The sequence below is a fragment of the Lipophrys pholis genome (assembly GCF_963383615.2).
Source record: "Lipophrys pholis genome assembly, chromosome: 4".
NCBI lineage: Eukaryota > Metazoa > Chordata > Actinopteri > Blenniiformes > Blenniidae > Lipophrys > Lipophrys pholis.
Window position 1 is genome coordinate 3212989 of NC_137637.1, and position 119511 is coordinate 3332499.

The following is a 119511-nucleotide window of genomic DNA, read 5'->3' on the forward strand; positions in this document are numbered from 1 at the left end:
ACGACAGCAGCAGCGTTACCATGGAGACTGGCAAGCCGGGATTGGCGAGTGCTCCAATGCACATCAGCTCAGTCGCAACACAGGCGGAGAATAGGATGGACATCCAGGCCCCTCTGACGGCGGTTTACATCCACACGCTGCCAGCTCTGCCGGCTCAGCCTTACCACCAGCCGCCGCCAGCAGTCTGCGAGCCGGCCACACTCCATCTGGCCGTTCCTCCGCTCTACTCAAAGAAAACCATCCCGTTCCTGACGCTCCACATCGCCGGTGAGCTCCAGTCTCAGCCGGGGCTGAGCACAGCGGGTGCTGCCGCTCCATCAGTCAGGCCCAAGTCTGCAGGGAAGTATGTGTGTCCTCACTGCGGACGGGACTGCATGAAGCCCAGCGTGCTGGAGAAGCACCTCCGCTGCCACACTGGGGAGCGTCCTTACCCCTGCACCACCTGTGGAGTTTCCTTTAAGACTCAGAGCAACCTTTACAAACACAGACGCACTCAGGCTCATGCACGCCTCTCATCCGAGTCTGAACAAAGCAGCGTGGGAAGCCTTGACAATAGCTCACGAGAGGCTTGTCCCTCCAGCTTGTCTCTTGATGAGCGCAGTGAAGAGTCAGACAACATGGACAAGGATCCTGGACTACCTGTTACTGAGAGCATGAGGATAAAAAGTCTCACAGAGTTTTACCCACAAGGCTCTGTTGGTGAACAAACTGATCCAAACCTCAGCGGTCACAACAGAGAGCAGAATGAAATTAAAAACACAATGAACGACAGTGAAAAGCACAATTTGGACCTTGGTAAACCCACTCTGACTGTGAATCGACACCTTCCACTCCAGAGACAAGAGGCCACGCTGTTCTCAAAGCAGTGGCAGAGTTGCTTATCTAGAGGGAAGTCACAGAGTCATGAGAGTACCGACTCTGGCTTCAGTGAGAGCAGCGATCACTACCTGAGTCCCAGCAGTGTTCTGCCTGAACGAAGTCAGGGTTCCCCCTCTGAACCCACCACGGAGACCCTCGAACCGATCACCTGTGTGGAAACAGGCTCAGATGGGCCAGAGCCCAAAGACACTGCAAGAAAGCAGGAGCAGGAAACTCTAGAGGAGCGCATATCCAAGCTGATTTCAGAAAATACAGCTGTTGTAGAAGACAAACAGCTGGAGAACATAAGACCACGAAAGACTGTTCTGTCAAAGCAGGGAAGCATCGATCTGCCAGTGCCTTACACCTACAAGGACTCCTTTCACTTCGAAATGAGGAATAGTCAGACTTTTGGCTCAAACTTCAACAGCAGACCAGCCGTGTACTGTTCTGTGCCCACCCAGCGCTCCTACAGCGTGGAACATGCCCCATTAACTCGCAGCAACTCCCTGCCCTTCAGTGTTACCCTACTGCAGCCCGAGAAGAGCAGCCTGGTCTCCCCCCATCAGAGCGATTACGTAACACTAGTCCGGAGGGGAAGCTCGGGTCAACTCAACCCAGCAGCTTTCACAATCAGGCCTGCGAACCAGCACTCATCCACCCACCGCCCACTGGTAAGGCAGACAGCCGTAGACTGCAACCACGCAGCCGATGCTCTCCTCACTAATTCATCTGTTGAGGAAGCGAGCGGCAGCTTCAGCTGCGACCTGGACACTGCTGACATTTGTGGAGAGCCAAGCAACAGAAAGTTCCGGAGGAAAAAAGCACAGAAGTTTGCTTACAACAAGTGGTACATGTACGGAGGAGGGACATTTAAAAAGCTCTACAGTCCTGAGAAAAGCAGTGAAAACAGTGTAATCAAAGGCAAGAAATGTTCCACGAACCCAGGGCACGATGGTCTGAAGAGGTTGACAACAGCACAGAAGGAGACAGGGATGCCATCTGGTTCTGTTGTCAACTCCTCTAAAAGTATTTCTCCTCCGGGCCGCCTCGACGCTGCTGTTGCCAGTTTACCCATCGTCTCTGCTCTGGATCTCAATCAACAAACAAGGACTGTCATGGCTCCTCTGAGAAGGAATTTGTCTTTGTCTGTCCTTCCTTCACTTTCTGTTGGATCACCTTTGAGCCACAAAACAGACAGTGTGAACAGAACAGAGGCTGGTGGACTAATTCAGGAACACAGTGGCTTGACCTCACAGCTTCCTGGACCTCACATTCCCTCCAACAGAAAGAAGCAGAGAACTGATTGTGAAATCACGTGCGCTCTGAAGGTGGACTCCAACCCAGTCACAGTGACTCATTCTCCTCCCTCCGTCCCTGACAGTGCACCTCAGCACAGTACAAATGTCCCGTACGTCAACCTCGACAAGACTTCCAAAGTACCTGGTATCAGCACCTCATCAGCTGTGTCCAACACGTCTCCTGCTCAGTACAGTTTCCTGCCCAAGTACCAGCTCAAGTTACCAAACACTGGGGAGAGTACTTCAACTCCTCCAGCAAGTTTGTCGGATAAACACATGGGACATTTCTCCTGCACTGTGTCTCCTTCTCAAAGTGAGCCAGCCTCAATGGCCCTGTGTGCCCCAAGTTACAGTGGATCTGCTGCCTCACCAGTGATGATGACACACCATCAGTCCCTCCTGCTGTGCAAAGTCACAACCCTTTGTCAGAATGTGACATCAAGTATGGCTGTGACTCACAGGCAATTTGCTTCAGCCACAAAAACTACAAGCTGCCTCCAAAATCATCAGGCGGGGCTGTGCAGCACTTCAGTGCAGTCTAAACCCACAACAGGCTCAGCACCTATGCAGATATCCCACCCTGCTATGCAGATACCCCCCCCTGCTATGCAGATGTCCGTCCCTGCTATGCAGATATCCCTCCCTGCTATGCAGATATCCCCCCCTGCTATGCAGATATCCGTCCCTGCTATGCAGATGTCCCCCCTTGCTATGCAGATGTTGCCCCCTGCTGAAGTCACAACCCCCCTTGCTGAAGTCATAACTCCCCCTGCTGAAGTCACAACCCCCACTACTGGACCAACAACCCTCCCAGCAGAACTCACCCTAACCACAGCAAACAGCCAGACATCTGCTGCTGGCACAGCCTTATCACATCTACCTGGTCTCAGCCCAAACCCTCTGTTACAAGTGTCAACCGAGTCGGACTATCTGAATACAGCTCACAGACCTGCTGGTCCACGCTCTCCTGCAGTACACTGTCACATTGTTCCACCTGACCGAGTGCAGCCCAGTCCTCAGAGGGTATATCATGTCCACACGGCAGACCTCCAAATCTGTCTCCAGATCATTTCTGATGAGCAGCTAGCCCTCATCGAGCCACAGATTGAGCGTCCTTCAGGTTCAGGCCTTTCACAGGAACTCACAGAGAATGTTGGGAATAAAGTGCAGAGCTCCGTCACCACAGACAGTACCATCGATGCACGGCATGGACAAAAGCAGATGGATAAAAGTGAGTGTTTGCTGAGAAAAACACCTCCGCTCTCTGTACATTTTGGGAAGCCAAACCTCCATCTGGCTGAAGGCAGTGTTTCCAATTGGGCTGCAGTGCCATCTATTCCCCCTGAAGCTCTCAGCCCGCTGCTACACCCACACGACTACGCTCTTGTAAACATGGAGACTGGGAGCTCTGCAGGCGATATCATGTCCACTGACGCTTCGTCTGGAGGTGTGAAGTCGGAGAGGAGCCAGACTTCAGAGGTGACACAGGCTTTTTCTCTCAACTGCTGTTCTGACAAGCAAGTTGGGCACAAAGTCGGTGGATCGGCCTCCTGCCAACACAAAGTACAAGGGAGCTCTCTATCTCCAAGCTCAGTATGTCAGAAAAACATGAGAATAACAAAAACTGAACAGTTGGACAAAGAATTCCTGAGACCTGAAAATGAAGGAGAGTCATTGAAAACAACAGGTGAAGGTTTAGCGTCCAGAAAAATCAGGTTTGGGGGTGGAGAGAAGCCCAGTCAGGCACCAGGTGGAGAGGAACTCTCCGCCTGCAGCAATCAGCTGGAAACTACTTTCTCTGAACCTCCGTTCAAACAGAAAAACATGGCATGTGACAAAGTTGAACCTTTAAATTATCCGTCGTTTGAATCGCAGGATGTAATTTGCCCAGTTTTCTCAGAAAAGGGCCAATCGACCTTTGAGTCCTCACACATGGAGAAACCCGACGACAGTCTTGCTGTTCATTCGACTCCACACAGCACCAACACAGGTATGTGTGACTCGTTTAACATGCTTTTAGAGCTAGAGACATTTACATGTTTTAAATAGCATCAAAGGAAAAAAGATGAAAAATTGGATCTGTGGAGGAAAAGCTTGTTTCAGGATGTTCACATCTTCTCAGTACCTATAGGCAGTATAATAGGCAGTATGGACACAGCAGGCAGGTTTCCAAAGTAACAATGGCAGAAACATGAGGCCGCCAAAGGAGACAGGATGATCAAATGCTGCAACAAATAAAAGACGATGAACACGACAAACACACGTTTTTTTCACATATGTATGTCCCGTATGCACAATATTCTAATTATAGTTAGTTACTTATCCATCCATCCATCTTCTTTTGCTGCTTAGCCTGTTGAGGCCCATGGGGCGCTGGAGTCAACTCCAGCTTTCTATGGGCAGGTTCACCTGGACAGGTGAGGACAGGTCCACCTGGACAGATGAGGACAGGTGAGGACAGGTCCACCTGGATAGGTGAGGGCAGGTCATTCAACAAGTCCTTTACTTTGTGTAATACAATATTTGTTTTTGATACTTTTACTTTTGTATAAATCATGTGTAATTTTCTGTTTAAATTTTCATCCACCATGACACCAAAACTCTTAGTTTTCCCCCACTCTATTCATTTCATTACATCTACATTAATCAATTAAACAATTAGTCTTTTCTTCTGTTGATAAATATTATAACGTTTCTTTTCCCTAGACTAAATGACAATTTATTAAAACATCAAACCATTGTTTTTTTGTTTTTTTGACCACATCAATCATCTGTGTTAAATTTTCCCTAGAATAAAATAAAGTGGTATCGTCTGCAAAGAGAATACATTTGAGCACTATAGATAACGAATTAAAGTCAAAGACCGACCCACATTTTATAGGTTACAATTCAGATTTAACATGGTCTATCCGCACATACAGCCTTATATAGTGTTGGTAACTGGAAATCCACTGATGAGCCTCATCTTGCTCAGTTTTTCTAACAGTATGGTGTGATCTATCATATCAAAAGCCCTTTCAAGGTCAACAAAATAATTTTTATCATTCATGGCATCATTCATATCATTTATTCTGTTAACTGCAGAAGTATCATAAATGTGGAGTGATTGGTTCTAAAACCATTTGAATAAAGCTTAAAGTCTTATATTTCTATGAATTTGTCCAACCTGGTTACAATTTTTTTTTTTAAGATTTTATTGAATTGTGGAATCAACACTGGCCTGTAGTTGCAAAACACATGTTCATTTCTATTTTTGTTTAGTGGAATAACTTTTTCTGTCTTCATATTTTCAGGAAATATTGCAGTTAAGAGTGATCGGTTGCAGATATGAGGAAAAGGTTCATTAATTATTTTGGTGATATTTTTGATTAATATCATGTCCATATCCATACAATCAGCTGATGCTTTACATGCACAATCTTTAACAATATTCATTATTTATTCTGTCTTTACCTAATGAAGACAAATACTATTCACTTTTATTCAGTCTTACGTTTTCATCACCGTTCATTGCTGCAAGATCCTATTTGAAATTCACTGTTCAGACACAGTGTTGACCCAGGGTGCTTCTGAATAATCCCTCCTATCTTCTTTCCTATCTACTTTACATTAACCCCCTGGATGACGTCACAGAGTTAAGGAGAGGTTTTAGGAGACTTCCTAAAGGAGTTAGGGAAAGGCGATCAGGTTGTTGTGATAATCAGACCGCACTTTCACTAGGTGACGTAATAATATTCAGATGGCGGAGAAGGTTAGACGCACCTGCCGTGGTGAAAAAACTAAGAATTTCTGGAAATTGATTAGAAAAAGCTCATTTCTACCACGTTCCCCTGAGGCTCTAACCACTGATATAATGTCAAATATCTCAAGGTTTGAATGTAAATCAAAGGAAAAGAGGAACTAAAGGTAAATGGCTGCCAGGAGAATAAATAACCAATCAAAGTGAGAAAAGGCTGCACAAAAAAAGTGACTTTACTGTGTTGGTTCTAACACATCCAGAACATTCCTAGTTGGGATCTGGGTTCTAGATGATTTCAAGTTGTTCAAGGCAGATTATTGCTTTGATAATTTAACGTGATCTGCTCCCTCTATACTAGTGGCGCCACCTTCAACTGAAAAACACTGAATAAGAATGGATGGATCAAACTACAAATGTTTCCCAATGATTCAGTGCAAATAAAAACAGGGACATGATGAAAAACTGCACATTTAATCAAACATCTCTCACACAGCCTGAAAATTTGATTGAGTGCAAATTTGATTTAGCGCAAAATATAGTTACATTTCAAAAGATTCATCTCCATCTCTATTTTTTCATGGACCATTTTCCCATCTAAAAACACATGTTACAGTCTGAGGCCACCTCTCCACACGAAACATTGATATTTCTCTGCGTTTCTTGTATTTATCCATCAACACAGCCACGAGTTTCACAAACGATGATTCTGTAAAACTCTGGCCACAGTGGAGATTTAGAAAAGCTCTGTGTCTCCGTTTGAATATAAAGAGGGGAGGCGGGGATTTAGGTCAGGTTGGTTCCAAGAGAGCGGATGCTGACCGGTGACACCGAGCCATTGTCGCTCCGGTGTCACAACACCGGCAAGTTAACAGGGGCAGTAAAACTGAAATACCAGACAGTGAAGCACAGTTGTAACAATCCACATTTTGTAATTTTTTTTGTTCCAAACAAAAAGAAAAAATGTGTAATATTATTGAAAAATACATGCAACTATATACTACTTAATTTATTATTTGAGCTGATATCCAATGCACGTTTGCTGTGCATCATATTGTGTACGAGAAGGAAAAGCTCCGATGACTCCCCACACACACACACACACACACACACACACACACACACACACACACACACACACACACACACACACACACACACACACGGCGACTCAGTGAACACACTCAGCGACTCGCAGTGAGAACACTCGGCAACTCAGTCCACTCTAGTCTCCAGGGTTCTAGTTTGTCATGGTACATTTGTCCCCCAGGTGGGAGATTGTGACTCCACACTTTAAAATGTAGAATAGAGAATAGATAGAATAGTAGATGTTTGGCTGCAGCTGTTGCTCCGTGGAAAAGGAAGGTGATGTGACACTGTTGACGCTGCAGGAGAAATTCTTCCATACGAGTGACTTCAGTTGTTTTCTAGAAGAATGCAATCAGCCGGTGGTCATTGTTTTAATGTGGCGTAGTTCCTGTCAGATTAATGACCTTGTGGCTCTTTTGTTTTTCTTCCCCGAGGTCTTCTGGAGGGAGCAACTCCCAGGCTGAGAGAAACTGTGGACCGGTGTCAAAACCAGAACCGAGCAGCTCCAGACCGGGAGGGGGGGCAGCATGGTGGGCTGGTGGGACAGGGGAGGACTGGAGGGACCGTTAAAGACCATCCAAGAGCAAGATGTGACACAGAGTCAGATTGCAGAGGTCCTCATGAGACGATGGTGAGAGTCTGAGAATATACAGAAAAGGGTTTGAGACTCATCAGGGCGGTGGGCTGTGACCGTCAGGCAGCAAGTGAACCCAATGGACCATTGTAAAGAGCAAGAGCAGAGATTAAGCTCCGACTAACGCTGAAGGTTGGAGTCCAGGTTATGGCCAGTGTATCCACTTCAGGGTTCTCAAAGTGTTTGACATGCTCCATCAAATCCCCACAGTAACGGTGACAGCGGCCACAGAACGTGTATCACACACCAGGGGTTCGTTCTATTTCTAAGAATAGAGACCACACTAGCTAGCATGCTGAGTTAGCTGAGGATTCACAAGCTTTTTCACACTCTCAGTCCGTTATTGTCACAATAACAGTTCATAGAATAAAGTAATAGAAGTACAGTAATAGAATAAAGCCAGGGCTATATCTCTGACTGGTAAACCCGTTGGTTTGAGTTTGAAGTTTGTGGTGTTTGAGGAATGAAAGAAGCTTATGAGATGCTTGAGTGGAGCTCTGAACACCCCGAGGTGGAGAGACAGAAATAATCCCTCTCATATTCTTCTTTTATTGACAGGCAACAGACCAGGACGTTATTACAAACTCCTGGCTTCCCCAGCAGCAACTTCTTTCCCAGACTGGCTCAGGAATGTCTGCTGCTGCGGCGACGGTCGTGTCCAGGAAGAGCATCAGGTCACTGCCAAAGACCTTCACACATCCACAACACCAGGCCCAGGAGCGCAGTGCTCTGTCCCAAATGCTCCACCAGCCAGTGGAGGGTCTGAGACCCCCGCAGAGCTGCCTGGACCTCAGCCAGGACTTGAGCCAAGATCTCAACAAGGACCTCAACCAGGACCTGAACCAGGACCTGAACCAGGACTTGAGCCAGGACAGCAGCAGCAGCGATGATGAGGGGAAGCTCATCATCGAGCTTTAGGGTGAAGTCCAGCACTCTCAGGGGGAAGAAACTATCCAGCACTGGATGGCCCAGCACGTTTAGAGACCATCAACTGGCATTATTCAATGAGCCTCTTACCATTTCCCCCCCCAAAGAAAGTCATATAATTATTGCACTTTTTGCTCAAGAAGACAATCTTGACAATTTACCAGCTTGCACTTTGGTCAACGCTAAGCTAAACACATGCTTTCCCTTAGTTGTAGGAGTCCTTCATTCTCTTCACTCAGGACAAATAGAAAACTAGAACGCCACATTTCTCACCATGGAAACCAATGGATTACAAGGTTATTTGATGCACCACGCCACTGCTTCTATCATTTGTCATGGTTGTTTGATTTGCTTCATGTTGTTGCAATGTTAAGGTTCAATGATATTCTGTTGATTCCCATTCTCTTGTGTTGAACGTTATGTTAGAGTGAGCTGGCCTGTGATTGGCTGAGAGTGGAGAAGGGGGGCCGGGAGAGGAGTTAGCAGCGTGCTAGCAGAAAGCTAACGGCGGAGCTCCAGTGTGTCGACAATGGAGGAAATGTCTTCCCTCCCCAGGAGCTGATCGATCCCAGAATCAATTGGATTGATCCTTGATGATGACAAATCATCCCTGAACCGTTCATGCAATTTGGGTTAATAGTTACATACATACAATAAATAAATAAATACACAAGGACAAAAACATAACCGTCACCCCATTTCGTTGGTGAAGGTAATCAGGCAGAATCTGGCTACATGATGACTCCTCGGTTGTCACAGCATTCACATGACGATGGACTGAACTGTGATGATTTGTTGTCTCTTATCAAGCAGTCGGAAGGAAGCAGAAGCTGGTTCAGGTGTGACTCACTGAGCGTGACTGACCAGCTAACTGGCTTCAAGAAATAAAGGCAGGAAATGTTAATTCTATGTGTCATCAATCTATAGAACAATTGGTTTCACTTTCTGAAATGAGTGACAAAAACATATTTTCATGATATTCAAATTTTTGGAGTTACACCAGTATAGTCCCAGTCCACAAGGACCACACCCGAGCCAACCAGAGGACTTCAGACTGGTGGCCCTGGCGTCACACATCACGAAAATCCTGCTCCTCCACTTTCAGCCCGGGGTTCAACACTCCAATGTGTGTATGTGTGTGTGTTGGGGTCATCACATTGATCCATAATGACTGTGGAATGTCAGTGTCCCTTATGTAGTTTACTAAACCTACTGCCTTGACATAGTGTAAATACTGTAAATACATACATCATACTTCAATACGTTTTTAAAGTAGAACTGCTTTATTTCTGTAGATTTTATACATTTTAAAAGTAGAAGTGCTTGATGTAGTAACTTTTAGTTTTGATGTTGGTCTGGCTCCTGACCTGCCAGTTACCTTTTTGTCCTTTTCTTCTTTTGTTGTGTGTGGGCTGTGAAAACTTGAATTTTCCTCAGGATTAATAAAGTCTATCTATCTATCTATCTATCTATCTATCTATCTCTCTATCTCTCTATCTATCTATCTTTTGGACATTTTGCAGGAGGCATAAAGTTGATATTGCTCCTATTTTTCTTGAACTTTTCCAGGTTTTGTAAGAAGTTATATGATCAAATGTTTTTGTACCTCTTTGCACTAAAACATTGAATACATATGGAATTGTCAAAAAAATATGGTTCTCTATCTATATTATATTGCATCTGTGTGTGACTGTCCACCAGGGGTCACCAAGCTTTTTGAACCTGAGAGCTCCTTCATAGGTACAGAGTCAAACGAAGGGCTGCCAGTTTGACACACTCCTCTGAAATGACAAATTTGCTCAGTTTGCCTTTAGTTACATATATTATTATTGATACTCATGTGAAGGCACTGATCACATTAATGATTTCTCCCAATGATGACTTAATGAGCTGGGAAAATGATCAGGTCAATATTTAACACTTTATTTCTATTAATCTCAGCAAAAAAAATTTAAAACAACATTTCATAGAAAGACAGTCCCATTTTCACTCTCCAGGGGTCGCGATTTTCCACTGAACAGAAAGTCTGGAGCCACAAAACCCTCTGGACATAAATATGAAGATAACACTGCAGACATCGATTTTAACCTCTATGCTGTGAAAAACATACCGAGGAATGGCAGATCTAAAATAAAAAGAATAGCCAAGGCAAACAAGGCAAATGTATATGTATGTAGCACCATTAAAACACAGGGCAATTCACAGTGCCTGTGATCGAAAGAAACGAAAGAAATACAAAACAGCTTTACGAAGAAATATATTAATAAAAGAAATACATTAATAGTGTACAAGTAAAGAAGAATCTCAATCACCAGATCTTTAAGTATTTTAGTGGGTGTTTCCCACAACCACTGACCATACGGTCCAACAAAACAAAAAAACCGCGTCTTTAAAATTAAGTAAACATATCTAAATATAGTCCAACCTTCGTCTCGCCACACTGCAGGTAGCACTCATAACCACTGGACCACGACGGCTGAACAAGTGATACAAAAAACAAGACATGAGTGAGGAGGAGGACAGAGGCGGTGGCGGCGGCTCCTTTCCAACCCAGAACCTTCTGACGAGTTTCAGCTCACTTGTTTGTTGTGCTATTTTTAGAACAGGCTTGCAGTCCTGGTGACCCGGGCACCACGTTGGTGACCCCTGGTGTACACCATGCTGCTGTTACACTGAAAATTCTCACTTGTGTGACTAATAAAGGTTTATCTACTCTATTGTCATGTAATATATTGTAATGTAATGTAATGTTCCCACACAACAGTCCGGTAAAGTGCACATGCTGCCCCAGCCCCAGACGACACCCGTTTGTGTGATTGAATAAAGACGATGGTTCCTGAAGCTTCATTTGGCCATCGCTAGTAAACCTGCAAACCACACCCACATGTTTTGGTCTGGTCCCAATCTCACTGGCTAATGTACATGCCTCTATAAATACAACCTTAGGACGGGGTGATGGAGGACAGGGAGGAGGTTCTGGAGGACAAGGAGGAGGTTCTGGTGGACGGTGAGCCAGTGGAACTTCTGGAGTACAGGGTGGAGGTTCTGGAAGACAGGGTGGAGGTTCTGGAGGACAGGGTGGGGGTTCTGGGAGACAGAGTGGAGGTTCTGGAGGAACGGGTGATGGGATGACAGGAGTTGGAGCAGGTGAGAAGGCAGGCAGCAGAGTTCTGGATGTACTGGAGTTTATCTCTGACATTGGAAGACGTAGAGAAGCTGTTGCAGTCATGGAGTCGCGATGTGATGGAAGCTGATGTAAATAAAATATTTTCTATATCTGTAACTAGTTAGTATTTTTCAGTACCTAGCACAACACTGGGTATCAGTAAGTACTGAATGTAGTAGTACTGGTATCAGTAAGTACTGACTGTAGTAGTAACTGGTATCAACAAGTACCGGCTGTAGTGGCACCTGGTATCAGTAAGTACTGGCAGTAGTAGCACCTGGTATCAGTGAGTGCTGACTGTAGTAGTACCTGGTATCAGTAAGTACTGGCAGTAGTAGCACCTGGTATCAGTAAGTACTGGCTGTTGTAGTACCTGGTATCAGTAAGTACTGGCTGTAGTGGCACCTGGTATCAGTAAGAACTGGCTGTAGTGGCACCTGGTATCAGTGAGTGCTGACTGTAGTGGCACCTGGTATCAGTAAGTACTGGCAGTAGTAGCACCTGGTATCAGTAAGTACTGGCTGTTGTAGTACCTGGTATCAGTAAGTACTGGCTGTAGTGGCACCTGGTATCAGTAAGTACTGGCTGTAGTGGCACCTGGTATCAGTAAGAACTGGCTGTAGTGGCACCTGGTATCAGTAAGAACTGGCTGTAGTAGCACCTGGTATTAGGAGAACATCAGCGAGAACTGCCCCTCACACCCCCTGCATGCAGCTGTGCTGGCTGCTAGCTCCCTCTGCTGGAGAGATGTTGTTTTGCAGCGGTGGCCAGTCTAGTTGTTTTGGGACTTAGTCCTTAGAAAAAAAAGAGTCCCTAGTTTTTTATTAATTAATCCCCATTTTCATGTACATTTTCTGCTTCTTTGATTTTAACAGTGAGCTCACCGCCTGAACGTTTTTCAGAACCTACATCAAATTATCTTTTAACTCATCAACTCTCAAACCATAGAAAAGCATACATTTAGACTTTGGAATTGTTGGTGTTTTCACTGACTGGTGAATAAAGTGAACATCCACTGGAGCTCATCACTGTTCTCAGTTCAACAGAATCGTCATGGAAACAGCTGAAACAGTTAAGATCACTTCAGTTCATGGAAAATGTTGCTAAAAGTGTCGAAGACTCATTTCATTGAATAATACAGAAGATTCATTATGAGCGTCAAATTCTCCAGAACAACAACAGAACTGCTGTTACGTAACAAAGTCCACATGTTTGGACCTGCTTGCTGTCGGTCCCGGTACCAGGGCCAATTTGGAAACGGGTAAGTTGTCTTTTATTGCAGCAACGGCATCAGGTTTGATTTCTGAGAGCTTGAACTCAGCTGTCCTCCTGCAGTGTCCTCCTCCTCCTCCTCCTCCTCCTCCTCCTCCTCCTCTTCCTCCTCCTCTCCTGCACTCAGAGTTGCTTCGTCTTCTCCCCGATCCATTTGGTTTCCTGTCCACAGCAGTCCTCCTCTGCTCGGAGCCGCTCCTCCACCGGCGCCCCCCCGCCCTGCAGTCCAGCGTGGGCAGGCAGTGGTTGTGCTCCCTGGCAGTGGGCGGAGCCCTGCTGTCCAGCGTGTGTAGGCAGTGGTTGTGCTCCCTGGCAGTGGGCGGAGCCCTGCTGGGAGCACCGTGGACCAGGTTACGCAGGTTTCCTGAAGCCTGCATCCTCCTCAGGTGGCTGCTGGTTCTCACAGGGCTGGTGACCCTCGGAAGGTCGGGGGGGGGAGCCCGGCTCTCGCTGTAGCTCCTCCTGGGGAGGGACACCATGGCACTGCTCCCCCCCAGCATGGGGCTGAGTCTGGAGTGACGGGCGTGAGCAAAGCGGCAGCACGGCGTGCTGCAGGAGGAGGGTCGGCTCAGGCACGGGGCGCAGGCGCAGCCGGAGAGCGGCGGCCTGTGGCCGGCGGCCGAGTGTCCAGCGGCCAGGCAGGACAGGAAGGAGAGCGGGAAGCCACGCTGACATTGGAGGATGCACTTGGGGGAGCTGAGGCGGGAGGAGGCAGTGGAAGCCGGCCGGTGGCAGCTTGATAAAAGTGATGTGCCAGTCTCCTCCTGGACAGTCTGGACCTGGTGCCACTCCAGCTGCAGAAGCCTTTCCAGGTACCGTTCTAAAGAACCCACGGGTCGCAGCCTAAGAGAACCATGGCCCTCCATGTTGTAGAAAACTGCCAGCTGGCTCAGGCTCCAGGAGTTAAAAGGTGGAGGGAGAAAGTCCGGGAAGAGGAACTCTGTACGGTTCTGCCCTCTGGTCCTGTGACTGCAGGAAGAAAGGTCCTGGTTCTCCATGACGTCTGGTCTGAGGTGGAGCTGTGGAGGAACACGGCTGGAGGGTGACGGAGGGCCTTTCTCATTATCAGACAGGTCGGTACCGCTGTCCTCCTCCGCATGGCGGCTCAGTCGTCTGGTCTCTGTCTCCACCGAGGGTCCCTGCAGCGGGTCAGAACCGGACCTGGACGGGTGGCGGCGAGGAGGAGCTGCTGCATGTCTGCTGCCTTCACAGCCTGGAGAACAGGTTGGAAAAGTTCATCTCACATATGATGAGACCAGAAGGTCGAAGCTGCACTTGGTTCTGATTCACAGATAATGTTGGATAATGTTGGATGATGTTGAACAATGTTGTGTAATGTTGAAAGACGTTGAATGACCTTAGCTAATGTTGAATGACGTTAGATGAAGTTGGATAATGTTAGATGTTGGATTATGTTGGATAATACTGGATGACGTTGGATAATGTTGGATGATGATGAATGATGTTAGATAATGTTGGATGATGTTAGATAATGTTGGACGATGTTAGATGATGTTGGATGATGTTTGATGACGGATAATGTTGGGTGACATTGAATAATGCTGGCTGATGTTGGATAATGTTGCATGACATTGGATAATGTTTAATGATGTTGGATGACGTTAAATGATGTTGGATGATTTTGGATAATGTTGAATGAAGTTGGATGATGTCAGATGACGTTGGATGATGTTCGATGACGTCGGATGACATTGGATCACATTGAATAATGTTAGATGTTGTATGATGTTGGATAATATTGGATGACGTTGGATAATGTTGGATGATGTTGAATGATGTTAGATAATGTTGGATAAGTTTAGATAATGTTGGATGATGGCAGATGAAGTTGGATAATAATAGATGTTGGATGACGTTGGATGACGTTAGCTAATGTTGGATGATGTACGAGGCTGGATGACGTTGGATAGTATTGGATGACACTGGATGATGTTTAATGATGTTGGATGAGGTTAGATAATGTTGGATAATATTACATAATGTTAGATGAAGTTGGAAAATAGTAGATGTTGGATGACATTGTATCATGTCAAATTATGTTGGATAATATTGGATGAAGTTGGATAATGTCAGATAATGTTGGATGATGTTAGATGACGTTGGATAATGTTAGATAATGGATACTGTTGGATGACATTGGATGATGTTGGATGATGTTGGATAATGTTTATTGATGCTAAATGACGTTTGATGATGGTCAATGATGTTAGATAATGTCGAATAAATTAGAATGATGTTAGATGATATTGGATGATTTTAGATGATGTTGGTTAACGTTGGATAATGTTGAACAATGTTGGGTAATGTTGAATGAGGTTGGATGACGTTAGCTAATGTTGGATGATGTTAGATGACGTTGGATAATGTTGGATGATATTGGATAATAAACTGGATGATGTTGGATGACGTTGGATAATGTTGGATGACGGATAATGCTGCATGATGTTGGATGACATTGGAAAATGCTGGATGATGTTGGATGACGTTGGATAATGCTGGATGGCGTTGGAAAATGTTGGATGACATTGGATAATGTTGGAAGACGTTGGATGTCGTATAGTTTCTACCCGAGTGTTTGTGGAGCTTCAGCCGAGTCCTTGACTCCGTCAGGACGTCTGGACGACACGAAGACTCGGAGGAACCCTGAGAGCTGCAGCAGAGGAAGGACACATGACACATCACCACAATGCAAAAACACAACACAACAACATAACACAAAATGACAAAACATAACACGACACAACAACAATACAACATAACACAACACAACACAACTACAACAACAATGCAACACCACAACATGACAACACAACACTACACAACAATGCAACAACACAACAACACACCACAATGCAGCAACGCAACACAACATGGCCACAACATAACAAAGTAGCATAAAAACACAACAACACAACATGACAACAACACAACACAACACCACGATGCAAAAACACAACATAGCAACAATACAACATACCCTGACACAACATAACACAACGGGACATGACCACAACACAACTCCACAATGTAACAACACAACAACGCAACACAACAGGACAACAATACAACACAACACTGTAACAACACAACAATACAACACAACAGCACAATAGAACAACACAACAACGCAACACAACACAACCAGAACACCACAATGCAAAAACACAACACAACAATTCAACACCACAATGCAACAATACAACATAACACAACAACAATACAACACAACAGCACAATGGAACAATGGAACGCAACACAACACGACTACAACCCCTCAAAACGGCACAACACCACAATGCAAAACCACAACACAACACGACAACAATACAACACAACAGCAAAATGAAACAACACGACACGACCACAACAACACGGCAACAATACAACAGAACACAACAACAATACAACACAACAGCACAATGGAACAACACAACAGTGCAACGCAACAACAAAACACAACAACAATACAACATAACACAACACGACCACAACACAACAATACAACACAACACCATAATGTAACAACACAACACAACACGGCCACAACACAACACAACACAACACGACCACAACACAACAATACAATGTAACAACACAACAACACAACACCACAACATGGCCACACCACAACACGGCCACAACACAACACGACCACAACACAACAATACAATGTAACAACACAACACCACAACACGGCCACAACACAACACGACCACAACACAACATCACAACACAACAACGCAACACAACATGGCCATAACACAACATAACACGACCACACAACAGTCACCTGACATGAGGAGTTTTTCCTTGTTGAGAAGAAGAACGATGCTTGTGTTTTCTTCTCTGCTTCTGAAAGTCCAAACACACAGTTACACAAAGGACACATCAGGTTTATCCTTCAGTTTATCATGAGGTTTATCCTTCAGTTTATCATCAAGTTTATCTTCCAGTTTATCATCAAGTTTATATTCCAGTTTATCATCCAGTTTATCATGAGGTTTATCATCCAGTTTATCATGAGGTTTATCATTCAGTTTATCATCCAGTTTATCTTCCAGTTTATCATCAAGTTTATATTCCAGTTTATCATCCAGTTTATCATGAGGTTTATCATCCAGTTTATCATGAGGTTAATCCTCCAGCTTTTCCTCCAGTTTATACACAGGTTTATCATCCTGCTTATCATCAGATTTATCATCCATTTTATCATGAGGTTTACCCTCCAGATTATCATCCAGTTTATCATGAGGTTTATCATCCAGTTTATCATCAAGTTTATCATCAGGATTATCATCCAGTTTATAATACCCGTTTAAAAATAAAGAAAATTCTACTACTAGACCACCGGCAAGGTTGCTCACCCCTGAGATACTTATAAAGTCTTTAACACCATGTCAGTCAGTTTACCACCAGTAACCTCCAGTTTCTCCACTAAAGTAAGAGTTTCAAACTGTGAATGAACGGAGCCACAGCCTGAGCATGCGCGCTTACACTTTACTGCATGCAATACACACTGCATGGTAAGGGGTGGGCGAGCTATGCTCATGTAACCATCAGTGTGGATCAGGAGGAAACAACCTGAAGCAGCAAGAGGAGACCAATACCCAGGGAGTTCAGCCCTCACACACTCATTATGTGCAATTTAGGAGGACGTTTTATTCACAGACAAGAAAATATTGTAGATAATCTTAAAGAATTAATAACATACTTTGCATGTAGTCATTTCTGATGACACCAGGTGGCGCTCAGTCCCACCTGCCCCTAATGACCAGTTGCCCCTGGTTATTACACTTTTACAAACACATATTTTACAATGTGTTACTACACTTTTACAAACCATTCAGTTGGCAGATCTTCACGTTTCTGTGTCGGAGTTCATTTCACAATTTGTTAAATGTTTAGAGATTAAATCTAATCGTGCAAGAAAACACATTCCATCACAACTGTGTGTGTGTGTGTGTGTGTGTGTGTGTGTGTGTGTGTGTGTGTGTGTGTGTGTGTGTGTGTGTGTGTGTGTGTGTGTGTGTGTGTTCTCAGTCACTCACCCTGTCAGGGATGGGATCTGGACTGCAGACTCCGTGCTGGTCCAGCGGGTTCGGAGTCCTCCGGGTCTGCTGGTCCAGCGGGTCCGGATTCCTCCGGGTCTGCTGGTCCAGCGGGTCCGGAGTCCTCCTCCGGGTCTCCCGTCGTACCATCTCGGTGCAGGACTCACATGTAGAATCGCGCTCGAGCCTCCAAACGGCCAGAAGACTTCCGGTTGTGAAAACACGGAGAGATGCTGCGGCGGCCGCGACGTGTGCCGCTGAGGTGCGCGCTCTCAGCGCGTCTGCGCTCAGCAACAACACAAAAGACGACCTGGCTGCAGACCTCCACTACCTGCTCGCTTCCGGTGCAGGCTCCACCCCCATTGACCGTATACATCAGTCGTCCTTGAACAAATACTGATCTAATTCTAAGTACGCGTCTGACCGAGAACGCCACCAATCACCCGGATGTATTCTCGCGCAACCATTTTATCAAGAATGTATCCAGACCAGGGTGCGTCCAAATCGTCCCTCCTATTTCCTTTCCTATCCACTTTTCCTTAACACCGTGACGTCATCCACAGGGTTAAGGAAAGGTGTTAGGAGGCTTCCTAAAGGAATTAGGGAAAGGCGGTTACATTATTTTGACAATCGAACTGTTTTAATAATCCGACAGCAGCGAAGGTTAGTGATACATAGCTGTGGTGAAAAAACTGCAATTTTCTACCACGTTCCCCTGCGGCTCAAACCACTGATATAATCTCAAAAATCTCAAGGTTTGAATTTAGATCAAAGGAAAAGATGAAATCACGTGAAACATCTACCAGGTGAATAAAGAACCAATCAAACTGAGAATTAGTTGCACAAAAACTTTGCGGTTCGTTTTACAACATCCAGAACATTCCTAGTTGGGATCTGAGTTTTAGATTATTTCAAGTTGTTCTAGGCAGATTATTGCTTGGGTAATTTACAGGATCTGCTCCTTTTCAGTCATCCTGAGTTTCCCTGAACGCTCCGATGAGCGGGTCCCTTTAAATGTTGTCGCTGCAAGGAATTGTGGGGCAGCATGAGCTGGTCTCCTTTGGTAAAGGAAGCATCAGTGTTTCCTAGGCTAAAGGAGGTTCTAAAGGAAGCATCAGTGGTTCCTAGGCTGAAGGAGGTTCTAAAGGAAGCATTGAGCCTCCTTTCCTGAGCTTATAGAGATTTATAACGCTCCTTATCATGGCCGCCACATAAACACTTCCAAGGTTGAAGAAAAAGTGGACAGGAAAGGAGATAGCACTTTCCTCCTCTTGCGAGGGCAAAGTGTTATAAATGTGCTTTTAGTTGTCCATTTACTTTTGTCACCACGGCAGACATCACTAACCTGGGCCGCCATCAGACTATTATTACAAGGTACGGTCCGATAATCAAAACAATGTGATCGTCTTTCCCAAACTCCTTTAGGAAGCTTCTTAACACCTTTGCTTCACCCCGTGACGCCATCCACTGGGTTAAGGAAAAGTGGATAGGAAAGGAGATAGGAGCGACCATTTGGATGCATCCTGAGTCTCATAGACAGAACATATGGAGACGCCTCATTGGTTGGCACTGCAGCACGACGCCATCTTGGATAGGTCACTCTGCGTCTCCAGCGCTTTTATCTCTACTGAGGAGGGCGAAGATCATCATCATCACTCCCCGAATCTTCACACATTAAAAATATAAGCGTTAATACTGAAATACTTTGTATTATGCTTCTATACAAAGACTGACAGATGGTATGGTTTATCAATAAATGTGTCAATGAAAAAACAGATTGATTAGTCATTTCATCTATCTATCTATCTATCTATCTATCTATCTATCTATCTATCTATCTATCTATCTATCTATCTATCTATCTGTCTGTCTATCTATCTATCTATCTGCGGGTGATCAACGGAGCAGCTCGGGACTTCCACCTCCGTATGTCGAAAACGGAACTTTTCTTCGGTCGTTGTTTCCGGTCGGACGTGTTTTGGAGCGACACAGCAGAAATGGCGGCCGTCTCTCAGCTCTTGCTGGATCGTCTGTCGGAGGTTGAGGAAGCAGCGGAGGACGTCCTGACCACCAAGCAGCAGGTCAGCTCCTCTTATTAAGCATAGTCACACCTGATTGCTCTGTTGGGAGGAATTCACCGCGAACCTCCGGGGCGACAGGGTGAGGTTAGACCGCGAACCCCCTCAGAATGAGAGGATGAGAGTTAGACCGAGTTAGGAGAGGGACGTCAGACCATGAAACACAGCTTGACATGGTGACAGGTTAGACCAGGGGTGGGGAACCCTGGTCCTCAAGAGCCGCAGTCCTGCACGTTTTCAATGTGTCCTTGCATCAACACAGCTGACAGCAATTATTGGCTCGTTATCAAGCTTTCTGCAGGGTTCATCATGATAACTCAGGTGTGTTTGAGCAGGGAGACATGGAAAACAGGCAGGGCTGCGGCTCTTGAGGACCAGGGTTCCCTACCCCTGGGTTAGACAGTACAATTCTCAGGATGACAGGGTGAGAGGTTAGACCTTGATCTTTCCAGGATGAGAGGATGAAAATTTAGACCCTGAACTCCTTCAGAATGTCAGGCTGACAGGTTAGACCGTGAACCTCCGGGGTGACAGGGTGAGAAGTTGGACCATGAAACTCTCAGGATGACAGGGTGAGAAGTTGGACCAGGGGTCGGCAACCTTCAACACTCAAGGAGCCGTTTGGACCCGTTTCCCACTAAACAGAACAAACTTGGACACACTTATTTTGTCTGTTGGGGCTGTTTCACATGGGGAAATGATGTGTTGCACTGTTCACAAACTTGCAAACTAAACTCAAATCTATAGAAAAAAGACTTGTGATAAAATCGTTATTTCATTACAAAAAAAATTGTGATATGATTGTTTGCCATGTCGCCCAGCCCTAGGTGGACTCATACAAGAGTGCATGGTGCCACAGTTAGGCCTGTCACAATAACAAATTTTGCTGGATGATAAATTGTCCCAGAAATTATTGCGAAAAATGATAATATTGCTGTTTTGATACCATTTTCCCACTAATATATTAATAATTGTATAATAATGCAAGTATACCCTTTTAAAGATAAATACACTTTTATTTCTTAAGGTTATTTAAAATTGGAATTGTATTATGAAAAAAGACTTTGTAAATATCCAAAATAAAGAATCAATTCAACCTCTCTCTCCCTCTCCTCCTCACGAGGTCTCATGCTTTGGAGTTACGTGATGCTCCAAAGCACACGTGTCGAACTCCAGGCCTCGAGGGCCGCAGCCCTGCACGTTTTGCATGTCTCCCAGCTTCAACACAGCTGATTGCAATGAGCAGCTCGTTCTCTGGCTTTGTGCTGAATGTGGTGATGAACCATCAGGACATTCAGGGGAGGGAGACATTGAAAACGTGCAGGGCTGCGGCCCACGAGGATCTGAGTTTGACACCCCTGCTCCAAAGCATCACGTAAGCAATACGTGGGTGAACGCATCACCCACGTATCAGCAGCATGAAGCTTGTTAACCCTTAAAAAGCTGAGTCGTCCTCCTCATCCAAAACATTTAATAAAAAAAAAAAGTAGCGGCTTGTCGTCCGGAAAGTACGGTAACCATACCAAGATGAAGTATTAATGGTGGAGACAGAGTCTGAGGTAGTACTGCTGTCTTCTACTTGTTTTTGTTGTGATGATTCTTATTTTGATGACATATGCTGCGGTGCGACTCTGGTGGCTGGTGTTGCCAGATTGGCTGCTTTCCCCCTACATGTTAAGGCCCGTTTACAGTGTACCTTACCCGGGTTTTCCACTGGAAGGCTCAGAAATCTGGCAACCCTCTAAAAACGACATTAAACTGTGAGAGAGCCGTTCACTAACACCAGAATGAGCGCCGCTCACAGTGACGTCTTTGGTAAATAAAAAATTATCCAGCCTGGCAAACTTATCAAGCTCATTTTTAATTATCGTGCAATTAATTGATTTATTGATTATCGCGACAGGCCTAGCCACAGTTCCGTGTTGTTCTACATGAACATGGTGAACGTGTTAAATGGTCAGAGCGCAGGTGAACTGTAAGCATGATCCCAGACACTCCTTGAGTCACCCCATTCAGCTGCTGATGTCTGCAGAAGAGCTGTGAACTCTGGGAAATACCAGACTCTTCATTTATGAACAGCAGATGTTTTCCAGAGGATCAGCTGATGGTGTGTGACGTCACAGACCGACGTCTTTAACGAGATGTTCCACAGGTCTTAGTGAAATATTGTGTCCATTTGAACACATGAACACACTGCAGCGTCAGCACACTTCTCAGGTTGTTTTGCTGTGTTGCTGTTTCAGATTGTGGACCTGGACGCCAGCAGAAACAGGACCCGCGAAGCTCTGAACTCACTGAAACAGGAGCTGGCAGATTCAGGTGAGCAACACTTCCCAGGGGGCGTTACTCCCAAAAACACACATTGTCACACAATCTTCCAGACAAACCTTCATGTGATGAAAACCTTCATGTGATCCTGGATGTGTTGCTGTCTGATCACTGCTGCCGTAATAAAAACAACCTCTTTGCAGAGAAAGTGAAGGTCTGCTTCGGAAATGTCTTCATCAAATTCCCCAAGTCCAAAGCAAGAGAGATGATTGAGAAAGGTGCAGATTTCACCTCGTATATTTCAACTATTTCATCTTTCTGCAACTCTTGAATGTCTGTAACCTCCTCTGATCTCTCTGGTAGACCAGCAGCAGCTGGAGCAGCAGATCAACACCCTGCACACGGAGCTGAAGGCCAAAGTCAACCATCTGAACCAGCTGCAAGGTCTGACTCACATCCTGCTAAATACTGAACCAGCTGAACCAGCTGCAAGGTCTGACTCACATCCTGCTAAATACTAAACCGTCTGAACCAGCTGCAAGGTCTGACTCACATCCTGCTAAATACTGAACCAGCTGACTCACATCCTGCTAAATACTGAACTGTCTGAAACCGCTGCAAGGTCTGACGCGCAGATGATGACGGAGGTTTGTCAGATGGTGATGGAGGTTTGTTAGAAACCACCTTGATGTGTTTTTATTTTGTAGGAAAACCTGAGTTGAGAGGATACAGTTTGTCTCCGCTGTCGTCTGAAGAGCTGCGATCAGTGAACAGCCTGCTGAGGAGATGACACACCTTCGGCTCCGGCCCTGTCATATCAGGAAGACACCCTTGAACAGACCGGCAGGACTGGAACGGGACGGGACAGCAGAAATGAGTCGTGACAGCAGAAACGGGACGAAGGGACAGTTTGGTTTTACAGGTTTTCTCCTTGTTTCTGTACAAAGTGAAGCTCCTGTTGTTGAAGTGGATTGTGTTGTGATTCAGGTTAGTCTATGAACACATTAAAGTTTGAGATTTGTCTGTTGTTCAGTGTTGTCACTTCCTGTCCCGTCCGGAGTGAATTCAGTCGTACTGTGGGACCGAACATAGAACAAGCTGCTCGTGTTCCATGAAACGTTTGAATCTTTAAGCGTTTTTATATGAAATAAACTGTTTCATGTTTCAGGAGATAAATGTTCCCCAGATGAGCTCCATTCATTCAGTCATTCATCAGAGGAGCAGCCACAGTTCCTCCCGCCTCTCACCAGACTCTTCATACAGCAGATCCATACTGATGGTCAGTCAGTTTCAGGGCAGCACCACCTCTCCAGGTCAGTGACTCCAGGTCAGTGGCTCCTGGCCAGTGAGCACCACCTCTCCAGGTCAGTGACTCCAGGTCAGTGAGCAGAGCTCCTCATAGTCCGATGGGCTTCATTTTCTCCAGAACATTTTCTGTAGAAAAGTCAAAGCCCTGGTCAGTGTCGGTGCTGACCAGTACTTGTAGAAGTCCTGTTGTAGCCTGGCCGTTGGTGCTGGCAGTCGTCTGTCCATCAGTTGTTTGGTCTGCTGTCCAACAAAACTGTCCTGTTTCCACATCATCATCTTAACTTGGAACTTCTGGTGAAAATGTGAGCGAACTCGGCTGGACGCCGACATTTTAAATGTCTTTACTTCTACATGTCCGATTTATTTATTTATTTATTTATTTATTTATTATACATTATTTATATACAAACAAATGTATGTTTTGAAGGTCAAGGGTGTCATATTACCATTTCAAATTGTTAGAATCAAGGATTTAGTCACAAAATATAAAATAAATCTTTTGGGGGGCCAAATGTTTGTTTACATGTGGGAGTGCACAACAAACTGAGACAAGAGAAGGACCTGGACCTGCTTTTCATCCTCTGGCTTCACCTAAACCTTTTACTGATTGTGTCGTTATAGACTAATAGTGACTGTGGCCATTTGTTGAAACACCTCTTGTGTCACCGGAAGTGTTTTACCAGCTCGTTCAAAAGATGTCCCGCCTCCTGAGTTTCTGTTCCTTTGTCATAAACATTTTTTGCCTCTGTCCACAGAAGCCAGATGTGGCATCAGCTCCCCTGTGGATTGTTTAATGGGATGAATATTTCAGCTACATCATGAGAGCAAAGGTCTCTGCTGCTGCTGATTTGGTCTTTACGTTTGCAAGCCAGGGCTCCCTCCAGTCCATGTGCAACATATACAGAAAGAACCTCTACATCGGTGTCCTCCGCATCGATCACGACTGTCTCCAGTTTTCCTGCTTCCTCAATGAGGCTACGTTCAAATTCCTCCATCCTGTCTCCGGAGGAGATGTTCCAACAATTTTGCCCGACGGAGCACACAAAGTCACTTTCTCTGTGACTCGTTACCAGCGTGAATTCATCCTTTAGAAACTTCTGCAGCCTTTGTTTGTTCCTCTGATTGCTGAACAGCACCTGACAGTCCTTTGTGGCAGGAAACCTCTGATGTTTTCTTCTACACATTCCTGGATCCGTCTCTGGATGCTGTCATGGATTTACGTTGCTCATGCTCACTGCCTTTGATGGAATTTTCCACACCGTTGGCATCATGTACTGACCTGGAAAAGGACCGACGGGCTGTTTCGTTTCTCAACTCACTTGGATTTTTGCCCTTTCCTCATCCTCCCGTTGATGTTAAATATTGGTAAACATTCATCTGTCACGTGACGTGAACTCCTCGCTCTGCCAGCCAAATTACTGATGCCTTAGCTCGCTTCCCCGTACAGGGTTACCACTGGGTCTTCAAATGTTTTGAATTTCCAAATCTGCATTTAATACCTTAAAAAAACTCTTACTGATCGATTCAATTTGAGATTGTTGGTCTTCATTTTTGTAGAGCTGCTGCGATTAGTCGACACAATTGAGGATGAAAGTCTGCCGACTGCACTGAGGGCTGTGCTCCTGCTGGTTAAACCTGCTCCTCTTCCTCCTCCTTCACTGTTCTGATATGAAAATACCAGTGTCGGTACCAGGGGCCTCATCTATAAAGGCTGCTGAAGCACAAAACAGGTCCTGAAAGATGCGTACGCCACTTCCCATGTAAAGTTTGTGATCTAAAAAAATTAATTTTGTGGGAGAATGTGCGTACCGGTACGCAAACTTTGAACCTTGAGCAGCACGTCATGGAGACGGGGAACCTGCAGCGCTGATGGTGAGGTGGAGAATAGAAGCCAGATTCATCTCATACATTTAATATCTTCACATATCAGACTTATTGATCCACGTAATCATAAACAGCCACGCTGCAGTGGTATAGATGTTTCTTTAGTGGAACATTAATATTGAATCAGCAGGACCATGTTCATTTGTCAAACTTTCATCTTCTAATGATCCAGAGTGGATAGAAGTGATTGATTATCAATTGTGACAAAGTGGGTAACAATCAGTCTAATTTCAGAGTAAACACATAAATAGCGCGGTGACAGCCGTGAGTAAAGCTGCAGTGTGGAGGCTCTGAACGGTCATGCACTCGGGACGCACTGGGGCTGCAGACGACCTCCTCCACCCTCCAAATGATTGAATATTGAAAAAATGAGAATGGCATTATGAGTTAAGTTCAATTTATTTCCATTCAAATGCATCAGAAAAGAAATACATGTGTGTATTTTATTTTCATGTCACAGTCACAGAGTCCTTCGCTTTACACCGTCAATCACATTCGCCCATTCACACACACGCGGTCACACACCAATAGAAGCTGCTGCCATTGGTTAGTGATGGCCAGATTAAGCCTTCTTAACCACTGTCTTTACTCCACCAGATGGCGCTGTTGGGTTGGAGATAGAGGCTGAAGGACTGACAATGAAGTGTGCTTTCAAACGTTTGTTGAACAGACAGCGCCATCTTGTGGCTTAGCCGCCTATTTCATAGTTGATACCACTTTAAAGATGTTTAAACATTGTTCTCTAGTAAATAGACTCTATTGTGTACTCATTGTTGAGATATATAGTAAAATGCACATGGGAACTAACTATATGAATATCTCATATGCCAGAACACTCACCTGGAGGATCTTCTCACTGATCAGTGTTCCTTGCTGAGCTGCTTGGTGGGAGACTGAGTCGCAGCAGGATGCTGCTTGTCTGCTTTTTGGAGTTTGAGGCTTCCCTTCAGGGAATCAGTGGTAAAGAGCAAGATGCCATTGGAAGTCATGACTCCCTAATATTAACTGATGTGCATGTAAATGACATTTGGAGTCAGAGGGAACAACAGGTGGAATTCTATTCCATTCTATTTTTTTTTCTGCTGGTGCTCTGGGGGAGCTCCATCTTCCAGTGACGGTGCTGGGGAGTTTAGGGATCTCTACTTTATTTTCTACTGGAGCACCAACAATATACGCGCACCGTGAACGTAATAGTCGCTCACATATAGTGAAGCTCCGCTATTTCAAACATTACTATGTGACACAACACACCAGCTATTTAGCCAAAGTGATGAAAGGTTCACCAGCCTGCCACTTCAACTCACCACTGAATGGAAACTTTACCAGCGGAATGTCACTGACGGAGCCTCAACAGCAGCAGGAAGCAAAACACACAGCAAGTTTTCATTTGGGCCTCAAACACAAAGACACTAACTCCTGCTGCCAGTCACCAAAACCTCCAGTGAAAGAAAACTCTTCTCTTCAATGATCTAATGACATTAATAAGCACTGCATCCAGATAAGAAGGAGTCAGAATTCACATCTCAACCACCAACCAGGCAATAATCATCACTCACCATGAGGCGTCATAATAAAACGATACGTCGCTTGTTGTGGTTCAGAGCGAAGGCCTCAGTGATTTTGTCCCTTTTTTTTTCTTTTGCAAAAAGCGCTCCATGTTTTATTACTATAAGTAAGTTACACAGTCAGCAGGGAAACTGCGCTCTCAATAACAGGAAGTGGTAAATTCAAAGGTTAATGCGTCCGCTGCTCCGACGGGCTGAATGAGATCAAACGGCTTTTTAGTGACAAAATAAATACATAAATACAAGTTTTAGTGGTGTATTTATTAATTAACCACATAACAAATTACAATGTTCACACACACACACACACACACACACACACACACACACACACACACACACACACACACACACACACACACACACACACACACACACACACACACACACACACACACACACACACACACACACACTGGAGACTTGGACTGGTTTAAGGACCGTTTACTTTTCATACGGACTGACAGCAATCTACGTGTATTAACCTGGAACTGTGTGTTTATGTGTCAGAGGTTCACTTTAAGTGACTGTTGTTTGAGAGTGAGAATATTATTTCTGAACTTATGGATTTGAATTTGATAACTTGTGTTTCCTCCAGGTACACCAGTTTCCTCCCACAGTCCAAAGGCATGCAGGTGAGGTCTATTTGGGACACTAAAGCTGGTGTGAGTGTGTGTGGTTGTCTGGCTCTATGTGTTTGTCCTCTGATAGGCCGGAGACCTGTCCAGGTGCATCCAGTCGTCCAACATAGCAGGCTGGGATCGGCCTGAACCTGAACAGGAGAAGCAGTAAAAGAAGATGGATGGAACTTGAGTGTAAAATGAATCTAAATTTCCAGTTATCATAGTTCACCCGAATTCAAAAAACGCTGCCTCGTGTGGATGATCGGCTAAAAACGGTGCTTTTACCTGAACCTGCATTCTCGTGTGGAACAGAAGTGAAGCTGGCCCCCCACTCCACATGAAACCAGTGAAAATAGTCCCAATTGTTTGTGCTGCGTTAGGGCTGGTTTGGACTGAAAAAATGATGGTTTGTGCTGCTTTTTGTTTTTAAGATAGTAAACAACATTTTAAAGTTCATGCAGCTCCCCCACGATGCCCAAATTGAAACAAAAATGATCTCAATTGTTAGTGCTGCATTTGTGCTGAAAGAATGATCATTTGTGCAGCTTTGGTTTTTATGATAGAACAGTTTCTCTCCCCATGTATCTGGGCCAGACTCAGTGTTCCCTGCTTCAAGACATCCTGGGTTGTTGTTCCTTCCTCGTGTCTCAACTTTATGTTTTTGAACCTCAGTTCGCCTTTCTGACCTCCACCCGGATCTTCCCTTTGAAACCTTCACCTGTTGCTTCACAGAGACTTTGAAATAAAGAGTCTTCTAATCTGATCATTGGTGTGTTTGAGTCTACTTTTGGGTCTCGTCTTATGGGTTTGTGACAAGAACAAGTTTATTATAAGACCATAATGTCACAAAACCCCCCACATTCCCATATGCTTAGGTCAATTCTGACAATAAATTCGTAAGCATGTCATTTATATATGACAAGCTGAAAAAGTATGATGAATTAATGTTATCAAGGGCACACTTTAGTCACAATACTTTTTTGAGTGATTACATTTATATGAAAATTTACAGAGAATCATTTTGTAATTAAGTCATTTCTTCTTTATGGCTTGTGACGTCATGTTTGGTGATGAAAGGGGATAACATACAATATCCTTGTTGTGCTACATATATTATTTGCAGTTATCACACTGATCCAAATACTTTTGGATTAAACCAGCCTGAGCAGCTCTATCTAGACAGTAACATGATTTCTTCGATTAACCAGCCTGAGCAGCTCCATCTAGACAGTAACGTGAAGCAGGAACATGAATTAACAAAGAGGCAACAACAAAAGAGGAACATGATTTTTAAAGTTTGAGCAAATGATGACAGAGAATAAGCAACTTCAGAAGCACCTTTCGTGAGGATTGGAAGTGTGTGTGTGTGTGTGTGTGTGTGTGTGGCTTGTCCACTGGGTGTGACCGGAACTGTTGTGGGGGGACCCGTGGCGACACCCCGGGGTCCGAGGCCATCGGGCCCGGACACCGCCACCCCGGCAGACGGCAGCCCCCCAGGCCCGGGGAGACCCCAGCGAACCACCCCAGAGAGCCACGCCCCCGCCCAAAAAGCACCCGACAGAGAATGCAGAGAGGAATCCCCCCCAGGCAAGAGGGGCCCACAAGAGAAGGATAAAGGGCACAGGGCCCCAGGCCCCGACCCAAGCCGCCAAGCCGAGAAAAGGCCGGAGCAGGGCCCCCGGGCCGAGCGGGCCGAGAGCCCCCCCAACCCTGGCGGCGAGTCCCGCCGCACCCCCGGGAACAGGCCCACCCACCGCCCCCCCCCCAACCCGGCAAGGCAGAGACGGCCCCAGCCGCCGCGCCCCGGACCAGCCCCGCCCCCAGACCCAGGAAAGCGGAGGCCGGCGCAGGCCCCGGTCGGAGGACAGTCAACTCTACACCCCCAGGAGCCTCATATCCCACCCGCCCCATGACCCTCCCCCCCGATCTTGATTGAAAAACCGAACCCCCCACCCACCCCCCACAGACACACAGACGCAGACGCAGACGCAGACGCAGACTCAGACTCAGACTCAGACTCAGACTCAGACTCAGACTCAGACTCAGACTCAGACTCAGACTCAGACTCAGACTCAGACTCAGACGCTCACACACTCACACACTCACACACTCACACACTCGGGAGGGGGGGAGTGATGACTCTCGCCGCCCAGGCCGCCGGCCGGGCCCCCACCCGGACACCGTGGTATCCCAACCTCCACCAATCCAACAGCAAATGGAGAAGGAGCACCGCACCCCAGCGCCCCCACGAGCGCCACGCCCGAGGGAGCGCGCCCCCCGCACTCCATTCCAGCCGCACTCACCCCGGGCCGGGGCGGGACCCCAGCGGGAGGTGCTGGGGGGAGCCACGTCTCCCGCCCTCCCCCTGCCCTATATGTGTGTTGGATGTATGTAAGGGTGTGTCTTTGTGTTTTGAAGAGGTGGGTGCAATGTGTGTGTCTATGGTGCGGTTTAAAATTGGGGGGTAGCGGGGCCCGGGCGTTCTAACGCTGACAAGCGGCAGAACCCCGAAAGCGGCTTACCCCCTCAAGACCCTGCGTGACTAAGTGTGGTTAAAATTGTGGGTGGTGCAAAGTCGGGGGAGGACCCAGACCGCAGTTAAGTAGCCCGGACCCCCCACCTAGGCACCGCCCCACTGTTTCCTATTGTGGAGTAATATAAGGTGAGGTAAGGCAGGGAGGGTTCTGAGGGAGGGGGTCCCCCCGTCGCTAGGACCTTGGCCCAGCTGGACCCCCCGCGCTGCCCCACCCCACCCCCGAGCGGCCGGCCTAGGACCCGGGGAGCCACACCCCCCCCAACAAGGCGCCGTAAGGGGACCCGGGCAGGGAGCCCCCACCCCACCCAACGGCCAGACAGCAGAGTCTGAGACCCGCAGGGCCCAGTGCGAGCCCAGCCAGAGGCCAGTGGCCAGGGCACCCCCCCTCATTCGCGCACATCCACACACACACAGCCCCACCCACCAACCCCAACACACACACACACACACACACACACACACACACACACACACACATCAGGCCCTGGAGGTCACTCTCAGTCAACCGTCCATCCAGAACCCGGAGCCCCCCTGTCCCCCGCTCCCCCCAATCCGGGAATGAGGCAGACCCGGAGCGCGGCAGCAGGGGCCAACCCGCCCCACCGGGGGAGGGGGCCAGAGGGAGGACCCACCCCCAGCGCCGCAGAGGGCACCCCCACTGGAAAGGGGGAGGCCCCGCACACCCAGGGCCCGGACGCTAACGATAAATCTTCACAAATCTTTTGCCAGAACGTTTGGACTGGCGTACACAGCCAAAGTGCGTGTAAATAGGTATCGGGGAGATCACCTGTGCAGTTTGAACATATGTTAGTGGGAGTGAGCCCCATCTTGAACATCCTTTGTCCTGTGTAATGAACTAATGAAGGACCTTGTATTGTATGAGCTGTATATTGGCGTTTTTGCTCATTTTGAATGTATTTGTACAGATTTCGGACCAAAACGTTGGATCTCTGTTGATGTTGAGATCTTCTTCCCATTTGAAGGTGGGAAGGGATATTGAGATATTTTCAGGATTGAGATAATTTCAGAAAGTGGTTTTGGTGCTGAGATCTTCAGGAGGTTTGTCACTGTCTGAGGTCAGTTCAGGTTAATCTGTTCTAGTTTGAATTTAGTTTGTATTATTGACTTAAGCTGAAGATATTCCAGATAGTTGTTTTGACTGATGCCATATGTTTCTATTAGGTCATTAAATGGAATAAAAGAGTTATTGGAGATAAGTTGTTCTCAGTGTCTTATTCCTTTATTTTGCCATCTTGGGAAGTTTATTGGTTTCTTTCTTTGCAGGATGGTGGGATTGTTCCAGATGGGTGTGAGTTTGCAGGGAATGAGAGAAGATCCATTTATTTTAAGAAATTCCCAGCAAGCTGTCAGCGATGTGTTTATATTGATGCTTTTAAAGCAGCTGTGCTTTTTGATGACAGGACTGAAGAAGGGAAGATCTCTGACTTGGAGATCTTCACAGAATGTTTTTTCAATGTCTAGCCAGCCTTCATCTAAGGGTTTCTGATTGATCCATTTTACAACATAAAGTAGTTTATTGGCCAGATAATAATTATAAAAATTTGGGAGTTCTAAGCCACCTTGGTCCTTGGTGTTCTGTAGTGTTTTTAAACTTATACGTGATGGTTTGTTTTTCCATAAGAATTTTGAGACATGAGAATCACATGTTAAACCAAGTTTTTGGTGGTTTTGCTGGTATCATTGAGAAGATGTAGTTAATTTTAGGCAAGACCATCATTTTGATTGTTGCTACTCTCCCCATAAGTGAAATTGGGAGTGTCCTCCATCGAGTGAGGTCCTCAAATGTTTTAATAAGGTGGGTGTAGTTTAAGTGTACCAAGTCTGAGAGTTTGGCTGAGACGTTAATGCCGAGATATTTGATGTTCCCTGGTTTTAGTGGGGTGTTAGGTGTTTCAAGTTTCAAAGTTTATTTGTCAGATATGCTGCATGTTGCCATGCAGCACAGATGAAATTACAGTCCTCCCATCAGTGCAAACTGCAGTGCAAACAACAACAAACAAGAGTAAATAAAGTAAAAAATTTAAATAAAATAACAATAGGAATAGAAATACTATACAATATATACAACAATCTAAGCAATTGTAAATAATAAAGTTATGAAGGTGAGGTAGTGCGTTGACGTGCGAAACTGATTCAAGTTGGCAGGTTCAAGTGAGTGGAGGTGATTGTGAGTGCGTGAGTTCGGGGGGGGGGCAGATAGTCAGTTGGGGGGGGGTAATGTCATGTGATGTGAGGGCGGACTGTGGCAGGAGGCAGAGGGGAGAGGAGGGCAGAGAGGGGAAGGAAGGCAGAGGGGGGGAGGAGGGCAGAGGGGGGAATGGGGGCAGAGGGGGGGAGGAGGGTAGAGGGGGGAATGGGGGGGAGAGCAGGGAGTGAGTTGAGTCTCCTGACTGCTTGGGGGAAAAAACTGTCCTTGAGCCTGCTGGTTCGAGCACTGATTTGTTCCAATTTATAGAATATTCTGAGATTGAGGAGAATCTGTCTATTAACCCTATTGTTTCTGGAAGAGAGGTCTGTGCGTTTTGCAGGAAAATTAGCACATCATCTGCATAGAGACATATTTTATGTGTTACATTTGCTGTTCTTATTCCTTTTATGTTATTGTTCTGTCTGATGGCTGCTGCTAGTGGTTCAATAAAGATTGCAAAGAGAGATGGTGAGAGTGGACACCCCTGTCTGGTGCCTCTCTCAAGATTGAACCTTGAAGAAGTCTGATCATTGGTTTTAACACAGGCACTGGGTGAGGTGGACAGTATTTTTATCCAGGAGAGGTAATTTTCTCTAAATCCAAATTTCCGTAGTGCAGCGAGTAGAAATTTCCAATTTACCCTATCAAAGGCTTTTTCTGCATCTAAGGAGGTGATAATGGCCTTTTGTTTATTGTGGTGGCAGTGGTCTATAAGGTTAATTAATCTACCTGTATTGTTAGTGCAGTGGTCTATAAGATTAATTAATCTACCTGTATTGTTAGTGGAGTGTCGTCCTTTAATGAACCCGGTTTGATCTGGGTGTATGATGTGGGGTGTGATTTTTTCCAGTCTGCTTGCTAATGTTTTACTAATTATTTTAAGATCTACATTGATTAGTGATATCGGCCGATAGCTAGATGGTAGTGTGGGATCTTTATCCGGTTTTAGAAGAAGACTGATAATTGCGCAGTTCATATGTTGGGGGAGAGTTGAAGATTCTTTAATTTCCTCAATTATTCTGAAAGAAATAGGTGAGAGTAAAGACCATAATTCTTTGTAAAATTCAGTGGGGTATCCATCAGGTCCTGGAGCTTTACCATCAGGTCCTGGAGCTTTACCATCAGGCATGTGCTGGAGAGCTTCCTGCAGTTCTTCTACTGAGATGGAAGCTTCTAGGCCTTGGATCTGTTCTTCTTTTAATTTTGGGAGGTCAACTTGCCCAGAAAGTCTATTTCAGATTGTGAAGGGTCAATTTGTGAAGAGTAAAGTTTTTTGTAAAATTCTCTGAAGGTATTGTTTATTTCTTGTGGGTTAAAAGTGATTTGACCATTTTGAGTTTGGACTGAGGGGATTGTACGTTTTTCTTTATTTCGTTTTAACTGATTGGCTAAAAGTTTGCTGGATTTATTACCATGTTCAAAGTTCTCCCAGCGTAGTCTCTGCAGTTGAAATTGTGTTTTATGTTCAATTATTTTGTTCAACTCTATTTTTAATTTTCTTAGTTCCATCAATAGGCGGTCGTCTTTGCAGGTTCGTCTCCATGGTTTTGATTTTATCTTCCAGTTCTTTCTCCTTGATTTTTTCCCTTTTGGTCTTGTATGAGGAATAAGAAATGATTTTACCTCTCATGACAACTTTAGTCGTTTCCCAGAGGACACAGGGAGAAACAGCAGGCAGGTCATTCGTTTCTAAAAAAGATTGTCCATTGTTTTTTAAAGAATGTGAGGAAGTCTGGATCCTTGAGCAGTGATGTGTTAAATCTCCATTGTCTAATAGGAGGGTGATTGTTCTATTAGTAACTGTCATAGTGACAGGTCAAAGGTCACTGATAGTAATGGGGTGAATCTGTGTGTCCAAGGTGTCTTTAATCACTGCTTTACTCACCAGAAAGTAATCTAACCGTGAATAGGATTGGTGCACTGCTGAGTAGAAGGTGTACTCTTTAAGAGTGGGATGAGAGGTGCGCCAAGCGTTGCAAAGACCATAGTCACTCATGTACTGCTGGACTATGTCTGTGGATTCCCAGTGTCGGGTGTTTGCTGCTTTACTCTCTGTCTACTTGTGGATTGAGGGCTGTGTTGAGGTCTCCTCCCACTATCAGTGTTTTGTCAGAGTGTGTTGAGAGGGTGGTGAAGAAATTATGATAGAAGGAGGGGTCATCAACATTTGGGGCATAGATGTTTGCGATACACATCTCTATGTTCTGAAGAGGGATGTGGATAATTATAAATCTTCCTTCTGGGTCTGTGATTGTGTCTTTACAAGAGAATTGTATTTTATTGTTGATTAATGTAGCTCTGCCTCTCTGCTTGGAGTTATAACAAGCTGAGTATGTGTGAAGGAATTGTGGTGAAATTAATTTGTGATGTCCTGTTGTAGGTGTGTGTGTCTCTTGTAACAAGACAATGTCTGCCTGTAGTTTGTTTAAGTGTTCGAAAACTTTTTGTCTTTTTATTTCCGTGCCCATTCCTCTTACATTCCAGGTGACAAACCTGAGCGTGTTCCTCGCTACACTCATCTTCTAGGTGGGTTCTCTAATGCTGTATGTGTGGGTGTGTGTGTGTGTGTGTCCGCGCGCGTGCGTGCGTGTACGGGTGTGTTTGTATGTGTGTGTCCGCATGTGTGTGTGTGTGTGCATGCATGAGTGTGTGCGTGTATATGTGTCCGCATGTGTGCGCGACTATGTGCATGCGTTTCTGTGCGTGTGTGCATGCGTGCATCTTTGTATGTGTCTGTCCGCATGTGTGTGTGCGTGTGTGAGTGTGTGTGGATGCATATATCGTTGCGTGTGTACTTAGGATCCCTAAGTCTGACTGGCTATTCAAACATAGGAGTGTGTGTCTGCCAATATATGAGTGTGTGATATCGTGACAGTTGGATTGTGATGTTGAGGTTTTAATGTGGTGAAAACAGTGGAAATGTATTGTTATCAAAACAAGGGAGGGGGTGTGGAAATAGAAAAGAAAAGTGAGAAACCAAAAACAGAAAAAGAACCAATTCAAACCCATAGGTGACATTTAGCAGTGACGTAACGAGTGCTTTTTTTTTTTTTTTTTTTAATAATATCCCAGTGCTTTTTTTTTTTTAATTTATTTATTTATTTGTTTTTTGATAATATCCCAGTGTTTGTTTTTTTTTTTTTATATATCCCAGTGCTGACAGTGCAAGTCCATAATAATTATTACTACAGCAATATAGCAAACATCATGTACATTAACGATGTAATATTAATTAGCTTCGCTTTAATATACGTTGTTCATGATGTTTACTAATGTTGCTGTTAAATACTTACCTGGACCTGAGTAAACCTGTGATGTGTGTGTTAGAGTGGTTATACTCAGCTTGTGAGGACCATCAGTGGAGCCAGGGGGTGACGGTGGGGTCCCGGAACAGCTGGCCGTTGACATAGAGCCTGTCCACGGTGATGACGGCTCGGGATCCCTCAGCGATTAACTTCCTTCTTACCGGAAAAAGCAGGCGGCATCGGTCCAGGATCTCCTTCGGGAACTGGTCGTTGACGCTGTAGTCCGTCCCTCGTAGTTCCCTGCCGCGACTCTTCACCTGCTCTTTCTGTTTAAAATGTTCAAACTTGGCTACGATGGGCCGCGGGCGCTGGTTGTCCTGTCGTCTTGCTCCCAGGCGGTGGACGCGGGCGAAGGTGATCTTGCTCACGGTGTCGGCTGGCAGCTTCAGGCTCGCCTGCATGAAGTCCCGCAGCGACGTCTCGGTGTCCTCCTCCGCCCGCTCAGGCAGTCCCGCGAAGACGAGGTTGTCCCGCATGCTCCGACTCTGGAGATCGAGGATGGACTCCTTCATCTTCTTGTTGTCCTGCGTCAGCCCGGTCAGTCCTTTATTAAGTGACTTCACCTCGTCCCGAAGTCCCTGGTTCTCAGTGGTCAGTTCCACCACCTGCCGCTGGCTGAACTCCAGCGAGTCCCGGAGAGCCTGAAACTCGCAGTGTAGTATTTAGTTTAAAAGTAAACAAAATGTTGCATTCAGAGCGGCTGGGAGAGGAAGAGGAGGAGCTTTAATCTTTTTTCACTCTGATCTTTTCCAGTTCTTTTATGACCAGTTATGACATCACAAAGCAGAATTAGCAGATAAAACCCACTTGGGTCTTTCCTTTTGGTTCAAATCAACTTTGTTCAGCTGTGACATACACGTATCCATTTTCTTTCAGAAGCGCAAACCTCTAGTTTAACTTTGACTTCAGTTTGATTGACAGTTCACCTGCCGGCTGTTGTGAGGCACTGAGAGCTTTTCACCGAGAGACTTGATCCACATTGAGATTCTTGGCAAGGGATTACTTCCAGACCACAATATTTATTTACATCAGTCCTGTGAGTTGAAAGAAAAAAAGTACATTTGGTGAACTTACAGGACTCATTAAAGGCAATTTTTTTGTGGATAAAAAAGATCATTATCGGTGTGTAATTACTTTGAGTGTGTTGCCGATTTTCTGTGAAAAATTGACAATATATTATTAAAAATATTTGCTGCAGATTCTAGTGACAACACTTGAACAGAAGAATGAAAAGCCTGACATTACCACCACAGCTTCCAGAAATGAAAACTGAAGAAGGAGAAATCCTTCATGAAGTGATCCAGATTTTGCATGTAAGTTGGTGTTAAATATATTTTAAGAGTTATAAGTATTTCCAGTAGAACCGCGTAACTTTGAATGTGAAAGAAATGAGAGGAAGATTGAAGACCACAATAACATTTACTAAGGCACTGTAACAATAAAATTGAGCAGGTCTAATGATTGCCTTTGCTTGTGTTTTACAGTATATTAGTGGTGCTCCCACAATAAACCGCCAGACACTAGCAATACATGTGATGGGAGTTGCAACAAAGTGTTTGGTAACTCTAAACGACCATAAACTGAAGATCAGCTCTCTTGAAAAAGAGCTGAATGACGTGCGTGAAGAACGGAAAAATGACAGCGAAAGAGCGAGCCATAATGAAGACGATTTGATAGGTATGTGATTGTTGGCATAATGACTTTACAGGATATCTTCTAACACACATTGACGGATAAGCAACTTTCTCTCTTTCTTCACAGATGTTCAGCTACCCAACCTCCACTTTGCAGATTTGCATGTTGTGAGTATTGATATGATGAATATCAGTTAGTAGTTTATTACACATTGCTGCCATAATAAATGATGAATTAAGGATCAATTACATTTATGTCAAAACCTACATTCAAAACTCAAATTATTTTGTGACGTCTCAGGTAGAGCAACCAGAGAGGAACCCCCAGATTGGAGAAATAATTGTGTCCTCCAGCGCAGAATTTAAGGTGGAGGCTATACTGGGCAGTGGTGCATCTGGAGTCGTGGCCAAATGTTGGAAAAAGCCCTCCGAAATAATGGTGGCATTGAAAATGATCAAATACAGGGGCTACATCAACGTGGCAAAACAGGAGGTGACACAGTAAAACACTCATTACCATTTCACTATATAAACAAATAAACAAATGTGTACTATATATATATATATATATATACACACATATATATATATATAGATATAGATATAGATATATATATATATATATATAGATATATATATATATATATATATATATATATATATATATATATATATATATATATATATATATATATATATATAGATAGATAGATAGATAGATATATATAGATATTTATGATTTCATGTGATATTGTGTGATTCTAGGCGGAGGTGTTGGACAACTTGAAATCTTTGGGCTCTGAAGATTTCAACATTGTGAGCCACACGAGCTCCTTCGTATTTGATGGCCATTTCTGTATGGAGTTCAAGTTGCTCGATACCAGCCTGCTGAACTTCATCAATGACTCGACGTTTCTTCCATTGAACAAGATTCGTCCAATTTTACAACAGGTTTGTCTTCTGTTCTTTCTCTTTGGTTTCATGTGTAACTTTAGTTCTTCAAATTTATAGTAAAATATTCAGCCTTTTGAAATGCATTTCGTTTTTAGTGTTATGTCTTTTGTTTCAGGTGGCTGCTGCTCTGTGTTTCCTGGAGCAGGCAGGAGTGGTTCACACAGACTTAAAGCCAGACAACATTATGCTGGTAGACTGTTGTGAACAGCCCCTTAAAGTACAAGTCATTGACTTTGGCTTGGCAATCAGCCATCCTGAAAAATATACAGGAAAAAGTTTCCAGGCTTTGTGTTACAGGTATTTGAACCAAATCTCTGGAACACATCCAGATCCGCACTGTGAGCTGACTTCTCAGTTTCTTCATTAGACCACCTCTTCATCAACTTCCTGTGTTTGTGTCTATTTCAGGGCTCCAGAGGTTCTGCTGGGAGCTCCTTTTAGCCACGGTATTGACATGTGGTCGTTGGGGTGCGTCGCTGTACAGATGTTCATGGGAACTGTACTGTTTCCCGCCCACGATGAAACTGAACTGGTCAGTAAAACAATTCAGACTGAACACAAATAATCATTCCAACCTCTTTGACAGGGAATTGTAATAAGTGATTCATGATCCAGTTTGTAGTCAGTGGTTTAAAGCACTTAGTTGTTATGAAGGCAAACATCTTTTCAAAAGTCAAGGCACTTTGTGCATGATGTGTAAGGCAAGGCAAGGCAAATGTATTTATAGTGCACCATTCAAACACAGGGCAATTCACGGTGCTTTACAACATAATACATCTTCTATTGAAATTAGTACATCTGCAAATAGTACATAATGAATAAAGCAATATTAGTGTGTCTTTTTGAAAGCATGCTCCAATACTGTGTTGTGTCCACAGATGCAGCTCATCGTATCCCTTGTGGGACAGCCACCAGATGAGTTGTTGGACAGTGGTGTCTATACTGGGAAGTTCTATGAAAAAACTTCAGGACAGCAGCCCCTGGGTTGGACTTTAAAGGTACTATTCGCTGTCTCTCTATTGACTGATCAGTGAACGTTGTGTATGTTTTATTGTCTTCTGCATCTGTTGATCTAATCATTTCATTCCTCTCTTCAGTCACAAGAAGAAAGCCGTCCTCAAACTCCTTCAACAGATTGCACCAAGGGCGCGCTCAGGAGAATGCTTGATCTTGTACAGATTTGTGAAATCTTTTGGAAAACATTTGTCACTGAACAAGTTTAGTCATTTTGCTAAATTGTTTTTAATTGATCTTTCTGTCCCTCAAGGACCCTATTCCGACACAAACAGAAGTACACCAAGAGTTTGAGTGGGACCGGATGTGCTTCGTTGATTTGCTGTTAAGGATGCTCCACCCAGATCCTGTCCTGAGGTTCACACCTGAACAGATCCTTGCGCATCCATTTATTACATTGAGTCATCTTGGCCTACAAAGCAACACCAGCTAGTAAGTGTCTGTACAAGTATTCAACATCATTGTGTGAAAGATATGTGACGTTGTGGAGCTCAATGATTGTTTATCTTTCAGTGTTAAATCTTCAATCAAATACATGAAAGCCTACAATAGTCAATTCATTGATGAAGAGGAACTTGATCAGTCGACCCACTCCAGTTCCTGCAGCACCTCCTGGAACTCCTGCACCCATGGAGACCCCAGAGTGCAAGAACACATCATGAAAGGACCAAAGGGTTCACCTTGTGAAAGGTACTTGGAGGATTTATACCATTCAGAGTCTGTCGGCAGGTATTTGTCCAAACTTCATCTCTCTGATGATTTTGAGTCTTTTAAACAAACATAGTGATACAATAGCTGCTCAGTGTGTGTACAAATATTCAACATCATTGTGCTTTTTCAAGCTGTTGAGCTTAATGATTGTTTATCTTCCAGTGTAAAATCTTCAATCGAATACACGGATGACTACAACAGTCAGTTCGTTAATGAAGGGGAACTTGGTCATTGGCCCTCCTCCAGTTCCCGCAGCACCTCCAGCACCTCCAGAGCCTCCAGCATCTCCAGCACCTCCTGGAACTCCAGGATCTCCAGCACCCCCACCCATGAATTCAACATACTGATAATTGAACATCCTGAACACAGTGTGGAGGAACCCACAGTGCAAGAAGTCTTCATTAGAGGACCAAAGGGCTCACCTAATGAAAGGTACTTTGAGGATTTATACCAATCAGAGTCTGTCGGCAGGTATTTGTCCAAACTTCATCTCTCTGATGATTTTGAGTCTTTTAAACAAACATACTGATACAATAGCTGCTCAGTGTGTGTACAAATATTCAACATCGTTGTGCTTTTCCAAGTTGTTGAGTGTAAAGATTGTTTATCTTCCAGTGTAAAATCTTCAATCGAATACACGGATGACTACAACAGTCAGTTCGTTAATGAAGGGGAACTTGATCATTGGCCCTCCTCCAGTTCCCGCAGCACCTCCAGCACCTCCAGAACCTCCAGCACCTCCAGCACCTCCAGCACCTCCAGCACCTCCAGCACCTCCAGAGCCTCCAGCACCTCCAGCACCTCCTGGAACTCCAGGATCTCCAGCACCCCCACCCATGAATTCAACATACTGATAATTGGACATCCTGAACACAGTGTGGAGGAACCCACAGTGCAAGAAGTCTTCATTAGAGGACCAAGGGGCTCACCTAATGAAAGGTACTTTGAGGATTTATACCATTCAGAGTCTGTCGGCAGGTATTTGTCCAAACTTCATCTCTCTGATGATTTTGAGTCTTTTAAACAAACATAGTGATACAATAGCTGCTCAGTGTGTGTACAAATATTCAACATCATTGTGCTTTTTCAAGCTGTTGAGCTTAATGATTGTTTATCTTCCAGTGTAAAATCTTCAATCGAATACACGGATGACTACAACAGTCAGTTCGTTGATGAAGGGGAACTTGATCATTGGCCCTCCTCCAGTTCCTGCAGCACCTCCAGAACCTCTAGCACCTCCAGCACCTCCAGAGCCTCCAGCATCTCCAGCACCTCCTGGAACTCCAGGATCTCCAGCACCCCCACCCATGAATTCAACATACTGATAATTGAACATCCTGAACACAGTGTGGAGGAACCCACAGTGCAAGAAGTCTTCATTAGAGGACCAAAGGGCTCACCTAATGAAAGGTACTTTGAGGATTTATACCATTCAGAGTCTGTCGGCAGGTATTTGTCCAAATTTCATCTCTCTGATGATTTTGAGTCTTTTAAACAAACATAGTGATACAATAGCTGCTCAGTGTGTGTACAAATATTCAACATCATTGTGCTTTTTCAAGCTGTTGAGCTTAATGATTGTTTATCTTCCAGTGTAAAATCTTCAATCGAATACACGGATGACTACAACAGTCAGTTCGTTTATGAAGGGGAACTTGATCATTGGCCCTCCTCCAGTTCCCGCAACACCTCCAGAATCTCCAGCACCTCCAGCACCTCCAGAGCCTCCAGCATCTCCAGCACCTTCTGGAACTCCAGGATCTCCAGCACCCCCACCCATGAATTCAACATACTGATATTTGAACATCCTGAAAACAGTGAGGAGGAGTCCACAGTGCAGGAAGTCTTCATCAGAGGACCAAACGATTCAGCTAATGAAAGGTACTTGGAGGATTTGGACCGATCAGAGTCTGTCGGCAGGTATTTGTCCAAACTTCATCTCTCTGATGATTTTGAGTCTTTTAAACAAACATACTGATACAATAGCTGCTCAGTGTGTGTACAAATATTCAACATCGTTGTGCTTTTCCAAGTGGTTGAGTGTAAAGATTGTTTATCTTCCAGTGTAAAATCTTCAAATGAACACATGTATGACTTCATCAGTTGCACCTCTGATGAAGGGGAACTTGATCAGTGGCCCCCCTCCAGGACCTCCAGCACTTCCAGCCATGAATTCAACATACTGATAATTGAACATCCTGAACACAGTGTGGAGGAACCCACAGTGCAAGAAGTCTTCATTAGAGGACCAAAGGGCTCACCTAATGAAAGGTACTTTGAGGATTTATATCATTCAGAGTCTGTCGGCAGGTATTTGTCCAAACTTCATCTCTCTGATGATTTTGAGTCTTTTAAACAAACATACTGATACAATAGCTGCTCAGTGTGTGTACAAATATTCAACATCATTGTGCTTTTTCAAGCTGTTGAGCTTAATGATTGTTTATCTTCCAGTGTAAAATCTTCAATCGAATACACGGATGACTACAACAGTCAGTTCGTTAATGAAGGGGAACTTGGTCATTGGCCCTCCTCCAGTTCCCGCAGCACCTCCAGAACCTCCAGCACCTCCAGAGCCTCCAGCATCTCCAGCACCTCCTGGAACTCCAGGATCTCCAGCACCCCCACCCATGAATTCAACATACTGATAATTGAACATCCTGAACACAGTGTGGAGGAACCCACAGTGCAAGAAGTCTTCATTAGAGGACCAAAGGGCTCACCTAATGAAAGGTACTTTGAGGATTTATACCATTCAGAGTCTGTCGGCAGGTATTTGTCCAAACTTCATCTCTCTGATGATTTTGAGTCTTTTAAACAAACATACTGATACAATAGCTGCTCAGTGTGTGTACAAATATTCAACATCATTGTGCTTTTTCAAGCTGTTGAGCTCAATGATTGTTTATCTTCCAGTGTAAAATCTTCAATCGAATACACGGATGACTACAACAGTCAGTTCGTTAATGAAGGGGAACTTGATCATTGGCCCTCCTCCAGTTCCCGCAGCACCTCCAGAATCTCCAGCACCTCCAGCACCTCCAGCACCTCCAGAGCCTCCAGCATCTCCAGCACCTCCTGGAACTCCAGGATCTCCAGCACCCCCACCCATGAATTCAACATACTGATAATTGAACATCCTGAAAACAGTGAGGAGGAGTCCACAGTGCAGGAAGTCTTCATCAGAGGACCAAACGATTCAGCTAATGAAAGGTACTTGGAGGATTTGGACCGATCAGAGTCTGTCGGCAGGTATTTGTCCAAACTTCATCTCTCTGATGATTTTGAGTCTTTTAAACAAACATACTGATACAATAGCTGCTCAGTGTGTGTACAAATATTCAATATCGTTGTGCTTTTGCAAGTTGTTGAGTGTAAAGATTGTTTATCTTCCAGCGTAAAATCTTCAAATGAACACATGTATGACTTCATCAGTTGCACCTCTGATGAAGGGGAACTTGATCAGTGGCCCCCCTCCAGGACCTCCAGCACTTCCAGCCATGAATTCAACATACTGATAATTGAACATCCTGAACACAGTGTGGAGGAACCCACAGTGCAAGAAGTCTTCATTAGAGGACCAAAGGGCTCACCTAATGAAAGGTACTTTGAGGATTTATACCATTCAGAGTCTGTCGGCAGGTATTTGTCCAAACTTCATCTCTCTGATGATTTTGAGTCTTTTAAACAAACATAGTGATACAATAGCTGCTCAGTGTGTGTACAAATATTCAACATCATTGTGCTTTTTCAAGCTGTTGAGCTTAATGATTGTTTATCTTCCAGTGTAAAATCTTCAATCGAATACACGGATGACTACAACAGTCAGTTCGTTAATGAAGGGGAACTTGATCATTGGCCCTCCTCCAGTTCCCGCAGCACCTCCAGAACCTCCAGCACCTCCAGAACCTCCAGAACCTCCAGCACCTCCAGAGCCTCCAGCATCTCCAGCACCTCCTGGAACTCCAGGATCTCCAGCACCCCCACCCATGAATTCAACATACTGATAATTGGACATCCTGAACACAGTGTGGAGGAACCCACAGTGCAAGAAGTCTTCATTAGAGGACCAAGGGGCTCACCTAATGAAAGGTACTTTGAGGATTTATACCATTCAGAGTCTGTCGGCAGGTATTTGTCCAAACTTCATCTCTCTGATGATTTTGAGTCTTTTAAACAAACATACTGATACAATAGCTGCTCAGTGTGTGTACAAATATTCAACATCATTGTGCTTTTTCAAGCTGTTGAGCTTAATGATTGTTTATCTTCCAGTGTAAAATCTTCAATCGAATACACGGATGACTACAACAGTCAGTTCGTTAATGAAGGGGAACTTGATCATTGGCCCTCCTCCAGTTCCCGCAGCACCTCCAGAACCTCCAGCACCTCCAGAGCCTCCAGCATCTCCAGCACCTCCTGGAACTCCAGGATCTCCAGCACCCCCACCCATGAATTCAACATACTGATAATTGAACATCCTGAACACAGTGTGGAGGAACCCACAGTGCAAGAAGTCTTCATTAGAGGACCAAGGGGCTCACCTAATGAAAGGTACTTTGAGGATTTATACCATTCAGAGTCTGTCGGCAGGTATTTGTCCAAACTTCATCTCTCTGATGATTTCGAGTCTTTTAAACAAACATACTGATACAATAGCTGCTCAGTGTGTGTACAAATATTCAACATCATTGTGCTTTTTCAAGCTGTTGAGCTTTATGACTGTTTATCTTCCAGTGTAAAATCTTCAATCGAATACACGGATGACTACAACAGTCAGTTCGTTTATGAAGGGGAACTTGATCATTGGCCCTCCTCCAGTTCCCGCAGCACCTCCAGAATCTCCAGCACCTCCAGCACCTCCAGAGCCTCCAGCATCTCCAGCACCTTCTGGAACTCCAGGATCTCCAGCACCCCCACCCATGAATTCAACATACTGATATTTGAACATCCTGAAAACAGTGAGGAGGAGTCCACAGTGCAGGAAGTCTTCATCAGAGGACCAAACGATTCAGCTAATGAAAGGTACTTGGAGGATTTGGACCGATCAGAGTCTGTCGGCAGGTATTTGTCCAAACTTCATCTCTCTGATGATTTTGAGTCTTTTAAACAAACATACTGATACAATAGCTGCTCAGTGTGTGTACAAATATTCAACATCGTTGTGCTTTTCCAAGTTGTTGAGTGTAAAGATTGTTTATCTTCCAGCGTAAAATCTTCAAATGAACACATATATGACTTCATCAGTTGCACCTCTGATGAAGGGGAACTTGATCAGTGGCCCCCCTCCAGGACCCAGGAGTCCACAGTGCAGGAAGTCTTCATCAGAGGACCAAACGATTCAGCTAATGAAAGGTACTTGGAGGATTTGGACCGATCAGAGTCTGTCGGCAGGTATTTGTCTAAACTTTATTGCTCTGAGGAGTTTTTGTATTTTAAGAAAAAAGTCTAACTAAACTAAAACTAACAATTTTCTTTCTTGCTTGTTAAAGATCGCCACAACAAGATGAAGAGGAGACACAGTGCAAGACCTGTGTCAGCACCTCCCCTCTGAAGGAAAAGACCCAGTCCAACAGTAACACAAGTAAGCACATCAATGACGAGACAAGCTGTTGTGAACATAATTGAAAAATGACTGTATCAGTTGATGGGCTGTTTAACCAGCATATTTTTACACAACAAACATTTTCTTTTTCAGATTTTAGACTTGGACGACGGAATTTGAGAAGAAGACAACAGAGAAAAGCCAAAAAACAAAAGACAAAGTCTTTTCAATGAAGAACCTGAGACAACACCCTCCACCCCTCCCCTATGGAGGTGCTATTGGTGAAAAAGGTTTGAGTATGGAGGTATTATTGGTGAAAAAGGTACGAGCACTTGCTAAAGTGAATTTGTAGTTGTGTTCTGTGAGTTGTGTACCTGTAAAATTGTTTTGTGTACCTGTAGAATTCTTTTCTCTCCACAAATACAACACCACACTTACACAGTCACAACTTCTTAATTACAGGAGCACAAATCATGTTTTACAAGTCACAGATTAAAAAACTGTCATGCTGATATCTTTTCTACAGGTACACAACTCACAGTACAAATTCACTTTTACAAATGCTCAGCCTCCCTGGGAAAGTCTGTTCCAGGGTACTGGAGAGGAGGATCCGGCCATTAGTCCAAGAGGAACAATGTGGTTTTCATCCTGGTCGCGGAACACTAAACCAGCTCTCTATACTCCACCGGGTGCTCGAGGGTTCATGGGAGTTCGCCCAACCAGTCCACATGTGTTTTGTGGTTCTGGAGAAGGCGTTCAACCTTGTCCCTCGGGACGTCCTGTGGGGGGTGCTCTGGGAGTATGGAGTCCGGGGTCCTTGGTTAAGGGCTGTCCGGTCCCTGTACGCCCGGAGCAGGAGTTTGGTTCGCATTGCCGGCAGTAAATCGTACCTGTTCTCAGTGCACGTTGGCCTCGGGCAGGGCTGTCCTTTGTCTCTGTTCATAACTTTTATGGACAGAATTTCTAGGCACAGCCAGGGACCGGAGGGGTTCTGGTTTGGGGACCACAGGATTTCGTCTCTGCTTTTTGCAGATGATGTGGTCCTGTTGGCTTCATCAAACCAGGACCTTCAGCGTGCACTGGCACGATTCACAGCCGAGTGTGAAGCAACTGGGATGAAGATCAGCACCTCTAAATCCAAAGTCATGGTTCTCAACCGGAAAAAGGTGGCTTGCCCCTTTCAGGTCGGTGTAGAGCCCTTGTCCCAAGTGGAGGAGTTCAAGTATCTCGGGTTCTTGTTCACGAGTGGGGGGGAGATGGAGCGTGAGATCGACAGGCGGATCAGTGCAGCGTCTGCAGTTATGCGGTCGCTGTATCGGTCCGTCGTGGTGAAGAAGAAGCTAAGCCAAAAGGCGAGGCTCTCGATTTACCGGTCGATCTTCGTTCCTACCCTCACGTATGGTCATGAGCTTTGGGTCATGACCAAAAGAACGAGATCCCGGATACAAGCGGCTGAAATGAGTTATCCTCGTAGGGTGGCTAGGCACACCCTTAGAAATAGGGTGAGGACCTCAGTCACCAGGGAGGAGCTCAGAGTAGAGCCGCTGCTCCTCCACATCCAGAGGAGCCAGTGAGGTGGCTCAGGCATCTGTTTTTGATGCTCTCCGGACGCCTCCCAAGGGAGGTGTTTTGGGCATGTACCTGCGGTTGGAGTCCTCGGGGCAGACCCAGGACACGCTGGATTGAGTATGTCTCTCGGCTGGCCTGGGAACACATTGGGGTCCCACCAGAAGAGCTGGAGGAAGAGTCTGGGGCGAGGGAAGTCTGGGTATCCCTGCTTAGACTGCTGCCTCTGGAGCCGAGTCGCTGGGCCTCCCCAAGGCTGAATCAAAATGAATGAAATATTCATTTTGATTATTTATTTTATTTTATTTATAATATAATTATAATTTTTCCCGCGGGCTCACCACCCACAGGAAGGTTCTTAATCGGTGCAATGTGATCTGGGTGACAGTGCTCAGACTGCCACCCCCACGACCCGGAAACGGATAAGCGGGAGAAGATGAAGGAATGAATGGGTGGTAGTCTGGGAGCTGAAGGATCCCCCAATAAACTTTTGAGTTTTTTCACTTTCAAATCTGTCCAACGTTGTCTCGGGTGTTCTGCATCTTGGGTCCCCCCCGGAATCATGACATTCCCTGCCCACGGTGCTGGGTATATAAATGGAGAGAGAAACAGACCCTCCAAAGATATAATTCCGTTTCAGTCTTTTTGTGTATTGAACTTTCAAAGAGATAAATGAAGTTAGGCTTACTGCCAAGTGCCAACAAGGTGTATGTCTTTGTCCATTTCAGCACTGAGCTGAGGACAGCGACACAAGACCCACACAGGTAGGCTACTGAGTCGCTGTCCTCAGTGCCGCAGAAAAGTGTTGAAATGGAGATTGTTACGTCCCCCTTGTTTTTCTGTCCCTCTCACGGGCATTTGGCACCGTTCTTTTCTTAAGTTAGTTATTTATTAAAAGATTGGGACTATAAGTGGTGTGGAGCGTATTCGGGTCTTTGATATTTCTTGGTAATTAATTATTTCCGCTCCGCCTATAAATAGGCTGGGCTTGACGCTCCCCGGGGCTCGCGCTCTCCCTCATTCATTTCTTCATCTCGTTTCCTGGGAGGCGCTGCGTTCCGTCCACGTTCTGGACGTCTGCAGGTGCAGCTAGAGGACCGAACTACCTGGTAGCCGGCTGACTGGCCGAGGTCTGAGTTGTTTGGCGTGTCTGTACTGTTTTCGCTTTTTATTTTCCCTCTGGGTCTAGTCTGGGTTTGTGTTTTTTTTTCATAGCCTGGTGTTGGTACTGGTTCGGCGCCTCTGTTCTTTACTGCTCAAAATACTTCTGCTTCTTCTGTTCTGTTAACGACTTCCACTGTGGAGAGATGACAACACACACACGCAAACACACACACACACACACACACACACACACACACACACACACACACACACACACACACACACACACACACACACACACACACACACACACACACACACACAAAGACAAGCCAGCTTCTAAACACGAGTAATGAATTTGTATCTCCAACATGTAGGAGAGGACAACTTACCCTCTTTCCCACCTCCACATTCACAACAGCACTGGTTTTGCCACCGAGCTCAGCCGCTACGATCGGCCTCTGCTCCTTCAGGAAGAGCATGAAGGCGTTAGGCGGCTTGTTAACGTAGGGCCGCTCAACATCGTGCTGATTGCCACATTTTCGTTTTCTACAGGAACCAAAAACAAATGTGAAGAGCAATCATTCAGTAAGATTTCAAACATAAATCAACATGTAATAGGATGTCTGGTTTGACCCCAACATGTGACACACACTCAGGCCTCACTGAGATGAAATAAAGGAGGTTTTCTAGTTGTGCAATGACTCAGAGCTTGAAGTAAACAAGCTGAATGTAATGATATTCATGTAGGTACAAACAGCCAGAAGCATCTTTAGAGCCAGAAGTGGACAGGTGGACTCACTTTGAACTGCAGGTGACAGGAGGAGCAGCAGGGTTGACGAGATACAGGTTCTGGGAGATTCCCACAACACACTGCGGACAAAAGAAAAGTGTTAAATGCACAAGTTCCACAAGTTGAGATACTGTTAAGATCAACACCAGGAGACACCAGGTCACTTTGATTGATTATGAGGCAACACACGTAGTGAGGTGGTATTAAAGGCTAGTTGCAGGAGGAAAGGTTGGTTTTTGTGGACTGATTAAAGGCTTAAATGCTCCCTTGTATTAAATTCAATGTAATTTGGATGAAATTACTTTTTTTAAAATGCGTTTTGTTGTACAATTAAAAGTGATGTCATTTATCAATCACAATAACCAGCCAAAGTATTTCTATGTTTTCTACGTTCAACCGTCTCAACCGTCAGTTGTGGACATTAAATTTATATTTCATCACCTGAAGAGTCCCACATTGCTCTACATCTTTCACTTCTTAACAACTGAAATCACAGCTCTAAGTTCCCGTCACTGATTGGTCCCTGAACGTCTCACCTGTCCCTGGCTCTGAGGCCCCGTCCGGATGGAGGGATGAGCCTGATGGAACGTGGGAGCAGCTGTTGGTGGAGTTGGACACTCAGACATTTGAGGCGCTGCTCCCACATTCCTCCACTCACAGTGTCCTCCAGTTGGACCATGGTCCGGCTGAGGGAGAGCGACTGCTGCAGTGGGTTCAGGCTTCTCCTCACGAGGGTGGAAGGAGACGTCTACCAGACCACCTCCTTGCTGAGAATGCAGCATGATTTAAAAACAACAGAATGTGTAAACACATACTCCGCCAGAGGATCTCCTTCTTCCTCGGGAAGCTGGATCCGGTCTGGGGTGAGATGTTCCTCCAGAAGGTTGTCCAGAACCTTGACAATGTTCATTCTAGAGATAGAAAGAACACTGAACATTAGAATGAGGTTCACAGTCACTTTAAAGCCAAACATGTTACAAGAATAATGATATAAACACCGGCACTACTAGTTCTTAACATCAGAAATGACTGAATTTATGATTTCACAGCAGTTTATATAAACACAACTGAAAATACTTCTAATGAACATCAACCACAAGTCAATAGCTGGAGCAACATCTAATGCTACAGGATGATTCAATGGAAGATAAATGTTTAAAATATACTGAAATGCAACAAATTGAACTCTGTCTAAAGCTGATGAGTGAAAACACAGTGTGACATGTCACTTTTCTCACTCTACTAGGTACAACTAGATTGTTTTTGGAGTTTTAGTATTGTTACTGTGTTAAATAGTGTGTGTCTCTGGTCTCTGGTCTCCACAGTAAATGTGTCAAAAGCATTGGTTCTCTGTAACTGCGAAGCCAAACTTATTTGGGGGAAAATTATACTTTGAATTATTTATTTTTCTGCCATTTTAATGTTTGCTTAAAAAATGTAACCAAATTAAAAAAGAATAATTAAAATTTCCCAGAGTTTGTAGATATATATGTATATATTGATAATTATATTAATTGTATTAATCGATAATTATATTATTATATTAATTAATTAATTAATTATATCGATTTTAAAATTATTAGGTCCCATTTGTTGGACCGCACTGTCACGTTGAGCGAGCAGCGGGCTGGTGTTTCGGATTAACTGGTTTCCGTGTTAACTGGCGACCGACATCAGATATTCCAAACCCGACAGAAATTCGTAGCTGTCCTGGCCAGCGCCGTTTAACCGCATTTACAATAAAGTTTAGAAGTGAGTCTCATTTTAACATCTGCAGTTACGAGCAGCAGCAACTAACACAGGTCAGTTACCAGTTAACAAGGACGCCAGTTAATCCGAAACACCGGCGACAGGCGTGACGGAATGATTTCCAGCTCCACTTTATTCCTGTCAATGAGCACACAATTATTAATCCCAGTGGAAAAAGAAAAGAAAAAGAAAATGGAGGAAGGACAGTCAAAGGATAAAGGTAAGACAGTTGTTGGTGATGTTGGCTGGACAGGAGGAGGTTTAACACGGAGTTTTAACCTATGTGTTTATTTGTCCTGCTTGCCTTGGATCCATGTTGCTGGATGGTTGGATTGGTTTGCTTTATGGAAGTTGGCTGATTGAAAATGAATATGTCACATAAATGTACAGCGTGCGGCCATGGGAGCGACTGACTGACTGCCTGGGGTGTTGTTGATGTTCTGCCATTGTTCACTGGAAATTGTCTCTCAGTAATTTGACTCTTAACATTACTTTATCAATATTTAGCAGTACTGTAACAATTGTAGTGTGTATTATATAGGTCTGTTATTACACTTTTGAAGTGTAAAGGTTTATTTTGAAGTGAATGTTAACTATTTGGCCTATTGATGTCTATTTTATACTATTGTGGCAGTGGATCATTTATCTTAGTTTTATTACTTTAACTTGTACAATATGTAGATTAATGCAGAATCTGCTTAAAAACTAAAATTTTATAATCATTTACATGCTTTAAAGGCAACACCGGACATCACAATGTTTAAGATAAAAGCAGGTTAAGTTGAATTTTCTGTATTACTGCAACATCACTGCAGTTATGGAATAGGAATATGTGCTTATGACCATTTTTGCTTGAAAACCTAAAGTGCTTTGTCTTTACAGGAGCAATTCTAAAATATTTTGGAGCTCCGGCATTCAGCCAGAGGGATCTTTCCAGCTTCAGGGACCATCCCATTCTTCAGGACCTTCTCCTGACCAGGAAGCAGTAGGACCATCTTCATCTGCACATTTATATGGTCAGTTGCCTGTTTTGGTAAACCAGCAGGAGGTAAAATAAAATAGAAAATAAAATAAAAACTAGCCACCCTTACCTTCTGATGACATAACGACTCTAGATCTTCCCACTATCATCAACAATAAACATTTGGAGGAATTGTAACCCAGTCTGTGGTTTGATGGCCCTCCAGAAACGTGGTCCAAAGCCACAACGTGGAAATACAATGAGTTTGTCTCCTGATCCCGAAACAAACGCTGAAGATCTTCTTCACCAGGCAAAAAATGAAGGACTTCAATAAAGACCTTGATGAAGGACCCTTTATCCTTCTGTATCCAGATGGATCAGAAGTGATGAATATACCTGGGACTGAAAGACGATTTACTCTAAGAGAACATAAGGCAGAAACAGGAAGAGCATATCAGCATATCAACATTTTCATCAGCTGAAAGAACGACTTAGAAGACGGTGTGTTGTGAGATTTTACTTCTCTTTTGCTCAACCTTTTTGATAGATAATGTGTGTGCAAACACTACAGCGTGCAAAGCTGTTCTGACTTTGTTTGGGTATATGTTGGTGTTGCTCAAGCATTTTATTACTGTTATACTTTTCAGATTACTTTTTTTCAATGAGACAAACCTTAAGTTAATGCATTGTGTTAAAGCAGCGTCCTGCTAAGCACTTTTTCCTGGATTTTTTTAATTTTTTGTTTAATGTATGTATGTTGTATGTGTTTTGTATTTTGCAGCTGGCCAATTGTCAGACAGTTCTGACTGTGAGGTCGTGGTAAGAATACCAACTGAGTTTGAAAAAAGCTGACACACTGGTGAGTGCAATTATATTTCATTATTAATTTCTTTAATGACCATTTTCCGGGGTATTAACATTTTTAGCTGAATGCTGACACTTCCTTTATCAATTTCATACTGGAAGCCCTTTAGCATTTAATAAACTGTGCAGCCATCCTGGGTTTCGGATCCAATCTTTTACGACTGGTATTATACTCAACAACTTTGGTCCATAGTACGCTGGGACCGGCTCCAGCTCCCCTCAACCCTGAACAGGATAAGCAGCGTAGAAAATGGATGGATAAACTTTTGTATTTCAGTATGATATAATGTTTTTTGATTGATTTTTCTCCTGTTTTACTGCAGCCTTTTGAACCTCAGCATACAAGCAGTCCTGTGCCACAAATACCACAGACGGTGTAAGCATGTTTTTGTGTTTTCTGTGGAGGTTTATGTCATTTGGACTATGAATCTGTTTGGGTCGGGCTTACTTGTTTGCACAAAAATAAAAAATTGAAAAAGCCCTATATTGGTATTAATGTCCTCTCAGGGATGATTTTGAGGGGAGATCAGCAAATACTGATGTTCAACAGGTAACAAATAATAGTTAAGCCAAATATATTTTCTATATGTATTGTACTGTGCCGATGCCGATTGAATACAACTCACGTCAATTATTTATTTATTTATTTCTATATTTATTTAGGCTATATTCAATTATTAATTTATTTCGGCTATTTATTTATTAAAGAGAGAGACGTAAACAAAAAGATCCCAATTGGGGGGGAAACCGCCCAATCTGGCAACACTGTTTGGGATACGGAATTCACTGTCATTGTCATGATCTACTTTCTCATTATTTTAATGACAAATCAATAATTATACAGGCAGTTTGACTTATCAAACATCTTGTGACCTGTCTCTTTCAACTGATTCTGGGTGTCTTAGATGTCCATAATTTTATTTTCATGTGCCATTGGTCGACAAGTTCTGGCTGTCAAATAGACGTCCAGATTACGCCTGGACAGACGGACGTGTCTTGGACGTGTCTTGGACGTGTCTTGGACGTCTATGGACGTTGCTTGCTCAGTGGGCAGAGGAGATATGAGCCGAATATGTGCTTACATCCCTTCTCAAGTCCAGGACATTATCTATCAGCGTCTTACAGATTATTGTAAGCTCATGTTTCTATTTTGATGACAGCTCTTCTTTAGTGATCAAACTCCTAAAACTACTCATTTTTTAGTGACAATATGTAACCGAACTATTCCTGAACTTGACTTTGGAAAGCACAGCTCCGTCATATCAGTCCATCCAGAAAGGACCATGTGGACTTCAACAGAGCAGGTAAAGTAAAGTATTGCTTGTCTCCTGAATGTGGTAGTGTCCCGTGTTGTTTTGTCTGTAGGATTATTGAACTGTTGAACATTTCAGATGTTTCATGAGGACTGTTTCACTAGTTCAGGTTACTAACTCGGGATAAGTGAATCAAGCTATGTAGCCAGCTTGAGCTCAGTTAGTCTCAGGTGTTGCTGACCTTCATAAGGTTTGAAAATGTATGTGTCATTATCTCATCATGTATTAATTTAATTTCATTGCACACTAGTTTTCCAGCCTTTCAGTAAATACTTTTGTAAACAAGGTAGGGCATCCTTTCTACTCAGTTGAAGTCAGCAACAAAAGGTAATAAAGAAGATAATCCCTGATATGTCAGTTTCTTTCTCTGTGGTGAGAGCTGTGGTGTTACGGTGGCTCAGCAGTTTGCAACCAAAATAGAGCAGAATGAGATAGTAGGGGACACGCCAAGTGGCTTCACCTCAAGCCAGCTTCACATGTCCGTCTGCAGCATTAATATTTGTCTTCCCTCCTTGATGGACCAACTTCTCCTGGGTGAGCTCTTTGACAAAGTCCCAGGAAAGTCCCAGCTGACATCCAGTTTGTAATAATAATCAGTGTCATTGTCAAGTCTGTTTAATTGTTGTGCTGCTCTTGACTTGAAAAGAGTTTCTCTTCACCGGATGTTTTAAACTGGACTTTACTCCAAGAACCAAACCTTCAAATTCCTTTTTTCTTTATTGAAACAGCAGGTGAAAGTTCTTCAGGTAAAAACCAGCTGTTCATGCAGGTTTGCGAGCCACAGAACCGTCACCATCAAGAGAAGAACAAGTGTTTTGCTGCGAGGTGAGCTCTGCCTTTGAGTTCCTGCACACCTGACAGGCACACATCTTATACCTGGCCTTTCAGAGCGCTGAGCCGCCAGTTAATTTGTTTCACCTGATCCTTGTTGACGGTGGAGAGAGAGGCAGAAGCAGCTCACAGGCAGTTTGACAGAACAATCACTGCAAATGTCGGGGCTTTCACTATTGTGTTACCCCATTAGGTCATAGATAACAAGCATTTATTTAAATAAACATCTTAGAGATTGTTCTGTTATTACAGTTAATCACCAATTTTGTGAAGACTTAACTAACCGGTGTTAACTTGTGGTTAGTTGACTGTGCAACCACAAACAGGAAGGACCTGGAGGATTTTCCACAGGGAGGGGGTGAGGATGAGGACCGACCATGGCCAGTCTCTCACCAGGTGGAGAGGCAAGGTGTGTTAGTGTGTTCCTGCCATTTGTAACATTAAAAACATATTAAACACTTTATTATGTACTCCATTGTAGTCATGTCTGTCTTTCTCAATCTGTGAAAATGAAGAAGGAAAAGAATCAGCTTCCTTAACTTTGCTTCATCATGTCGGTAAGTCTGCACATTTAAACTCATTTTGGATGTTTCTTTCTCTCCTTTCTTTAATCCTTCATATTTGTATATTTCTCCAGACGTTGTATTGCAAATTATATTTATTTTATTAAATTTTTTACAGGCACTCCTCACCGGTGACTGAGGAAACCAACCAAATGCTGCTGTCAACTACTCGCTGTTAAATCTTTCTTTCTCCCCTTCGTTTCCTTCTCCACGTAAACTGTTGTTGTTCACATGCAAAATACTTGTTCTCAAGCTAAACTGTTCTGTTACACTGTTCTAGGTGGTATTTTAAATCAGCGTCTGAGGTTATGTTCCAAGTTCAGTAAAGCCTGTCACTGATTGTATTGAAGACAGTGTCTTCCAAATGTGGTAATGCAATACTTTGTCATTTTTGTACTACAAATGTTCTCTGTGTTACCGATCTTACAAAGTCTGCTGTATAAATGAGCACTTTGTAATAAACTATAACAATGTCTATATTCTCTTGTGTTCTATACCAGGGCTCTCAGACTTATTACAGGTCTGCATCTGAGTTTTATTCGAGGTCAGAGGTTAGGACAGATTGGCTTTAACGAAACAATTTTGTAATGAATGTGTCTTTTCATTGAGCCGACATGCAAAGAAACCCTATGTTGATGATAGAAACTGAGGCAAACGCAGCTGAGACAGTTTGTTATTAAGTGAAATTAGTTATCAATTGAATAAGTTTAAAGTGAGAGCTCTGTACTGTTGGTTCTGGGAAACGGTGTTGGAGTGAGAGCTCAGCTCTGAGTTCTGGTTCTTGGTTCCTGAAAACTGTGTCAGAGTGAGCGTTCGTTGTTCTGTCCACTCTATAATCTCCTCCTCCGAGTCCTCCACTCACTTTTCCTGCTACTTTTCTTCAGGTGAGCTCAAACACATGAACATTGATTAGGTCTGGGTATTTGATAAGCCCTGCATACTTTGTTTTTAAATTTGTGAGGATTTATACGAATGCAAATATAGCAGAACCCACAGTTCTCCTACTGTCACGTGCTGGAATCCAAATACGGTAATATACTGTCAAATAATTCACAGTGGATATGCTGTAAAATTACAATAACCCAGTTATCCTACCGTCATGCACTGTAATCCAAAAACAGTATTATACTGCTAAATAAATTACAGTCGATGCGCTGTAAAATAACGACAACCCAGTTATCCTACCGTCAGGTACTGTCATTCAAAAAACAGTATTATACTGTTAAATAAGTTCCAGTAGATGCGCTGTAAAATAACCACAACTGCCACCGTTATTTTACGGTCAGATACTGTAAGTCAAAATAAGGTAATATACTGTTGAAATAAACAGGAGTTGTATCATAAAATAACAGTAAAATACGGGCGTCCCTGCTGCCAGAATTTTACTGTTATTTTACAGTGAAATTTGTTACAGCGCACTGTTAAATGTTGGCAGCGGTCCGTAGGTGCATTAAGTTTAACATCAAGATAACACCCAGTGAAAGTTAACAGAGTTTCGAACAAGAAGATAACAGTGCTGTTAAAGTTAACGGTTGGTTAAATGTATTTAACGGCTGGTTAAACGAGAACCCAGTTTTGAACAACCGGGCCAAGGTCTACATATACATACACTAGAATGTCCAAAGTATTTTCTGGTGTCTGGAGGGACCGATCACGCTTCTATGGCTGGCAGTCTGATGGACAGTCTGGGTTTGATGGTTGCCAGGAGAACAGTACTTCTCTGGCTGCATTGTACCAGGTGTAAAGTCTGCCTTCAGTGATCTCGTCCATTCATTTGTAAAACATGTTTCCATCAGGAAGAAGCAGAATGAACGCGTGAAGCCCAGTTCATCCCAAATCAAGTCAAAGCAGAAGCAAATGGTTGTTAAGAGCATTTTATTTACACAATCATTCAAACTATTCACTTTTACGATCTTGACCATTAAAGCAAGTTCAGCATTCACAATACTAAACAGATACTAGGACAAATGATGAAATGATGTCCCGTACACAACAGTGCTGAAAGAAAATGATGTTTTCAACCTTTTGAAGGCTCTAGAAACAGCCCAAACAGTCCCTGAGGTGTTCATTAATAAAGACAGCAGACCCACAGGACAGTCTGAAAACAGCTGTGAACAGTTCCTCTGAGGCGTCTTTCCCCATTCACTCACATTCAAACCAACCCGGGCTGCCGCCTTCCATTTGCATACACAGTACACAGATATGACCTCTAAAAGCGCGTTTCCACCACACAAAAAGTGCAGGAATGGACTGGTATAGTCCGTTACGGTTCGGGTTTCCAACGCAAAAATTTGCAGGAATTGTCTTGAGCAACAGTTTTAATGTTCTCATTACCACCCTCTCCTCCAACTGAAAAATCCTTTTAATTCTTATGGAGTACCACGGTAGTAAATGACATGTTTCCCTGCATTTCTTCAAACATTGCAAAATGCATCATTTCATACTGTAACGGCAGAGAGACTTTAAAAAGCCATTTTAATGGAAGTCAATGGAACATTTCTGGTCAAGAAGAGACAACAATACAGCAGCAAAGCCCCCTAATCCTACTATTTCATGGAAAAATGAATTCCTCTGTTTTTTTCAGGCGGATAACAAAAACTATGATTATCTGTCATTTAAAAGTTAAAATCCTGAAAACCTAAAGTGATTTTTAATCAGTGACAGTAATGCTGTATAGCCCGGGGAAATGTAGGAAACCTTTACCACTTTGAAAATGTGGATACTGCGCAACTTTACCACGAAAAGGACAAGAGGGGTAAATTTTAGAAGGATTGAGTAAAATTATTTATGGTGTTATTGACACTGAAAGTTTGCGATTTCAGTTAAAACACCAGGAGTGATGTTCTTAACTTCATGTGGCTGAGATTTTGTCTGGGATCGTACCTCTAAAGGAGCAGCTGCAGGTTTCACTGGCTTCACCGTCTCTTCAGCAGTCTTCTCTGGTGTCACCTTGCCTGCTACACCAAAAGGATGATGAAAGTTAAAAAGCTGCAGACCAAGTCAGAGTGACAGTTCTTTGAGTAGACGGCCTCTGCACAGTGAGACTTACTTTGTTTACTTTGGCCTGGCAGCTTCTGGAGACGCAGTGACAGCGGCCTCTTGATCGATTCCTCCTTGGAGTCGGAGCTCTTCTTGACGTCGGCCTCTGCAGCCTGCTGGACCTGCAGTCTTGCTGCCTTCTCTCTGCGGATCTCCTGCAGGGTCTTGACTCTGACCCTCCCCACGTCTGGGGTCTCCTGAGGAGGTGCTGCTGCGTCCGATGGCTCCTGGCTCTCCACGGTGCCTTTAGCCTTCTTTGGGCTGGGGCTCTGGTTCAGTTCCTCCTCCTGCCTCTTCCTCTTGGCCAGGAGAGTTTCAGAGACGGTTTTGACGTTCTTGATGGTCGAATGTTTGATGGTGACGGACCGTTTCATCGTTTTCAATACTGAAGACAGAAGAAAAGAGCATGAGATCATCATGCGGCATGGCTCGGTTGGTAGAGCGGTCGTCTCCCAATCAGAAAGTTGCAGGTTCGATTCTCATCTCTGCCTGCCCTTGGGCAAGACACTGAACCCCGAACTGCCTGTGTGAATGCAGTGTGAGAGTGAGTGGGTGGTGGTGGCCGGAGGGGGCGATGGTGCAAAATGGCAGTCAGTCTGCCCCAGGGCAGCTGTGGCTACCGACGTAGTTTACCACCATGGAGTGAATGAATGATGCAATGTAAAGCATCTTTGAGTTCCAAGAAAAGTGCGATATAAAACCAATTCATTATTATTAATGCATTATGAGTTCTGAGTTAAAGCCTGCAGAGTTTGTCCCCATACTCACCTTTCTGAGGAGGCTCTGACGGGAGATCCATTTCCACCACTCCACCCAGTCGCTGTGCCAGACTCCTCTTCAGGGGAAGACCTTCTCTCTTCACATCTAAAGCAAAGACAAATCATGAGCATCTCATTTCTTCTCCGTTATCACAACAGGGAGCAGTGGAATCAGATCTGGAATAAGACTGTCATGTTACCAGTGGTGAGAATTTTCCCTCCGAGTCTTGCAGCAACGTTTCCCCTTGGTCTCCCGGCTTCTTCAAACAACAGTGATGGGACTGTGTTCAGAGACAGAACGAGGTTTAAATGACTTCAACAAGATCAGGGGTGTCCAATCAGCAGTCTGCGGGCCAGAACCGGCCCATCAGAGGGTCCACTCAGACCCCAGGATACAAACATGAACTTGATTTTTTATCATAAAAATGTATTCACCATTATGAAAACTTCAGACACAACTACTAAACAATTATTTTCTTTAAGAGTCATAGGTGCAAGATTAGGAATAAATGCTACATTCAAAATAAGCTAAACATGTTCATTAAAAAAATTACTTTTTGAAAACTTAAAGCAGTAAACAGAAAACAATAAAGAGGGGCTGAAGATCTCAGCTTTAAATGACATTCGATCTCAATGAATGGATGAATAGCTAGAATCTGAGAGGGATAATTCACACTGGTTCATGAAAGTTTTTTTGTTTTTTTACCATCTCTGGAGTTGATGAGGGCTGGCCGGAATGACGACTGGAGGTTTTCTTTCTCTCCGTTGGCCGACGCCTCTGGGCTCTGGATGGGATAACCAGCTCTCCTCATGCTGGCTGTAGGTTTTCCAATGAATGAAGCCTGAGCTTGACGCTCTATCGATTCCCTTCTTCTTAATCCACAGAGAAACAATCCACAGGACCACTCGTAAAGTGTAACAGTTTACAGTTTACGAACAAAAAAAGGTGGTACAGAAAAGATGTCCAAAGGTGTATAAAGTTATAAAAGTATTCCGTTAAATCCAAGCAACAATGATCAATGATAAGAAAAGAAGAGAGAAAAAGAGGGAGAGGTCAAAAAACCGTGTGGCTCCACTCTCAGACTGCCTGACTCACTGTCCCAGGTAACCCCCCCAAACTCCCCCCTCCCGCCAGCATCAATTAAGCAATTAAAGGTACACAGCTACCTGAAAACATCAAACAGTTACCCATTTCCAAACAGTGCAAAACATGACATAAAGTACATTTTTAGCCATCTAAATTAAGCCCAAATACTAAATCATTAACTTATTACAATATTGCACATGTGAACTGCCAATACTTTTAAATGATCCTCCTAATTCCTTCCAAATCAATTAACTGAAATTACTACTGTTTTGGATTAACTTAAATTGTAATTTACCCTTTTTAATGAACATCAATAAATTGCATTTAGGCTCCTACACTGGCCTTCAGGGCTCTCCGCAGCCGGATCTCCTCCCAGGTGCTCGCTCCAATGTTCAGGGAATCATCTGCACACATACAATCATTATTCGGAGGTCCCACACAGAACTGAGAACTGATCTGGAACAGAAGTTTCATGAGCATTGCGAGTCCGAGGAACATCCTGCAGGAAAAGGGAGACGAAGGAGCTCACCATCCTCATCCTCATCATTGTCTGCAGGGTTGATCACTGGAGGCTGGGTGGAGCTGGGCACAAGCTCCTGGGTTTCTGTCTTGTAGCGCGGCTTTTGATGAAGGAAGGCACAGTGTGGTTTCTGACACCCGGCCGGCTGTTTCTCCCAGTAACATGGGATCTCCTTCCGATTTTTCTGTTGGAAACAGGGGAGACGGACACATTGCTCTCAAATGGATGCGAGTCAAGACCATATGTAAAAAGTGAAAAGGATGAAATAACCTCTACTCTATGTCTGACTGATGTTTGTATCCAAATTATATCCAAAAAGCTTACTGGGCTCTCCATGTGGCGAAACTTGCACACAGCTCTGAAGCAGCGTCCCTCTCGCCAGAGGCCGCAGACTGTCTCGTTTCCCATTGCGGCCTCACAGTGTCTGAATGGACACTCATCTCCCTGCATGATAAACCACAGTTAAGATTCCCTTCGGCTCACTGTCCGACCGCTGAGTGTTGGTGAACAGGAAGCTGTCTCACTTTAGTGCAGGTAGAATAGTAGAAGAAGTAGCAGTCTTCTCCGTGGCCGGTCATAGTACTGCTGGTGTACGTCTTTAGTGGCGCCGTGAAGAAGTTCTGGACCTTAAACCCAGCAGTTGATTTTCTTCAGGACTCCCTGGTGACAGAAAACAATTGTACATGTAATACCAAGAAAACTCAGAGTACTTCTCATTGCTTCTTCTTTTTTTTTTTCAGTGGCGGGGCTATTAATTCACATTTATTTCTGGAGTGGACAAGAACCGCCAGACAATAAAGGGGGTTGTGATTGGAGCCGATATTCAGGCTTCAAGGGATTTTCAGCAGGTGATAACCAGTGCTGTGGAGAATAAAAAAGAAGGCCAAGGAGATTCTTTTAAACCTACAACAAATCTCAAGGGACTCAAAATGAATATACTGGATAAAATCCCCTGATGTTATATGGTGCAGACTTAAAAGACAATCTTGTAGTCTATCTTCTCTGGAGGCTCTACTTACATCTTCTCTCCCACTCAACCCCTCTGGCTTTACCAAAGGTTTAGTTGTAAGATCTACTCTTTAATTCTGGTATCAATTTAGATGTCACTTTAAATGTTTGTCAAATTCCACCCCTCATGTAGAGATGCCACTTTTAGGCAATAAACAATAAAGGAATTAAATGCTTTCAAGATCTTTACAAGAATCCTACCTTTTACAGCTGTACAGATCTTTCTAGAGACTTTGAACTGTCAGCAACTCATCGGTTTTAAGTATTACAATGTGCTGCTTCCAATCTCCTGAATTTTCATTTAATGCCTTCAAAACAACCATGGGAGGATTTCTTACAGCTAAATTCCAGACAGAAGTCACTAGTCACAAAGATCTTTTGTCATTTGTTATCAATGGAGGAAGATTCCAGAACAAGATTCTGAGAATCCTGGGAGCGAGAGCTGGGTATAACCTTTACAGAGCAAGGTTGGCCAAGGGCTGTCAAAGTAACTGATAAGAGCAACCCTCTGTGCTCGACTGGGGCTTAAACGATATAAAGTCCTAAATAGGCTTCACTTTTCTAAAACTAGGCTTTCTGAAATCTTCTCTCCAGTAGAAGATTGGTGTGACAGATTTATCACCATGCAATTTAAGCCACATGTTTTATCAGTGTTCAAAGCTAGAAAACTTGTGGCAGAATTATTTTGAAATCATTCAATCGTTATTTAAATAAAAAAAATGAAGGGTGGCAGTATCTATATATTTCTCTGTAACTATTTCTATCACTGTGTTGGATGAACTTGTCATGATTCTACAATGTGAAGAAGGTGAAAATGTTAACAGTGATCAGTTGTAAAACGTGTTCTCTTCAAAAAACAAATTAAACGCAGAAAAGCACTTTCAAACAAAAGCTAATAATTCACAAACAAATGTTAATAATTGCCTTGGTGAAAATCACCCATCGTTAGTGTTCTCGGGTTAAAAAGTACGAACCTTGTTGCTTTTGCAATGTTGTCTTTGGAGTTATCACAAAAGCCGCACAGTTGAGATATTTTTGTGAGAAATAGTCACAAACAATAAAAAGCAGATCCAACATGTAGAGTTTATGTGAACCTGCTGTTAGTGTGCTGTTGATGTGACGCTGTATATATGCTTCTTTTAACGTCAAAGACAAAGTCCAGGATGTCATCAACCTCTGATGTTGGGGCCTTTGCCCGTCTTGAGATATGCAAATTAAGCCACACACTGTGACGTCACGTGCACAATTCAAGTTTCAATTCTGTCAGGTTCAACCTCTGGACATTTATTAAATCTGCAAGAAAGAACACACACCGAGTCAAGTTATGGTCTTACTCGCGAGGAGAACGGACAGACAGTGTTTCAGTTACAAACTCCAACCCGCTCTGAAAACTCTCTGCATCTCCTCTCTTTTTATTATCTCGTTCCGAGGTCACAGTGGATAAATATAAGTCACACAGTACTTCTGCAATTCATGAGAAAGACTGTTGGTACAGTGAATGTGATAACTTTACGTAGAATTATTCCAACAAATTCAATTAAACTTTATTCATATAGCACCAAATACAACACAGTTATTTCTAGGTGCTTTTAACAGAGAAAAGAGAAAAACCCAACAAATACACATGAGCAAGCAGATTTATTTGCGACTGTGGAAAGAAAAACTCCCTCGAACAGGAAGAAACCTGCAGAAAACTGCAGAAACCAGACTCAGAGGTGGAGGCTTTCTGCTGATCGGTTGGGGTGAGAGGATAGAGGAGAGGAAAGGATAGAATAGACAGAGAGATAGATTGGGGGAGAGGATAGAGGAGAGGAAAGGAGAGGATAGACAGAGAGATAGATAGATTGGGGGAGAGGAGAGGAAAGGAGAGGATAGACAGAGAGATAGATTGGGGGAGAGGATAGAGGAGAGGAAAGGATAGAATAGACAGAGAGATAGATTGGGGGAGAGGATAGAGGAGAGGAAAGGAGAGGATAGACAGAGAGATAGATAGATTGGGGGGGATACAAACCTTGGTTTGGGTAGTCGGAGAGAAACAGACCCTGGTTAGTGTAGAGAGAGAGGTAGAGAGAGGTAGAGAGAGGTAGAGAGAGAGTGTTTTGAAGCAGCCCTCACTGTAGCTTTAGTAAATAGAAAAGTCTTGAGTCAGCCTCCATTCTACGTACGTTTAGAAAACCTGGGAACCTCCAGTAAGCCAGCACTCTGAGAACCAAGTGTTCTTCTAGGACTAACAGTTCTTTAAGATATGATGGAGCCTGGTTGTTAAGAGCTTTCTAAGTTAGAAGGAGGATTTTAAATTATATTCTAGATTTAACAGGGAGCCGATGAAGAGAAGCTGATATTGATGTGATCTCTGATGCTGGTTCTTGTCAGGACTCTGGCTGATACTAGAACAGAATTGTGTGAATGCTGGAAGAAATCGCACAACTACTTTTCAGTCTTCTGTGTGTTGTTTTTTTTTGCTTCACTTCTCCCACAGTTTTTGTCTGGTTTTGACCATTCTAGTATCAAAACATGCGAGAGTGCATTTCTGCATAACTTTAAGTTATGGAAACAAGATGAAAGTGGTTAAAGTTCCACAGTAATGCTTAAATATAGATGTTACCTGCTGGATTATTTGTAATGTTTCAGCTAACTGAATGACATCCACCTCGGATGGTTCATTATTGTCAAAAATAAATCCTCTGCTATTCTGATACATCTTTGTGTGTCCTGATGATCTTCCTATCCCGACCATTCTCAAGGATGAAATCACAAAGTTTGGAGTTAATACTCTAAAAGAATATTTCCAACGCCAACAGACTTGGTCTCAAGTGTGAAAACATAACACAAGACAAAGAGATGTGATGAACAGGATTTTTACCAAAACAACAAATCTGGCCAAAATAAATATGTAAAAATTTGTAAAGAATTTGTTTCAGGGAGCTGGACTGGCTCCGCCCCACATGCCCATCTTAGGAAGAGGAGGAAGTGCTTCCTCTCCTTATGCCATGCGCTATTGTTTACATTCTATCTGTCCCTACGTTACGGAGAAACGCTGTTCAACCAAAGCAATATGAAAACACTCCTTGGTGAAGTGCTGGGAGCGACATATAAAACTTTGGGAAGTCTTGTTGGTCAATTCCCATTAAAACTAAAATGAATCCAGTGGGTCCTCACAGGCTCAGACGAAGGCAGTAAAAATGGACTCCTCTGCTCGTTGATACAAATAATAACGGTACATCTGGCGTGTTTTGCTCGTATCTTCCCTGGTATCTTCGCTCCCACTGCAGGTGTTTACTGCCTTCCGAGGTGATAAAAACAGAGTGCACGCGGAGCGGGCCTCTTGTGGGCGGGTCAAAGGGAGGGTCTACCTGGATTGGGGTTGACTAAACAACCCTGGTGACGCTACACAGGGTTCGCTTTCCCACTTGCTCGTTGGAGCGCACACTTTAGAAACAATTGAACAAGCCTAAGAAAGAGACGGCAGAATTTCTTCACTTCTGGAGCGTCATTCCCAGGTATGGGGACGCATGTTACTGTAGGAAAACCATTAGAAAGAGAATTTTGCATGATACGTCCCCTTTAAATCATAATTACCATGGAACTTGGTACACAATATAAATGAAAAGCATTACAAAAAGGTCCTTGCTAATACAAAACAAGAATGCTGCTGGAAAATGGGGAAATACACTCTTAACCCACTTTAACTCAAAATCAAATAATTTCACTGTCCCTTGAATTATCAGGTACAACATTCAGTGTTGACAAACACTTTGATAGTGAACTTGGAACATTTTAAACTAACAAACAAAAAGTTTTTCCTCATGTGAGCAAAGAAGTCTCAACGAGAAAGAAGTGTGTGAAGTGCCTGAACCTTGCAGATAGTCTGTTCCCATCAAGTTCTGGGACTATTTTCTACAGAGCTTCTAACGTGTATTTCAGATCTTGGGGGTAACTCAGGTTCAGAGAAAACACAAAGGCAAGCAAAATGGCCAATGCAAAAGGCACATTCTGCAACTCTCTGAGTACCGTCATCCCCTCCAGAATGAGCCCAACATCCTCGGGGGCGTCACTGGGCTCTGGGCCATCGTACATAGACATAGATGCCACAGACAGTCTCCACCATGGCTGCATGACTGTTTTCATCATCCGACTGTGACAAAACAAATCAAAACATTGTATTAAAGGGTGTTCATTACATCCATTACACGCATTTTTTGTTAGAACCTTTCTGCAGACTTTTTAAACATTACTGTAAAACAGCTGAACTAAGCATACTGTATAGTTCCCAAGAGAAGAGCACCTCCCTTTTCCAAAAATGTGTATTTTGTCTAAAGAGACTCTGTGTGAGAAAGAATCAGTGGTGGATTGATGTGACAAATTACACAAGATTTCTTTTTTATAGGTTTTGAACAATAAATGTTTGTAAAATGTCAATCTATACTGTTAATTCTGTTTAAATGTATCTGCTAAGTGAGTATGTTCATAAACAATAATTTACACACATACACACGCACACACACACACACACACACACACACACACACACACACACACACACACACACACACACACACACACACAACATATTGCAATATATATTGTTACCGCACATGCTTCAAATTATATCACGATATAGATTTAGGCCCTGTTGCCCAGCCTAAACAGTATTTAAATGATCAAAACAAATTCTGAGCAGCTGATTCTACATTACAAACGTCTCTGAAAGCCTCTTATCAATTTTAAAGCTGTGAGCCCACAAGGAATCTGTATTGGTAGTTTTCTTACTAAAGATTAAGGTAAATTAACATACCTTGTATTCCTTCACGAGCCTCTGTGGGTCTTCATTGACGTAGGCAGACAGTCCCTTAAGGATGCATTCTCGTCTGGCATCGATCCCATCGTTCTGCAGATTAGAGAATAAAAACAAACGTTCCAGGTGATGTCTTTATCCTTTCGTCGCTGATGCAGCCAGACAGGAGACTTGCAGGTGGACAGCAGAAGACGGCAGCAGTAACCATTGGCTGTAATAATAATGACAGATGAATGATATTAATCTGCTTGTTGTATAGCCTTTAATTCTATTTGTTTCCTTCACCCATCACTACGTTGTTTTGTATGTTGATGCATGTCAAGGCCTGCAACATGGAATTACCCTTAAAATAATTACAGGCATTAATACATTTATTCTTATCAATTATAGTCATATCTTTTATTAATGTTGCAGCTATCGTTTATTTCAGTAACCGAGTATTCTAATGATTATTCTGGCAATTGATAGAGTAATCGGATCATGAAAACTACTTTGATTTCATGAAAGTACTTCAACTTAGTTTAACAGTAATAGATGACAGAGAAAATACTAAAAGTCAGTTGAACAATCAATTCAATTCCTCTTAAAATAAACATCGGTACTGGCAGACTATGGAGCGAGATCCAGGCCAAAAAGTTTATTCATTTGAAAAAATGTGATTGAAAAAGTTTTTATTTCAAACTGAATGTTCAATTTTTGATCTTGAATTTTGAAAAATAAAAACACTGTATCCAAAATAAAACAAAACTGTATGAAAAGTTTTTTCAACTTAAATATAATTTTGATTCAGTTGTGGAATTATTTTGAGAAAATAATTTATTTTCATTTTTCACTCTTAAATACATTTTTCAGATTTTAGGTGTTATGTTTCCAGTTGCAGATTTAATGTTTTCAAATTAGGATAAAAAAATGTTCCCATTCAAATCAGGTTTGGGATTTTCTTGATACATTCAAAACTTTCTTTCTCTTCATATTGTTTCAGGTTCAAACCTTTGGCCCCGTTCTGGGGTGGGGGTGGCTTTGACTGAGAAGGTTTGGGATTGTGAGTGACAGCGTTGCTAAAACCGTCCCTGATTATGCCGTCAGGAAAAGTGGGAATTTGGAAGATTTAACTCTAAACTCTCCTTACACTGATTTCACCTGATCGCTGTAAATGAAGTTAAGCTGAAGACATAAATCACCTTTACAGGCTGTTTTGGACAATTCTTAGCAATAATTCCACTATCAGCGGTGAATTAAAATATTATTTTCATTCACTTATTTTTGTTTAGGATACAGTGTTTTTATTTGATTGAAATTCATGATCAAACCTTGAACATTCAGTTCCAAATAAAAAAGAAAATTCATGCACACTTGTTTTGAAATTAACAAACGTTTTGGTCTGGATTTAGACTATGTTCAGTTTCTTCCTGCTCTTGACTTATTAAATGTCCTCAGAGGAAAAACCTGGGACCCTCATTGTGACATCTGGTGCCCCTCTCAGGGGTCCTGAGCCCCAGCTTGGGAAACAGAGATTCTGCTGCTGCAGCTCCATCCAGTTGTAGTGTGATTACTTCAAATGTGAAGTAACTGTGACAAAGTAATAATAATGAAGAATGATGCGCAAATTAACTGCAGCATTTTATTTTCGGTGTAATTTTCTAACAACACTGAGCTCATACTCCAACAAACGTGTCTCTGTGCACGAGGGATGCAAAGCGCCAATTAGATAAATAAGACGATATGAGGCGACGGGCACGGTTTGCCGGGGGCTCGGGGTCCTTCACTACACCCCCGGCAGTTTCCCCCGCGGGCCCGGTGCCAGTCTAAACCCATCGCCCACGAGGACCGGTCGGCGCTGGAACAGAACGTTTGGCTTACCTTTGTTGTCACATACATGCTGTGTATCTTACTGTGTATAGTACAATTTACAGTACTGTGTATAGTACAGTGTATAGCACTGTGTATATTACAGTGTATTGTACAATGTACAGTACTGTGTATAGTACTGTGTATAGTACAATGTTACCATTACTTCTGGCCTCTTATACAGAATATATTTTACTATTCATCTCCTTGGAGTTCAATAATAATAAAAGCAGCTGATCAGAAATGTCCTACTGTTACAAATAATTATTTTACTGTTTGTTTTACTGAAGATCCCTGATGTATAATAAATGAATTAACCAACTTTTCACATACCTGCCTGCTTGTTGTCATCCCTCTGGTCATGTCACTAATATGTACTGTATTACATTAGTCTAATACATCCTACAGTTAAGCACACCAATCATTAGTACTAATAATTTCTCTTTAGAGTAAATACATACATGGCAACACTGTCAAGCAAATAAACATATCAAGCAGAAGATAAAGGAAACTGTATTGAATAAACTTCAGCAGAACCTACAACAGTAAAAACACAAGTTAGGAACATTATGTACATAGAAAAATGACATTGTTTTTAACAATTCTAAAGTTCTTTCTTTTATTTCCCAGGAACCCCTGCAGTGATACACAGGTCAATAATGTTCCTACCCTGGACACTTTCTCTCCTGGAGGCGTCGTGACTCCAGCTTCAGGGTTTCCAGGAGCTTCGTTATGTTGATACTGATGCTCCTGCTGGTCATCAGACATTCTGCTCTGCTGCTGGGGCCGTTGATGGTGTCACCTTCTAATTCTTCCTCCTGCAGAGCCACAACAAATCTGCTACCAAAACAGAAAACTTTTCCCCTCTATCATAGTGTAGTTATTTGAGATGCCAAAGGAGGTTTATTGATAGTTGAATTGTCTTCATTTTGTCCTTCTAAACATGTATATTACAGACTCTTTTTTAGCCACAGGTATATGCTGGAAAGATTCTACCTTGCTGACATGTTTCAGCTGCATCTGTAGTCTTCCTCAGAGCGTCATCTGGCCAGTCACCTGATGAAGACCCACTCCACTCTGAGGAAGACTACAGATGCAGCTGAAACATGTCAGCAAGGTAGAATCTTTCCAGCCTGTCATTAAAAAAGAGTCTATAATATATGAGGTTTATTGATGTGTACATTGGCAACTGGGGATCTGTGCAGGATGCTCTTGTCCTGCGCAGATCCTCCATGTACCAGCAAGTACTGGTACCAGCTGGGTACTTTCTGCTGGGTGATGGAGGAAGTACTATACCATACCTGCAGCACACAGTTGTTATTATAGCACTGTACTGGCAACCTGCTTTATCTCAATAATCACAATCATGAACACGAAGGGTACACAATAAATGCTGATTCATGATTACATCACAATATATCAAATGTTTTCCATGTGAATTTTAACTGACAGGCAGGTTGAAACCCAAAAGATCGTTTGCAACTGACGTCACATTTCCCATGATTCTATCCGATTCGCTTTTATGCATACAGCTGCATAGCAACATATCAACAATGGTGGATTCATGTGATTCTTTCTCAAATGTATGACTCTCCACTGCAGCAGAGGCCCTACACCCCGCAGATCGGCCTCTGGTCTTACTATGAGGTACTGACCAAGTGTTCAATAGACAAGCTGTTGATTCTGACCAGACACTGTTTGACAGGGTTGTAACATGCTCATATCATATGTAATGGAAATGAAATATTGTGTATTCCTGAGCCCTCACATTTTAAAGATTTCCCTGGCAAAGGTTTGTGTGCAAAGATCTGCATCAACCTTTTAATAAGAAAGAAGGACTTAACAAAACAGAACGAAACCAGAAACAGGTTACACACTGCAATCAGCTATGGAATCAACACAAGGTCACCTACAAGGGTAAAGATTCACGATGACAGTCTCCCTCACCAAGGGAGCAAAGGACCTGCCTGATTCCCCACACCCAAATAAAACCATTCTCGTTTTTGGTGAGTGCATAAAAACTGTGCTCCACTCTCAGACGAGCTGTGACCAGACCTTTAAAAACATGCAGAGGATCAGTGAAAATGTCTCCTGAATTCTGGTTCTTCCTGCTTCTCCACATGGGAAGTTTTGCACATGCAAAGATAAAATTCAATAAAATCAAGATTGCTTTCTTTTGTTTTGTGTACCTTGGACCGAAAACATAAAGGGGGATAGAAAAAGCCTCTCTGAGAGCCTCCATCAGCCTTTGTAGGAGCCTGTAAAGGCCAGTCAGCCTGGGACAGAACTCCACCAGGTGCTCCAAAGTGTCAGGCTCAAAAAGAGCAGTTTTCCCCAGTGCTTGGATTCAGGTGGGCTCTGTATCTGTTTGGAGCTCCAGCTCCAGGTATCATCCTCCACTGGAAGTCACTCATCCGCTGTTCCACGGGGGTTTTGAACAGGACCTGCAACCAGTCCACCCCGAAGTCCTCACTCCAGCCAGCGACGGCAAGAACAGAAAGAAAACAGAGCTGCTGTGGCTCTTTGCCTGTTCGTTAAAGAAAGTTGATAGAATGATGGGACAAAGGGACACAAGGGTCTTTTAACTGAGTTATTTACAGTTTTGTATATTTTCACACCATTTTAAAGTCATAGTTGTGTGGCTGCATGTTACACTACAACTAAATACCTTCACTGGAAAAATCCTGGATGTTTATTTTACACATATTCTGACCTCTAGTGGTAACTTGTTTGCTGGGTGACTGATCAGGGGAGTGTGCACTATGTGAAGATGACAAAGAAGACATCTAATGCAGTCTTCCTTGGAAAAAAAGAGCTTTTAATCCTAATTTGTCCCTGCAGATGCAGCACAGTTAAGACCAATAAGAGATTTACAGTCTGACTGAACTGTACCTCCTCATTCTGGTTCATTCCAACAGTTTCTTGTGTTCTTCTTTCCACTTTCTGTGATTGAATTTCTGTCACTTTTGCCTTTGAAAAGAGGCTTCATTGATGACCGCTCACAAATTAATTCCATAGTAGCTCGTTGAAGGTGTGAATGTCTGATTGAACTTATTTTGTTGCTGAGATGTGCTGTTGATCTCATTGTATTAGCTGTACTGCTTCATTTTCCAACACAAGTGTCACACATCTTTTCCTGAATATCCCCACATGTTCGCTGATGTTCCTCTTTTTTCCAGACCTGCTCTTTCCTGGTAGGCTCGACTGTTGAGTGGATTGACAGTCAGAAGGTTCCCTATGCCTCCAAAGGCAATCAGTGGGTTGGATTTGATAACAAGAGGAGCTTTGATGCCAAGGTACAGATCCTATTATCTTTCTTTTCAACTTCTATAAAAAGGTTTTCACTCCCTATAAAGTCACACATATAAAACAACTAAAATTACATTAAGCAGCATTGTACCAGACACCTTTAGTGATTTTAAATGAAGTGAAGAAAGTGTGAGTCTCTTTAAACTCATTGACTCAACATAAGTAGAACTCACCAACATATTTGCATCACTTTTGTCTTGTTGTGCTGAACTGTGGTCAAGAACAACTAGAATGAATCTATGCTTAAAATCTCACTGAAGCCTGGACATTTGTCCTTTTTCTTTCTCGTAGCTGCTTGCTCAGGGTTGATTCTCCTCCTAGATCATAGAAGCACTGTTTTCCTGACAGCAAGACGAAATGAATACAAATAATTTGTCTTTGATTACGTGTAACAATGATCCAGGTAAACAACAACATTGTGCCCCTGAGTGTCTAATAAGATGTTCAAGGCGTCTGTCTGAGGACTCAGTGACGCTCACTGGGAGATGTTTGCTGCAGGCTGATTATCTGAGGAGCTGGCGGCTGGCGGGCGCAGCAATCTGGACTCTGGATATGGACGACTTCTCCGGACAGTTCTGTGGAGAGGGCAAATATCCACTCATATCACACCTCAAGCAGAAACTCAGTGAAGGTGAGCTCCATTCTGTGTGCACACTACTCAGCATCTGAAAAACCCTTCAGTGCTTCTGAGGAGACCGACTCCTGCTCTGCATTACAAAGAATTAAAGAAATAATCCAACCTAAGTACAGTGCTGGGATTATCGTTATCGTGCCAGCCTGTCAGGCACACTGAATAATACGAAGAATAAATCTGTACAGAACTTGTGTGGATCCACATGGAGCATGAGCAGCTGTTTTGTCTTGATGTCATCACTTAAACATCCAAACATCTACGAATACAAACTTGAAAGGAGGGAATATTTTTGGCTGTGTGATTTATGAACATTTCAATTACTTCATGTTATTTAACAGCAGACACCAAAAGTGGCATCATTGACTGAAATGTTTTGTGATATTTTTTTTCCTAAAAGCTGAAAGATTCAAATTGTCTGGTCCTTTTCCTCAGACTGGACGACTCAGAAAACGTCTCCTGCGATGCCTGGGTTCACCTCACCACCATCCTCGTCTTCTTCTGAACCTGCACCGCAGCTTTTCACTACAACGGCAGCAGGAGGCAGCGGCTGCAGCCACAACCTCACTGTGGTCCGTCCCGGCAGCAGCTTCTGTCAGCACAGGGCCGATGGACTCTACCTACATTCACATAGTCCCAAATCCTTCTTCAGATGTCAACTTAGGAGAGCAATCGGGAGCCCAAAACAGACAACACCTGGAAATGATAGAGTGTGTTATAGTATGTTAGCCCAAATGAGTGATGAAGCATTAGAGGTGGTGTTAAAATTATTCAATAAAATATGGGATATGGGGAGAATTCCAGATCAGTGGAAGGAAGCAGTGATAATACCAATAGCAAAGCCGGGGAAGGATCCATCAAATCCAGCAAACTATAGACCTATAGCATTAACATCGCAGTTGGGGAAAACTAGAGAAAATGGTGATGGAAAGATTGAACTATTTCTTAGAAAGGAAGAATCTAATATCTGAATATCAAAGTGGTTTTCGGAAAGGACGGGGAGCAATGGATAACATCCTGAGTTTAGAATCAGAAATTAGGAAAGCTCAAGTCAATAAAGAAACGGTGATTGCAATCTTTTTTGACATAGACAAAGCATATGATATGTTATAGAAAGAGGGTCTCCTAATCAAACTAGATAAATTAGGTATAAAAGGAAAAATGTATAATTGGATAAAGAGCTTATTATTAGAGAGAAGAATAAAAATCAGGGTTGGTATGGACTTTTCAAAAATGTATCATATGGAGAATGGAACACCCCAGGGAAGTGTGTGTAGCCCTACATTATTTAATATCATGATAAATGATATATTTAAATATATTGATTAGAGCATAGGAAAATCATGATTTGCAGATGATGGAGCTTTATGGGTAAGAGGACGTAATATTAACTATTTACAGAAAAACTACAGGGGGTAAGACTCAAACAATGTGTTTTTATGGAAGGCATAAGGACATAACATTGAAACTGTATGGGCAAGAAGTTGAACAGGTTAGAGTGGTGAGGTTTCTGGGCATGTGGCTGGATGCAAAATTAACATGGAAACATCATATTGATAAAATGACAGAAATTTTTTTTAAAAAGTGAATAATCTATTGAGATGCCTTTCAGGAAGAGACTGTGGAGCATCGAGAGTAGGGCTGAACGATTAATTGCATTTGCGATAATATCGCAAAATGATAAAACAGGATTTTCTAATCACAAGGAATGCGATTTGACTGCTCACGTGATCTGGTCACGTGACAACTTGCTCGTCCTGCGCGCGTCATCTGCCCACCTTGCCCGAACGGGCTAGTGGTTTTTAGGGATGGAGCCGATCCGATCCGGGATCGGGTTCTGATATCAACGTAATTCACGGATCAGAAATCTCCGATCCAAACTGCGGATATTTCTGCTCCATGTTAGTGAAATGTCTCCAATGTTTCCCTGCTGCTGCTCTGCTCGCTGGCTGCAAACTGTGGACTGGATTTCCTGAAGGGAGGCGGGTCTCAATGAGACCAGGAGGAATGAGTCAGGAAATCCTTTCCACAGTTTGCAGTCAGCGAGCAGGCTAGGGAAGTAGCACTGTGCTATACAACTTTTCATGACAACATGTTGCTGTTTGGACGGATTTTACACTCAAAACACTCAAAGCTACACAGCAACGTGGATGTTTGCAAATCAGTTGTACAGCGAGGCGGTCGCTTTGTCAACATACGTCTCCGTTTTAAAACGGCAGCTCGCCGAGGAGAATGGCACTGACCGCGGTATCAAAACAATAAACAGCTCGCTCTTCCGCTGCAGCAGTCGATTCACACCTCCGTGAAACTGCGACTAACTCCGTGGAAAACTCCCTGAAAATAGTCCCAATCATTTGTGTTGTGTTCGAGTTGGAAGCACTGCTGTTTTTGCTGCATTGCTAAATAATTTCCCCAGGGATTAATAAAGTGATTCTGAGGTTCTAAAGATAGAACTAGTTTATTATGAGATGATGAGGTCATGCAGACCCCCACATTGTCCTAATGGAACAAAAATAGTTTGATCCTTAATGTCAAACCCTGCATTAGTATAGTAACCAAGCCTGGGTTTACAGTTTTGATAAGCACAATGGACAAGCGGTTGGATTGTTGTGGTGAATGCTTACATTTAGTAAGTTTACAACTGTAATTGAAGTAGAAGATAAATAAACTGTCTTTCATATTAATACATTCTTCATTTGACATAAGCCTAGCCTGTAAGAAAGAACAATTTATGTATAATAAATCTAATATTGTTTATCAAAATACAGATTGATTTATTGCTTGTCTTTGTTGAAAAATACATGAGAAGAGGACCTTGAAAAAATAATGCCATATTAAATCGCAATATTGAGGAAAATAAATCGCAATTAGACTATTTTCCAAAATCGTTCAGCCCTAATCGAGAGCAGGACTCTTTAATATCTATCAGGCTACTATGAGAGCAACAATAGATTATGGAAGTATAGCCTACATATCAGCAGCAGAAACACATCTTAAAAAATTAGATGTTCGGCAAGAACAAGGACTGAGAATATGTAGTGGAGCGTTTAAAACCTCTCCAGTTGCAGCAATACAAGTTGAAATGGGTGAACAACCATTGAGATGAAGGAGACTGAAAATCTTGTTGGCCTATTGGATAAATATCAGGGGACATGCAATATATCACCCAATCAAAAATGTGTTAAGAGACTGTTGGGTGTATGAACATGCATATGTAAATAGCTTTGGCTGTATTGGGAATGTGATTGCGGAGCAGGCAGGTTTAGGACAGATTAGTTTAAGTAATACAGTCCCACAATCAAATATCCCTCCCTGGTTATTTAAAATGCCAGTGGTAGATTTCGAAATCAAAAATCAGATTAAGAGAATAGAGAAACAGGATCAAGTGGGGTATATAGCTCAAAAATATTTAGATAAGTACATAAATGAGACATTGGCTTTTACAGATGGGTCAAAAGACCCTCTAATAAGTCGGTGTGGAGCAGCAATATATATTCCTAGCTGGGAAATAAACATTAGGAAAAGATGTACAGACCGTCTATCGGTGTATGCAGTGGAGTTGATGGCAATAGTAATGGCATTGGAATATATAACAGAATATAAAATAAGTAAAGTAGTAATAGCATCAGATAGCTGGGCAGCCATCACAAGCATATTAACAATGAAATCATGCAAACAGGAGTTGATTTTTAAAATACACAGTTTAATATATGAAATTCAGAAAGCGGGGGAATGTGAGGTTTGTCTGGGTTCCAGCTCATGTTGGAATTGAGGGAAATGAGAAAGTAGACAAATTGGCTAAACAATCTCTTAAATCACAAATAATAGAACTTCCAGTTCAGTTGAGCAAAGCTGAGGGGAGGACACTAATTAAGAAACATATACTAAAAAGGTGGCAAGAATACTGGGAATCACAGGAAAGAGGTAGAGATCTTTTTGAAATACAGAAGCAAGTTGGGAGGAGTAGAAGGATAGAAAGAAACCGGAAGGAAGAGACAGTAATGGCACATTTAAGGATAGGACATACCTGATTAAATGGAACACTTAATAAGATAGGAAAACATAAAGATGGGAAATGTGAAGAGTGTGGGATGTTTGAGACAGTACAGCATGTCATGATGGAATGTAAGAAATGTGAGGAAGAGAGAAGAGCATTAAAGGAAGCAGTTGAGAAAACAAAGGGTGTATTTAGTTTAATTAATATACTTAGAGTAGAAGATAAGGAGATAGTGATATATTTAGGTTTCTGCAGAAAACAAAATTAATAGAAAGGATTTAAGGTAAAACTCCAGACGGTAACTGCCTGATTTCGTTCCAACTTCAGCCCAGTTGATGGCGGTAATGCTCCTTTGTAGAGGTAGCAAACTGCCATAAAACACAAAAGAAGAAGACGAAGAAGCAGAAGAAGAAGAAGAAGGAGCGGGACTCCATTGGAAGTCTGAAGAGGGTGAGAGTTTGATGTATTCCCCATTTCATTCGTTACTTTAATGCAGATACTCCGGAGCGGAGCTCCGTTTCAGTCTACTCGCTGTTGTAGTTTCGGTTCCCGTTTAAGTAACTTGGCCAGCGGTGTGAGCAACGGTTCCTTTCCTGTGGTTAGCACCGTGTTAGCCTTTAGGTAGCACAGGGTTATTCTTCAGTTAGCACCGTGTTAGCCTTTAGGTAGCACAGGGTTATTCTTCAGTTAGCACCGTGTTAGCCTTTAGGTAGCGTGGTGTCAGCCTTCAGATAGTTATTGTCAAATCAAGCTTCATGAACCACCGTCTTTAGTTTCTGAAGTCACGAGATGGCGCTGTCTGTTCAATAAACGTTTGAAAGCACATTTAATGTCAGTCCTTCAGCCTCTATCTTCAAACCATTTGTGCCATCTGTTGAATTCAGAAAATAAGGACAGTGTTTCATGAAGCTTCATTTGGCTATCACCATAGATATGAAGCCTGGATGCCACACCGCCTATCAGCGCCTGTTGACGCGACGTGCCTACAGCGCCACCATCTTTGGGCGGTCTCCTGCTTGTGCTACACATATAGGTTTTGTCCGAATTGTCCCTCCTATCTCCTTATCTATCGACTTTACCTTAACCCGTGGATGACGTCACGGGGTTAAGGAAAGGTGTTCAGGAGGCTTCCTAAAGTAGTTAGTGAAAGGCTATCACGGTGGTGTGGCAGTCAGACCGCACTTGCACTTAGTGACGTCATAATAATGCGACGGTTCCTAATAATCAGTGGTTCCTAAGCCAAAGGAAGCAACATGCCTTCTTTCCTTTGCTTATTGAGAATTTGGACAGTCCTTATCATGGCTATCACCCAGTCAGAAGAGTCGATAGATAAGGAGTTAAGAGGGACAATTCAGATGTACCCATAGATCCCATGCTAGAAAAGCCACAAAAACATTTGTAGCTCGCTTGCTTGTCTACGTATCCATTTCTCACAGAGTACACATGGAATACCCGGATGTATTCTTATTCCGCCCACTTTATCGAGGATGCATTGACACTGGACTTGTGTAAGCTTGGGAAGACAAATTACCCATAATACATTTGACCAGAGGTGCCCGAGGCCATCCGCACTTCCGAGGACGCCCAGCAAGTAGTTACTCATGACGTATGCGAGTACGCACTGGGGTTCTCAGAATTGGAAAATGGCCTATGTTTAGCACAAGCGGGAGACCGCCCCAAGATGGCGGCGCTGTAGACACGCCACATGCAGCGCCGTGAGGCATGTAGTGTTTTATATCCATGGCTATCACTACCTTCAGGTCACACGGTGTTAGCCTTCAGGTAGCGTGGTATCAGCACCGTGTTAGTCTTGAGTTTGCATGGTGTTAACACGGTGTTAGCCTTCAGTTAGCATGTCTGAGATGGTGGAGACACAGGAAGTGACGCGTCTTTGTTTCCACGCAGCAGGAAGTGGAGGAAACAGACAAACATGTTCCGGCCCAAAGCGACCCTGAAGGACCGGCAGCAGCTGTACAGGCTGATTATCAGCCAGCTGCTCTATGACGGATACACCGGCATCGCCAACAGCCTCATCGGGGAGGTGAAGCCTCACAGCGTCGTGTCGCCCTCCGAGCAGCTCATGCAGCTGGCCAAGATAGGTGAGACCCCTGGACCCCCCCCCCCCCCCCCCCCTATCTGATCCAGCTATTTAACACTAATTGGAGTTGTGGCTTTGCAGATATGGTCTTTAATCAATATCTCGACATTCTTAGGCCATATCACAATATATATCTCGATGTTTTGCCTCAGCCTGAAATCACCACTTTTGACGCATCAATCTCACTAATATGGCGATTCTATGTCCACATTAAAACATTCTTGATCATGCTACACTTATATATGCTAATATTTAATAGGTCGGAAATCATGAAGCGGATTTTGCAAAACCAGTATTTATTAAACAGCACAATCATGAAAGTGTCAGTTTTTCTTTTTTGACTAGAACTAGAAAAAACACAGGTCGAGTTTCTCTGCAAAACATTTGCGACCGGGCAGATGAAGTCTTGGTTCAAGTGTGTTTTCTGAATCCGGACTTTGAACCACATTAACCATGTCTCCTGCTATGTGGCGCGTTATCCTGGACTTTATCTTTTTTGTTTTGGACTATTTTTGTCACATAGTATTAGGGCTGGGACGATACCATTTTGTCACGATTTGATTTTATTCTCGATTCTAGGGTGCCGATTCCATTTAAATTGCGATCCTGATTTTACTTTGCGATTCTGTACTGACAATTACCAAGATTTTTTTCCCCTATCTAAACATTATTTGAATCCTACACCCCTACAACGATGTTGGTTACAAAAACAATGCAAATCATATTCAGTCATTCACTGATTTATTTTTTGAACGGAAATGAATGACGAAATAAAACCCCCATTTGTTGTTTTTTACAGGTTTACCTCATGGTAAACCTGTAAAAAACAACACATTTGTCCAGAACATTTGGAATCAGTTCAGTGGAAACGATTGTCCCTGGTATGCACAGGTACTGCTCCACCAGCTTTGCAAGGAGAGGATTCTTACGGGATATTCTTTCCACCAGTCCAAGGGTTTTGTTTTTTCAACAAGTGGCAAAGGAACTGCAGTGTTGTAAAGTTTCCCCTCCTGTTCTGCAATGTCAACAGCAGACGTCTGTGGTTGTACCAGAGCTTGGATCACGACTGCAAAAGTGTTGCCAAGTAACTCAGCCTCTTTTAGCAGGTGGGGGACCCACTTCGTCTAGCTGGTTCTTAGTTTCCTCAGCTGGGGCACCGTGATCCTCCTGGTCCAACCTTTCCATTGGCTCCTTTAATAAATACAGCGCAGTAACGGGAAAAATATATTAAGTTACACCTGTAAAAGGTGAAACCTTTAATTTGTGTGTTATTTGATATAGTAAGGTTATATTGGAACACACACACACACTGTCTTTCTCAAACTCAAATGTTTCCTTCTCTCTCTAACACACACACACACACACACACACACACACACACACACACACACACACACACACACACACACACACACACACACACGGGCTACTCGATTTGTACAAAAAACAATAATCATAATTATCAAAAAAAAAGATAAATATATTCTTTAAATGTCAATAAAATCCTGAAATCAAGTGTGTTTAATTTTGCATGTGATGTGTCATATATTAAACAACTTAAGGTTGGTATTAATAATAGTTTTTTCTCATGTGTGCCACGCTTTATTCTTTGTAGATTTCCAAAATAGTCCAAGTTTGTTTTATTTAGCAAATGAAACATGAGTAATCAGAAAATGAATAAAAGAATAAAAATGTTATTATTGTAATCATTGAGTGTAATAATTGAAATCTTAATCAAATTTTGATTAATTGCACACACACACACACACTTTTATAATTTGTATTTTATATTTTATTTACCTGGTGTTCATGAAGCTCAGTGGCTGCAGCTTTTGTGACCATTCTTGCAAGTGTTTCTTGCTTCTTCTCTTCAGACAGACAAGGTAGTGCTTTAAAACGTGGGTCCAGTGAGGTTGATCTTTTCTTCATCAGACGTCTACCTTTTTAAAAGGTCTTCGTGAAGGGCCTCTTTCATCGCTCTAACAAACGGAGAATCTCCCAGGGTTTCATTTGAAGCTTGAAAGTCCCCAAAGTATGCCCATGCTTTAGATTTAAAGCGCACAGGTGTGGGTTTAAGCTCCGGTGTTGCTCTGTCCGCCATCTTTGTCTGCTTTAAAGGAAATCACAGCTGCAGCCAGTCTTCCTCACGTGTGCAATCACTTTTTGGTGCATTAGAGCCACCCTGCGGTCGTTCACAAAAATGTGAAAAATGCAATTTAAAAAATCGATTCTGGGAAGAAGAAGAATATATTTTTTTCCACCCTCACATAGTATTGATCTGGAAAGGGAAGAAGCCAAACTATGCAGGGCTCGACATTAAGGCCTGTCGGAAAATCTGGGGCTAGTAAAAGCTTTGCTCAGGCAAGTGAATCATCTGACCACCTTGCCTGAACGGGCTAGTGGTTTTTAGGGATGTGGCAGACCCGATCCGGGATGGGCAAGTGCTCAAAATCCTTAATGTCAAGCCCTGCTATGCGCCGGCTGCTTTGGCTTCTCAGTTATTGTGGAACCGGCAGGAGATTTTGACCTCATAGCTTCAGACACTCTTACTGTTTTAGTGGAGGATGTTTAAACGGTGATATAAATTTGTTGTGCTGCTACCTTTTGTGGCGATGCTACTGCTGAACATTTTGCACAACACTGTTCAATTTCTTCCTTCTTGAATTCAAACTACTGCCGTACGATGGATCCCCGCTCTTTGTCTTTGGAATTAGAATCAGAATTCCTTTTATTGTCATTGTTCTCTGAAGCACAATGAAATTAAAAATAGCAGCTCTCGTAAGAAAAACAGTGCAAACAGCAGAAGGTGCAAAGATAATTAAAAACTGCAAAAATAAGTGGAATAGTGCAGACATAATATAAAACTGTAGAGTCCCCAGGGGGTATTTACAAGACGGGGGATAAAACAGCAGTTCAGGGTTTGTTGGTGTTTGAGACGTTCAGGGTAACAACAGCTCTGGGAAAGAAAGAGTTTTTTAGTCTGCTTGTTTTAGTCTTTATTGCTCTGAAACGCCTCCCTGATGGCAGAAGTTCAAAGAGGTGATGACCGGGGTGTGAGGAGTCCCTGAGGATGTTGTGGGCTCTCCTGAGGCAGCGGGTGTTGTAGATGTCTCCCAGGGATGGGAGAGGGCAGCCGACCAGTTTCTGGGTGGTGGTGATGACCTTCTGGAGCCTCTTCCTGTCTGCTGTGGTGCAGCTGGAGAACCACAGCGAGATGCCGTAGCTCAGCACCGACTCCACCGAGCAGCGGTAGAAGCACAAGAGCTGCGGTTTGATGTTGTTCTTCCTGAGGATCCTCAGGAAGTAGAGTCTCTGTTGTGTCTTCTTCAGGATTGCAGTGGCGTTAACAGTCCAGCTTAGGTCCTCACTGATGTGGATGCACAGGAACTGAAAGTCTGACACCATCTCCACCCGTTCCCCATTTATGGTAATTGGCTGAATGTCCGATTTACACCTCCTGAAGTCGACCATCAATTTCTTCCACTTGGAGGTGTTCAGGATGAGGTTGTTGGTGGTGCTCCAGCCTGACTCTCCACCTCCACCCTGTAAGTAGCCTCGTCTCCTCCTGAGATGAGCCTCACCACCGTGGTATCATCCACAAACTTCATGACGGTGTTGTTCTGGTGGACTTCAAGTAACCAGTCTTCTTCCATCTTCCGTGTCTTCACACGTTCCGCTTCCCACTAGCTAAGGCGTATGACGAAGCTCTGGTGAGAGTACGGGATGTCAGTAGGTGCACTGGTTTTATCTCTGACTGCCCTCCGACAATTCTAGAGCTGATGACTGAGAAAATCAGCCATTAGGGTCTAAACCATGGAAAGTGACATCTCTCAGATTTCAATGAAACTTTGCATATGTGTTCCTTTTGATGAATTAAAACAAAAATAAGTACTTTTATGTCAAAATTGATTTTGGTTGCCGTGGAAACAAGCTACCATGATGTATGCTAGATGGCTCGTGCGACTGGGAGCACTCTGAATTTTTATCTTTTCTTCTCAGGAACATATACAGAAGGGTTTTCAAAGTAACAATAAACTACACGTCATTGGAAAGTACAACTCTTGTGCTTTCCAGACATAGGTTACTTTATATCAGGGTTTTTTTTACCCTGAAAATGTCAATTTAGTTTAATGAAGTTTCCTTCTCTTTTGTAAGAATAAAATAAGGCAATTTTCATTGAGCTGCTGGTACTATAGTGCTTACTCCTGGGTTATACCCATATATTGTGCTTAGAGAAGGACACCTGTACTGCTTACACAGATAATTAAATTTGACTGATTGCCCAGGGCAGGACCCCCCCCACCCCCATTTTTTTTCTCCAAGATACTTTTGGGGTTTTTTTCCCTTATAATTTGAGCACATGGAATATATCCAACAAATATGTCAATTGTACAAATGTCTGCAGTAGTACTCGCTCATACAGAAAAGAAAAAATAGCTGCGATAACAGATGTATAGACTTAACAACAGAACATATCACAAACAGTAACCCCGATCCCTCACAGACACCCAATGTGGTTAAATAAATGACAGAGTCGGCAAATGTTTCTAACTTGGAACGTGACAGAGAAAGGAGCTGGAAGTCAGGTTATGTGCTTGGCAGGAGAACCGTTGCATTGAAGGCTGCTGCTGGTGGGATGTTTAGATGTGAACTCCAAATGTTTCTGGGCGACTCAAGAGCCAAAACGATCTTCTCAAAGGGGTGCTCTGTGACTCGCTAAATACAGCAAAACGCAGAAGATAGAGCACATATAAATTTAGAAGTAGACTCCTGCTCATAGACTTTTATATAACTCCGAGTTATATAGGTCTATGCTCCTGCTCCTTCTCCTGCTGGCGTCGGTAACACTGTTGAGTTGACAATTCGATCTTTGTTGTGACCCAGGGAGAGCGCCTTCTATGGTTAATCCTGCAGAACATGACATGCCACCAATTGCAGGGATCACGAAATGCCCCCCAAAATTTTACCGGCCAGTAATCATGTAGTTTTTACTGGACCAAAGTAAAGTTTGATGAAAATATCTTACTACTCCCCAAGTTATTGTTTATTTGCAAAACTATGAAGAATTAGACAGGTTTATGGTAATATAAAGTTTATTAACATCACAAACTGTCAAAACAGATGTGAAGCATAATGTGACTAAAGAACAAAAAATTCACAACAATAAATGCTAAATACTTCAGCAGTAAACAACGGTTCTGACAAGAATTCACAAATGACTGAAACCATGTCATAATGTGAATCACCACACAGGAACCGGAAATCACTGCCGAGTCATGTGACGTGACGTCACCCTATCACTTTAAAATGTGTTTAATGATGCAGGATTTTCAGAGTAAGAGTATTTACAAACCCGTATAACCAATACACTCTTCCAGGTTTGACTCTTAAATGGGAAAAACCTTTAAAACTTAAAATGTGTTGCTAACTTGACCGTATGTCTCCCACAGGGATGGAGAATGACGACAGTGCTGTTCAGTACGCCATTGGGCGCTCCGACACGGTGGCGCCCGGCGTCGGTATCGACCTGGAGTTTGACGCAGACGTTCAGACCATGTCCCCCGAGGCTTCGGAGTACGAGACCTGCTACGTCACGTCTCACAAAGGCCCGTGTCGGGTGGCCACATACAGCCGCGACGGGCAGCTGATCGCCACCGGCTCTGCGGACGCCTCCATCAAGATCCTCGACACAGAACGCATGCTGGCCAAGAGCGCCATGCCCATCGAGGTGAGGAGACTCGCCACACCCCGTTGGCTGTTGTTGAGTCAGCAGGCTCATGTCTGTTCATGTCTGTCTCTGTTTCTGTGTTGCTCAGGTGATGATGAATGAGACGGCGCAGCAGAACATGGAGAACCACCCCGTCATTCGGACGCTGTACGACCACGTGGATGAAGTGACGTGCCTCGCCTTTCATCCCACTGAACAGATTCTCGCCTCCGGCTCCAGAGATTACACCCTCAAACTGTTCGACTACTCCAAACCCTCTGCAAAGAGAGCGTTCAAATACATACAGGTCTGAACACTCACACTTTGCTGACAGTGGAGAGCTTCAGTGATCTGAATCAGAAACATCTTTGCTGCAAAAAAACAGTTGATTTGACATATATGAACAAAATATGACCAAACAGACTGCAAACGTCAGTGTAGCTGTTATACAATGATCCTTGTAGTAGTTTATCAGTAAGTATGGAGTTCTTGTCTCTGCTGCAACAAACAAGTGTTTAAATAGTAAACTAGTCAATCTGTTTTTTGACCTCATAGTTACTGAGTGCTACCATTTTGCCAGGAGGTTTAACGTGTAGACCGGCCAGTCTAAGCAAAATGTGGTCGAGACACCAGCATGAAGTGATAAAGTCCCTTGGATTATGAGGCGGCACACGACCAAGTCCACTCTACCTGACTCGAGTAGGCTGAATTATTAAATAAAATTTGTGTGCAACTATTTGCATTGTGGACGTTGGTCATCTTGTGAAGGCTATTTCCTGGTATTTACATCCGGATGTGTTAAACCGTTCAGGACACGTCAAACCACAACAGTTTTAGGTGAGAAAAGTACAGAACACGTCATTTTAAGGAAAATAACATTTAATATTTGCTGGCATAGTCCTTTGTTACACCCCAGCCTAGGAGCTACTGGAGCGCAACATGAAATATCTGGTATCTGTAGTTTACCTTAGTACATGCAAGCAGGCCAGCTGACCAGGACGAGTCACCACAAGTTGACAGACGCCAGTTTGCTGCACATCCAGGCACCAAAATGATGCTGGCATGGCGCTCTTATTTGAAAAAACTGAATTTCCCAGGTAACTTTGCTAATCATTTTTGTTGTGGTCCGTGCAGGAGGCTGAGATGCTGCGGTCCATCTCCTTTCACCCATCAGGAGACTTCCTGCTGGTGGGCACGCAGCACCCCACCCTGCGTCTCTACGATGTCAACACATTCCAGTGCTTCGTGTCCTGCAATCCGCTGGACCAGCACACCGACACCATCAGCGGCGTTGGCTACAACCCCACGGCCAACAGCTACGTGACCTGCAGCAAAGATGGTAGCATCAAACTGTGGGACGGCGTCTCAAATCGCTGCGTCGCCACCTTCGATAAGGCTCACGACGGGGCCGAGGTCTGCTCCGCAGTCTTCTCCAAGAACTCCAAGTACATCCTGTCCAGCGGTAAAGACTCGGTGGTCAAGCTGTGGGAGATCTCCACGGGCCGCACGCTGGTCAAGTACACCGGTAAGAAGGGTTGGAGGAGTGTTACCATTTTTTTACCATGCTTCATTTTGTTCACATTTATTTAGTGATTAATTTATTTATTTGGTGCTTCCTAATTGTCCCTCCTTTCTCCTTTCCTATCCACTTTACCTTAACCCCCTGGGTGACGTCACCGGGTTAAGGAAAGATGCATTTGAACTTTTCCCCTGCACCGCTTATTTCTCGCTTCAAATGTTTTCAGAAATGCATTTCTCTGAGCTGTTTCAGTAATAAAAGAGAAAGTCCGAACCGCCATATTGATCCAAGTTTAAGGCTTTTAACAGCAGGAGCTGACAGCAATGAGTGATGCGCTCAGGGGTATCACCCCGATCTGTGCTACATGTTAACGGGTTTTGGAGCTCACACCGTAGCGAGGCGACATACTAAACATGAATAAATTATGACTGATAGTGATCGGCGAGCTCTTCGTGTGTGCAGCACACGGTGGTGCGTACTTTGACCCGTAAAACCCCGTATGTAACTATGGATGCACCAATCCTATCCCGATACCTGAATTTGGATATCTACCGATACCAATACTATTCTGATACCACAGCTCTGTTTGCTTTAATATTATCATTATTGTTGCTTTTATATGAGGCTGTAATAACAGGGTGTCCGCAGGCTCTTAAAAAGTGTTAAAAGTTGATCAATCAATTGTGGGAAAATTAAGGCCCTTAAAAGTATTAAAGTCTTAATCGCGATTCTATCGGGTATTCAATTTTATACTCTTTCACCCGGTTGCGTTCTCGGAGCGAGATCGCCTCGGGGACACACGTACGGAATTCCGGCGCAAAAACAGACGGAAAGAAACTTCCGATCCAATTTGCGGAAATTTCTGATTCATGAAGCCTCGTCTGCTCCATTGTTACTGAAATGACTCCACAAGTGTTTCCCTGCTGCTGCTCTGCTCGCTGGCTGCAAACTGTGGACTGGATTTCCTGAAGGGAGGCGGGTCTCAATGAGACGTGGAGTAATGAGTCAGGAAATCCATTCCACAGTTTGCAGCCAGTGAGCAGGCTAAGGAAGTAGCACTGTGCTATCCAAACAATGTTGCTGTTTGGACCTATTTTACGCTCGAAGCATCGCCGTGGATGTTAGCAAAGCCGCTGTACAGCGAGGCGGCCGCTCTGCCGCCAGATGTCCCCGTTTTAAAACTCCAGCTCGCCGAGGAGAACAGCACTGGCCGCGGCATCAAAACAATGAAAAGCAGCTCCTCCGCCGTAGCAGGCGATTCACACCTCTGTGAATCTGCGTCCTACTCCGCGCTAAACTCCCTGAAAATAGTCCCAATGGTTGGAGCTGCGTTAGAGCTGGAAACATTCTGTTTGTGCTGCGTTGCTACATAATTTCCCCAGAAATTTATAAAGTGATTCTGAGGTTCTAAAGATAGAACTAGTTTATTATGAGATGATGACGTCACGCAGACCCCCACATTGTCCAAATGGAACAAAAATACTTTGTACTGCTTCCTTTTCTGACCTTATACTAACCTCAAGTTGCTTTTTGAGAGAATACATTTGTACATTTCATACTTTACTGTAGAAACGAGTTTATTACAGCCTCATATAAAGTCAACAATAATGATAATATTAAAGCAAACAGAGCCCTGCTATCAGAATAGTATCAGCAGATATACAAATTTGGGTGTTGGGATCGGATCGGTGCTTCCCTACTGCAGTGTAGATGAGCAAGTTCCTGAAGCTGTCCCTCGATCAGACACCTGAAATAAGAACATTTGAATGTTCATGAATTGTGCTTCAATACTTGTTTTCAAAATATTTTGGTGACAAACTGGATCCTCATTTTGTCAGTTTGTATTCTACATCGCTGGACTCTGTCATGCATCAGTTTTGTGTCTTTTTATTGGTGTACTCTAGTCACTGAATAATACCAGTTAATGTAAGATACTACAATTAATTTTTTGTCTAAAACTAGTCATTAATTCTCTAGTATGCACAAGAATTTAATTCTTCCCTTTAAATCATCAATGTAGTACTTGTATATAATACAGACGGTTGTTTTCAACTATTCTAAGGTAATTGAAATGACTCTGTTAATGTGTAAATAAATTAAATATGTAAATGAACTCTGATAGGCTAAATGTTTCAGTACTATGTCAGAATCTGCATAGATACTCTCATGGAAAGAAGTGTAAATTGTAAAAATAATTTGTGAAATCGTATTATGTTTGTCTAGTCATTTTTAATTGGAGTCAAATATACCTCAAGTTTATTCAAAAAACAATTACAGAAACTTATTACAATGTATTTATTGGTCAATTCATACATTACCCAAGTTTATAGATTTTCATTAAACTTTGGGAAAGTAAAAATTTGAAAGCACTTGCCCGAGGTCCCGTATGCGAGGTACTAGTCACAAGACTGCTGTGGGCAGCATCTTTCTGTGGTCCAGCAGCACCACCACCACCACCTGGTAACGTGACAGGTGAGCTCGCCAACACAGCTTCGACCGCGACCTCTGCTTCATCCTCTGCTTCATCCTCTGCTTCGTCCTCTGCTGACATCAGGGTGACTATGGGCGGCGCACCAACGCTGTGTGCAGAGGTTATCTGGTGTCTCAACACAGCAGCAAATCATCACTTATTGAACTTAAACGAAGGTATTGCGGATATTTTTAAGTCGATGTTTACGGATTGGGACATTGCTAAGACGTTCACCTGTGGCAAGGAAAAAACTGGATCCGTGATAAGATTGGGGTTAACACGGTACTTTAAGCAGCAGCTTGTTGACAGTGTCAACAAAGCTGGACCCTTTGTGTTGATGTTGGACGAGTCTTGTCATAAGTTCTTGTTTTCCTTGTTTTGGTGTTTAATTCATTCTTTTGAGTTTGATTCCTTCTCAGCTTACCTCATTTCTGTTAAATTGTAAACTACAACTGTTAAAGATGTGTTGTTAACAACAACTTAAAGTGGCGATGAAGTCTTAATTTCTTTTGAAAGGTTTTTTAAAAAGTCTTAAGGTATTGAAATTAAGCTCAGGATTCCTGCATATACTCTGAACAAACTCCTCTCTACATGAAAGTATGAAATGTATGAATGTTTGCATGTATTCTCTCAAAAAGGCACATTGTCCAAATTGAACTCTGTGGGGGTCTGCATGACGTCCTCATCTCATAATAAACTAGTTCTTTGCTTTGTTTTGAGCGTAAAATCCGTCCAAACGGCAACATGTTGTCATGAAAAGTTGTATAGCACAGTGCTACTTCCCTAGCCTGCTCGCTGGCTGCAAACTGTGGAATGGATTTCCTGACTCATTACTCCTCGTCTCATTGAGACCCACCTCCCTTTAGGAAATCCAGTCCACAGTTTGCAGCCAGCGATCAGAGCAGCAGCAGGGAAACACTGTGGAGTCATTTTCAATAACAGTGAAGCAGACGAGGCTTCATGGATCAGAAATCTCCGCAGGTTGGGCCGGATATTTCTGATCCGTGACTTATGTTGATATCGGAACCCGATATTGATACTGGATTGGATCGGCGTCATCCCTATATTAGTAACCGCCGTTACGCAAGTCTGTATTTTCTGAAGCCACTAGATGGCGCTGTCTGTTTAACAAACGTTTGAAAGTACACTTCATTGTCAGTCCTTAAGCCTCTAGCGTCAAACCAATAGCGCCATCTGGTGGAGTCCAAAAATAAGACTGGTTCACGAGGCTTCATTTGGCTCTCACTGCCTTTATGTTGTTGGGCTTGCCACAAAGTCCTCCAAAAAATCCTGGTCCTGATCCTGTCCTGTCCTGGTCTCCTCAGGTGCGGGTCTGAGTGGGCGTCAGATGCACCGGACACAGGGCGTGTTCAACCACACGGAGGACTACGTGCTGCTGCCGGATGAGCGAACCATCTCTCTGTGCTGCTGGGACTCTCGCTCCGCCGAGAGGAAGAACCTGCTGTCTCTGGGTCACAACAACATCGTGCGCTGCATCGTGCACTCGCCCACCAACCCCGGCTTCATGACCTGCAGCGACGACTTCAGAGCACGCTTCTGGTACCGCCGGACCACCACAGACTGACCCCCCCACCCCCACCCCCCCGGACTCACCGCCACTGGAACGTTTAACTCCCGTGTCCTTTATGTTTTGTTGCTGTTACTTTTTAATAAAGAGGATGAAACGGAAGCGGCTGTTTGTTTCTCCTCAGAACCACAGAGGACCTCACATCCTGCACACACACCACAGGCACACACACACACACATACAGGCACACACACATCACATATACTTATACACGCACATACACACGCTCACACACACTATAAAGGGGAGGAGTGTTTCTCCACTCTTCAAACAGTGGACAGGAGGATGGTCCCGGTGTCAAATTACAGCGTCTTCATCAGAAATCTGCCACACGTCGTAGGCTACACATTCCTCTTTGCTATTTTTTAGTTGTGCTGCACAATGTTGGAAACACGTTCAGTCTTTCAATGTCATTTGTGATAAATACAAAGTGCTTGGAGCTTAGACGCATTGCTTTTCATAATCTGGCATTTGGCTCTTAAATGTTGAGGATCTGAAACAAACCAAGTATGTTAACAAATGTCAGTTTTTTACTCTGTTAATGAAACTGGGACTTCAGTTCCCAGCAAAACCTGCAATAAATATTTTTTTCTACTGACGAACAAAGAAAATGTGGTGAGGTTCGGGTGGTGGGTGGTGGGTGGGGGTTAATCAGCTTAAATTGAAGATTCACCTGTTTTTTCACAGAATCTCTGACCATCTGATTAAACCTTTGGGCTTTATGTTCTTCAGTTCCTCTGGCTGACTGCAGGAGGAGACACTGAGCACATGTAGGATACATTTCAGAAAAAAGAAGCCTTCAACTTTTATTTATATAACGTCATCTCAAAGCCACTTTCACAGAGAAACAAAGAGGAAGGTGGAGGAAGAACTCCAACAGCTCAAGCTGCAGTTCAGCCTCACGCCTCCAGGTGGCGTCTGGTTTCATTGCAAACCTGAGAAAGAAGATAAATTGTGGAAACAAGTTTGACTGAAACTTCAGACCTTTCTCCTCGTCTGCGACCTGCTGCCCTCACGCTGGAGGTCAAGCCCCCTGACCCCCACATTCCCCAGACGTCCCCGTCGTCCAGACAACAACCAGGAAGCCCCTGAAGAATGTCGGCCTGCTCAAGCTGTCGCCGCCAAGAAGGAAGCAAAACCAACGACTCCTTACAGTGAGTCAAAGTGAACTTCTGCTTTAAGGGAGCGATGGAGAGAAAAGAGGTGAAGAGTTGGAAAGCAGCGGAAGGACAGCTGCTGAAGTGAAGGGCGGGGGGGGGGGGGGGCGGGGGTGCTCTCACCAACCAATGGGAGCGGCGGGGGGGTGGGGTCTGGGCGTAAAACAGCCTGGCTCCGGGTGGCTCTTCACACAATATGTTTAGGAGCCACAGAGGAAGACGACAGCTGGAGAGGAGCGTCTGAGGGTCAGACCAGCACGGACCACCACAGACCAGCACGGACCACCACAGACCACCACAGACCAGGACGGACCACCACAGACCACTGCCTTCCTCCAGTGGACACACAGACTTCAGCAGTCATGGTGAGTCTATTTTGAACCCTCTGGAAGTAGCGACTAGAGGAATCCCCCCTCAAGGACCCACCTGCTGGGATCTCACCGTAGTGTGTGGTGGCCCACCCCCCAGAGGGGGGAACCTCCTGGCCACCCCCCCTCCCTCCACTACAGAGGGTTTCTGGCACTTTGTTCAGCCTGTGGAGGCAGAGGAGGATTTCTACCACATTTAACCTCCATGGTGTTTCTTCTCTCAGTGCCTGACGGGTCTGTAATGTCAGAGCAGAACAGAGCAGACTGGACGCTGCAGGAGTCAGTACTTGTTGTAACATCAGGGCAGACTGGACGCTGCAGGAGTCAGTACTTGTTGTAACATCAGGGCAGACTGGACGCTGTAACTCAGTGGGGGTCACAGCTCCAGTTTAGCTTCAGCTTGAGGTCTGAGGGAGAAACATTGTCAGTAATTCTCGATTGTCTTGCTTGACTTTCACAAGTTCCCAAACTTTGATTTGAATCTGATGGATGTTGTGTCACATCTGGAAAGTTTGGACCAAATTTCACAAGACGTTCACACAATCTTCCTCCAAGAGCCGTTTGACCAGCTCAAACTTTAAATTCATTGTGATTATTGTGAAAGTTAGAGATTCCTTCCTCTTGAATCTGCTACGACAGAGCTCGTATCCTCAGATCATCACAGCTCCTCACCTCAGAGTTCTGCTTCGCTCCACCTATTGAAGCTGAGAGGCTTCAGGAAGGTTGAGTGTGAGCACTGCACCGAGCGCCACAGCGCACTGAACAGCACCATAGAGCGCCATAGAGCATGGCGGAGTGCCATAGTGCGCCAAACAGCACCATAGAGCGCAATAGAGTGCCGCGGAACAGCATGGAGTGCTGAACAGCACCATAGAGCACCACAGAGGACCGAACAGCACCGTAGAGCGCCATAGAGTGGCACAGAGTGCCAAAAGAGCCATAGAGCACCCAACAGCACCGTAGCGCGTCATAGAGGACCGAACAGTACCATAGAGCGCCACAAAGGATCGAACAGCACCGTAAAGTGTCATAGAGCGACACAGAGTGCCAAACAGAGTCATGGAGCACCGAACAGCACCACAGAGGACCGAACAGCACCGTAGAGCACCGTAGAGCACCGTAGAGCGCCATAGAGTGCACAGAGTGCCAAAAGAGCTATAGAGCACCCAACTGCACCGTAGAGTGTCATAGAGTGACACAGAGTGCCAAACAGAGTCATGGAGCACCGAACAGCACCACAGAGTGCCACAGAGGACCAAACAGCACCGTAGAGCACCGTAGAGCACCATAGAGTGGCACAGAGTGCCAAAAGAGTCATAGAGCACCGAACAGCACCACAGAGTGCCACAGAGAACCGAACAGCACCGTAGAGCATCATAAAGGACTGAACAGCATCATAGAGCGCCACAGAGGACCAAACAGCACCGTAGAGTGTCATAGAGTGACACAGAGTGCCAAACAGAGCCATGGAGTGCCGGACAGTGGCACAGAGCGCCACAGAGGACCAAACAGCAGTTTAGAGCTCCGTAGAGCGCCATAGAATGCTGAACAGCGCCATGAAGTTGAATTTTGGTCAAATTGAGCATTTTTCTAATCCTTTTCCTATTTATTTGACTTCTCTATCACCAGGAATATTCCCGGTAGAAACTGCCACTATTTACTGACAGTTCTGCGTCTACAGATCGTTGAGTTATGGCCGCTCACATCATCATTCTATTTAAACGTATTTCGATCTCCTCCCGCCGGAGCAGTCCACAAATCTTTACACTGTTGTTCACATTCACACACCAGTTGAGGCAGCTACCACGATGGTGCTCAGTCCATCCGATGAGAGCAGTTTTAGAGTTCAGTGTGTTGCTCAAGGACACTTCAGCGTGTGGACAGGCAGGGAATGGAACTTGCAACCTTGGTATTGAGCGACGAGCTGCTCTTCCCACAGAGCTACAGTGTAGGGCCTACACTGTAGGTGGACACACTGAGCAGCAGATCTTTTCTGGGCATTTTTTGATACTCTTTTGAAGCTCTTTTTTTTTGAAAATTCCAAAATGAAAACTCTCCAAAACAACATCTTCTGCTTCTCCATGAGTTTCCCCTGTGGGACTAAGAACATCTGGTCGTACTGAACCTTCTCTTGCTGCATGCTTATTAAAACACTGCGAGTGCGTTGTGGTTTTGACATCAAGTCGTGCGCCATAAGTTTGAAACCACTGCAACAAATTTCTTCTACGCGTCGGATTGACCAACATCAGCTGTTTGTAATGTGACGCCAGCCGCATGCCTTCAGCCGCCACAGTTTACATTTCCGGTTGAGTTCCGCTGCTCTACTTTCTCAGTTTTTTAGAGCTTCAGAGTAAATTCAGAACAGACCTGGTAAACCAAACAGGGCTTTAATTTTGAAAGCTCCTGACAACAAGAAATAACTCAAAACCACAAACAAAAACACAAAACATTTCAGTGAAATCTTTGACTTGTCAATAAATCCATGAACAACAGCTAGAAGCAGACGAACCAGGGTAAGACAGCTCCGTCCGATTGAACTGCTTAAAATAACAGAAAATGGCCACAAAACAGGAAAGAAAAGGTTCAGGGTTTTTCTTATAAATCGAATGTGGTTGTTTTTCTGTCTTCATTTCAGGGGAATTTAAAACGGTGAAATTGTCTCCTTAGCTTCAAAGTTTTGAGATTTCTGATGGAACTCATTAACTTTTGGACAAAATGTCCATAAATGTTCAGTTTATGTGGCAAAAAGTCAAGAGTAAAGATGATCACATGAAGTCTTAAGAGCTTTATATTTGTATATTTTAATATGTTCATATTATATTTTATTGATCCAGGAAGAAGTTTTGATGGAGATCACTTTCACTAGGCGACCTGGCACACGTCACACCTTAAATTTAAAACCAACACAATATCAGAATACAACAGTTCCAGTGATAGAATGCAGATGACTACACATAATGCACAATAATGAGCCCGAGACCAAACTCTGGTCTCCTTCGCCCCACTGATGACTGACTCGGGGAGTCTCACTTCCGCCTGCTCAGGCTGGTTTAGATGACTAACTATCGCTATTCTTGGATGTTTCCGTTGGGTTGGTTTTTATCATCTGAGAGCAGAAGGAAGCCAAATGCCATCAGGCTCGTTTATAAAACCCCGAAAGACTGAAGGAGACTGGAATACTCAAGCCCAAATTATTACAAGTACAAATCCACAAAAATATCAGGCCTAATTCCAAAGACACAAGAGTATCATGAGGACAAACTGTAGGAATATATTGGTACTGAACAAACCAAAATATGGACGAAACATACTTTTATAGAAAAGCACAGAACTGAACCAGCACAATGAAATGCAGACAAACTAAAATATGTACATAATAAAGATTAAAAAAACATTTAGTTGTCAAATAACATAACTACACAATGTTGTAAAAATGCAAGCGTGAAAAGAAAAGGAACTTGCAAAACAGTAACCTGCAGAAGAAGAAGAAAAAGCATTTGGTCTACAAAGGGAACCGTTATCATACATAGCATATATATAGCAATAGCCTAGCAAGACAGGAAATATGCATTACAGGACAAATAACATTATGGTGGTGCATGATGGAGCAATCCCGGAAAATATACCTGATATGCCTTTTGTTTGTCCTAATTTCAGACTAAACCAGCACCAAAGCACATTCATTCTCTAATGACTAATGAAGCTTCTGCTTGTATTTACAAGTATGTTAATAAAAGAGTCTTAATAAGTGCTCTCTATTCATGAGCTGTTTTAAAAGTATAAGAACTTTCACCACTAGGGGGCTCTCTCAATCTAAAATAGGCAAAATTGTTGGGTTTACTTTAGACCTGCTTTCTCGGGTGGATGGCCCCTCAGAGTTCCCTTGACCTCAAAATCCAAGATGGCAACTTGAATACCCCAAAAATTGTATATCTTGAACCAAATGTCTTTCATCAAAGGGCTCTATGACGTTCAAAGGAATTTGAGATGTACTGGTGGCTGCAGGTGTCGTTGCAGATGGATCCGTGCATCAAGCTCTGCGTGGAAAACACTTCAATCGCGCCATGCGTTGCCTTCAACTCTTCTACGAGGTTTTAGTCCACCATGGACGAGACTTCCACTTTCTCTGAAGCGATCCAGGCATCTCTCAGTAAGTTAAGCTGTTCAGTAGACCAACAGGAACTTAATGCGGCACTTGCTGAGTTTGAGAACAACGCTGATCTCAAGGTTCTTGTCCACCTCCTGTCGGAGAACTTCGATGGTGCTCCACAAGCAGAATTCTTGAGATCCTTCTTGGAGATGGTAGAGATACTGACTCAAAATATCCATGCCATGACAAGAAACTGGATGGATTTCAGGTCTTTACCAAAGTTGATGCTTCCATTGATGCATCAACTATGATAACGATAAATATGGGCACCATCTTCCAGATTTCACAGCAGTCCTGGAGCGTGGCATGTTTGCACAGTCAATGACTGGTAAACTCTACTCACGTATTGCCCTTGACATACAGGTAGAGTTGTTGGGATTCTTAAGACCACAGAGGGACTTTTTCATCTGGTATCAGTGTCGGTGACAACTCCCACTGAAGCCAGTCATCGACAACGGTCCCATCACACCCCCTGTGACATCACCAACATGGCCGAACTGACTGGACAGCCCTCACCATAGACATTAACACTAGACGCCGCTCAGCCTGTGTCCGCCCACCGCTCCGATTCGTCAGAGCGGCCGCCATCTTGTGAGGGGCAAGTCTGACCCGTCAGCCTAAACAAGTCTATGTGACAGCGAAGTGTTTTCTGAAGAAAACCACGCAAATATACATTTACATGACTGTGAAGAATCATTGCTTTCATTTTTTATTTATTAAATTAAAAATTATTTCATTTATTTATTTATTAAATGTAGCATACTTATAGAAAGTATTGAGAGGAAATGGAAGAAGTTTGCAGACGGGACATTGGGACGCTGTCCTCTCCTTTTAGAGCAGCAACATGATGGAGCCATGACAAAAATATACAAAAGCGTTTATTTACACACAATGTGACATTTATGTACAATGAACATGTACATTAGGGCACAAGTTATAACTTTTTTGTGCAACAAATTTAGATTTTATTTTTACATATTTACACACAACAACATATTTACCTATTATACTTTCATTTATTTTTTTACATAGTTACCTTTAATATTACATAGAAAATAATTGTTAGATATTTACCTATTACATATTTATTTATTGTTACACATTTATCTATTATTACATATTATATGACATATTCTCTTTCAGCACTTCATTTATTATTATTTTATTATAGATTTTTCGCTCTCAGTTCCTCCAGAAGACCACACACTGTGCTCTTTGCCCTCCGTTCTCCATCTTTTCATTCCTCTTCTCTCTTCTCAGACTCTCCACCTCGGCCACGGCTTCACTGAGTCTGGCTGTCAAAGCATCAGGACATGTGGGCTTTGCATAGGAGAGGTCCTAGTGAAAAAAAACAGGACTTACATGTTCAGAGTCCTGTGTTATCACATTAATTCTTTGCTTGTGCAACGTGCAATCAATTGATCTGCCATCCTAATCAATATATTTAATAATAATGTTTGTGTACATGTCAGTATGTCTAAAAGGAGTGAGGTGTGACATGTTGCTCAGCTGTTTGAGCACAGCCAGACAGTACTTCCTACTGGGATCAGGCTGAGGTTCTCCTGCTGGAACAGGCGGGGAACAGTACACTGACGGGTTCTGAGCAACTGATTTCTTTTGAAATGTAATATTCTACACACTGCAACTAAAACAGCCTCCGTTAGATGAACCGAATAGAAGTTGATATTGTTGTTGTTGTTTGAGGGCGAGCTTAAGCCAGGGAATAGAGAGCACCACGGCTCCAGCTCATCTATGTCCCAAGTTAATGTTATATGAGCTAAACACAAGGACAACAATAAATATGTTTTTCCTCCCTGTGGAAGGTAATCCCAAGCAGTCCATTGTCCTTATTTTGTCTGTTTGTACCACCAAAAGCAGAACAGTGATGCGGTATCGTTGCTGAAGTCCTGACAAATGCCACTCACAAGATGGCAGACGCACTGACGTATGTTCCTGCCAGTCGGTGAGGCGTCTCGTGTATATGTCTATGGCCCTCACAGTTCATGTCCTTTCTATGAGGTCATCAGCCCCACACAGCCTTAGCCTGGCTCCACCTCTTCCTCTTTCTCTTCAGCCCTGCCGACACCTTCGGCCTCACCACCAGGCTCCAACCAGACCACAGAGGGGGCTTTTCCACCAAAAGGAATCAGGTGCTATCAGGGTCTAAACAGGTGCTAAGCCGACCCCAAATCCTTGCTGGGCCAGAGTGAGGCCAGAGTGGGATCTGACATGTCATCAGCTGGGGGCGGACAAACGCAAATCACATTCACAGAGACTCAACAGAGTTGCACTCAAAGAAGCAGATTTTAAAGTCCTGCGTCACTTCTCCTTTGTCTTCCCTCAAGCACACAGTCAGACAAACCTCTTTCCGGTCCGCCATCTTGATTTGGAGTTCCTTGTTGTTGACAATTTTGGATTGTAGTCCTCTGGTGTCCACCATCTTCATTTGTAGTCATCACTACACATGCCTTTGTATCTCACGCTCTCTTCTTAGTTAGTTAGTTAGTTAGTTAGTTAGTTAGTTAGTTAGTTAGTTAGTTAGTTAGTCGTAATGTGTGTGTTTTGTTTTGCTTTGTTTCTTTTTGTGAATAAATGTAATTCCTTGGAATCATTTCTGCTGTCGGTTTGATGCTGCACATGGATAAATGAAATGTCGACCTCTTCTATTTCAAGAACGCCAGAATTTTTCAGGATTTACTATTAACTCCTTTATTATAGATTATTACGATTAATTCTTATAATGTTATTATCAAATACCATGCAGTAAAAGGGACCATTTTGCAACTCAAGAAATTGAGAAGACTGGAAGTCACAGGAAAACCTAAACAGTCAACTGAAGAAATACAGAGTAAAGCATTTAATTGGTGATGGTTTAAAGTTGGAAGACTTGTTGCAGCATCGAGGAACATATGAGTGCCTTTCATTGTTTAATGCAAATGGTACGATGCACAAGACGCAGTATTAATGCTCCGGAAAAGCTGACAATGACATCCATGCTGTTTCCTGATATTTACACTTCAACAGTAGACATGGGACTAATCTGGCCTCTAATGGCCCCTCCTGCTGAAGACAAAGCCGATGGAACCAAGTTAACGTAGCGAGAGTGACAATATTGGGAACTTTGTCTCGACAGATGTACTAATGCAGAACGTATGATCTTGTTGAAAAATACATATGAGTAAGACTTCATCACAGACAGAGAACGACAACAGCGGGGGTTGGTTGTAGTGTGAACTGGGGGGGTTAAGTGTGTGAATGGGAGGGTGAGGGGTTGGTTGTAGTGTGAACTGGGGGGGTTAAGTGTGTGAATAGGAGGGATGCATGTTGGACATGGTGAGAACGGGGGTGTTAAGTGTGTGAATGGGGGGGTAAGTGTGTAAATGGGGGGTGCAGGATGGATGTGGTGTGAACGGGAGCATTAAGTGTGTAAACGGGGGGTGAAGGTTGGATGTAAAGTGAACAGGTGGTTAAGTGTGTGAAAGGGTGGGGGGTGCCGGTTGGATGTGGTGTGAACAGGGGGTTATTTGTAAACAGGGGTTGTAGATTGGATGTAGTGTTAATGGGAACATTAAGTGTGTGAACGGGGGGTGAAGGTTGGATGTAGTGTGAACGGGGGCATTAAGTGTGTGAACGGGGGGTGAAGGTTGGATGTAGTGTGAACGGGAGCATTAAGTGTGTGAACAAGGGGGTAAAGGTTGGATGTAGTGTGAACGGGAGCATTAAGTGTGTGAACAAGGGGGTAAAGGTTGGATGTAGTGTGAACGGGAGCATTAAGTGTGTGAACGGGTGTGTTAAGTGTGTGAACAGGGTGGGGGGTGCTGGTTGGATGTGGTGTGAACGGGGGGTTATCTGTAAACAGGGGTTGTAGATTGGATGTAGTGTGAACGGGAGCATTAAGTGTGTGAACAGGGGATGAAGGTTGGATGTAGTTTGAACAGGGGGGATTGAGTGTGTGAACGGGGGGTGCAGGTCGCTGAGGCTCATCAGGCTAGTGTTGCGGCGCAGAGCAGCTGTCGGGGGGGCAGGCGTGTGCAGGAATCCTCCACCAACACAGCTGAGGCCCACTGTGGTACCATCATCAGCCAACACACAACAACATAGCGGTCCCGCACGAGGCTGGGGGGGGGGGGGGGGGCAGTCATGTATGAAAGAAGAAGGTATTTTACAGACATTTACCACTGAAACTTAAGTATTGAGTTTGAGGACACAGCAGTGGTGAATACATGAGGCAAGGATGCTCTTGAAACTAACCAACTGTCATGTAATCACAAGGACAAAGTACAAAGTAAACTTCAGTCGTGGGGGGGGGGGGGGGGGGGGGGGGGGGGGGGGGGGGGGTTGTATGACCTAAAGGATTGGACAGGCTGTGTGTGTGTGTGTGTGTGTGTGTGTGTGTGTGTGTGTGTGTGTGTGTGTGTGTGTGTCTCCTAACAGGAACAGGTGCTGGGTGTGTGATGGTGAATGGGTGAATGAGCTCTTTGTTACAGAGGACTCACCCTCGCAGCACGTCTGATCGGCGACTCTTGTTGATTTGCTTCTGCACTGTTATTCACATTCTTGACTTTACGTTTAATAGCTGGAGAGAAACACAGTTAAGCAGCCCGCGAACAAACATTTCATCCTGTTTTATTTCAAATTCATGCTTCACATTGATCCTGGTCATGCAACATATGATTGAGTTGTTCTGCCGGACATTAGAAAGATGCTGCTGCTTGTATGTTTTGCTCTAATTTGTCCGAAAACATCATAAATTAGCATTATCATAAATTATTGAACTCTTTGAAAAGTTTTCAAGCGGAAGCCAGATGCAGTGACATCAAGCCAATTATTTACAGAGAATTTGATCTTATTTAAAGATGTTTTTGTTCTTCTAAAAAAGAACACATATTAAACATGTCGCTCACAATTGTGTGCTCATGTTTGCAGTGTTTAACAATTAACCTGAATAAAATAGAAATAAAAAGTTAAATTATTCGATTAACTTAAATCAGGGGTCCCCAAACTTTTTCCTGTGAGGGCCACAGAACCTTTCCCTTCTCTGATGGGGGCCGGGGTCAGTTTGTAACAGAAAAAGTGTGACGATCGCAGGGGTGCCTAAACATAAAAACGTGTTGTTTTCCAGAAAGCCGCACATAACCAAATAACCCTCTCTGGGTTCTTCACAGAAAAAATGTCCATGGAACATTAACTTTCTGTTGTGCCGTGCACAATCTTAATCTTAGGTAAAAGTTCAGCCCCAAAATGTGGATATCTGTTTCTGGGGATTGGTTGCTCTGAGGTCAAACTTAGTCCGCCTTCTTGGGGAAGTGTTAACTCTGATATCTGCTGAAATGCAACGCTGTGAAACTCCTGCTGGCAAAAAAGCTTGCAGACGGGGACCGAGGGCCTCTCCATGGGGACAAGCATACAGCACCGGGGTATTTATGAGTCTATAAAACCAGAGCTTCTTAGAAAGCAAAAAAATGTAGGGAGGTGTAAAATATAACAACAAAAAACATACAGTCTTGATTTTTATTTAGCTACTCTAAAAAAGAATTTACCCACTAAAAATGGGTGGTCCTATATTTTTGTCACGCACTGTATATGAAAAAGAAATCAAAATGCGTCTCTGGTATAGTTCAGGGGGCCGGGCCAAATGTGGAGGCGGGCCGTATCCCCCCCTCAGGCCGTATCCCCACTGCGGGCTGTATTTTGGGGACCATTGACTTAAATGAATAAACAAAAAGTAAAATGGAAAATATATATATATATTACAAATCTTCTATATGCATCATCAAGGTATTTCTTATCCAGTATACAAATATCCGAACTTGCAATAATACTATAAGCAATCATAATAATTACAAATAAATATATAACAGAAATAAAGATAAACAATAACGGTTGTATTAATAATAATGACAACAATAATAATAATAATAATAATAATAATAATAATAATAATAATAATAATAATAATAATAATAAAAACTATAATAAGATCCGTATTAAAAAATAAATAAATTTGAAAAATCAATAAAGACTAAAGTGGAAGAAAAGAAAATAAGGTCCTCCTCCATCTGACTGCAGACATATTCCCTGGATCAACCTTATAAGGTAAAAATACCATCAAGGTAACGTGATAGTGACACTGATGATAATAAATGTCAAAGACACAGAATGAATGAATGAATTTATTTGGATCTTCTACATGTGCATACAAAATAAAACACATAAATATATGTTCATAATTTTGATGACATGTAAAAAATCAGAGGACGACACAAAAAAGTCCGAAATAAGACTAATTTCCGTTGTGGTCTTCATTAAAAATAAATAAATAAATAAGAAAAACCCCATAAAAAATATGAAAGTGACATTATAGTGAACAATTAAAAACACAAAATTGTACAAAAGTATGGTGTATATATAGCTTACATGTATAACATAAACTCAGAACAGTCCAAATATTGAAACAAAGAACAAAGAGTGCAGGAAAAGAAAGGGGGTGTTTTATCAGCTTTACCAATATTTTGTTCCAAAGTTCCACATATTCAGTCCAACCTGTCAATAACATTCACACTTTCTTGTTCAATCCTCAGAATGAATGTCAGCTTCTCTATCGTAACAACACCCTCGTCCATCCAGTCCTCGACTTAAAGTTCCTTTAACTGCTTTCTGACTCGCTTTCAGTGAAATATTAGACATATATTTATTTTCAGAGACTTTCACAGTATCTGGTGTCAATCCCACATTTACAGAATCACCGTCCTCAAGGTTTTTCTTCGTGACCAATTTTATTTTTCTCCAATACTTAAAGATGGCCAGCCAGTCCCAAACCACAAGAAACAGTTGATAGTGCTCTGGCCTCACAGCCAGAAGGCCCCGGTTCAAATCCAGCTGGGGCCTTTCTGCGTGGGGTTTGCATGTGTGTACCAGTACTTCAACCAGATGGTGAAGTGGTGAATTGAACCAGATGGTGAAGTGGTGAATTGAACCTAGCTACGTCAGCAAGCAGAAGGCCTCCACACGTCTACACATGATGCTCTGGCACCAAACGGGACAACTCTGAAACTAGGCATCTTTATTCTTGTTTGTCTCACACAAAAAAAAACTACTACGATGAAAAATAATTCATGTAAATTCAACAAAACTGCAGTTTTTAAACAAAAATGTACAAAAATAAATGCCAAACCTGTGCTCACCAGTTCTCCTGTGCTTCACACTAAGTAGCAAACTGTTTTTCACACTGTTGAAAGAAAAGCAGAAGTTTCTCTTTTCTCCCTCACACACAACTTCCTCACTGTGAGGCAGCAGTGTTAACCACTAGACTTAGTGCCTTAAAGCCTTACAAATATAGAGTTTGCTGATCAGATACAATGACAGCTGTTAAAAGGATGTGAAATTATGGTAAAGTGTCATCATCCAATCAACAAGTAGAAGTCGTGGCAGAATGTGTAGCTGTAGACTGAGGCTGGATGATGTCTCCTTTAATTCCTGCTGATTATGTCATCATTCTGGAGGTTTTCCAACACGAGGACGCAGTCATAGTGAGTTTTAGTAGTGATTGTCACTGTTCCCTGAAGCTGAAGCCAACCCAGCATTGATCTCACATGACTGTGGGCCGGTGCTCGGCTGCGCAGCCCTTTAGTCTGTCGGGCCTTGTGTCTGTGCTTCAGTAGAGTCTTGACCCACGGCTTTGTCTTCATTACTTCTTCCACAGCACGAATCTAATCTCTCCAGCTCTCCTGCACACACCAGAGCATGTCTTTGGTTCCATGCATTAAAGAGCAGGACTCATGATGTCACCCAGTAAAACAACATTATTTATGACCGTGGAGAGAGATTCCTCACACCAACGCTCATGTTGCTCTGAGCTGCAAGAGGAAGCCTCAAACCACACAGCTCGCGCGTCGTTGTGAGGAAAGAACAACCAGGAGGTGAGAATAGAGAGGAAACAGGGTCGCTCAAACCAGGAAAACCACAACTATATATTCTTCATCATCATCATCATCATCATCATCATCATCATCATCATCATCATCATCATCATCATCATCATCATCATCATCATCATCATCATCCTCATCATCTGATGATGATGAACACCAAAAATCCCACATGAACAAGCATGAGTGACTGTGGAGATACTCTTGTTTCTCTAGGAAGAATGTTTCTATAGGAATAGTCTGGTTCTGCAGGTTTCTCCGCCACTGAGCCTGGTTCTTCAGATTTCTGGTCCACTGAGCCTGGTTCTGTAGGTTTCTCCTCCACTGAGCCCGGTTCTGCAGGTTTATCCTCCACTGAGCCTGGTTCTGCAGGTTTCTCCTCTACTTGCTCACGTGGAATTGTTTGTTTTCTCTGTAAAAGTGTCCTGAAATGACTGTGTGTTTGGCACATTATAAATAAAGTTGGGTTGAATTCAAAGATGTTCCAGTGTCATGTTGTGTCTGTGGGAGCAGAGGAGCTCTGATCAGCCGTTTGCTTCAGTGATCCTGTTTGATTTGAGAAATCTAATGCTGAGATTTCTAAAAGGTTTGAACCGTACATGTGACTTCCTGCTGGTTTCCATGGTCTCCCTGTGCATGTTGATCCTGCTGAGGTCAGAAACACGAAGTTGAGCGAAGCAGTTTAGAAGATGATCTGTTCGTGGACTAATGCAGTTTGTGGTTCTTTAGAAAGTAAAACACAAAGAAACGGCACTCAGCACATCCCTCGCCAACGCTACCTTGCAATGTTTAGGTTCAATGATGACGTTCTGTTGGTCACTATTTTTTTGTGTTACTTTTTAGAGCAAGCTGGCCTGTGATTGGCTGAGAGTAGAGAAGAGGGGCGGAGAGCGCAGTTAACGGTGTGCTAGCAGACGGCAAACATCCGCTGCAGCCCTCTCGTGCGTCTCCATGGCAACAGACGCTGATCTCCTCTGACCTCCTTTGGGCTTCTCCATGAGATGTAGCTCATGGGACACTGTATGGGACATTTGTTCACAGTTTTGGGGGGATTTATTTGGAAACGGTTAGCTGTAAATGTCCCACAATCAAATCGATTGGTCCTTTGATGATAACAAATCATCCCTGAAGATTTCATGCAATTCGTACATACATACATACATACATACATACATACATACATACATACATACATACATACATACATACATACATACATACATACATACATACATACATACATGCATGCATGCGTACGTACGTACGTACGTACGTAAGAATATATCAGACATATATAGTGTTCTTTATGCACTCAGACGCTTTACATAACAAAAACAGAAAAACATACATACATACCAATATATACACACCAACAAAAACATAAACTAATATAACACAACTTTCATTAGCGAAGGTAATGACAAGGCTGCTCTCTGTTCTCCAACACAGACAATCTGCCTAGTGTCTGATCCAGTCTTTGATCAAATGTAATTCTCTTCTGATGTCTGTAAACCAGAAGTTTGTTTAAATTATGAGCAGAACATGATGGTTTGACTGATGACTCCTCTTTGTTTCAGAACCAGCTAGCGAAGGCTCTTTATGACAACACGGCAGAGTGTGCAGATGAGCTGGCCTTCAGAAGAGGGGACATCCTGACAGTGATGGACCAGAACGTGGCCGGTACCAGTGGTTGGTGGATGTGTTCTCTGTATGGACGACACGGCCTGGCTCCTGCAAACCGGCTCAAGCTCCTATCGCAGGCTGGAACTTTAGGCCACGTCGCAGAAAAGCCTAAAGCAGGTCATTGTAAACCTGAAGACACAGTGCAGAATATCTACCAAATACCAAGTGTGCCCCGACCCACCAGCAGCCCCGTTTATGAACGAATGGGCGTGATTTATAAGGTTCCCTCAGCCCCGTCATCTGCTTCAAAGAGTCCCATCTCATCAACGCTTCAAGTCAGCACAGAAGGAAACAAGGTATACCCTGTTTATTCTAAAAGTAAGATTTTATAGATGTTACTGGGGATTGGTTGCTCTGAGGTCAAACTTAGTCCGCCTTCTTGGGAAGTGTTAACTCTGATATCTGCTGAAATGCAACGCTGTGAAACTCCTGCTGGCAAAAAAGCTTGCAGATGGGGACCGAGGGCCTCTCCATGGGGACAAGCATACAGCACTGTGGTATTTATGAGTCTATAAAAGACTGACTTCAGACACTTTTAACAGCAAACCGCAGCCACAGAGCCAGGAGCCCAGAAAGACAGGAGTGTCTGTACAGGTACCTGAGCAGCCAAAGGTGGGGAGGTGCATGCCCATGTGTTCAGCATTTCCTCTGCTCCTCCGGGGGAGTCGCGTTTCCTTCTGCAGGAGTCATCTAATATCCACTGGGCAGCATGGTCTCTATTAGGGAGCTGCGTTAATTGGCAAAGCGGAGGCGCAATGGGGTTCTTCAGCGGTCTCAACAGGCTTCAGAGCAAACAGTCCTCATAAATGTAGTAATGTGAAGGTCACTGAGGTGCATGTTGCTTTGATCAATGTTTCCAGTGAAGACCAGTGTTAAAACCCAGTCTGTCCCATCTGCAGCCTCCAACCATCAACATGGCGTCTAGTCCAAGCGGGCAGGTTTACGACATCCCCAGCCAAGCTAGACGAAAGTCTCTGGTCACTGTAAGAGTGTGTGCAAAAACATTTAAGACGTTTACTAAGAGCCACTTCAACGGGAATTCACCTGTTTTCCTGTGTTTTTGCAGGGATCAACAATTCCAAGGCAAACGTCACAAAAATATTCGCTGATGCCAATGTCAGAGCTGGAGAAGATATATGACCCTCTGGAAACTGTAAAGTGTAGCACTCCTGGAGAGTCTTGCGTAAGTTTGTGATGCGTCCATTTACTGTTCTAAGACTTCTGAAGGCAGAACAATACATTCCCCCTGTTCTAACTGACCAGGTCCATGTCAATGGTGGATTTCCTGTAATGAATCCTTATTCAGGCTGCGTCTTTCTCCATATGTTTGATTTTTCATTTATTTTATATTTGGACTCCCATGAGAAAATGCCAATTCATTCCCCAACAAGTGTGACGAGCTGCTGGTGTTGGTGTGGAACCAGAGAGTTTACCGGGAGTGCAGTATTACGTGCCTCATAGAGACTTGGCGAAATACCCGTGTGCCTGACACCTGTGTAAATCAGGGACACCAAGGCGATCGGAAAAAACAAAGGTGGGGACTGATGCTGCTTGTTAACAACAGATGGCGCCATCTTCGTCATATTACTGTGAAGGGCAAGATCTGCTGTCAGGATATTGAACTGTTGGCAGTCAGTCTGAGACCATACTATGTACCGAGGGTGTTTTCCCACATCGTCGCCATTATTGTTTACATTCATCCGCGGGTGTCGGGTCAGATGGCATGTGACGACAAACTGTGGCTAACATTCAGAACAAAGCTGCCTGTTTTCACCCGCTGAGTCAGGAAATGGTCCCCAGAGACCAGCGCAGCTCTTAAGGACTGTTTTGAATGTACTGACTGGTCTGTGATACTGGAGACACAGGATAACAACATGGACATGGACAGTAGGGTGGACACCGTCATGGAATACATTAATTTTCTGTAGGGACACTGGTGCCAATGAAGAATGTGCAGTGTTACCGCAATAACAAACCCTGGATTAACAGCTCCATTAAGCAGCTCCTCAACCAGAAAAAGCTGTTCCGCCGGGTTCACCCACAGAGGCGCAGAGTCAGGGCTTTCCAAATCCATTCTTTTATTAAAATCACGAACAAACTCAAAACACACACCAGACACCACTGCCTCTTTAAGGCTCTTCTGTGAGCCTGTGTGTTCACTCCCACCTTCCACTCCTGTGTGTCCTTTATCGGCAGAGAGGTGAGGCAGCACACCTGATTCACATCAGGGCTTAAGCACCTCTCTGCCACAGCTGTCATTCAAGGATGGAAACAAGGTGAGACTCAGCGAGGTCCAGCATGAGCTAAAGGGGACACTGAGACAAGCAAAGCTGGATTACAAAAGAAAGGTGGAGAGAAAGCTGCAGCAGAACAGCACCAGAGAGGTGTGGAAGGAAATGAAGAACATCACTGGTTATTCAAGTTTGAAGGGCCACAGCATGGATGATGATGTGGACTGAGCCAACAACTTCAACCAGTTCGTTAGCAGGTTTAATGGAGGGGCCTGTGTTCACACCACCCATGCATCCACCCTGTACCTCCTCCCACCGTGATGTCAGCTGCCACTGATACTTCTGTAAAACTGTCTAATAAAGATGCCCCCCCCCCCTCCTCCTCCTACCTCATTACTACAAAATCCACTCCTGAAGTCCGACTTCCACTGTCCTTTACTGTGGATGAGGTCAAGGTGGAGCTCAGGAGACTTTGTGCAGGGAAGGCTGCAGGCCCGCATGGAGTGTGTTCAAGGCTACTGAAAGACTGTGTAACTCAACTGGCAGACCCCTCCAGTGGATCTTCAGCATGAGTCTTCAAACAGGCAAAGTACCAGAGCCGTGGAAGACATCCTGTCTGGTACCAGTGCCCAAGGTGTGGCACCCAGCAGAGTTAAGTGACTACAGACTTGTGGCAATCTCACATAATGAAGACACTGGAAGGCTTGTTCCTTCGTTTCCTGAGGTCAGAAGTCACAGAGGAAATGGACCCACTCCAGTTTGCTTATCAGGGTCATCTGGAAATTGAGGACGCAATCCTGTACCTGCTGCATTGGGTCAAAATCTACCTGAAGGAGACGGGATGTTGTGTGAGAATCCTCTTTTTTGACTTCTCCAGTGAGTTTAATACCATCTGGCCGCACTGGTGCTCCCCAAGGGACTGTTCAGCACCTTTTCCTGTTCACGCTCTACACAGCAGATTTTCAACACAGCACCAAGTCCTGCCACATGCAGAAATACTAATAATACTAATAGCCACAGGGGCCTGTATCAGGAGTGGGCAGGAGTAGGATTACAGGGACCTTGTGGCTGCCTTCCAGGACTGGTGCACTTGAGTGCTGTCTACACCTGAACACAACCAAAACTAAGGGCATGGTGGTGGACTTCAGAAAGAAGAGGGTTCCCCATCTGCCAGTCTCTATACAGGGTGTGGACATCACGATGGTGCACACCTACAAATTCCTCAGTGTCATTGTCAATGACAAACTGGACTGGTACCCGAACATCGGCGCCCTCTACAGGAAGGGGCAGAGCCGTTTGTTCTTCCTGAGGACTCTGAAGTACTTTGATGTGAGGAGATGATGGCCATGTTCTATCACACTGTGGTGGCCAGTACACAATTTCTTTCTCCACGGTCTCCTGGAGCGATGGAGAAGACTGTTTAATGCCTCCTGAACTCACTCACACACAGCAGTCATATTTATCATTTGTCTTGCTTTTTAAATTTTTCATATCCCATTTTAACTGTAATTTTATGTTTATTTTTACACCTACTACTTTGCACTTTAACTTATTTAACTTATTCGATTTACGTCTATGAAATCGATTGATCTATCTATCTTGCTCAGGCAAATCCATTTGTATGATTTTCTGATTTCAAGCTAAAGAAAACCTAAGAGCCAATCAGATAATGAAGTTAAATCTGTACGGGTTGAAATTTAACTAGGGATGGGGCAGATTCAATCCGGGATCGGGTTCCGACATCAACGTAATTCACGGATCAGAAATTTCCGACCCAACCTACAGAGATTTCCGATCCATGAGCCTCGCCTGCTTCACTGTTACTGAAATGACTCCACAAGTGTTTCCCTGCTGCTGCTCTGCACTGTGGACTGGATTTCCTGAAGGGAGGCGGGTCTCAATGAGACGAGGAGTAATGAGTCAGGAAATCCATTTCACAGTTTGCAGCCAGCTAGCAGGCTAACGTAGCAGCACTGTGCTATCCAACTTTTCATGACAACATGTTGCTGGTTGGACGTATGTTACGCTCAAAACAAAGCAAAGCAACACAGCAACGTGTAATTTTGCAAAGTCGCTGTACAGCGAGGCATTGCTCTGCCGCCAGATGTCTCTGTTTTAAAACTCCAGCTCTCCGAGGAGAACGGCACTGACCGCGGCATCAAAACAATGAAAAGCAGCTCCTCCAGGCCGTCAGCAGTCGATTCACCCCTCCGTGAAGCTGCGTCCTACTCCACAAAAAACTCCCTGAACATAGTCCCAATCATTTGTGCTAGAATAATTGCAGTTTGTACTGCGTTGCTAAAGAACTTCCCCAGGGATTAATAAAGTGATTCTGAGGTTCTAAAGATATTACTAGTTTATTATGAGATGACGATGTCACACAGACCCCCACATTGTCCAAATGGAACAAAAATAGTTTGTACTGCTTCATTTTCTGACCTTATACTAACCTCAAGTTGCTTTTTGAGAGAATACATGCATACATTTGTACATTTCATACTTGCCTGTAGAAAAGAATTTAATACAGCCTTATATAAAATCAACAATAATGATAATAATATTAAAGCAAACTGAGCTCTGGTATCGGAATAGTATCAGTATAGGCAGATATCCAAATTCAAGTATCAGGATCGGATCGGAAGTGAAAAAAACGTGGCTCAGTGCATCCCTAGATTTCACCAGCACACACATCAAGAAGACTTGCTTCAAAGAGATATTTGTTCTGACACCTGTCGCATCTTCAGTTTTGTTCATTTAAACGTCGTTAAGCTGAGTTCATATTGTAGTTAAACCGCACAAAGTTGTTTTGGAATCATTCTGTCTGATTGTTTTGAGACATCCAGGTTCATTTCAGCTGATGCAAACATTCAAGTGATTACCCAGCAACCTTTTGTGTTTAGAGGCAAAAAAAAATGGGCAAACATAAGGCTTTGAGCCATTTTGGCTCGAAATGTAGGGTATTTTGGGTTGTAACAGTCTAAAGTGTGCCATTATCTATCAAATGAGGTCCAAAGAAACAAAAGATGGAAACCAATACTAGAGTGATGGTGTGATCTGTGTGGTCTGATCCAACAGTCGAGCTTCTGTAGCTGAAATAGCTGCTGAACTTCATAGTTCAGAAAAAAGGTGTCAGAATTGATGGTGTATTACTGGAACTCCAAAAGGAAAACCTACACAATATCAGCCATGTGGACAAATTGTTTAGGCTGATTGTTGAAACTAATGTCTTGATTCTCTTCACAGGTTTATGCCGTTCCACCGTCTCTTGCTCAGGATCCAAACTATGACATCCCAGTTCCCTCTGGAACAGAATCCCATCAGAAAGCAGTGGGTGCTTTCCAAACTCTTCCCACTCCTCGCAAACCTGAGTGGATCTACGACGTTCCTGTGGGTTCTGACAAACAGGGTCTCCTCCAAAGCTCCTGTTGTGCCCTCCTGTCCAAAACGGTCTGTGGGCAGCTCTACGACAGCCTTCCAGCACACACTCTGCCCAAAAGACACGAAAACCCATCTTCTTTGTTTTATGATACACCAATGTCAGGTTGTCTGGACAAATCAAGTCCCCCCAAGGTGTTGCCAAGGCCCTTTCTTAAAAACAGACCCTCAACTCCAACACACAAGGAGGAGTCAGTGTATGCTGTCCCACCCATGGAAGAGCTCCTCAGCCACGTTAGCAGTCATCCTCCGAGTGATCATAAACCCTTGGAGTGCAGGGGGGACTCCAGTGAAAACTACGATCTGAAGAGGGTGCGTTTGAAAAAGATGAGAAACTTTTTGGCCTGTACAACTTTCCATGACATGGGATTAGGTGGTGACTCAGTGGGGCAGGAGGATAGTGGGGCAGCAGAAAGTCAGAGGATCAGCACAGCATCCAGCTCATCCACCAGCTCCTGCGACTCTCTGACCCTGAGCTCCTCGTCTCCAGAGCCTCAGCGAGAGGTGGCGCTCAGCCAGGAGGAGGCCTGCCGAAAGCTTCTGGACCTGCAGGAGTGTGTCAGTAGGGCTGTGCCTCGGCTCATGGAGTTCGTAAGCAGTCACTGGAGGTGCAGAGAACATCTAGAGAAACACCTTGATGAGATCAGAGAAGCAGCAGAGGGGATTGCCTGCACTGTCACCTGCTTCCTGAACTTTGTTTTGGACATTAAGGGAAACACTCGACGTCTGACTGATGCAAACTTGCAGGCCCGACTCTACAAACAGCTGTCCATCGTGGAGGACTCGGGTGTCATCCTGCAGCAAACAGTGAGCGCTCTGAACATGGCACAGTGGCCTCTTCACAGCCTCCATCAGGACCCCGGGCAGGTCCACTCACCTGACCAGCTGGAGCGCTTCGTCATGGTGGCCCGGACCATTCCAGAAGATGTCAAGCGCCTGGTGTCCATCGTCAACGCCAACGGAAAGCTTCTGTTCAGAGCTGCTCAGAAAGATCCAGAGAACCCAGAAACAACAAAAAACGCTCATGGAACTGAAGAAGTGAACTTGGTGGAGGACGACAATGACTACGTAGAGCTGCAGGTGATGACTTATGATGAACTACTCACAGTCCATCAAACAATAAAGCAAACATATATTCATGTTTCATTCATGACTTTTCCTCAGACTAAGGAAGAGGAGCTGAAGAAAGCAAAGGATATTGTCACAGCTAACTCGACACAGGTCCGTGTTTCTTTTGAATATCCAATAACAATTTTGTGTCAATGAGACTATGATTTTATATCTACCCATGCATGCAACTACATTTAAGACCCAGGGATTCTGGATATTGAGTTAGAAATTATGTTTGTAGCTGTGGTGATGGGCATGTTTAGGGATGAGAATGGACAAGAAATTATCAATATCAAGGCCAAAATCTATCCTGTTTGTAAGTCCAGATCTTTATCGATTCTCTTGATTACTGAGTGACACAAAGGTGACACATTAATCCTGATTATTGTGTCACCTTCTAGTCTTGCAGGATGAGTCGGACATCACAATGTGATGTAAATGACTAAATACAGTAATACACTTCACCAATAGAATACCACAAGATCTTTCACTTTCAACCATTTTTAAAACAAATTATGAGAATAGAATTATTTCCAAATTGATAATAACACTGGCCTACAGAGTCGTGTATAGAAACAAAACACACCAACGTGAAACTCACAACACGCCAGAAAAACTCAACTTTGACTTCAAAGTCCAAATCCAGTCCAAGTCCGATCTCAAGTCTTTCCTTTCTTATCAAGTGAAGTCACAAGTCAATCAAAACAGTCGACTGGAGTCTCCATCTCTGCTGACCTTCCCTGACCTTTCCTCTCCTGTCCTGCTCAGGCTGATCACACTTGTGGTTCTTCAGACTCGGGCAGCGGTTCCGAGGAGACCCGGCCCCCCCCGCGCTCGGAGCACTGTCGGCTTTACTTCGGTGCCCTCCACAAGGCCATCGGGGGCTTCGTGTGCAGCCTGCAGGACGCTCAGCCGCCCGAGAAGTTCATCTCTCAGACTAAGCTGGTGATCATGGTGGGCCAGAGGCTGGTGGACACCCTGTGCAGGGAGGCGCAGCGGGGGGGCGGCAGCAGGACCCTCCTGTGTCACAGCAATCAGCTGTGTGCTCTGCTCAAGCAACTGGCAATGGCCACCAAGAAGGCCGCGCTGCACTTCCCCGACAGGCAGGCGCTCCACGAGGCGCAGGAGATCGCCAGGGAACTGGCCCAACGAGCGCAGCACTTTCGGATTTCTCTGGACCTCTGAAACAGTAAAAGTTATTATTTGATAATAAACAAGCTGCTGGACAGGCAGAGCATCCATCAAGTCAACCCGTTTGGAGTTTAGCTATAACTTGCACATTGTGTGTTAAACCAAATTTCAAATTTGGGAAATATAAAATGTTATTTTATATGTGTAACCCAACAGCACATGTTGAGTGTGTTTTGTTTTTTACGTGGAGTTTTTGTTTTTTTACATCCTGGGTAGCAGTTTGAGATTGTCTACTTTTTTGAATATCTGTGTAAATGTTATTTGAAATATGTTCTGCATTCCCCAGAATTTACTTGACTGAAGATTGGGTACAGCTCATGTTTGAGGAATAAAATATAATACTTAATTCTCTGAAAAGGACGTTGTGTTTCAACTACATGCATAGAGAACAAAAATGACAAAGAAAGACTTTTATATGAAACAATACAGAAAATGTAAAATTTCCTGACATGCTAATTGTCACAAATGTAGTGACGCAGAAGAGGACAGAGTCAAGAGTTCAGGTTGTAAAGAGATTATTTACTTTATCAAAGTCCAAGGCGTCCATTCCAGGTGGAGGTGGGGTGAGGGTGGAGATATGGTGAGGGTGGAGCTATGACATGGTGAGGGTGGAGATGTGACGTGGTGAGGGTGAAGACATGGTAAGGGTGGAGCTATGATGTGGTGAGGGTAGAATTGTGACGTGGTGAGGGTGGAGATATGACGTGGTGGGTTGGAGGTTTGACGTGGTGGAGGTGTGACATGGTGAAGGTGGAGATGTGACATGGTGGAGGTGTGGAGGTGTGACATGTTGAGAGTGGAGATGTGACATGGTGGTGGTGTGATGTTGTGAGGGTGGAGATGTGACATTGTGAGGGTGGCGGTGTGACGTGGTGAGGCTGGAGATATGACGTGGTAAGGGTGGGGATGGACTCTATAGAGGAGGAGGCGGATCGGGTCCAAACTGAGGTCCATCCTCCAACAATGATTCTCACGCTCCATGGAGTCTTATTCAGCAGCAGAAGCTGCAGTAACAGACTCCTTCCACCAGAGGTCACTACAGAGTCTCAGATAGTGATGGCCAAGTGAAGTGTCCTGAGCCACTGTCTTTATTTTGAGAAGCCACTAGATGGCAGTGTCTCTTCAACAAATGTTTGAAAGCACATTTCAGTCCCTCAGCATCTGTCGTCAATCCAGTAGCGCCATTTGGTGGAGTCAGAAAATAAAGACAGTGGTTCATGAAGCTTCATTAGTGTCCGAGCACATAGGTCGATGCATAGGACCCTATTGAAACCGTAGGGATTATTATTATTATTATTATTATTATTATTATTATTATTATTATTATTATTATTATTATTATTATTGTTGTTGTTGTTATTATTATTATTATTATTATTGTTATTATTATTGTTATTATTGTTATTATTATTATTATTAGTAGTAGTAGTAGTAGTAGTAGTAGTAGTAGTAGTAGTATTATTATTATTATTTGTCAGACCGTTTTAAGGGCCTTAGCATACATAACTTTTTGTGAAACTTTGCACAGGTACGGAGATAAATTCAATTATTTGTGGGAGTTACACATGTAACTGTGAAATGACTCAACGGCGCCACCTGCAAGATTTGAAAAAGGTAGCCCCAGAATCCCATTTCACCGAGAGTTACGAAAATCGGCCCACATATGTAACAAGCCAACATGGAACAAAAAACTCTGCAACATGGAAAACTTAACAGGAAGTTCAACCTTTTTAGGAAAATGGTGGATTTTGCAGAATTCTTGCCCAAATTTACAAACTTTCTAGAGCGAACTCGTCCCAAGGGGAAACTCCAATCTACTTCAACTTGGGCTCTTTTGATAGAAAAGGGGTTGAAGAACTAAAGTTATCAAAATCTCTTGCAAAATTGTTAGTGTGACCTCGCCACAAAGTTTATTTCACCATGAAACAGGAAGTGCAGTGTAAATTGGCTGAACATGGTCAGATCAACCTCACATTTGACACGTTGAATCAGAGTTCGGCCCTCAGCACAACCATGTGATGACTCTTAATCATAACGCCATTTCAGGGCGTGGCTTTGACAACCTTCGCCATGGAACAAGAAGTGCAACGTAAATAGAGTGAACGTGATCAGATTGACCCTCAAACTTGATACGCTGCATCAAAGACCGACCCTCATCACAGCCATACATCAATTACCACCTTCAGCTATGGCGCCACCTGCTGGAAACAGGAAGTTGGGTGTACATGCTCAGATCTGGCTCTAACTTCACACGTTGTTTGAGAGTCCAAGTCTGATCACAGTCAAAAGACAGTCACAACCATTGGACCATTGGGCATAGAAATTAGCCTACGCTCAGACATTACCATCGGAGCAAATAACATGTGCGTTAGCGTTTGTATACGCGCCGATAAACATACGTGCTAGAATTAGCATATACACTCATTGGCGTATGTGCTAATTAGCATATGGTTTAACATTAGCATCCGCGCTAATCCACATACATCTAACCTTAGCATCCACGCTAATTAGCATATTGGGTAACATCAGCATTCGCGCTAATTAGCACCCGTCTAACGTTAGCATAATCACAAATTAGCATACATGCTAATGAGCATCAGCGCAAAATAGCATATGGGTTCATGTTAGCATCCGCGCTAATTAGCATACACGCTGATTAGCATAAGGGTTAAGACTAGCGTTCTCACTTATTAGCATATGGCCTAACTTTAGCATTCGCACTAAATAGTATCAGGGCTAACGTTAGCATATGAGCAAATTAGCATACATGCTAAATTGCATTCGCATAGTATGAGAGTCCACATCTGAGCACAGCCTGAAGAAGGTTACATTGATTGGGTATAGCGCCACCTGCTGCCAGCAGAAAGTGGGGAGACGTGCAAAAAACCTCGACATGCGGCTCATTCCAACGTGCGTTGGTGTGCGAGGACCCGTTCAACCAGTGTTGCCAGATCAGATTGACAGTTTCCAGCCCAATCACATCTTAAAACCCGCCCATTCCAATAGAAACCAGCCCAAACCACGAAGTTGCCAGACACCCGTGCAAACCCGCAAAATCATAACACGTGCAAAAGAAAACACACCCAGAGCTTCATATCTGCATTAAATAACCACATATAAATGATAGATAAATAGGCTTTTGCAGATTGTAACCACCAAGAGTGCAGTAAATCAACCATAGGCTACACAAACTGCAAAACGAACCTCTGTCGTCCTAGCGCCAGGCCCTGATGAGTAATAATGCCAACTGCATGTAAAAATGTGAACTTTTAAGCCATGCAGGCCTCATATATTTTGTTATTTACATCACAAATGACCTGTATGAGGACAACATGCGAAACAATTTAAAACAAAACTAAACTATGCACATACAGAGCGCATCTCCCTCTCTCCCTCCCTCCCTCCCTCCCTCCCTCCCCTCTTTTTTTCCTCTTTGCTGCTTTCCACACCTGTGGTGCTGAAAGACCCACAATGACCTGGCCGCACAGCAGCTGATTGAGTTTTTAATTCAAAGAGCAAATGCCATAGAATCAGTGGGCGACAGTTAGAAAAATCATTCCCAGTGCAAATAAACTAATGTGACGTAAAAATCATCTTCCCTTTAACAGAATCAGCATCTTTCCATTAACTTCAACAATGTTCAGAACTTCAACTATTTACAGTCACTGGAAGCCAGGTCAGCTGGCTAAAACATGGATGAATCAAATAATTTAAACTATACTCAATTCTTTGTTTATTTAGCCTTTTTATTTATTAAAGAGAGAGAGAGAGAGAGGGGGTAGGAGAGAGAGAGAGAGAGAGAGAGAGAGAGAGAGAGAGAGAGAGAGAGAGATGTTTTCACAATATCAAAAACTCGCCAAATGTGGACAAAAGCAGCCCAAATTTAAAACACCAGCCTAAAGTGTTTTTTTCCCGCCTGAAGTAAACAAAAACCGCCCAATTGGGCAACACTACTTGCAGGTTTAATCAAACTTTTCTTTCAGTTGAAGTAATATTCTTACTTAACTTTCTTCTTAGTTAAATTAATATTTCTTATTTAACTTTAATTTCAGTTAAATCAATATTTTATATTGAACTTTACTAAAATCGTTTCATTCTGTATGAATTTCTGAATGAAACAATTTACTCTTTTTTATTCTACTTTACTGTCCTTGTCTCTCAACTTCAGTCTCCTCTATACTTCTTTACTCTCCTTTACTCTCCTCTTTCCTTCTCTATCATTTACGCTCCTCCTCTCTCTCTCCTCCTCTCCTCCCTGGACGTTGTACTAATAATAGAAGTCTGGTTCCTCTGAAAGGTGAAAACCAGACATGAAGAACCTGAACCTGATCACCATTCAATCTTTTGTCTTTGGAATGTTTTGTCATTTTGCTGCCAATGTGCGGCTAAATAGCAAAGTTTGCCATTTCTGTTTCAACTCCAGTAAACATTTCTTTCCTATCATTTTATTTCATATTCATTCATTTTGGCCTGCCCATACATGAGCCCTCAAAGAGTGAGCATCAGTGCAACACAACAAATGATCCAGTCACTCAAATCAAAGCACAAAGAAACAAGCGACGACCAGACAACATACATAACATTTGTTCCTGAAGAGTGAGAGGGTGAATAAAGAGTGTGTCAATGAATTGTGAGAGGGAGAATACAGAGTGTGAGGGTGAATTAAAAAAACATGTCAATGAAGACTGAGAGGGTGAATGAAGAGTGCGTCAATGAAGAGTGAGAGGGAGAATAAAGAGTGTGTCAATGAAGAGTGAGAATAAAGAGTGTGAGGGTGAATTAAAAAACATGTCAATGAAGAGTGAGAGGGTGACTAAAGAGTGTGAGGGTGAATAAAGAGTGTATGGGTGAATAAAGAGCGTGTCAATGAAGAGTGAGAGGGTGAATAAGGAGTGTGAGGGTGAATAAAGAGTACGCCAATGAAGAGTGAGAGGGTGAATAAAGTTTGTGAGGATGAATAAAGAGCATGTCAATGAAGGGTGAGAGGGTGAATAAAGAGTGCATGGGTGAATAGAGTGTCAATGAAGAGTGAGAGGGTGACTAAAGAGCACATCAATGAAGAGTGACAGGATGAATAAAGAGTGTCAATGAAGAGTGAGAGGGTGACTAAAGAGCGTGTCAATGAAGGGTGACAGGATGAATAAAGAGTGTCAATGAAGAGTGAGAGGATGACTAAAGAGCATTTCAATGAAGAGTGAGAGGGTGAATAAAGAGTGTAAGGGTGAATAAAGAATGTGTCGATGAAGAGTGAGAGGGTGAATAAATAGTGTGAGGGTGAATAAAGTGTGTGGGGTGATGGTACAGTGTCACAGTGAAGAAAGAGAGAGAGGGTGAATGTAGTGTGAATAACATGTAAGAGCATGAATAAAGAATGTAGGTGACTGAAGAGTTTGAATATTATGTGAGAGGGTGAAGAGGAAGTGTGTCAATGAAGGGTGAGAGGGTGAATAAGGAGTGTGAATAAAGAGAATGTCAATGAAGAGTGAGAGGGCGAATAAAGAGTGTGAGGGTGAATAAAGAATGTTTCAATGAAGAGTGAGAGGGTGAATAAATAGTGTGAGGGTGAATAAAATGTGTGGGGTGATGGTACAGTGTCACAGTGAAGAAAGAGAGAGAGGGTGAATGTAGTGTGAATAACATGTAAGAGCATGAATAAAGAATGTAGGTGACTGAAGACTTTGAATATTATGTGAGAGGGTGAAGAGGAAGTGTGTCAATGAAGAGTGAGAGGGTGAATAAGGAGTGTGAGTGTGAATAAAGAGCATGTCAATGAAGAGTGAGAGGGCGAATAACGAGTGTGAGGGAGAATCAAGAATGTGAGGGTGAATAAGGAGTGAGAGGGTGAATGTAGAGTGAGAGAGTGAATAAAGAGTGTGAGTGAGAGGGGAATGTAGAGTGAAAGGGTGAATAAAGAGCATGTATATGAAGAGTGAGAGGGTGACAAAAGAGTGTGGGGTGAATAAAGCATGTGTCAATGAAGAGTGAGAGGGTGAATAAAGAGAGTCAAGGTGAAAAAAGAGTGAGAGGCTGAATAAAGAGTGTGCGGGTGATTGTACAGTGTCAGGGTGAAGAAAGAGTGAGAGAGTGAATGTAATGTGAATAACATGTATTTTAACATGTATATTAATTAATATATGAATATCATGTGGGAGAGTGAATGAGTGTCAATAAAATAAAAAGAGAGGTGAATGTAGAGTGAGAGGGTGAATAAAGAGTGCGAGTGAGAAGGTGGATAAAGAATATGAGTGAATGTAGAGTGACAATAAATGGTGTGAGGGTGAATGTAGAGTGAGAGGGTGAATAAAGAGTGTGAGTGAGAGTGAATAAAGAATATGAGTGAATGTAGAGTGACAATAAATGGTGTGAGGGTGAATAAGGAGTGAGAAGATGAATGTAGAATGTGAGGGTGAATGTAGAGTGAGAGGGTGAATACGGAGTGAGAGGGTGAAAGTAG

At 43.5% G+C, this 119511-nt stretch overlaps 6 protein-coding genes across 14 annotated transcripts; 4 read left to right on the plus strand and 2 right to left on the minus strand.

Annotated features, from left to right (window-relative positions):
• Nucleotides 1–281: 281 nt before the first annotated feature.
• On the plus strand, nucleotides 282–10184 carry znf831 (zinc finger protein 831; the record flags this gene model as incomplete). Its single annotated transcript, XM_080462299.1, has 3 exons — nucleotides 282–4149; nucleotides 7419–7615; nucleotides 8177–10184. Coding segments are annotated over 3 exons (4425 nt in total), but the record flags the coding sequence as incomplete, so codon positions are not given.
• A 2328-nt stretch (nucleotides 10185–12512) lies between these two features.
• Nucleotides 12513–18398, minus strand: LOC308108425 (uncharacterized protein). Its single transcript, XM_080461321.1, has 4 exons — nucleotides 18053–18398; nucleotides 16795–16856; nucleotides 15572–15654; nucleotides 12513–14196 (listed from the first exon to the last, which is right to left on the minus strand). Exons 1-4 carry the CDS (start codon nucleotides 18200–18202, stop codon nucleotides 12902–12904), a joined length of 1590 nt encoding a protein of 529 aa, XP_080317447.1. The 5' UTR covers nucleotides 18203–18398; the 3' UTR covers nucleotides 12513–12901.
• A 1633-nt stretch (nucleotides 18399–20031) lies between these two features.
• Nucleotides 20032–25969, plus strand: pdrg1 (p53 and DNA-damage regulated 1). Of its 7 annotated transcripts, none has more exons than XR_013935272.1 (7): nucleotides 20032–20133; nucleotides 22374–22449; nucleotides 22602–22676; nucleotides 22762–22842; nucleotides 23106–23385; nucleotides 23567–23725; nucleotides 24462–25969. XR_013935272.1 is itself a non-coding variant. In XM_080461331.1 (6 exons), exons 1-5 carry the CDS (start codon nucleotides 20050–20052, stop codon nucleotides 23186–23188), a joined length of 399 nt encoding a protein of 132 aa, XP_080317457.1. In that variant the 5' UTR covers nucleotides 20032–20049; the 3' UTR covers nucleotides 23189–23209; nucleotides 24140–25232. The 7 variants fall into 7 exon arrangements, 3 of the variants coding, with proteins under 3 accessions (XP_080317457.1, XP_080317458.1, XP_080317456.1); XR_013935273.1 differs by having other exon boundaries at nucleotides 23567–23776; nucleotides 24462–25232; XR_013935274.1 differs by having other exon boundaries at nucleotides 23567–23711; nucleotides 24462–25232.
• A 34669-nt stretch (nucleotides 25970–60638) lies between these two features.
• Nucleotides 60639–61412, minus strand: LOC308108968 (zinc finger CCCH domain-containing protein 11A-like; the record flags this gene model as incomplete). Its single annotated transcript, XM_080462300.1, has 4 exons — nucleotides 60639–60718; nucleotides 60844–61018; nucleotides 61159–61278; nucleotides 61359–61412. 4 exons carry the CDS (start codon nucleotides 61410–61412, stop codon nucleotides 60639–60641), a joined length of 429 nt encoding a protein of 142 aa, XP_080318426.1.
• A 15390-nt stretch (nucleotides 61413–76802) lies between these two features.
• Nucleotides 76803–90404, plus strand: cstf1 (cleavage stimulation factor, 3' pre-RNA, subunit 1). Of its 3 annotated transcripts, none has more exons than XM_080461323.1 (6): nucleotides 76803–76872; nucleotides 78328–78521; nucleotides 83971–84248; nucleotides 84337–84534; nucleotides 85362–85752; nucleotides 89542–90404. In XM_080461323.1, exons 2-6 carry the CDS (start codon nucleotides 78353–78355, stop codon nucleotides 89799–89801), a joined length of 1296 nt encoding a protein of 431 aa, XP_080317449.1. In that variant the 5' UTR covers nucleotides 76803–76872; nucleotides 78328–78352; the 3' UTR covers nucleotides 89802–90404. The 3 variants fall into 3 exon arrangements, with proteins under 3 accessions (XP_080317449.1, XP_080317448.1, XP_080317450.1); XM_080461322.1 differs by having other exon boundaries at nucleotides 76812–76872; nucleotides 78331–78521; XM_080461324.1 differs by having other exon boundaries at nucleotides 76832–76885; nucleotides 89542–89904.
• Nucleotides 90405–91156: 752 nt separating this feature from the next.
• cass4 (Cas scaffold protein family member 4) lies at nucleotides 91157–113410 on the plus strand. Its single transcript, XM_080461320.1, has 7 exons — nucleotides 91157–91326; nucleotides 104985–105386; nucleotides 105990–106073; nucleotides 106157–106273; nucleotides 110565–111836; nucleotides 111921–111977; nucleotides 112635–113410. The coding sequence occupies exons 1-7, from the start codon at nucleotides 91324–91326 to the stop codon at nucleotides 113049–113051; spliced, it is 2352 nt and encodes a 783-aa protein (XP_080317446.1). The 5' UTR covers nucleotides 91157–91323; the 3' UTR covers nucleotides 113052–113410.
• Nucleotides 113411–119511: the final 6101 nt, after the last annotated feature.

What these genes read in the sequence shown, in the direction of transcription:
- LOC308108425 (XM_080461321.1), bottom strand. Translation starts at nt 18,202, where the DNA reads ATGGTACGACGGGAGACCCGGAGGAGGACTCCGGACCCGCTGGACCAG. An exon ending in GGAAAAACTCCTCATGTCAG is followed by an intron (nt 15,655 to 16,794) that starts GTGACTGTTGTG and finishes CCTCTGCTGCAG; the next exon opens with CTCTCAGGGTTCCTCCGAGT. An exon ending in GAAGCTCCACAAACACTCGG is followed by an intron (nt 14,197 to 15,571) that starts GTAGAAACTATA and finishes CCTGTTCTCCAG; the next exon opens with GCTGTGAAGGCAGCAGACAT.
- pdrg1 (XM_080461331.1), top strand. Translation starts at nt 20,050, where the DNA reads ATGGCGGCCGTCTCTCAGCTCTTGCTGGATCGTCTGTCGGAGGTTGAG. An exon ending in AAGAGAGATGATTGAGAAAG is followed by an intron (nt 22,677 to 22,761) that starts GTGCAGATTTCA and finishes TCTCTCTGGTAG; the next exon opens with ACCAGCAGCAGCTGGAGCAG. An exon ending in CCATCTGAACCAGCTGCAAG is followed by an intron (nt 22,843 to 23,105) that starts GTCTGACTCACA and finishes TTTATTTTGTAG; the next exon opens with GAAAACCTGAGTTGAGAGGA.
- cstf1 (XM_080461323.1), top strand. Translation starts at nt 78,353, where the DNA reads ATGTTCCGGCCCAAAGCGACCCTGAAGGACCGGCAGCAGCTGTACAGG. An exon ending in CATGCAGCTGGCCAAGATAG is followed by an intron (nt 78,522 to 83,970) that starts GTGAGACCCCTG and finishes TGTCTCCCACAG; the next exon opens with GGATGGAGAATGACGACAGT. An exon ending in GAGCGTTCAAATACATACAG is followed by an intron (nt 84,535 to 85,361) that starts GTCTGAACACTC and finishes TGGTCCGTGCAG; the next exon opens with GAGGCTGAGATGCTGCGGTC.
- cass4 (XM_080461320.1), top strand. An exon ending in GACGAAAGTCTCTGGTCACT is followed by an intron (nt 106,074 to 106,156) that starts GTAAGAGTGTGT and finishes GTGTTTTTGCAG; the next exon opens with GGATCAACAATTCCAAGGCA. An exon ending in TCACAGCTAACTCGACACAG is followed by an intron (nt 111,978 to 112,634) that starts GTCCGTGTTTCT and finishes TGTCCTGCTCAG; the next exon opens with GCTGATCACACTTGTGGTTC.